The sequence below is a fragment of the Danio rerio genome, chromosome 17, assembly GCF_049306965.1.
Source record: "Danio rerio strain Tuebingen ecotype United States chromosome 17, GRCz12tu, whole genome shotgun sequence".
In the NCBI taxonomy this organism is placed as follows: Eukaryota; Metazoa; Chordata; class Actinopteri; order Cypriniformes; family Danionidae; genus Danio; species Danio rerio.
Genome location: NC_133192.1, coordinates 28,225,801 through 28,369,979, shown reverse-complemented (window position 1 = coordinate 28,369,979; position 144,179 = coordinate 28,225,801). Strand labels below are relative to the sequence as shown.

The 144,179-nt window shown below is 36.7% G+C and overlaps 6 protein-coding genes and 1 long non-coding RNA gene across 21 annotated transcripts in view; 2 read left to right on the top strand and 5 right to left on the bottom strand.

Moving 5' to 3' along the window:
• The window catches only part of rcan3 (regulator of calcineurin 3), a 45,367-nt gene extending 29,664 nt beyond the window's left edge, over window positions 1–15,703 (top strand). For all 3 annotated transcript variants that reach the window (NM_001005392.1, XM_073926979.1, XM_005158490.5), the window contains 3 exon segments: window positions 2,865–3,038; window positions 7,532–7,703; window positions 13,072–15,703. In NM_001005392.1, the coding sequence (NP_001005392.1) occupies window positions 2,865–3,038; window positions 7,532–7,703; window positions 13,072–13,226 (501 nt within the window). In that variant the 3' untranslated portion in view covers window positions 13,227–15,703.
• Window positions 15,704–31,717: 16,014 nt separating this feature from the next.
• On the top strand, window positions 31,718–51,613 carry si:dkey-221l4.10. Of its 2 annotated transcripts, none has more exon segments than NM_001327925.1 (4): window positions 31,718–32,203; window positions 41,407–41,510; window positions 46,326–46,410; window positions 49,222–49,688. In NM_001327925.1, coding segments are annotated over 3 exon segments (453 nt in total). In that variant the 5' UTR covers window positions 31,718–32,203; window positions 41,407–41,419; the 3' UTR covers window positions 49,499–49,688.
• LOC141378574 (uncharacterized) lies at window positions 34,165–50,887 on the bottom strand. The gene is made up of 4 exons (XR_012393413.1): window positions 50,826–50,887; window positions 49,304–49,399; window positions 42,598–42,660; window positions 34,165–35,748 (listed from the first exon to the last, which is right to left on the bottom strand). It is a non-coding gene; the product is annotated as an uncharacterized lncRNA (long non-coding RNA).
• A 193-nt stretch (window positions 51,614–51,806) lies between the features above and the next one.
• On the bottom strand, window positions 51,807–71,787 carry jade1 (jade family PHD finger 1). 4 transcript variants are annotated; one of them, XM_073926990.1, is made up of 11 exons: window positions 70,104–71,403; window positions 69,766–69,849; window positions 67,959–68,029; window positions 67,090–67,247; window positions 66,819–67,003; window positions 66,505–66,716; window positions 58,926–59,093; window positions 58,700–58,816; window positions 57,071–57,604; window positions 55,232–55,349; window positions 51,807–53,906 (listed from the first exon to the last, which is right to left on the bottom strand). In XM_073926990.1, exons 2-11 carry the CDS (start codon window positions 69,812–69,814, stop codon window positions 53,023–53,025), a joined length of 2,496 nt encoding a protein of 831 aa, XP_073783091.1. In that variant the 5' UTR covers window positions 69,815–69,849; window positions 70,104–71,403; the 3' UTR covers window positions 51,807–53,022.
• Window positions 71,788–72,237: 450 nt separating this feature from the next.
• asmt2 (acetylserotonin O-methyltransferase 2) lies at window positions 72,238–84,574 on the bottom strand. 2 transcript variants are annotated; one of them, XM_009293101.5, is made up of 9 exons: window positions 84,397–84,574; window positions 83,724–83,821; window positions 81,325–81,499; window positions 81,010–81,139; window positions 78,901–78,969; window positions 78,224–78,342; window positions 77,986–78,123; window positions 74,192–74,314; window positions 72,238–74,077 (listed from the first exon to the last, which is right to left on the bottom strand). In XM_009293101.5, exons 2-9 carry the CDS (start codon window positions 83,802–83,804, stop codon window positions 73,866–73,868), a joined length of 1,047 nt encoding a protein of 348 aa, XP_009291376.1. In that variant the 5' UTR covers window positions 83,805–83,821; window positions 84,397–84,574; the 3' UTR covers window positions 72,238–73,865.
• Window positions 84,575–86,062: 1,488 nt separating this feature from the next.
• pgrmc2 (progesterone receptor membrane component 2) lies at window positions 86,063–96,207 on the bottom strand. Its single transcript, NM_213104.1, is given in 3 exon segments — window positions 86,063–87,722; window positions 89,124–89,279; window positions 95,779–96,207. Coding segments are annotated over 3 exon segments (606 nt in total). The 5' UTR covers window positions 96,131–96,207; the 3' UTR covers window positions 86,063–87,624.
• Window positions 96,208–97,810: 1,603 nt separating this feature from the next.
• On the bottom strand, window positions 97,811–141,244 carry larp1b (La ribonucleoprotein 1B). Of its 8 annotated transcripts, none has more exons than XM_068214598.2 (20): window positions 140,562–141,244; window positions 131,819–131,880; window positions 129,124–129,183; window positions 121,713–121,938; window positions 117,398–117,517; window positions 116,145–116,307; window positions 111,916–112,060; window positions 111,629–111,803; window positions 110,902–111,140; window positions 109,121–109,225; window positions 108,665–109,027; window positions 104,316–104,372; window positions 103,343–103,460; window positions 102,915–103,075; window positions 101,661–101,767; window positions 101,412–101,575; window positions 101,115–101,259; window positions 100,324–100,433; window positions 98,886–99,013; window positions 97,811–98,743 (listed from the first exon to the last, which is right to left on the bottom strand). In XM_068214598.2, the coding sequence occupies exons 1-20, from the start codon at window positions 140,920–140,922 to the stop codon at window positions 98,363–98,365; spliced, it is 3,390 nt and encodes a 1,129-aa protein (XP_068070699.2). In that variant the 5' UTR covers window positions 140,923–141,244; the 3' UTR covers window positions 97,811–98,362. The 8 variants fall into 8 exon arrangements, with proteins under 8 accessions (XP_068070699.2, XP_068070700.2, XP_005158614.2 ...); XM_068214599.2 differs by having other exon boundaries at window positions 121,713–121,935; XM_005158557.6 differs by lacking the exon at window positions 104,316–104,372.
• Window positions 141,245–144,179: the final 2,935 nt, after the last annotated feature.

Here is a 144,179-nt window from a genome sequence, read left to right as displayed (position 1 = left end):
AACCAGCACTAATCAGCCTGTAAGTTTAGCTGGGCAAACATGCAGTATATTTTACATGACACACATGCTCTCATTTACACACACAGAGAGACACAGAGCTGGCATGTCATAAGGCGGATGTCCACTCCTCCACCCGGGTAGTGTGTAAGTCAACACCACCCGCAGGAAACGCTCATGCCACACATGAATTAGTAATTGACACATCCTCCTGTTACACCGAGTTTGACTTCAAAACAAAGCCTGTTTGTGTGTGGGAACAGATGCAGTCATATGTAACAAAAAGTCAATGGAAGAGAACACAAACATTATGGTCACACTTTACAATAAGGTTCATTAGTTAATGTTAATTAATGCATTTACTAACATGAACAAACAATGAACTGTACATTTACTACAGTATTTATTCATGTTAATAAACGTTAGTTGATAAAAAATACAGTTGTTCATTGTTAATTAATGTTAACTCATGGAGCATTAACTAATGTTAACAAGCATGGGCTTGGATGTTTATAATGCAATAGTAAATGTTCAATTATGAATAATAAATGCTGTACAAGTGTTGTTCATGATTAGTTCATGTTAATAAATGCATTAACTAATGAACCTTATTGTAAAGTGCTACCCATATTATAAATGAAACAAAAAAATATACATAATAATTTTTTGGATTTATTTTGATAGCTGTTATTAAAGAATATTTTGCTGAGTGTTTTTGTACCTGCCGTGGATAAATAAATAAACCCATTGAAACCAGTAATAGGTGGCATCAAGTTCTTGTCTTAGGATATGTGATAGGAATCGTTCACTCAAAACTCTGTTATTATTTACTCATCCTTCATTTGTCACAAACCTGTTTGGGTGTTATTTTAACATAAACATAAACACAAAAGAAGTTTTTAGGGAAAAATCAGATAACCATTGACTTCTGATAACCATTGACTTCCAAACTATTTGTTTTTCTTACTATGAAACATTCTTCAATATATATATATATTGTGAGTGTGTTCAACAGAATAGAGAAACCCATAAAGCTATGGAACCCCTTGAGAGCAAGTAACCGGTGAATAAATTGTCATTTATGGGTAAACTATCCCTTTAATGAATGAATCATGGAATCAATCGTTCAAATGATTCGTTTAGAATGGCTGATTCATTAATAAACAAAACAAGAGACTTTATAATTGATATGCTGAATGTTTTCTCAATTAATTTGTTCAAAAACAGTCAGATTCATTCTGGAACAAAACACTGTAGTGTTGATCTAAGATGCACAAATGTTCGATTGTAAAACATAGATAATATTGTGTCTCAAATGCAACTCGCTCAGTCATATAAATTGTATGCAACATTTCAACAAGCGAGATCACATTTGTGATCCTGCTCACATGCAGATTTTCAGGAAAGTTGCACTCTTGCTAGTTTGATATTCTTGAACTTCTGCACCTAATGCTGACCTTCATATGAGTTGTTTTGTTTGTTTTAAATCATCAGTTTGAATGTTGAATATTCCTCTTCAGGCCAATAGTTGAATTGATATTAGAAAGTATAGCCTTTATATCTTCAATGACCTTTAAAAGGATAAACACACACAAAATACACACACCTTTCTGTTGAACACAAAGGAAGATATTTATAAGAATGTTTGACTTCCATAGATTTCTTTTGTTTCATACTATGAATGTCAACGGCTGCTTTTTCCCTCAACATTCATCAGAATATATTGTTTTGTGTTCATAAACATTTAAATCGTGTAAGTAAATGATTTTTGGATGAAAGTTCCTTTTAATTCGATTAATCCTACATCGTCAAGGCAGATGGAGCATCATGTTGATTAAATCTAAAACCTACTTTAGTATCTTTGAAGGAGCCTTTTGTTTTGCTTGTTCTGTCGCTTTTTTCTCTTTACTTTCTCCATCAGCACACTGACGGTCACCTCAACACTTCTGCCTAAAATCATATAACATAACACAATGCTTAAAACATGCTCAGAATTATGAATTGTAAGGATTTGTAAGGATTGCAAGGTTCGTAGGTACGGAAATCCTTAAAATTGCTTTAATTTTTATCTAAAGTTTTCAAGGTTTTGGTGGTGTTTGAATTGTGTTGCTTTCATAATAATTTATCTTACTAAATTGGTAATGATAATTATTTAAACACTTTTTAATAAAAATCTTAATAAAGAGAGCAAATGAGAGTAGTTCAATTGCCAAACATGCAACCCTTTTTCCCCTTAGAATACTATACTCATTCATTCAATTTCTTGTCGGCTAAGTCCCTTTATTAATCCGGGGTCGCCACAGCGGAATGAACCGCCAACTTATCCAGCAGGTTTTTACGCAGCAGATGCCCTTCCAGCCACAACCCATCTCTGGGAAACATCCACACACACATTCACACACACACTCATACACTAAAGACAATTTAGCTTAACCAATTCACCTGTACCGCATGTCTTTGGACTGTGGGGGAAACCGGAGCACATGGAGAAAACCCACGCGATGGCAGGGAGAACATGTAAACTCCACACAGAAACGCCAATTGAGCCGAGGTTCAAACTAGTGACCTTCTTGCTGTGAGGCGACAGCCGACAGCACTACTGCGCCACTGCCTCACCCAAATACTTTACTATATTATAATAAAACAAACAGCATATGTTATGATGTAATGTGATGAAATATGTATATGTATGTAATTTGCCACAAATATAAAGTGCTCAAAGTTTGAAAATGCTCCTGAAATGTGCTTAAAATGTGCTCAAATTTGACTTTATAAAGGGTTTGATAACACTGGATTTAGAATAGGCATCAAGTTATTTTATGCAAACCTTATTATTGTAGTAATGAACTGTGGTTTGTTCTCTTTAGGAGCGGTTTGAGGCTCTGTTTAGGATCTATGATGATCAGACGTCCTTCCAGATGTTCAAGAGCTTCAGAAGAGTTCGGATCAGCTTCAGCACTCCAGAGGCAGCTGCACGCGCTCGCATCGAGCTCCATGAATCGGATTTTAACGGCACTAAACTAAAACTCTACTTTGCACAGGTCAGTGTGCCAATGCTTGCTTTGGATTGTTTATTCAGAAGTGGAAGTTCACCTTCACGTTGTTCTAAATCTGTGTACTGATATTCTGAATCATAGTGATTCTAAGGGTCCTTAAGCTCAAAAAAATGAACCAAGCAACACAAGACAACCAACAACAGTCATTAATCCATGTGACTTGTGTACTATATTTAAGTTATGTGTACCAAACTCAAGGTAGATTTCCAAAGTCAAAAAATAGTTAAAAGTTTGGTCCGAATGCTTAAAATATTACAATAAAAAAAAAACCTTTCTTATTTTAAAACAGAGATTATTTTTGTTGGTTCTAAGCAGCCAGATAATCTTTTAGCATCCAGTCTTCAGTGTCATATGATCCTTCACTGATCAGTAATATTTTTGCTAACATGTTAAGTGTAAGTCTTAAAGTTATTTATTTTCACCTAATCTTACCCTCTAAATTTTACCTTCCTTAACTCTTTGGTCTATATTCACATATTCATGTCAAACAAGGGTTCAATAAAAATAAAATCTCTTGACACAGACATGTTTCTAGACAAGTTAAAAAGAACGGCATTTGTTAAGCTGACATGTCATTTTTCAATCCAGCAAAGCCTACAGCACAGGTATAGGTTGCTTCTGGGCTTGTTTATATATTTTCTTCCTTGTTTGGAGGTTTATCTCTTTTGGAGTATTTGTTTTCTGTTAAATACAACTAGATTTATTTTTGTATGTTGTTTTTATTTAAGAATTTTGCAATGTAATATCCAAAAACACAAAGGCAAAACACAAGGAAACAATAAAAAAGTGAACATAATGCAATTACTTTTACTAGCCAATTCAACAAAAGACAAAAAAAGTTCATTCACTTTAGGTTTAGTTCATTGCTTCAATATATCAAACTCTACCTGCTTTTAACCTGCTTTCAGTGATCTGATCACTTTAACATGACCATTTCCACCCCTATATTAACATGCATTCAAGTGTCTTGTGACCACTTGTCTTTGGATTTCTTTGAGACCCTTCCTCACTGTCTACATCACTTTAGTGCTCATTGCGACTCAGAAATACAATTGAACGAACAAACCATGTGGATGGCAGCTATAGAGGTGATGGTATTGATTTTTTTTATCCTTTCTTACCGCGGTTATGAAGCAACAAATCACTCAGATTAATGATTAACCGCACTCCCATACATCATTCATCTGCTGTAGATGTAGATCTATGTTTTCCATAGTAGGGAAAACAAATACTATCCAGCCTCTTTAAAATATCTTCCTATTTTTTTAACAGAAGAAAGAAAGCCGGTCACATTTTATTTTGATGGTCCGTTTGTTGAACTTCAGTTACACTGCATCTACATGCCAACTAATTCTCATTAGATTATAAGTAGACTGTTAGGTTGGGGTTAGAGTTAGTATAAGTTGACATGTACTTGCATAGTTTCTTTTAATCAGTTAAATGTCTGTTGAAGGAGCAGTATCTTCTTCTTCTTTGGCCTTAGTCCCGTATGGTTGCGGGGTCGGCTCTTTGGAACAAGCCATTTTAGACTTGTCCATATGATAACAACTTTTTTACACATTTCGGCGGGCCTGACGTCTGGGCCTGTCACCCTCATACACTACGGACAATTTAGCCTACCCAGTTCACCTGCAGCATGTCTTTGGACTGTGGGGGAAACGGGAGCACCCGGAGGGAGGGAGAACATGCAAACTCCTCACAGAAATGCCAACTGAGCCGAGGTTCGAACCAGCGACCTTCTTGCTGTGAGACGACAGCACTACCTGCTGCGCCAGTATCAGCAGATATTAAGCAGAAAATCAACTAATACTCAAATTTACCATCAAAATATAGTGTTAACAGAAACCCATGTGGGTTTGAAACAGGTAAAGGGTGAGTAAATCAACACAGAGTTTTCATTTTTAGCTGAACTAGCCCTACTCCTTTATGCACATCAAATAATTTAATGTGAGAAACTGATTTTATGAGAAACATTATTCTTGCATTGCATTCATAACCTACTTTTGCTTTCCTCCACATAAAATAAGTAATAAACTGTTAACAGAATTTGGTCTTTTTAATAGGCTATCATGAATTAAGCCACGTTAAACCTGTTTTGCTCTCAGAGGATAACGCCTAACATAATTTAATGCGCTGTTTTCGTATTCAGGGTTCAACTATTTCAACTGTTTTTAACAATCTGAATACGGCATTCGCATTTATATAACATTTGATTAATGCATTAAGCCATGTTAATCGTTTTATGTCCCGATCCACAGGTCCTTGCTGAAACTGCACTGTAACATTCCATAGGGCTTGCCTTAGCGTAAGCTTGTGTAATGCACACAACAGCACAGGAAGCTGTGTTAATTCATTTTTCTGTGGCTTTTGAATGTACGACAGAAGACATTAGATGATGAAAAGCAATGATGTGTTTGTAGTTCATCTCACACACCATATGCACTACTGTACCTTTCACTAGTAGAAAAAAAAAAGTTTAGTCATGTGATTTCTGTCACAGGCCAACTGGCAGCTACCATTTTAAATGCAGTCTGTGTGCTTTTGTACAATGCAGGGAAGTATGAATAACCTTGCTTTTGCTCTGCTTTTACACAATACATCCCATAATGATCACCTGTTAGGTCAACAGGCAGAGAGAACAGTAGGTGTACTGTGGGTGGTCTTTTGTTGTTGTTGTTTGAGCACATTTGACATTACGAAAACAACAACAAAAAGTGGTGGTCAAAAGTGGACAAAATAAAAGTAATTTCATTTTAACCCCTGAACACACTTGTGTTTAGACTAGAGTCATCTAGTCGTGCATATTCAATCCAATAATAACAATTATACAATAATGCATATTAGTGCCACATCTAAATAAAAGCAGTCACGGGAAGTTTGCACTGACTATAACAGGGCTGCCCAAACTTTTTCGTATGAAGGGCCAAAATCCAAGCTTGATTGGGAGTTGTGGGCAGAAAGTAAATATAGCAAACTGTATTATGTTGCCACGTAATTTCCCCATTTATTTCAATATATATATGAATAAATAGAAAACCATATTTACTATTACCTTCTAATTTTTTGAAAATGTATATTATTTTAACAAACTTATTACAATAAAACCTTTTCAAAAAAGGGTTAAAAATCAGGACCGGGGCAACACGGTGGCACAGTGGATAGCACTGCCGCCTCACAGCAAGAAGGTCGCTGGTTCAAGCCTCGGCTGGGTCAGCTGGCATTTCTGTGTGGAGTTTGCATGTTCTTCCCGTGTTCACGTGGGTTTCCTCCAGGTGCTCCGGTTTCCCCCAGAAGTCCAAAGACATGCGCTATAGGTGAATTTGGTAGGCTAAATTGACCGTAGTGCATGTGTGTGAATAAGTGTATGGATGTTTCCCAGTGATAGGTTGCATCCGCTGGAAGTGCATCTGCTGTGTAAAACATGTGCTGGATAAGTTGGCGGTTCATTCCCCTGTGGCAACCCCTTTTTAAAAAAGGGACTAAGCCGAAAAGAAAAATGTAAAAAATCCAAACAATGGAGTTCAATGCCGAATACACTAGTTATGCTGAAGCTGCCTTTGCCTTGATTTGCATGTTTTTGTCTACTGCTTTGTCCCCTATTCGTTAAGTGACAGTGCGTACATTTTTTAAAAATCTGATTCATTTAAAACATTTATTGGAAACATTGAGCTGTTTTTAAAGCTCAACAACAAAAAAATGAACAGACAAAAGGTTACATTAAAATACAAATGAGAATCTCTGATGAAGGCATTCCCCAACCAATCCCAATCATTTTCCTTCTGGCAGGCCAAATCAAAATGACACTCAGGCCCTAGTTTGGGCATCTCTGCACTATAACATCATAAACCAAGAGACTAACGTAAGAAGTTTGGTTCATTTAACACATTGCCTTTGACTTTGTTCTTGGAGAATTATAGGAAGCAGCATGAGCTGACATCTCAGCCTGCCAGTTTAATATTAGAGCATCATTCTCCTCTCTCTGAGCTCTTTCAGCTGTGGATAATCACAGAACACACTGTTCTCAAAACATTATACACACGTGCACACACACACACACACAGGTTTTTTTAAATTTTTTTTTGTGAATTGTGGGGGGATTCCATAGGCGTAATGTTCAAACTATTTGTCTCTTTCTCTCTCTGTGACTAACTGTCATTTCCATTTATCTTGTCAAATTAGACAGACACAATTATGTTTGTACAATCATCATGTAGTATGTGTTCTCCGCGTGTTTTATTGTGTGCTCAGAAAGAGCGGACACATGTTTGTGTGTCTGGATCTGATCTGGAACACAGTGTTTGTTTGAATCCTGAAATAATAGTTCCGTCAGCGGGATGTAACTACGGTGCCAGTACTCCTTCAAATCGATTTGATCTGGAACTTGAACTGTGCTATATTTAACTCGGAGGGTATATTTAGATAAATAGGAAAGTGAGAGTGGTTTGTTCTTACTGTTTGGTCTTCCTTTGTGGCTACAGGTGCAGAATTCGGGAGACGATGTGGACAAGGCGTACCTGGCTCCACCTCAGCCGGTCAAGCAGTTTCTCATCTCTCCACCTGCGTCTCCACCTGTGGGATGGAGCCAGAGTGAAGACGCTACACCTGTCATTAACTACGACCTGCTGTGTGCTGTGGCCAAACTGGGACCAGGTACTAAACACACACACACACAAACATGCACACACAGGTTTGTTTTTGTAAGTAGTGGGGACATTTGATAGGTTTCCATTGTCTATGTACTTGACAAACTGTATTTTCTATTACCCTACACATAACCCTACCCCTTACAGGAAACAGGTTTTACTTCACTACTCATTCTGTATCATTGATAAGCTTTTATAAGATTTAATTGACAACCCTCTTGTAATATCTTTGTCATAACCATATCATTATAAACATTAGTGTCCTGATATGTCACAAAAACATGCACACACACCGGCACATGTTTGTACTGTTGTCTTTGTGGACCCTTCCTATAAGGTATTTTCCATCCTACACCTAGCTATAAACCAAACTGGCACAGATTTGCATTTTTGATACATTCAGATAAAGAAAATTAGGTGTTTTTACTGATTTTGGTATATTTGAAAGGTGCACACACAAATGCATATCATATGAACATATGCTACAATCTCCCACACATAACAAACAGGCTGGGTAAATATGTGCAACCATCTGTCCTAACTGACTCAAACTACATTTTCACACCAGCCATGAAGAAACACAACACACATGAACTTCTGCAGATAGAACTCCAGAAGCATTCAAGTATGGCAGTCTTAAATGGATTGTTCACCCAAAAAAGAACATTTACTCACTATTTACTTTCCCTCAAGTGATTCCTAACCTTTATGAGTTTCTTTATGAATCCTCTACTTTGAAAAAAAGAAGATATTTTGAAGAATGCTGAAAACCTGTGACCGTTGACTTCAAAATGAGGAAAAATAAGTACTATGAAATGAATTATTACAGGTTGTCAGCTTTCTTCAGTATATATTTTTGGGGTTCAACAAAGAAAGAAACTCAAATTTTTTTGATTAAGTGATGGTTGATGACAGAATGTTGAGTTTTGGATAAACTATGCCTTTAAATTGACTGCAAACAGGATGTTTGTAACAATCTATCAGATTACTTTTTGTGACATGCTTTCATGATCGAAAAGTGTGTTTTGTGAAGTATTTTGATTTAATTTAGGACATTATAGTTAACCAAAACTGGAATTATGAAAAAAAGAAAGAAAACAGTTCAAATAAGGTTTAAAAAGATGCAAATGAATAAATGATACTGTATTAAAAACTCACGTCAACTAGTTGCCAAGCTAAATATATGCCATTTCATTTAGTTTAACCTAAAACTGCAATAATACAAACTAAAACTAACATTAAATTGGTTGTAACCTTTTAGGAACAATTGCTCCTAAAAATGACAAAAGCACACAATCAAATCATTACAAGTAAAAAAAAGGAATCTAAACTTAAAATGAAAGAAGAAAATACAAATAATTAATGAAAACCGCTGCAGTTATTTAATTATACACAAGTTCCACTCCTGCACTACCATTCAAAACTTTGAGATCAGAACATACACTCTCCAGCCACTATTTTAGGTACACCTGCCTTGTATCAATGGTTTAGCCTGGTGGTGGTGGTGGTGTAATGGTGTGGGGGATATTTTCTTGGCACACTTTGGGCCCCTTAGTACAAATTGAGCATTGTATCAACGCCACAGCCTACCTGAGTATTGTTGCTGACCATGTCCATCCCTTTATGACCACAGTGTACCCATCTTCTGATGGCTACTTCCAGCAGGATAATGCTTCATGTCATAAAGCACAAATCATCTCAGACTGGTTTCTTGAACATGACGATAAGTTCACTTTACTCAAATGGCCTCCAGAGTCACCAGAGATCAATCCAATAGAGCACCTTTTGGATGTGGTGAAATAGGAGAGTCGCCTCATGGATGTACAGTCGACAAATCTGCAGCAACTGTGTGATGCTATAATGTCAATATGGACCAAAATCTCTGAGGAATATTTCCATAGATTGAATCTATGCTATGAAGGATTAAGGCAGTAAAAGGGTATTAGTAAGGTGTACCTAATAAAGTGTATTTGTAATGTACTTTAAAGCAATGTTTTGCTAGGCAAGACTAGATTTCTTTGACGGAAACTGTAAAGAAATTAAAGTAGCTTTTATAGTGTAATATACAATAAAATCTAAAATATGTCAAAATGGGCAGTTCATTCTGCTGGGGCAACACCAGATTAATAAAAGGACTAAGCCGAAAAGAAAATGAATGAATGAATATGTCAAAATGTGGGTGACGCGGTGGCGCAGTAAGTAGTGCTGTCGCCTCACAGCAAGAAGGTCACTAGTTTGAGCCTCGGCTGGGTCAGTTGGCGTTTCTGTGTGAAGTTTGCATGTTCTCCCCATGTTAGTGTGGGTTTCCTTCAGGTGCTCTGGTTTCCCCCACAGTCCAAAGACATGCGGTACAGGTGAATTGGGCAAGCTAAATTGTCTGTAGTGTATGAGTGTGAATGAGTGTGCATGGATCTTTCCCAGTGATGGGTTGCAGGAGGAAGGGCATTTGCTGTGTTAAACATATGCTGAATAAGTTGGCGGTTCATTCCGCTGTGACGACCCCTGATAAATAAAGGGACTTAGCCAAAAGGAAAATGTAATATGTCAAAATGCATATATTGGAAATGTAATAGTATTTAATGTAACCGTGTCATTTTTTATCAACTTAATGCATCCGCAAAACTTAAGAGTCAAGGTACATGTATGCAATCCTTATTAATGATTCAATAAACATTATTACAAAGTTGTACTGACAAAATCCAGAATATAGTGTGAGGAGCTTACAGATTTGGAAAAGGTTGAGAATTCTTGATCAAATTAACTGTCAATGACATTTAAAATGCGACTCCGATGTGTTACATATATTTTTAAGCCACGTTTGCAGTCATGTTAAGAGATCCCATTTCCCTCCTCTCTCTCTGTCTTCCCATCATTTCCTAGCATCCTTCTGCTATATTGTAAGATATTGTTTTAGTTTAGTTTAAGTCTGATTGAAAGCTGAAAGACTGAAGTCAGAAGGGGCAGCAGTGAGCAGAAATGTACAGCGTGCGTCTTATATGTGCTGTGTTTGTTCGCCCTCTGCTGGTGAATAAAGAATCATATCATCACGCACGCACACACACACACACACACACACACACACACACACACACACACACACACACACACACACACACACACACACTCCAAACCATCATCTCTCATTATTACAGCAGCCCTCTTTCTGTTTCTCGGTGTATGTTTTTGTGTTTATGTGTGTGCTGAATGCTAGTGCTTTTATTACTCAATCATTAGGATGTACTATACTGTACATCTGTTTACAGCCAGGTCTAATCTTTTAATGGCCTTCAAATCTCCTATCTTTTGTTAGAGAGAGGACATTTATCTGGATTATTCAGTGCACCTCAAAGCATTCCGCTGTTGTCTGAGATCATCTTAATGTTTAGTGCCATGTTTTTTTTTTTTTTTTTTTGTCTGGGTTACTGATATAATTATTATCTTGATATTAATTATAATGAATTCTTCAGGTAAGAGTTGATATTATAGCAGTGGTAAGTCTGTAAGGTCAGACATGATCAGTGCTGGCAGCTTTTAATTGACAAACAGGAGTAGATCACAAAGCAGGTGAAAGTCCCAGAAGCATTTTTAGAAAATCACCATGTAGATTTGATGATCATGATATTAAAAATAATTATGTATGTTTGTATATCATCTCAATACAGCACCATGATGAACTAGAGGCAAACATCGACTTTATTATTATTATTATTATTATTATTATTACTACAGATATAAATAATAAATCAATAAACTTGAAAATGTTTTGCTGCTTGTTCAAACTACTTATTTAAAATAAGCCGAAACAACATGATAGAAATCTAATTGATTTGTGTTGGGACAACATGAAGGATCTTGTGTGTGTGTGTGTGTGTGTGTGTGTGTGTGTGTGTGTGTGTGTGTGTGTGTGTGTGTGTGTGTGTGTGTGTGTGTGTGTGTGTGTGTGTGTGTGTGTGTGTGTGTGTGTGTGTGTGTATTAGTTAGGGCTGTGTGATTTTTGGAAAATATAAAAAAAAAAAAAAATTTCCTTTCCTTTCTTTTTTTTGACAGATATTTCAATTTGATTTGCGATTTAATTTTGTTTTCAAGTTTCAGCTCAATAATCTGTATTGTAGCTTCTTACTGCTAAAATGCAGTGAGTGTTACTTTAAAAGACATTAACTTCAACATTTGTTCAAATTTGTTTTTAAATATTCAGAAATGACCCACTCATGTCTCTCAGCAGCAAACAGTAAGCTCAAATAAAATGACCGTATCTTTCTGTTAACTAGTTCAACTCAAATCAGAGAGATATTTCAGCTTATTATAAAAACAAAAAATAATATTTATAAAAATGCAGAACAGTCAGCAAACTGAAATGACTGATAACAGGCAGATTGAAAAGTTCTGATTGGACAGAACGAAAGTGTGCTCACTCAACTGGCTAGTAATACTGCTATAAGTTCATTTAAAATCAGTTTTTACACCATTATATGTACAGCATTCTCAATGTACGCCATAAGAACAAAGAGGATTCTTGCAGGAGAAAGGGAGCTGTTTAGTTGTTGTCAGTACATCAAAGGTCAACATTTAGGTGAAAGACAATACACAATGTTTGTCCTACCTACATTTTCCATCCTATATTTCTTCAGTCATCAAGTAGTTCACTTTTAACTGTAATATATATATATATATATATATATATATATATATATATATATATATATATATATATATATATATATATATATATATATATATAGTTGAAGTTAGAATTATTATCCCCCTCCTGATTTTTTTTTCTTTTTAAAATACTTCCCAAATAATGTTTAATAGAGCAAGGACATTTTCACACTATGTCTGATAATATTTTTTTCTCTGGAGAAAGTCTTTTTTGTTTTATTTTGCCTAGAATAAAAGCTTTTTTTTTTTTTTTTTTTTACATTTTAAGGTCAAAACTAGTAGCCTCTTTAAGCTATTTTTTTATTCGAGTCTACATAACAAACCATCATTGTACAATAACTTGCCTAATTACCCTATCATGTCTAGTTAACCTAATTAACCTAGTTAAGCCTTTAAATGTCACTTTAAGCTGTATAGAAGTGTCTTGGAAAATATCTAGTCAAATATTCTGTACTGTCATCATGGCAAAGATAAAATAAATCAGTTATTAGAAATGAGTTATTAAAACTATTATGTTTAGAAATGTGTTGAGAAAATCTTTTTCTCAGTTAAACAGAAATTGGGGGAAAAAATAAACAAGGGGGCTAATTATTCTAACTTAAACTGTATATGTATATATAAATATAAAAAAATATATATATATATATATATATGATGTTAGATACAGCAGATGTCCACCGGCTGAGTAGACCATAATCTGTGCTTTATCTGTGTAGGTGAGAAGTACGAGCTGCACGCGGGTACAGAGTCCACTCCAAGTGTGGTGGTCCACGTGTGCGAGAGCGAAACCGAGGAAGAAGAAGAAGCTCGACCCAAAGCCAAGATAGTCCAGACCAGACGCCCCGACGGGCCCCCGAAAATCTACAACTAAACCCATCGCCTCACCGCACATGTTTCTCTCTCTCTCTGTGTCTCTTTCTCTCATCCAGGAGAAAGACACGCTTTATTTCAATAACAAAAAAACAAGCTAAATAAGACATGGATGGGTTTTGGATGGGTGCCCAGTGCACAGGTGACGCGTGCTGTTCTGAACGGGACTCGTGGACTGAACACACTGTCTCACCGCCGCCTCACGGGACAGATAGGGGGGACCATGAGCCTGCGACCCCCTTCTCACCATCATAGCACTTTCATTCCCTCATTTTAGACTCTTTGTACTGTAGCATTAAAGAGCAGTAATTGTATTTACCAGTCGTAGAAGTAGGTCACATGTAAACTTTGTTACGTTTCTCACTTTGATTGATCATCAAAGGGGAAAAAAAAACGCTTTCAAAGACGGATTTATTTTGCTTTCTCCATTTTATTCTCTCATATCGGTCAGGTCGGCTCATGCGGAGGTGCATTTTTGTCGTTCATAGCCTACACCATGCTAGAATGGGACGACGAGTCAAACGTAAAGAGAGAAGGTGATGAGGGGAAGGTGTTTACGGAGTTAGATGTGTATTATTATTCTTACTGTGTATTTGATACCACACATTTTTGCATGCTAACTGGCGTATTTTATACACTATATTAAAGCATATATCTGACCGCTGTCTTTCTGATGATTGGCCTTGGAAAGCAAAGTAACGGTCAGATGGACAATTCTGCATTTCTTTTTTTTTTTTGTGTATTTGTACGTATAGCGCAACGTTCACTCGCAGGCCTGATAAATGAAAAGGGAAAAGCACATGTTTTGATTGATCTTTTTGTTTCTTAGCCTTTTCTGAATACAGATTCTGTACGGTACAGAGATGATGTTTCAGAGTCTACACTGGGATGTGTTCAGATTATTGATTTCCAGAATGCTTGATCATTCACATTAGTGTTTTTTCCATTGCCAGATCCAATTTTGAAAGGAGAGTTCATCCAAAAATGAAAAAAACGTACTTGGTTAAGTAAGAATCACTTTAATTTTGAGGAATGTTGGTGACCAATCTGTTGTGGCGCCCACTGACTTCAATTGTTTTTGGAAAATAACACATTTCTCAATCAAGGATCTGGAAGAACGTCACTTGTTTGGAATGACATGAGAGTGAGTAAATATTTTTGAGTGAACAATCCCATGTCCATGTTTGTTCTAGCTTATAAACCTACACTGTGTTCATTCATACCAAAACGGTTTATATTGAAGGTGTGTTGTAGTAATAATGTACAGTCAGTAAGGCAGAACGCTGCTATTGACCAATCAGAGAGGCATGAAATAACCCCGCAAACAATTTTGTGTTTAATAAACGTCTAATAGACATCTACACATAGATAGCTTTGCTAAAACAAGGCTATACTTGGGCTGTCAGTGAAAATCTAATAGACATCTTAGAATAGTCCACAACTAGACTAGTCGTCAAACAGACAGATTAGACAGATGTGTAGTCATTCATTTCTGTTTATTTAATGACTAGTCTAGTTTTGGCCTGTTTTTAGACATCTTTTCACTGACAGCCCAAGTTTAGTCTTGTTTTAGACAAGACTACTATGTTTAGACGTCTATTTGACATCTTTTAAAAACAAAAGATGCTTGCTAGGAAGAGACATTATAATCAGCCTTATTAAAAGTCACTTTCAAGAAAAAGAAAATGATCAATTGTATTTTAAAAAGTCAAAAGAGCAACTGGTATTCCTATGACTTTCTTAAACGGCATGCGTACATGCGAGACAAAAGATCTTTGAGTCTTTTATTTAAAGCCAATCCTTCCCTCCTTTAGACAATAAGCTTTTAAACTTTTTCTTGATTTGGTAGCTCTGCATGCTGTGACTTTTGCATAGATGCAGTCTTTCCCTGTTTGTATTCGCCGCTCTGAATGCAGCCCTTTTTCTCCTGCCTGTTTCACCCTGACGGTGTTTCATCTTCACCGGGACGGAAAAAACATGGGTGAAAAAAAAATGATAACCAGCATGAACACATTTTTTGGACTCTTTGAGTTGAAGGAAGACATGAAGTATATGGAGCAAAATTTGTACTGAGCTGTTACAGATAAGCCTGTCGTCGGCAGCGTAATGTATTGATATTTTTTACTGTCTTTAAGGCTGTTGTTGCAGTTGCTTCGTATCAGTAAAAAGAAAAATCTCCTTTTTTAATGAAAGATGGTCAGTTTTATCACTGTTGCTGTTCTGTTTGGATATAGGTATCGTCTAGTACTGTAACTGTAGTTCATAACCCGTGAACACAAAGCAATAATTTACAGTTATATGTCTGTGCCCTGTATGGAATGGGTTTATTTGTTTTGATTTTGTTTTTGGGTTTTTTTGGCTGAGGTGTTTCTCTGACTCTTAGCTTGCTTATGTTGGTGTAAATATGATTGTTATTTGTTTCTCATTGGCATATAAATATATGAATTAAAAGTATATATAAAGAACTGATTCCTAAAAGCAGTTGTACTGTGTTTATTTCGCTCGAGTATTCTAGTAGATGACTGAAATGTGTGCATTTAGATTCACTTATCCCAAATGTTTAAAAATGGTGTTATGCATGTAGCCTTGTTAATAGTATCCCATATGAACATGGTTGGCATTTATTTTCTCCAGGGTTTTGATTAAACACATTTCTTAGGTTTAAAATTAGAAAACCATTTGATATGAACCACCCCCCTCCCCCTGATAATTATATATCAGTTTAATGAAATCCATTTCCACCAAAAATGTAAAGACAATTATTACCTAAATAATAAATATTATTAATATATAAAAACTAATTCAACAGCTTTAATGTCTTAGTCCCTGCAAAGCAAAATTCCAATGGTAGAGTTACAGCTGTCAAAGAAAAAAACATAACATTGAAAAAAATCAGTTTTTCAAACAGTTCAGAGTCAAAAGTGACGTAAATACTGGTGTACATACAATAGACAGAAGTAAATACATAGCACAATAGTGTCATCTAACAAAACGTTCGAGGTTACTAAAGTAACCTAAAGTAATAAGAAGCACTATAAGTGGATTTGATTGTAAAATCCACGCATTGGGAGATTCGGTTCAGAAGCTACTCGTCTGAAAGAGTATTGAACGGGCCAATTAAGAATGAATTGGCAGCGCAAGCCTGCGCAGGTGAGCGGCATAAGCATTCAACTGAGTATATAAGCTCACCTGGCGCCAGCAGACGCTATCCTTTTTAAGCTGAAGAGACTTTCAACAGCTAAGGGACAGTCATTATGGCGACGGAGTATAGTGCTTCCGTTCCCCTCCTCGGGGAACGAAGGGTTACTTTAGTAACCTCGAACGTTCCCCTTCGGGGGGAACTTCAGCACTATAAGTGGATTTGATTGTAAAATCCACGCATTGGGAGCCCATTGAAAGCGCCATAATGACTGCACCTTACCAACACCCCCGATGAGGAGATAGTCAAGCAAGCGTGACGCACCCACATCATGAGGGGCGCGGTCCTCCAACGTGTCCCTGGCCCTAATTTATCCTACTTCAACAGAAGTTTTACGAATTTATATATATTTTTTGGGAAGTCGTGAGCATCTAGATAATTCTAGGAAAATACGACAGTACGTTGGGAAGCGTGCAATCCCGATAGGGAGGACGCTGCGGAGGCCATCCGTTACCCAAGGGGGGGATAGATGGCAGAATTTACATATGGACTAGCCCTAAAAAGGTGGAGTACGCATAGCAAAAGAGTGGTTAGCGGGGAGGGAAGACACGGGTCCGCCCAGGGGGGGGACTTAACCGTGGCTGAATAAGCATATGGGATCGCCTAGTGGGGACCACGCATAGCAGGCACCTTTACCCAAAACGCGGGCTGACCAGCGGGCAGACCTACAACGTAGTGGGCCAGCAAGTGACTCCTCCGCTGAGTCAGTGCTGGGGGCCACGGAGGAATCTGCAGGGCTCACCTGACGGGGAACTTTACTGACAGATAAAAAGGCGCACGTATCTCCGTGTTAGGGAAAATGGCGCAGCAAGCGTGTTTCAACACCCTACCGAATTGTTTCCTCAATCACCAAGGGTTACCTAATACCCTTGAGGAAACCGGCTCCACTCGCAGATTGTAAAACCTTGCAAATGTGTTGGGTGTCACCCAGCCCGCAGCTCTACAGATGTCTGTTAGAGGGGCGCCGCGTGCGCGCGCTCGAGAGGATGCGAAGCTCCGAGTGGAGTGCGCACGCGCTCTCGGGGGACGCGGCTCATCTCGGCTCTGATAGTGAAAGAAAGGCATCCACAATCTAGTGGGAACTTATTTCGGTACGGCACTTCCCTGCTGCCGACCGCTATAACAGACGAAGAGCTGCTCAGATGATCTAAACTCTGAGTGCGGTCCGGATAATACGCAAAACGCGAACTGGACAATAAAGAAGGGCTGGGTCTGCCTCCTCCGAGGGCAGCGCTTGCAGGCTCACTACCTCGTATTAAAACGGAGTGGTAGGAACCTTGGGCACATATCGCGGGCGGGGTCTCAGGACGTGAGAGAAGCCAGCCCAATTACAGGCACGAGTCACTGACCGAAAAATGCCTCCGGGTCCCCGACCCTCTAATCGATATCAACGCGACCAGCAGAGCTGTCTTCAGGGACAGAAGATACTGAGTCGAGGATCGAAGGGATCTGACGCGGCTTGTGTAGCGAGGGCGAGATCCTAAGAGGGCATGAGAGGGGGCGGGGTGGATAATTCGCTTAACGCCCCTGAGGAACCGGATGATGAGGTTATGCGTTCCCACGGTGCCGCCAGCCACCGCGTTATGAGAGCGGAGATGGCAGCCACGTAACCTTGAGTGTGGAGGGCGACAGCCTGCTCTCCAACTTCTCTCGGCGTAAAGAAAGCACAACGCTGATCTGGCAAATTACGGGGGTCTTCTCAGCGAGAGACACACCATTCAGTGAATAGACTCCACGTCAGGGCATAGGCGCGCTCGGGGAGGGGGCTCTAGCCCGAGTGACGGTATTAGCCACCGCAATCGGAGGTTACCTAAGTCTTCCGGCATGAAGCGGCTGCGGATGCCATATGCCCCAGGAGCCTCTGAAATAGTTTCAGTGGGACCACTATTTTACTGTCGAGCTCTCTCAGACAGTACAGCATCAGCTGAGCGCGCTCTCCGGAGAGGCGCGCTGCCATGGTGACCGAGTCCAGCTCCAGCCCGAGAGAAGAGATCCTCTGCACGGGGGCGAGTTTGCTCTTTTCTCGGTTGACCTGAAACCCCCACAGGTGGAAGTGCCAGAGCACTTTGTCTCTGTGCATAATCAACTGCTCCGAGAGAGGGCAAAAATCAGCCAGTCATAAAGAAATTGAGTATGCAGATGCCCGCGAGCCGAAGGGGCGCTGAGGCACCCTCCGCGGGCTTGGTGAGGACCCGCGGAGACAGAGAGAGCCCGAAGGGGAGGGCTTTGTATTGCCAAGCTCGACCTTCAAACGCAAACCGCAGAAACTGTCGGTGGCGAGGAAGAGTGGAGACATGGAAATACGCGTCCATCAGGTCTAATGCTGCAGACCAACCCAGAGGACGAACGCACCGGAGGATGCGCTTCTGCGTGAGCATTCTGAACGGCAGCTTGTGCAGGCAGCGGTTCAAAACGCGCAGATCTAGGATTGGCCGTGACCCACCGCTCTTTTTGGGCACGATGAAGCGTGGGCTGTAAAACCCGCTCTCCATCTCGGCTGGAGGGAGCGGCTCGATTGCATCCTTCGCCAGGAGGACAGCAATCTCCTCTCGCAAGACAGGGGCGGACAGGGGGCTGACCCTGGTGAATACACACCCGTGACTTGGGGGGCCGTTTCGCGAACTGAATCGCATAGCCGAGTCTGATTGTGCGTATGAGCCACCGCGAAGAGCTGGCCCGCGCTAACCAGGCAGGCAGAGTTCTCGCTAATGGACTCATCGCTACAATCGCTGACGTACCAGCAGTGGGGCAGCGCGGAGTGGGTGTGCTGATCCGGGAAGCTCGCGGGTCCCACGGAAAAGCTGGAGGTGAGATATTTGCTCTCACTCCAAACCCGAGCTCCGGAGGGGAGGCTCGAGGGGTGGGAGAAAGGAGACCGTCCTCCCAGCGCTCGTGAGCCACTGGCGAAACGCACCGAATCGGCAAGCTAGAAAGCATAGCGTCCCAGACTGGCAGATTTCGGGCTGTCACATCTGGGGAAGTGAAAAGTGCCCTTTCATAATGTTTTCATGGCAGTAAAAAGTGCCGTTGGAAATGGGGCCCCGCCCTCCAGCGGGGAAAGAGCAAGTTCCCTCTTCTCCAGATGGCCTGTCCCAGGGGCGCTTCGCGGTCCGTTGCCGGACTTAGCGGCGTTCTGGGCAGGGGGGCTGCCTGCTTCCGAGGTGCCCGACGCGCTCGCTTCGCCGGAGGCGTGTGCGGGGGCGGAGCAGCTCTCGTAGGCGGGCGCCTTCGGCGAGGAGCAGGTATGAATGGCACGGCGGGCGGAGCGGGCTACGGACAGCCGATAAGACATCACCCACCAACTGCTCTCTCACCGCCTTGAATTCCTGGGTGAATTCACAGACAGTGTCGCCGAACCTGGCTGGGGATATGGGGAAGTCAAGAAAGCGGACTTTGTCGACTTTGCGCATATCAGCCAGGGGTGGCGCTCCTGGACCACTAATGTGGACATCGTCCTCCCCAACGCACACGCAGCGGACTCAGTAGTCCGAAGAGCTAAGTCGGCGGCGGTGCGAAGCTCGTAAGCCTGGGTTAGACCCACCCTCGTGCAGCTCGGCCAGCGCCTGCGCTTGGTAGCTCTGGTAGGTGGCTATCGCATGCAAGGCGGAAGCAGCCTGGCCCGCAGCTATGTAAGCTCTAGCTCCGAGGGAGGTAGATAACTTACAGGCTTTGGATGGGAGACGAGGCGGACCCCGCCAAGAAGAGGCGCCGCGCGGATTTACCGCCATCGCGCACTCAACCTGAGGAATCGCCACATACCCCCTGGCTGTTTCACCGTCAAGAGTGGTTAGGGTGGAGGAACACGCAGCACGAGCAGAAAAAAGTGCTTTACAAGACCGCGTGAGCCTACTGTGCACCTCCGGGAAGAAGGGAACGCCCCTCTAGTCGGTCCGGCCGCGGAGCTGGGGGATAAACCATCTCCAACCCACGGCCGAAGCAGCCCGGGAAAGCACGGCTAACATGTCCGTTTCAGGATCCGTAGTGACAGCGCTCACCAGCCCGAAGGGGGCGAGCGGGTCTGGATCATCATCGGACAATGAAAGCCCACCCTCCGATGCCGCGGTGGACATCTGGTCTCCGGTGTCATCGGGCGTAAGGGCTACCATCTGTTAGACGGATCGCTTCCCCCGCCCGAAGCTTGGATGGAGCGCTTAGAGGAGCGGGAGGTCCGCGGGCCCGTGGGCGACGGATTATCTCTCGCTGAAACCCTCAGATCTGCCCGAGTGCCCGCTGCAGAGCAGGGGACAACGGGGGTGGTTCGCCCTTTTGCAAAGGCTAACCGCGATCTTGCGCAACAGTCATGGCATCGCAATGACGACATGAACTGCCCGCGAGCAGCGCATTAACATGCTGGACCCCCAGACATGTAACGCAGTGCCCGCGCCCATCATCCGAAGACAGGAAACCACCACATCCAGAAACGCACAGTCGGAGCGCCGTCCTGATAAGGACGTGCTGCACGACTGTGTTGCTCTTTCTGTGAAGTTTGCAACTTTATACGCACCGCTCTGGAGGACCGGACCCAAAGAACGCCAGGCAAGGGAGAAACCCAGCTCGACCGTCTGCCACTGCGTGTACACACTCTGGACCGGGAGAATGCTCTCGTTCGCTCAGAATCGCTGGTCACAGCAGGAGGAACCCTCATCGACTCGATCAGAAAGTCTCTGAAGCGAAAAGGAAGGATAGCGTCTGCTGGCGCCAGGTGAGCTTATATACTCAGTTGATTGCTTATGCCGCTCACCTGCGCAGGCTTGCGCTGCCAATTCATTCTTAATTGGCCCGTTCAATACTCTTTCAGACGAGTAGCTTCTGAACCGAATCTCCCAATGCGTGGATTTTACAATCAAATCCACTTATAGTGCTGAAGTTCCCCCCGAAGGGGAACAAGTGTTTTCAGTGTATCTTACTAAGGATTTATGTAGACATTTAACAGAAATAGTTAAATAGCTTAGTAACAAATAAAGCCGATTCTGTTTGTGGAGTTGCTTAATTAACCTGATGAGCTGAGATTTTGAGAGGTTTATGAAGTTTTCAGTTGAGTTTCTAAGGCCATGTAGACGTTTTTTTTTCTCAATTTTCTAAAAAACACAGACCCTGGCGCTTTTGAAAATCCTCACCCTGACAAGTTTTAAAAATTTGGGTTTAATTGACCTGATCCTATGTTTTTGTGCAGAAAAAAGGCAATTTAGACGATTCCCATGTTTGTGTGGACAGCAGGGCTTAAGGTTGTGACTGAATTTGATTGTAGTTTTGTGTTTTTCTTCAATGATTCTGCTTTTTAACAGCAGGAGTTCGTTATTCTCTGTTCAATCAGCACTTTAACTCTGCTCCAGTGTTGTTTTAACTCTTTACCTATCAAAAAAAGTCTACTTTAGCGTAACGATATCAGTTAAATGGTGAAAGTTATGTTTAGATGGGGTATAATGAAAGCAAACATTCTTAAACGAGACCAATAACCTTGATTTATTAACTTTATTCCCTAATTCTTCATGATTTACGTATAAGGTATTTGCCCACTGGCAACTATAGTTGCCGCTTGAACATTTGACCAAGTATACAAAAAACGATAGATCTCTTAAAGGATTTGTTTTATTTGAATGAATCTAGAGACCTTCATGATTTTGTTGACATTTATTTGTGAACAAAAAATAATTTTTAGTATCATGAAAATTGTCTTCATTTGGGAGGGTTTGCATCCATTTTGAAGTCGAAGGCCTCATGGAAATAAATCAGTTTAGTTCTTTTTTTAAATCTTTTACTTGGTTGTTTGCTTGCATGTCATTGAAAAATTAAACATGAATAACATGTAGAAAATTACTCATAAAAGGAAAATGGCAACTATGAACTTCAGCTTAAATAGGTTAAGTCTGCTGTGTATCAACACTGGGTGTGAATGGAGTTTATGGGTGCAATATATTATTAGTGATAGATGAATAGGAAGTTGCAAGCAGGATATTTACAAAAGTTGTGTGTGTGGCTTTCTCTTCCTCGTGTTTAAAGAAGCAGTCATGTATGAACCAAAGCTGCATTTTTCTGTAATTTGTCTTAAACGGTACTCCATTTTTACCCTCATTAATGTCAATCAATTTCCGATTGCTCAAGTTTATTTTTAACTTCTCAGTTTTGCTTATTGTCAGGTTTTTCCATTTTTAATGAAGACTAGGATTCACTTTTAATAGAATTAGCCTACTTTCCTTGTTTAAATCAGACAGTAAAAGGAGGAGTTCGGGACACACCTGATTTTTGTTTCTGCCTGTCAGCGAGGAGATCCCAGCCCAGTCTCCTGGGACACAAATACTGCTACAGAGATGCTCATTAAACAGGCTCTCGCATGTCCAACTGGGAATTATTCACTGCAGAAAATAAGGAGCAGTGAATCACATACAGTAGCTCTAAACAAGATTTACTACAAGAACTACATTTTGAAATCTTTTGATATTATTATATACATGTATGCGCACTCACACACACACATACACAGAATCTGATTATGTATACTGCAAACTGGATCTCTTACAGTTTTTAATCTGAACACTGCAACAAAATAAGTTTTTCCTTTTGACATAAGATTATTTAACTTAAACCATTGGCAGGTTATTTTGTGTGTTTTAAGGAAAAACTTAGTTTTGGCATATTAATTCTTAAAACAAGACAATGTGTTTTGTTTGTCTAGAAAATGCTGCTTCATTTAAGAATATTTCGATATTTGGACTAGAAAAGCCAAAAAGTAAATCACATGTTATGCTTAAAATGAACAAACTGATTGTTTCTGTATTAAGTATATAATATCAAAAAACAAATAAAGCAACCACAGTAGTTAATCAGAATATTTTAAATGTCTGCAGTTGGTTGACAGCTAATACCACTAAGCAAATAGTTTACAGACAATAACTGATAAGTGACTAATAAACGTGTAAATGACATACTATTTTGTCTAATTAGGCAATGAGGTAGGAAAGGCTCTGCTGTAAAAACAGTCACACCTAAAGGGCTGTTATTGTTAAGTTATCGTTTATGTAAGGTCATTAAAAAATGTTTATGTTAAAAAAAACAATAGCAAGTTCCTCTATCGTGTCTATAAAACAATGAAGGTGTTCTTATGCGCTTTCTTTTCATTTAAGCACGGCCGATACATGCAACAGTAGGAGTTTGCCTAATAAAAAGAATATTTTATCACTTTAACTAAAAATTAAAAAACCTCAAAACATTATACAATTCTGAGGGTGCATCACACAGGTGAGTGGGCTCGACAAACCACCTGTAAAAACACACATTCATCATTCTGATATATTGTTACACCAGAGAATTTACACCAGACCCTTTCTTACAATCACTCTATATCTCTAGAAAAAACAATGAGCATTTCTGAGTGTTCTTCACACTGGTGGGTGGACTTGACAAACCACCAGTAGACTCTTTCCATATGCACTGGACACTTTACTTACACTCCATCTAACAAGGGCTCAGTAAGGAAAACAATGTTTACTTGTGAATGTACATTTACTACCTGACAAAAGTCTTGTTGCTGCTGTGTATCAACACTGGGTGTGAATCAAGTTTATGGGTGCAATATATTATTAGTGATAGATGAATAGGAAGTTGCAAGCAGGATATTTACAAAAGTTGTGTGTGTGGCTTTCTCTTCCTCGTGTTTAAAGAAGCAGTCATGTATGAACCAAAGCTGCATTTTTCTGTAATTTGTCTTAAACGGTACTCCATTTTTACCCTCATTAATGTCAATCAATTTCCGATTGCTCAAGTTTACAATCACTCTATATCTCTAGAAAAAACAATGAGCATTTCTGAGTGTTCTTCACACTGGTGGGTGGACTTGACAAACCACCAGTAGACTCTTTCCATATGCACTAGACACTTTACTTACACTCCATCTAACAAGGGCTCAGTAAGGAAAACATTGTTTACTTGTGAATGTACATTTACTACCTGACAAAAGTCTTGTTGCCTATCCAAGTTTGAAAAACAACTAATAATAACTTGACTTTTATTTGATCATTTGGTATAACAAGTGGCTTATACGAAAGGCAAAGGCCTCTAGATTATGCTTTATTATCCCAAAATAAAATATTATCATGCCATGATTTTTAATTATTTAATTAGGACAGAAAGGTCTGACTTTGCTTTGACAAAATTCTTGTCACTTAACAGAAATAATAAAGTGTAGAACAAAAAGTCATGGTGCAGTGGAAAAAGTGGAGAATATAGTGTATGACTTCCATGAGCTTGGAGGACTGCATCCATACATCTCTGCAATGACTCAAATAACTTATTAATAAAGTCATCTGGAATGACAAATAAAGCATTCATGCAGGACTCCCAGAGATCGAAATTCTTTGGATTTATATTCAATGCCTCCTCCATCTTACCCCAGACATGCTTAATAATGTTCATATCTGGTAACTGGGCTGGCCAATCCAGGAGCACCTTGACATTCTTTGTTTTTTTAGAAACTTTGATGTGGAGGCTGAAGCATGAGAAGAAGCGCTATCCTGCTGTAGAATTTGCCCTCTCCTGTGGTTTGGAATGTAACGGGCAGCACAAATCTCTTGACACCTCAGGCTGTTGATGTTGCCACCCACTTTGCAGATCTCTCACACACCATGATTTTTCCTTAACCATACTTGACTGATTGGTGTGAGAATCTTGGGTCCATGCAGGTTCAGGTCTTCTGCAGTATTTGTGATGATTGGGACACAGTTCAACAGATGATTCATCAGAAGAAGCTTCTTCCACTTTTCCAAATGCTCAACTAGAAATCCAATTATTATTCGTTGCTCTTACAACTGGGATAGACGACAAGACTTTTGTCAGGTAGTGTAGATTATCACTCTGGTATGTTAGTTATGTATAGGTTTAAAATAGCTCTAATGTCCAGTGTTGTGTTTAAACTAATGATTATGTTTATTGATGTGTAGCACCATGGTCCTTCGGCACACAACATTTCATTCCACTGTATGTCCACACATGTAGTGGAATGTCAATAAAGTTCAACTTGACTTGGAATTGACCAATCAGCATCAAGATCCTAGAAGACTAAAATTCGGATAAAAAATATTTCTAGTGAGCAATGAAAATTCATTATAAACTAATAACTATCAAACCATGTTATACCAATATATTAATTTACTCAGCTAGGCCATGTTGTAATGTAAATCAGTTGTGTGGTTTTTGCATAGTTTTAAGTGTTGCAGATGTCCAAATACTGCTGTTGTACATAATGTTATAAATGGTTTTGCATGCGAGTAAGAAAGTGAGTTTAAAAATGGGTAGCCACAATGTGACACAGACAAACAACAGCAGCTTATTCTATGTAAACAGTGTAATCTTGGGCCCGGATGTGTACCGACCTGAGATTGGTGACTGATTGCAGTTCAGTGTGTACCTATGGCGTCATCTGTTAGCTGATGGTGACCATTGGAAACGCAGCATGACTTACAGCTCTTATCGTCTGTGAAGCAGATGGCGAATGCAAGACACTTTAAAGAACAAACTAATAGACTTAATTATTAAATTATTAATTATCGTTTTATATAGGCATGCAAGTGTTTTGAAGGGTGAGGATTATGTGATATTGGCATTATTGAAATAGCTGTAAAAAATATGAGCTACTGTAATCTGGATGTTTTTGTATTGAGCAAAAATAGCCTGTATTGTTTAACCAAGGGCTTCAAATATTAAAATAAGTAATTAGATTGAAGAAAGATTAGTTTAGGAAGGCATACAAATATACTGTGTAAAAGACAAACAACTTACCAACAATCACTCTGATCTTTTCCACCAGCAGAGGGCAATAAGAGTTCATATTGATTCGATGTCAATAACAGCCATCTTCGATGAAACGATAACATCGTTACCGTCATCAATTATCAAAAGACTCAAAGCATACTTATACTACACCCCAAAGGTATGTACTTTTTTGTGAAGGAAAAGTATATACTGTTGAGTGTGTAACAGAAGAGTATGCACGCTTTGGGACATATATTCCCTCGTTGCTTAGTTATGAGCCCTGTCAATCATTCACACATCCACATTTTTTGTCATATAATTTCCTATCTTATTGGGGAAGCAGCATGAAATATAACACAGAAATCGCATTTTAAATATTTTCCAGTGGCTAGATAATGATTTACAGTCATACAAACATCTTTACCCATGCCCTTCACTTGACGGTTGGTCTCGCACGTCTGCCATGTTTGTAGCTTATTTACACTTTTCACCTGCATTTGTGGTTCTAATCAAATTGTATGAGTATGAACGGTTCTACACTTCGAATTTTTTAAGTAAATAGTAAACCATACGGGAACCTTTCGCATTCTCTTTAGAAAACTATTTAGGACGGATAAGATGCAAATTGGGACGAAGCTCTACTTTATTTGTGGAAGCTACATACTAATGAGCCATGTTAAAAATAGAAATAGGCTACTGTTTAATTGTATGATCTATCAAGAATTGAAAAGTCTGCGGGGTTGCTTTGACCACAGCCAACACAACATGCAATATACAACATGGTGCCAAAATACTTAATTACACTTGCAACAATGTTCTACTAATGCTGAAAGCATGTGATCAAAATTAGGATCAAATGTTAAAATATTAACCTAATAAAGGAATACAATCCTTTATTTCTAATACACAGCATAAAAATTATTATAGTTATTTGTAGACTATATAGAATGTTGACAAAACAAAAGTTAGAATTTCAGAATTTTTAGTTAGTTTATGTAGTTAGCTTTGCTTGCAAACATAGACCTAATCATAATCGATGACGGTGTACCGATATCTGACACCGATAACTAATAACACTTTGTATTCAATAAATACAAATCCTGATTTATTGAAAGGTCAATAAATACAAATCCTGATATTACTTTTTCTGGGCCTGATTACTAAAGCTAAACAAATAGTTTGTAACTAGACCATCTACACAAGGAAACTGCAAAGAAGCATATTTTTCTTTCTCAAAATCCCATGGTTCATTTTTGCACAGTTAAATTACTTTTTATCAGGCAATAATTTTAAACAATAAAAATATACTTGCCAATACTGATATGGCTTCTGATATATATATATATATATCATGCATCACTAAATAAGTTTTAAACTAAAAATTCTGGGTTGGGCCGACACGGTGGTCACTGATGGCTTTCAGCAAGAAGGTCTCTGATTCGAGTCCCGGTGTCCTGACATTTTATCCTACCCGTCAGATTATGTGAACACTGTATTTGAATGGTTCTGAGGTTGGGGTTAGGGATTAGGGTGATATTACATCTTCATTTCTACACTAATCCAGATTAAAATTTACACTGGTGGCAAAATCTGATGGGTAGCATATTGCGTCATCAAAATGTGCTACCTACTTTTTGAATGGGAGGTAGGACAAGCCGACAAGGTAGGACAAATCGACAGAACACCAGCTGGGTCAGTTTGCATTTTTGTGTAGAGTTTGCATGTTTTCCCCTTGTTCTTTTGGGTTTCCTCCAGATGCTCCGGTTTCCCCCAAAGTCCAAAGACATGCACTATAGGTGAATTGAATAAACTAAATTGGTTGTAGTGTATCAGTGTATGTGTGTGAATGAGTGTGTATGGATGTTTCCCAGTACTGGGCTGCAGCTAGAAGGGCATCCGCTGTGTAAAACATATGCTGGATAAGTTGGTGGTTCATTCCGCTGTGGCGACCCCTGATGAATAAATGGACTAAGCTGAAGGAAAATGAATGAATGAAATGCTGGGTTTTTCTATCCAAATATCTAAATTAAGTTCGTAACCGAATGATTATCCATATTTTAAAAACAAAAACATAAAAGCATGCATTGTCCCCATTCATTAAGATAACAAATCAAAAGAATGTGATAGTTTGACAGTTTGAAGTAGAAAATGGCTCCAATTTCCATCTCAGAAATTAAGTATCGCTTTAGATTGCAAATCACGTATATGTCAAAACCATTTATTGTTTTGTTTAAATTAGTAAACGTTAATGTGTGGTGTCAGATTACACTTGTTTTGCAAGACCTATGTCATTCTGCTCCCAGTAAATTACCTCATGTTTACGTTTAGCAGAATTTAAAATCGTGCATCAGATTCGTTGTTTATTTAGCAACATGAACAACAGCCCATCCCATGACTCAATAGGAAACCAATTAATCAAGCAGATCTGCTGATGTAAGACGCTGACCAATGTAAATGAGTTTTGTTTGAACTAGATTGAGGCCGAGGACAATGGAGTCTCTTCTGAAAGTCTCCGCTCTCCTTCAGTTGTTTGTGAAAGCTGAGCAGGACCTTCAAAAGTGTTCGTGTTATATAATGTTGCCATCTGACAAAACGTTTCCCACAGAGAAAAGAGAAAGACGTTTTCCCACTGGGATAAACTGTATCAAGGACCATGAAGCTTTGTTACATCTCGGGGGGGAAGAGAAGAAGAAGAAGAGTACATTTTGTTTAGACTGTATGAATGTATATCTGCCATTTTATATCAAAGGTTGCATCTAAAAGAGGAATGGTTAAAGTGGCTGTCTAAAAGATAGAAAGAAAAGACTTTTGCTTTTTCCAGGTAACTTGATTCCTGCTTTGGCTTATGGCTCTGGCTGACCGACTGGAAAACCCAGGAGTGAAACTCTGTCATGGGATCCCTTAGAAGAAGGACTCCCTCAGAAAGAACAAATGTCCCCTTTCTTTTATTGACGCATTTTGGTTACTAACCAGGTGTGTGTGTCTGTGTGTGTGTTTGTCGGAAGGATGAAATATACCCTTTTCTAAAAGTGGCTTTGAAAAAGAAAGTTTCAGGACACACCAATGCATGACTCATCTTAGCACAGAGAAGCAATTATGCTCTTCTGCTAATATGAATTACGGTAAATTACACTTAAATTCCAAAATAGCAGGTCAATTTAATTTTGCTTTCATTATCTAAGTGATTAACTGTAATGTGATTATTTAATATATTTTGCAATGCATGGCTAAGAATCTGGCATATCAGATTTATCAACTGCGTCAGTTAAATTCTCCAAAATAAAAAGTGTAATACATTGCATGACTGTTTGTGCTGCAAAGCCAGTGTGTTTCTGATTTTGATCATTAAATTTATTTGATAACTATTACCAGTTTTGCTATATTAAGAGGAATACTTTTTTGTACAACTAAAACAGCTAAAAGTCAGGGTTATTATTTACCTCAAAACTTGTTACTTGTAATATAATCCATGTTATCTTGATGTTAAATTAAAAACATATGTCATTGTATTCACATATACAGTTGAAGGAAGAATTATTAGCCCCCTGTTTATTTTTTTTTACCCAATTTCTGTTTAACGGAAATTTTTTCAACACATTTCTAAACATAATAGTTTTAATAACTCATAATAACTGATTTATTTTATCTTTGCCATGATGACAGTAAATAATATTTGACTAGATATTTTTCAAGACACTACAGCTTAAAGTGACATTTAAAGGCTTAACTAGGTTAATCAGGTTAACTAGGCTGGTTAAGGTAATTAGGCAAGTTATTGTACAATGATGGTTTGTTCTGTAGACTATCGAAAAATGTATAGCTTAAAGTGGCTAATAATTTTGACCTTAAAATGTTTTTTAAATAATTAAAAACTGCTTTTATTCTAGCTGAAATAAAACAAATAAGACTTTTTCTTTAGAAGAAAAAATATTATCAGACATACTTTGAAAATGTCCTTGCTCTGTTAAACATAATTTGGGAAATATTTAAAAAAGAAAATAAATTTAACGGGGGGCTAATAATTCTGACTTCAACTGTAATTTTCATTTAGATTCTTTTGATATAATAAAATATCATATAACGGAAAAACTAAACAAAACTATATAGAAAAAAATCAGGTTTTGTTTACTTTAACTTATTGTACAAAATAGTAAGCAAGTAAATTGGTAAAAAGTATATAAAAGGTGTATATAAACATTAGCAAAATGATCTCAGCAAGTTGTGAAGGAATATTTCTCATTTTCGTTTAGTTGAACTCATTGTACAAAATAATTAACAAAAAAAAAGTAAAATTATGAATAAAAATATATATAAATATAATTTTGCCAAGGAAAAATGTTTTATTCAAACTATTTAAGCTAAACGAAAATTAATAAAAACTATAATGACATGAAAAAAATAGTAAACAAAATAACATGAAAAACATGCAAAAATTACTAAAACAAGAAAATAGCAATGTGCATTATAAATATACTGTATAAAAACTTTCAATATTAACTCAAATAAAATCTCAATGCTACGAAATGACACCAGTTCACATAGATGGCGGCACATTCTCTTACATCAATTTGATTTACTAAATGTATATATTAACATAAACTAATATTTCTTAATATAATTTCTTAATACTGCATTATTCAAATAAAGTGCTTGTTAACAAAGGCTGCACAGTATTGGAGTTTGCATATACTATTATCACGGTAATGACTGAATATTTATATTTAAGAAATTGTATTCAAGAATTTGTAGCATAGATGCATGCATTTTTTGTGCAAATTTGACCAATGAGATGGGGCCTTACTATCTTTATATCCACCTCCCCACTGTTATACTATTGGCTAGACCAGACCTAAAGGTGAACTTGAAGTGCCTCAGAGCAGAGAATTGAAAATAAATACTAATGGGGATTATTAGCTGCTGTAGTATAAGATTAAAATACTGTAAAAACAACTCTAGATGTGCATTATTCCACTTATTACACAGCTACTTACGTCAAGATTGAACAATTTGGCACAAAACATTGATCTGAGCTGCAATCTTCTATTAAAATTTAAATTATACGTAAAGCCTAACTTATTTAATATTCAGTCGCAAGATGCCATCAATCAGTCAAGAAAATAAGCAAATATTTTTGGTATTCGGTCAAGACGATTCACATTAGAGTTACTCGGATAAGCCAGAGTTATTAGTTCCAGCGGCTGTTATCTGGGAATTACATACCTCGAAATGTTGTGATGTCAGATTCAAGTAATCCAGACGGCAGTGTAATAAATTTAGTTATTGCAATGTGATTTCTAACAGTGAATGACAGTATTTTCATGAACAATATGAATAAATACTGTAATAAATGTATTGTTCGTTGTTTGTTCATCATAGTAAATACATTACCTTACATGAACTGATTGAACCTTATTGTAAAGTGCCACAAAAAACCCTCTGGTCGTCTTATATCTAAACAATCTGATGTCAACTGAGCGTGTGTTAAGGATGCACTAGAAGAGAATCAGACTGGATATTTAAAAGAGTCTGATAAGAGATCATCTATAAACCACATCAGCTCTCTCTGTGGCCCCTTGATTTGCATGTGTACAGCAGCAGCACCAATACAACCCTGTAATGATTTATATGACATGCAGCCACAGGGAGAAAGTTAAAGAGAAATCCAGTGTGTGTGTGTGTGTGTGTGTGTGTGTGTGTGTGTTTAATTACAGGTGAATGCTGACTGAGAAGGGAGCGTGTAAACTGTGCTGTGAATGGGGCACGCCTTCAGGGCCAAACCAGACCTGAAAAACCAGCTAGCGCTTTCAGTCTAGTGCTCTGATATGGGACGTCAAGTTTGCCTCTCTGCCAAGAGCTGAAACCATCCTCACCAGCAAAGACTCATTGCAGGCGGCTTTGCGTTTTTGTTTTTCTGTCCACGGCAGGAGAAGTGTGGACTATGTTCACTTCAGTTCACTGAAGGAGGAGGAGTGGACAGACTAATATTGTGGAGAGAGAGAGAAAAGAAGCTCCTGGACGAGGAACTGATCGCACAGGTGAGCCAGAATCAGCTGAAATTTACTCATTGTGTGGGATCTGCTGGCTGTCATTTGAGGGTCTCTGAGCTGCATGCTTTCAGGTGTGTGTGGAAATGTTTTTGAGATTTTTTCAAAGTGAGTTAAATAAGTAGGTATTGTACGGGTCACTTTGTCTTTCAAATGGGCTGAAATAGTTGTAAACCTGTTAACTAAAGTAAACAAACTCATCACAGTTAGGTCGGATCATGTTTCTTGGCTGATACAAAGTAAACATTGGGAGTTCTTACCTTGAGGTGAAATTTATACCCAGTTTGACCCTTGAAAAAAGATTTTTATTGGGATTACTGCATGTCTTCAAAGCGTGTAAGGAAAGATTAATGAAATACTTCAATACAATTCAGACCAGCTAAAAATAGTTTATGTTATAGAAAGTTACAATATAGAAAGAATATTAAAACTCCTCTATTTTGTTTAAATAAATGATTAAAGCTGACAACTGGAATTAATCATCTTAACTGTACAAGGGACTCTTGTCTATCACATGTATGGTGTGATAAATAGGTGTTCGTGTTGAGGTTTACTAACAATTACAGTGGTATTAAATTACAGAATTACAGGCATTTTCAAATAATTCCTTTGCCCTCTTCTATTATGTTAGTATCACTATTGATGTTTTTTTTTATCTAAGAAATGTACTAAGAGTAAGTTTAGTAAGTCTGTAAACAATTTGTAGAATTACTTTACAAGTTTTTAATTGGATTAAAATTTTAAAATATTAACATTTTAATATGGATTATGTTGGCTAAACCTGTTGGTATGTTGTTAAAAATATCAGGCTGAAATGAAATATGATTCAAGTTACTTTAATTTGTTAAAGAATCAAAAAGGTTTTGATGACTTGATGATAATAGCATTGTTTTCAGTGTGTGTCTTCCTCTTTCTTTGTTTTTATGACTAATGTGTTAGGATATTGAACCTAGGAGCTATGAGAATAGGAACTATTGCAGGATTGTTGTTCTCTATATTGAATAAGAGGATGTGCTGTTCTGTACATCCTCAGAGAATCCGATAAACATCACACAATCATTTTTTTGTACTTGCATTTGATGTTTTTGCAAGCTTAGACTGACTTTTCACTGTAAACTTGTGTCTAAGCATTCAGGGAACAAAAGAAGGTTCTTATTAACAATCATCTGAGCAACAATTTTCTACAGTGGGTTTTGAGGTTGCTGTAAGGAGTGCAGGACACGTTTAAGAATCCGGCTTCAGACGGACACAAACATACCTGTGACTTTAAGTGATGAATGGGCCATTGTTTGAGTCAGGGGAACTGAGGACTGATGTGGTGTGTGTAAAAAGACTGTGACGTGCACTAAAGTGCACCTGTGAGATAACTTTTTTTACAAGTTCAATATTGACCCGTCAAATTGATCACATTTACTTTCTATTGTATGTGAAATTGATTGATTCACCAAACTGACTGACAGTGACAAATGGTTACACTAACTGAGGTAAAAACAGAATGGTGACATTAGGTGACTACATTTTTATCCGAACTAATCAATGGGGTTTATTTAAAATGAATAAATAAATGAATTAATATACAATTATAAGCCAGTGGTTAGATTCAACAGAAACGTGTTGCAATAATTTATGACCACACCTTCACTTTAGCTGGCAACAAATGATTGAAGAGCGAAGATAATGAGATTAAGAAAGGTGAAAGATCACACTGAGTGCTTTTGCACAGCTGTCGTTTTTTATCTTTGAAACACGAGTTGGCGTTTCATGTAGTTTTTCAGATTTTAGTGTTTTATGTGTATGATTGCTATGACAGTTAAGCCAATGGGCTATATGCACAGCTAGTGTTTTCAGCCAATGATGAGTCTCCGGTAAAAGCTTTATATGGCTATTTTTAATTTCATAAGGTTCCTTATATGGCATTGATATTGTAATGTAATTCAAATATAATCAGATAAAAAGACTAAAGGATTTATTTGATTGATAAAGTGCAAAAAGAGACAAAAGACAATTTAAACACAGGCACCGTCATTAGCAGCAGACGAGCGCAAAAGTTTTATTGAAAATAATGGAGTAAAATTAATTTCCATATTTTAAAGACATGGTGCAGAAAAATATAACTTAATGCAGTGCTTCTCGTATCTCAGCCAGGCAGTGAAGATCACTGTTTTAAATAAATCAGATCTTAAATACGGCGATTTTATTAATCAGAAGCTCTGGGGCTGGCTGACTGTAATTAAAGTTTGTGTGCATATACCTCATATTTTTCATGACTACAACAGCTTTATTTTAGATTCATTTGATTTATTTATTTTACTAAATAATACTTAATATGAGCTTTTGTGCATTTTTTAACCAAAGCTTTTTCTGTTTAATTTTAAATCTGCCACAGAATAAAAATCTGGACATACCTACCTAGACATAGCTAAATAACAAGAATTCAGTACATGGATATGACACCATGAGCCTCAAACACCATTGTTTCTTTGCTTGCGTGTAAATCTTGGGGAAATATGGGCCAATCAGAGCAAAACAAGCATGCCGTTTGATTAGCTGCAATTTGTCCTATAGTGAGATTACAACAAATGATATTTTCCCCTTATTTTTTATACCTTTTAAGTTCATCTAAGCATGAATTATACTTACTGTGTATGTGGGATGGGCAGCACGGTGCTCTGGTTTCAGTCCAAAAAAACAAGTGTTATAGGTGAATTGGGTAAGATAAATTGTCCGTAGTGTATGTGTGTGAATGATTGCGTTTGGATGTTTCCCAGTGATTGGGTTGCAGCTGGAAGGTCATTAACTGCGTAAAGCATATGCTAAATATGCTTATAATTAAAGGATAAGAAAATGGATGAATGTATGTGGGACTTTTATTTTAAAAACTAGACAGGCTTTAAGTCAACTCTACAGTTCTGTAAAGTTGGCAGACATGCGTGATGAAGAAACCAGTTTTAAAATTTGTTTTTGTTTTATGTGTGCACAAAAAACTTCTAGTAGCTTGATATTATTCTGATTGAACCACTAAAGGCATATGGTCTTTTTTGAGGATGTTTTTTTTGTATTTTTCAAGACCATTGCAGTTTATGAAGGATAAGGCAACTCTTAGATTTAATCTAAAATATTTGTGTTTTTCGAAGACAGATGAAGGTATCAGGGAGGTCAATAATTAACAACAGAAATTAAATTAAAGGGTGAACTAACCCTTTAAATTACTGACTTGAATTGAGCAGAAATGTGTCCCTGTGAGGATTCAAGGTTTGTCATGTTCTGTCATAACTGTTCATCTGTGAACAGTTTAAAGTGGCTGTAAATTAAATCAAGTGGCACAGGCTGACACTTGAAGCCTCTGAGTGTATTATGCCATGTTTTATGGTGGTGTGAACTGATGTCCTGTGCTTCACCTTGTAGCTCTGGCAACACAATTTACAACTATTTGCTGTTCTTCAGTGGTGCGGGCGCTGTATTTTTCTTTCCATCAGCACTGATTGATTCTGTCAGAGAGAAGCTCATAAGAGCTAACCTCAGACATTATGGGCCGTCTGGAACACAAGAGACTGTTTTACGAAGTTGTGCTGAAAATAACAAAGATGAGCTTGGCAACTAAATCAATTATTGGATGACTGACTAATAAATAACATTTTCTAGTCTCATTTCTGCTGTAGATTATTCTGTTCACTTGCACTTCCTGATGATTAATAATAGATAAACATCTGTTAATAAGTAATATGTTATGCAGTAAATACAGTCCTCCGCATATACCAATACACCCCCCACACATCTCTATCATCAATATTATATCTGTGCATGTACATTAGATTAGTCAGTACTGAAGCCAAATGTGGAGCTAATACAACAAAATAACTTACATTAATGGTTAAAACATTAGTAGCCAAAATTTATGTTGTAGAAAAATATTAAACACAAATTTCCAAAAATAGCAAAAATCAACAGAAATAAAAGATATATACAATTATTGTAGAAATGTAGATTATTGTTTAAATGTAGCTTGTAATTTTTTTTGCAATATTTTGCATGAATTGTTTTATCTTTTGTATTATCTTTCCATTTCTAAAGTTGTTCTGTGGCTAAAATATTATTTTATTTAAATATTATCTGTTTGATAAATATGTTTTATTCAAATGCACCAATATATATCACCCATATTCACTGAGTAATGGATAAAATATTGATTTTTAAAATGGGGAGTATTCCTATATGCTGAGGACTGTGTCTGTAACGCTGCCTAATGAATTTAGCAAACAATGTTTTCAGGTTTAACAGTATATAACTAATAAGTAGGCAATACTAAAATGTAATACTTACTGTGGTTTGTCTTTAACAAACACAAAAATATGCATATATAAACATCTGAAGACAAATATATATTCATTCATTCATTCATTTTCTTGTCGGCTTAGTCCCTTTATTAATCCAGGGTCGCCACAGCAGAATGAACCGCCAACTTATCCAGCAAGTTTTTACGCAGCAGATGCCCTTCCGGCTGCAACCCATCTCTGGGAAAATATATATTTTTAAAATGTAATATTTTGCAACTGATATTAAATAATATGTTACTTCTATGAAAACTTACTTCTTTTAGTTTGGGTAAAATAAAAGCCTTTTTTGTTATATTTTAAAACCATTTTCAAGGTCAATTGAATTTGAGGTCATTAGAATTTTTCCTCGATCGGCTACAAAACAAACCACGGTTGAACAATGACTCGGCTAATTAGCCTTTTAACCTTGTTTACCTATTTAGCCATTAAATGGCGCTTTAATCTGACTACTAGTATCTTGCAAAATAACTAGAAAACATACAAATCTTCCACACCTTCATCAATATGTTTAGTCAAATATTACACTCACGTTTAATAATAATAACTACCTATTTTTAAATTCCCAATTATTACAACCTTTAAAATGTTGTTTATAAAGTGTTTGGTTAAGACACTTTGTTGTAGAACTATACTATATGATCTGTTTTATAAGGTACTGTATATTGTGCTGCAAATGTAGATTTAAAAAAAAGTAATACCTAAACTTCTATCATTAATTACTGACCCCTGGCATTTCAAACCTGTGTGACTTTCTTTGTTTCGTAGAAAACAAAAGAAGATATTTAGAAAAAATGCTAGTAACCAACCAGCAGTGGCACCTATTCAATTCTGTTTTATGGATTGAAAGGTTTCAGTCAACACAAAAGATTACTTATGTGTGCATCTAGCAGTGCCTATATTGACATTTTACCCTCTGACTATTCTATCTCTGGGTGACGCGGTGGCACAGTAGGTAGTGCTGCCGCCCCACAGCAAGAAAGTCGCTGGTTCGAGCCCTGGCTGGGTCAGTTGGCGTTTCTGTGTGGAGTTTGCATGTTTCCCTGCATTCGCATGGGCTTCCTCTGGGTGCTCCGGTTTCCCCCACAGTCCAAAGACATGCGGTACAGGTGAATTTGGTAGGCTAAATTGTCCATAGTGTATGAGTTTGAATGAGTGTGTACGGATGTTTCCCAGTGTTGGGTTGTGGCTGGAAGGGCATCCGCTGCGTAAAACATATGCTGGATAAGTTGGCGGTCCATTCCGCTGTGGAGACCCCAGATTAATAAAGGGACCTATGCTGAAAAGAAAATGAATGAATGAATGTGTTCTATCTCCTATAGGATGATTTATCAGAGCTGCCAAGCACCCCATGTATTCTTGTAGTAGGTAATGTATAGGGTATGCATGTGTTGCATATTTGTTTTATTGCTTTTACACACAAACACACACACACCTTTTGCATTTCTAACATGCACACTCACTTTTTGCATCTCTATAAGGCCGGGATACACCTCACTGACAGTCGGCCTTTGGGCTTCGTCAATGTGGCTAGTGTGTTTAGTTTGTTCCACGCGTTGGCTCTCCTCAGCTTTTTAGTCCAGACGAGAGCCAACATTATTTTAAATATTATTGTCCGTTTTGCCAGCCTGATCTCCAAGAAAGCTTAAGTATTTTACGTTTAGCCAATTTAGTGGCTAATTCGTACAAATTAGTACGAGTTCAGTCATACAAAATTGATTTTAAAAAGGAGGTGTGGCAACCTAACCTAACCCCACCCCTAAACCCAACCGTCATTGGGGAATAAGCAAATCGTACTAAATTGTACGAATTAGATTGTACGAATGCATATAAATTAGCCACTAAATCAAAAAGTTATGAATTGCCGTGAGATTGTGTTGGTTCTGCTTAGCACAGAAAGGAAATTTGTCTTTAACACTAGATTTAAGACAACAATTGCATACTTACAACAATCACACAATAACAACACCCATCAGGACAATAACATAAGCTCAAAATTTAAAAAACAATTAGTCTCATACATATTACTGCACATTCTTGACAACCACTCCATTCACTTCAAACAGTGATCCAATTTAAAACAACAACTACAATTGGGATAAATTACTTTTTCTAAGCATTTCTTCAGGCCTTAGGCATTCTAAACCTGCGTCCTGATGGTAGCATTTCAAACACTGAGTGAAGGCGATGTGTATTATATTTAAAAATCGCAACTGCTGTTTTTTCCATAAAGGAGTCAAACGGAAACTGCGGTGAATGTTGTTTATGACCAGTTATCTTATTTGCCTGATTGATAATTTACGATAATTTCTTTTTCTTTTTAAGTGTTGTGGTACCAAACCATGAAACAATGTTATATGTGAGAACACTCTCTATCAATGATCTATATGCCATGTTTAAAGTCTGTGTAACATTAAATCTTCTCAACTTGCAGAGGAGACTGAGGAGATGACTGAGGCGCCTTCTTATAAACAGCCTCTACTATTAAAAATCAGTTTATTGTCAATAATTGTGCCTAAATACTTAAAGTCTGAGACCTGCTCTACTATTTTTCCATTTAGGATGACTGGTTTATAAAATCTAGTATCTACTGCTCTTGTTTGACTCCCCAGACATAGCTCTTTTGTTTTTCCAATATTAAGATGTAATGAACTTTTGTCAAACCAATCTGTGATACTATTAATATGTTTAAAATTTAAGCAGCTATTCATTTCTTCCTGACAGGAAACCAATACAAGATCATTGGCGTATTTTATAAGAGTGAGATTATCATCATCATCAACATCTACACAGTTTGGTTTCGTCGGTGCTAGTTATTTTGCATCAGCTTAGTGTGTCAAAAAATATTATGTTCTGTCATCATGGCAAAGACCAAAAAATTTAGTTTATCAGAAATAAGTTACTAAAACTATTGTGTTTTAAAATGCGTTTTAAAATATCTTCTCCCCATTGAACAGCACTTGGGAAATATTTGAAAAAGTTTGCAGGAGGGCTAACAGCTTTGACTTCATATTATTATTAATAGTATTATGATAATTATTATTATGTTAAGTTGTTTTAATAAATGCGATAAACCCAAACTAAAATTAATGATTTTAAGCCAATTTTGGGACTACAACATTATAATGCATGGCATAAAAGTATAGCTTTTGAGATTTGCTAAAAATGAGAGTGGTTTTATTGGTCTTGTCAATTATTATTGTTATTATTATTATTATTATTTATTCTCACATAACACTGCTTAAAAGCGTTAATACCTTAAAATATCCAAAGTTTTCTAATACAGAAAAATTAACAGATAACAAATGAAATCTGCATTTAAGTAAAATTAAGGTGTTGGTTTTTGGTTCTAGGACACTCCAGTATCCAACTCAGTGACAAAATTAGACAGTGCATACATTTTTTCACTGTTTTGCACTGAGCAATGGGCTGTGGAGCCCACGCTGTCAGATGCATAATAGCTGTTACGAAACGGAAGGCTTTGCATGGTTTGTAGTCGCCGGTGTATTTGAATATAATCTGCAGATGAACAATAGACTTCAGCTGTGCTTTAAAGTGTTTGAGCGTGTAGGAGTGAGCGAGCGTATGAATGTGCTTGCTTGAGTGATCTGAATTGAAGTGCTCCCTTGCTCTTGTTCAGTTCTTTATGGCCAATGCCGTTTTCTTTTAAAGCAGCTCTGACTGTATCATCCAGGACACTACACGCTCAATTAAATGGCTGCTGTATAATTTTGAGCTTGCGGTGAGACGCTGCAGTTCAGGACGACAGAGACTGGGAAGTCAGCGAGTACAAGCTCCTGAAATAAATCAAATTTCTTCTTATTCGGAGCTTGACTCTTATTCCTACTTTGAAAAAATCATGCAGGACTAAAGGAGCAGGACAGATTGTGCTGTGTTTTGACTGCTGAAGTTATGGCATGTGGTGATTTAAAAAAGGGAAGTTGATTAGTGTGTGAGATGTTTATTGCTGACAGATATATGAGAGCATGATATACATCTCTCCGACTTTCTTCAGCAGATTCATGTAAACCATTTAAACACATAACCTCTATGTCAAGTATCTATATACCTAAAATCTGATCTGAGGAATCTAATCTTTCAATTTGGGGATGAATTAGTAGAATTACAATACAGTGTCTGAAAAAGCTCCCACATGAATGAAAAATACTAAAAAATAAAGAAGTATTTTCATCAGTTTGACAACACATGAGAGTGTAAATTGAGAAACAAATGTGTCGGGGACCCCCCAAAAAAATGACAAACTCGACAGTTTCCAGTTTATATTAAGAAAGACATTTATTATTAGCAGTGCACTTAATCAAATCAACAGGGCTAAAATATATAAACAAGAAACCACCAGGTAAAACCACGTTAATATAAACAAAAAACTCTCAGATGTCACTTTTTGGGGTCCCTGGACACATTTTCGTTACAGTCTGCATTATTTGTGGTACGTTTCTGTATTTGCATGTGTTGTGCTCGTGCACGTTTGGTCAAATTTATAAAAATGTTCTTACAGTCTGTTAGTGATTTTTATATATGCATGTGTTTTCTTAACGTACTAAATGTTTGTGTTCTCTCAGTCTCAGCCAATGTATCATCTCTAATTTAATTAGGTGGTTATTAAACATAATGCATTATGTATTGTGATTAAAGTCACCAAAACAGCAGTTTGGTTTAATTAACATTTTGTTTTGAGCTAGGCAAACATATGTAGAGCTAAAAGCACAAGAACAAGGCATTGAGAAATTTGGTAGTTGTAGTGTAGAATCATAATATGAAGTCATTCCTTAATTTTAGGAATATTATGTTCAAGTAGCCGAAGTGATGTTGTTTGCTTAATCTTTTTCATTCTATTTTCAGGAGAAGTCTGAAGATGCAGAGGGCGAGCACAGTATCTGTGACCCAGGCCACAACACAAAACACCACAGCCTTCACCAAATCTAGAGAACAAATCCTTACACAGAGTAAGTTTCGCATGCATCTGCACTTCAAACAGTTAAAGTCTTATTAGGCCAGTGGTTCTCAACCAGGGGGGCAGGGCCCAACAGTGGCCTTTAACTAACTTTTAAAAAATGTTAAGATTCACCGTTTTAAACCTCTCTACAATATGGTTTCTTGTGCACTGCACATGCATGTGTTCTGTCTTCTGGCAGGAAGAACAAGTGGAGGCTTTTTGGAATCCACTTTATGTCTTTTCTCAATCGAAATCTATGCTATGTTTCCATCTACCTATCTTTATGCACATTTTGGGATATTGCATTTAAAATGTTTAATGGAAAAGCCAATGTTTACACATACAGTACATTTTGAAAAAAATGCGAAAAAAGCTTATTTGCACAACTAAGTAGGACAAACATATTATCTGATAATAAAAATGTGCCTGAACTATAATGGACACATGAACACAAATTCCAGCACATCTTCTGAGGTGCAAGCAATTTATGTGAGAAAAAAGCCCCACAGTGGGTTCTAAAGCAGCAGCAAACTTCATTTTTCTTTTTGATATTTGGTGCCAGTTCATCATGAAGTGATGATTTGTCTTACTGGATGGAAACAGTGCTTTATTTGAAAATATTTTATGTTATTCCACTTTTGCGCAAAAATCTAATTCACATCTTTTCAAACAGACACTATAAAAATATCCATAAATTAGCAGTTTTCCGTATTTTGTGATTCATGTTAAATTTTCCCCATTTATTTATACTTCTGAAGTGCATTATGGGACCTTGATCATTCTACAACAACTTTTAACTTTGAAAAGTTATCGAAGGAGACGTTTATTAATATTTTAATAGTTTTAAAGTACGAAAATGTTGAATTTTTAACATCAAAGGTCATGAGAGCAGAGAACAAGCTCCCATAATTCAATTCTTAACCGTTAATAAACAGAAAACACTTGTGTATTACAAAATACTGCAAGAAATTAAGTCTGCCTCGACACAACTTTCACTCTAAGTGGTGTGTTGATGCTTATTTCCCAAAAGGGCTGAAGTATGATAGAAAAGAGAAGTCAACAGTTTGTTGTCTCTGCATTGTTTGAGGTGAATATACCTTGAGCAAATGGTAACAACTGTAGAATGGGGATGGGTATTTGGCACAGAGATGTTGTGGAAACTGCATTAACATAGAGAGACAGAGAGAACAGCTGTGTCAACAGCAAATTCATTAACATAAAGGCAAGTCGGCAACGCTGTGGCGCAGTGAGTAGCACGTTCGCCTCACAGCAAGAAGGTCGCTGGTTCGAGCCTCCGCTGGGTCAGTTGGCGTTTCTGTGTGGAGTTTGCATGTTCTCCCTGGGGACTAAGGGACTAAGCCGAAAAAATAAAATGAATAAAAGAATGAATAATTAAAGGCAAGCCTAAAGGCAACAACAGTACAGTATAAAAGATTTGAGTTGAAGAATGTTTGGCTTCATTCTGACTCAGATGAAATGCACGGATACTGCTGTGTACTTTGAGACTGCTGTGCTGAATAAGCATTTCCAATAAGATCTTCTATATCCTCCATATTTTTCTTACAATACAGAAACTGTTAATTAGCAGATATTTTTAAGTGTACAATCATGACATTTTGAAGAAAGTTTAACCTGTGATTGAGGAGATTTATTTATGACACAATTCTTCCTTGCCATTGGCCTCACATGTTAAAAAGACCTGTCATGAACCTTATGAAAAAGTATAACATCTTCAAATCCAAAAACAACATAAGACGATCTGATTTGTTTATTTATTATCTGTTGTTCACACGCACAATTCATTTAAAAGAGATAGAGTGCAAGGTTTCTATTTTGTGTTCTTATGCCATCACTGGACTAAAAACTCTGAACTTCCATTGGTGAATTAGGGCAAGGCTCATACCCATGCCGTAATTTATGTCTCAGAGTGAGAGTTTTGAATGGTGTATTGGACAAAACATTCTCATGACTGCACTTCGCTGTCTTTTCCATTGTTTTGTAAACATGAGCTAATGGATGTATTTGTTGTGTTCACATATAATATCTTTTACAGCACCTCATGCATGACAGAATTGTAAGAATATAGTGGCCAAGAAGTTCACATTTAAAAAGAATCTTCCTATCAGCTTTCATAGGCCAAGAATCACCCAGAGGCAATCTGACTGACGTGAAAAACAACCAGTCATGTTACAGTTTGTTCTGTTCAGGGTCATGAAAAATAATTGTTTGCTTTGAAGGGGTGAAGTGTCTAAAATTGTACCGATCATAATAAAGTCTACATGAAATCAATATGTACAGTTTATTCTTATGCACACTATTAGTCTTAGACATTGTCTTAAAAAAATTTAATCCACTGAAAAAAATGTGGTTTGTAATCTTTAATCAAAATCTGACCATTTGCTTCTGCTATAGTATGACGTCGTCTGATTTCAGCTTGACCAAAATATACTTAGTTTGATAAGTTAGTTTCGATTCAAGTGAACTTTAAAAGCAGTTCAGATTTGCATTTTGTCCAAGCTATCTAAGATGCAACACCAAGACACTATGAATCTATTTTTGTCTGTGTTAATCTGAGCATTTGTCCTCCTAATCAACCCTCGACTGTGATACTTGAAGTGTTTATTTTAGAAATAGTTTACATTTCTGCGATCACGGCTGACAACCTTAGGTGCTGATTATGTTTTATTTAGTGTTAAGCCGCAGTCACACTAGAGTTGCGTACAGTGCTGCTTTAAGTTTTGATCATGTTTTGATCTTCTATTGGGCTCACGCAATCAGGTGATGTGATTTCACAGGTCAGAGTTCACCAAGCTTGAACTTAGCAACGCAGTGCCATGCAAAACTTTTCACATGAGCTTGTGTTTCCGGTTTGCTCATACAAATTTGCATGCATATGAATGAAAGTCTATGAGACAAAAAGTGAAGTGTGACCGCGGCTTTAGGGTTAGGTTGAATACCAGTTTGTGTGACATTTATTGCCATACTGAAAGCACCAACTGATGTTTACCTCTGGCGTTAAAAATAAAATAACTGGCAAACATATAGTTTATACATTAATGCTTTGATGTAAAATGCAACTGCGAACCAACTAGATCAGTTACTCAGTATGTACTTTTAATAATGCTAATGGATTTAGTATTTATTAGTTAGATTATAGGCGATGCGGTAGCACAATCGCCTCACAGCAAGAAGATCACTGGTTCGAGCCCCGGCTGGGTCAGTTGGCATTTCTGTGTGAAGTTTGCATGTTCTCACCGTGTTCACATGGGTGTTCCGGTTTCCCCCACAAGTCCAAAAAACATGTGGTAAAGGTGAATTGGTTAAGCTAAATTGTCCATATTGAATGAGTGTGTATGGATGTTTTCCAGTGTTGGATTGCAGCTGGAAGGGCATCTGTTGTGTAAAACATGGTGGATAAGTTGGCGGTTCATTCCACTGTGGCAACCCCAAATTAATAAAGAGATTAAGCTGAAAAGAAAATGAATGAATAATTAGATTACAAACCGTTCCTATTTCACTATTCTGCATTTCTGAATTGCTGTGGGATTTCATGTTACATGTTGCATATTGGAAATCTAAACTGCTGGACTCTGATGGACACAGTGATTCACTGCGTTTCATTTGAAAGGGCTCATCCTTATGCCCTAATGCTTCGAAGGGTTTACCCTTCAGAGTGACAGCTTCAAAGGGATTAGGAAATAGGGACGAGCCCTTCAGAATGGAATGAATTGTGTGACACCCAACAACTTCCCTGCACAAAGGATCATGGCTGCCCGAAGTGTCTATCAGATTTACCCTTTTGAAATACTTCATTCCAAAGAGCACTTTAAAGTGGCCAGTATTGAGCACTCCGATTTAGAATGACACTTCAATATGGTGAAGATTACTGCTTTTACTCTGAAGTGCCCTTTGGACTTTCAGAATGTCTAAATCAGCATGAGTTTTCATTGGCCAATGAGTATTCAGAGGCTATCTGAGTGACATGTAAATCAACCAATAACAGAAATCTCACATAAATCCTTCAGAATTTTGAAGTGTTTTTAATTTTGCTTTCAATATGCATCAGACTTTCAGCCTGTGGAAAGGCTGAATATAGGACATCTGTGGTTGAGACTACACTGTAAATATAAAAATAAAAAATAGTAAAATTTCTGGTAAAAAAAAGGAGCTGTAGTTGCTAGAATTTACCTATTACAATATAGCAGGAAAAAAATTAAAATTCATGCAGGGAAAGTGAATTTTTGATTGTTTACCGATTATTAAGAAAACTTACCATGAAACAGTTTACAAATGTTTATCGTAGCATCCTTACTGTTTATTACTGTTTAAATGACAGATATTTTTCAGTGTACTGATTTGAGTCTTGTGTTTTTTAACTGGTGTGAAAAATGTGTACAATGGGCTCTTAAGCTGTCGCACACAATGTTGACGTTGTGACGATGTATGGGAGCAAGACGTCTAGAAGCATTTGAACATTGTGAGCGTCTCAGTTCCTGTAACTTGTTCTACAACGTATTTGAAATAATTCACATTCAATTCTGAATTGTATATCTTATCATTTTTCTTATTTTGCAATCAAATGAGTGAAATGAAAATCGAATATGCTTTTTTGTTGTTGTTGTTGCTTCAAATAGAACTTGTCTTTCAAATATTTAGTCTTTGGGGGGGGGGGGGTTACTGAGTGGGTGATTTTGGCTTTACTGATATTTATGTGTGTGTGATTGATTTGAATGATTGGTTGAATTAAAGATTGGAAAAGAAAAAAAATTCAACCCTTAATATTCACAATATTTCTAATGTAACATCCTCTGTCTGTTGTTCACAGGCTCAGGAGCCATGATAGCTGTCATCGTCATTGGTATAATCATCATTCTCACATTTTTGCTCATAGTCCTCAAGACGTACAACAGGTAAGGCAACATTTCGATGCAAGCATAATGAATGAGTAACATGCCACGCGGTGAACTCCTTTTCTTTCTGCTCACAATAGCAGGACAATTTTAGACAGGCCATGTAAAGATGCTGAATAAAGATTAGAGGCCTATTCATCCGAACACACTTGAGCACACTTAGAAATGTTCTCAGGGCTCAGGATAAGATTATAAAAGATGTCAGATCTGTTTCTCTGTTGGGTTGATTTATTTGGGTTGTGAGTTCAGAGAAGCACCAGTGGTACAAATCTAGCCAATATACAGAAGCAACTTAACATTTTTTTTATTATTATTATTATGGTCAATAGAATAGGGAATGAATTTCTCTAATTTAACCCTTTAGTCTCTTTGATTAAATCATGTTCTGTTGTTTAATGTTTAATGAAAAGCAGGCAGTTGTGATGCGAAGATAAAGGGTTAAAAATGTTTATTTATTTTTAAGTTGGTCATTAAAAAAAGCTATTGGAGTACATTTTAGAAGAAAATAGTGTTGTATTTTTACTTTTAAATGTTCTGTTTTAATAGGTGAATATGTATTATTCAGTGTGTTACTGAAATAAACAAAAAACACACTTTTAAATGTCATTTTAAATGCTTAAAGTGGATTTATACACTACAACATTAAATTATGCAACGTGATAAAATATTAAAGATTTAATAAATAGTATATTTGTTTTAAAATGATCTGTCAAAATGGAATGGAATGAAGAGGATCATGCAGTTACATATGAGCAATTCCATGCAAACAAAGTTTCACCAAAATAGCAAAAGCCTTTCTAAGGTTTTTATAGGCTTGTTTTTTTACTTTACTATAAAAATAATATTTTCAAATAATAATATATGGTGTACCAAAAACACATCCAATTTCACATCTGTCACAACCAAAACAACGCTTTTTCCTCATAAATGCAAAAATTTCAAATAAAACTCATTCATTTTCTTTTCAACTTAGTCCCTTTATTAATCAGGGGTTGCCATGGCGGAATGAACCGCCAACTTATTCAGCATATGTTTAACACAGTGGATGACCTTCCAGTTGCAACCCAGCACTGGGAAACACCCACACACACTGACATGCACACACATACATTACATGATAATTTAGCTTATTCAATTCACCTATAGCGCATGTCTTTGGAATTGTGGCGGAAACCGGAGCACCCAGAGGAAACCCATGCGAACACAGGAAGAGCATGCAAACACCACACAGAAATGCCAACTGACCCAGCTGAGGCTCAAACCAGCGGCCTTCTTGCTGTGAGGCGATCGTGCTACCCACTGCGCCACCATGACGCCAGTAGAGTAAAATAAATAAATTAATGAATTAATTTTTGTTCTATAGTGATGCCAACTCTTATCCTTTAGATCAGGGGTTCCCAACTGGTTTGGCCATGGGACCCACATTTTTACATGGTCATCAAGCCGCGACCCAAATTTTTAGGAACTATAATACAATTTTAGCAATTATATTTTATTTGTATTTATTTTTAACATAAACAAGTAGTGACAGATACATCTTAAGAAATTCACCAAGACTTACAAATAAATACTATTTTATTGCTGTCATTTAACAAAATGGATCAAATTATAGAAATATTACAAAGTAAAAACGACAAATACTGTTAATATTAAACTGTTAATAAAATATGTTTTCTGGTTTCTAAACGTTGATTTAATTTAGAAAGTTTCATGCTCTCTTATGAGAGCACCTCACTACATATGACACTGAAGCTTTAAGTCTTTTTTGTTGTCAATATATATATCCATACTTTACATATTCGGTGTCATACTTTCGCTTGACATATTTGTTGCAATAATTAAATGAAATTTCACATGTCAAACGGTAGGGTTGTTGCGCACGCATTTCACAATAAAAGTCTGGTGAAAATGTAAACTTTTGTTGTTGTTTTTTAAACACACACTCCACGACCCACTGAAAATGTTCCCGCGACCCACCTTTAGGTCGCAACCCACCAGTTAAGAAACACTGCTTTAGATTAGCATTATTTCTTTTGGGTTGTGCAATTAAATTCATTGAATTTCTACAAAGTATGTTGTGTACTGTAAACTCGCTGACTTTTTTGTCACATCCATAACACATGCTTATCATTTTAAATGCTTTAAGTGGATTTTTTGTCACATCCATAACACATGCTTATTTTCCTCATTGAAAATCTAAAAAATGTTCATGGGTTGAAATATTTCTGATCCCACAACTGATGTGGTTAGTCGTTATGAAAAATATAAACAATATAACGTTTCAATATAACGTTACCATGTACTCATTCATTTATTTTCCTGCAGCTTAGTCCCTTTATTCATTAGGGGTCACCACAGCGGAATGAACTGCCAACTTATCTAACATGTTTTACACAGCAGATCACCTTCCAGCTGCAACCCAGTACTGGGAAACACCCACACACTCTGATTCTCTCTCACATACACACACACTCTTACACTACAGCCAATTTAGCTTATTCAATTCACTTTGGACTGTGGGGGAAACCGGAGCACCCGGAGGAAACCCACTCGAACATGGGGAGAACATGCACACTTCACACAGAAATGCCAACTGACCCAGCAAGGACTTGAACCACTGAGCCACAATGTTGCACATTAACATATACTTTCTCAGTGAATTTAGGTTTTGAGTTTTTACTGCATATGTTACATCCATAATGCTGGAATTGCCCACATCCAATATTGATACAACCGAAAAGCTTCAATTTCAGCCTAAAAATCCAATCTGATTCATTAAAAAAAATAACTATATATTTATCCATCTTCCAGGAGGACTCACGCAAAAAGGATGCTGTCAGGAGGCTCCAGCAAACCAAGAAAGAAAGTGTCTTCAACCACCACAAATACAAACCTGGCCATGAGCAACGTGGGCACCAGCTCAGCTTCTGGAAGCTTCATTCAGTCAAACGGATCCTCTGAAAACGGCTTCCGAATCCCTCGGGTCGACCTGGGAAACATAGACCACAGTAATGGAGAGCATTTCAGCACCAACAGCGGCTCGACCATCGTGACGATACACGACATGCCATCAGTTGATAACACATAGCAGACGTTACCTGGTCCCACACATTTGAAGATAACACACCAACATGAACAAAGGACCTAAGGAAAGTTTTAACTCCTGCCATCCCTGTTTAGGATCTCGTGGAACTTTGAGGAAAGTCCACTTTAAAAGAGCGTATTTATGAAGAACCTGAGGAAAACTACAGACCTGACATGATTATGGTTTTATTTTTAGCACCGGATTTGGTGAGGAAATGTAGGCTAAAAGATTTTATCGCCTTGAGCTGGAAACATTCATTAAAAATGAGCCAGAATTCTATTAGCGAGTTTTAAGGATGCCTTGCGAGTTTAACTTCTGTATTAATCACTGTGACATTTGCACTCTAGTAGTAAAGTCTCCCATAAAAGTTTGTTCAAACATTATCATGCTGAATTGACCAACTATTGATCCAAAGCGGCTTACGAGTCCAAAGGTGTATATATATTGTGTTTAAATGCCATCCCTGGAACCATAACGATGCTAATATTGCCACTGTAGGACTAAAGTGGCTTTGGCAAGTTAGGAAATTCCTGGTTGTGTTCCATTTTCTAAATTCAGTGTTCATCTGTATGCCCTTTGAAGGGTTTAAGGGTGTAAGGGATCAAAATGTAAAGAAGAGTAAGTGTCCATCACTTCTGGCCTTCATTCTGAATGTTTTTAATGGCCAGTTTTGAGCACTTCAGTTTGGAGCAGTCTGTCAATATGGCGGCCATGATTGAATCTAAAAGTCCCCACAGAGGTGGATTTATCCTACTTTCAAGACAGCAATTGTGTGAAGTCAGATGTTTTCTGTGAGTTGCTGTTAATTTCATGTTTAGATGTGCCAGAGTTTACTGTGTGAAACAACAAATGGCTTGTATGAAACATGAAAACGATGATCTCTAAACATTAACTGGTCACACACACACAAAGCATGGATTTATTCGAAATTGCCACTATACCCTCATTCACTTTTCTCTACATCAGTCCACTAATAAACTCTACATGAGTAAATTTGAGCATGAAGCACCAAAAGAGAGGTATATTTGTTTGTGCTTTGCTGGTTAATAAACATGAAATAAAATTGCTGTCAGTGTTTATGTTGTCTAATCCCTGCTGGAAAAAAACAGCACATGCTGGTAAGGTATGTTTTGATGCTAGTGCTGCTCAGGACCATCACTCAGACCAGAAAAACCAGCATTAAAACTGGCAGCAAGACCAACATACTAGCATCAATGCTGGTTCTATGCAAATATGCAGTTTTTTTTCCATCAGGGTTAGTAATGAAACAAAGTATTCTATCATGTACACGTTAATTTTACAATAAATAATCAGTTATTTACAAACTTACACTGATAAGATACTGCGGTTGACGCCATCTTGTCGCACACGCGGGAAATCATTCTCCTCAGTAACGAACCCTCAGAGTACATCTGTTCACTCGACTAGTTATTGCGGTGCATTGTGGGATTGATTGGGGTCACTTCAGAACGTCTACTATATGGTTTCGGACACGAATATAGCTGTTTAGTTTCCTTAAATAATGCAGTATTTAAGGCAGATGTCTTCAACCCTGTTCCTGGAGAAACACCTTCCTGCAGAGTTTAGCTCACAACTGAACAAGTGTATTAATTTAACAGGACCTGAAGCAGCACTTAAAGATTAGACAGGTTTGCAACTGAAACCTGTAGGAAGAAAGAACTCAAGGAATGGGGTTGAGGACCCCTGATTTAAGGGTATAGTAGGTAATTTCGGATATTTTTTATATACATATACCTGGCCAGCAGGTGGCGATGTCACTTCTTCTTAGACACAAAAGTGCAGTCCTAAAATCTGCCATTGTTGTTTTTGGATGTCAACTACATTTATATGCCAATAGACTGAATGTATGTACATTTGAATGTTTTGTAGTTTCCACAAAGATGATGATGGAGTTGTGTTTTAAAATGTGCACTTTGAACAGTTTTTTTTAAGAAAGATTCTCACTACTTTGTTGAATTAGCAAATCAGTGAATCTTTCACTGCAATCTCTGACTAAAGAATCATTGATATGTTGTCAGATCTGAAATGAATGGGAACCATTATCTGGTCTTTAAAGATGCATTAACAGTTTTATCCTAATAAATATTCTGAAATGTTTTTTTTATATTCATTATTGGTCATAGTAAGCAGATCCAAATGCAATGTTAATACTAAAGATTTAGTTTAAAATTGCGTTGTAACAAAAGGCTTCTATATTTAAATGTTGGGGACAATATCAGATTTCTTGTCCTGGTCTGAAAGCAGAGAAAAGTTGAAAAGTTTCCAGTGAGCCACACTTCATCTCCTCAAGTAACCTCAAGAAAATTTATTCACAATCTGCAACAAAACTAAAGTATTGCATAAGAATAAAAGAAAAGAAAGAAGAAAATTACAGCAGCGCTTGATTATATAAACATGTAGAAATTTTTTTTTGTCTGTGAACACAGTTATACCAAGCTCTCTGGCTAATGTTCTAGTGCAACATCTCAACAAAAACAGGCACAAGATAAACTTTTTTTTCTGAAGGAGATCAACTCACATTTTGCATGAGGAGACATTTACAGCGATAAAGAAAAAGATGCAAGAACACATATTCTGCGTACTACTCCAAGGCAACCATGTCAAGAAGATCAGTCCTTTCAACACAACAGTGTTTTCATTAGAGCTATGATAGTGTCTTCTGTTATTGTTTAATATCAAGTGCAAAGTAATGGATACTGGAAGTAAATGATTGTTAAAAGCCTTCCTGAACAGAGCTGCAAATGATATACATCGTATGCGTCATAATTTCATCATACCGAGTGTGAATCTGTCCAGATCTACAGTGTCCATCTATTGCTGAAGAATATGGTTAAATGAACAGTTTTTTATTATTTATTTGTATTTATATGGAAAGGAATTTCTTCAAGACCAAAGAGAGTACATATAAGGCATTAACCTGTTACACACTCAGTTTGGAGAGGGAAAAAAAAGACATAACACTATAAATTAAGTACAAATATAAGCAGATTTTACCTGAGAAGGAAAAGGTGCCACAGCAGAAGTAATGGCACATGTCACATACACACAACACATGATGGCCTTTTAAGTTAGCAGAATACTGAAAAATAAATTAAAAGTCTTTCCTAAATTTTGGAAACTGCTTCGACTGTTGTGGTCAAATATGTTTTTCTTTTTAAGTGCTCAGTTAAGTGCAGTTTTTGTGTGGGACTTAAGACAGCTGGGCTGCACTGGCTTCATTTCACGCTGGTAACACCCTCAGAAGTGCTCATAACTCATCTCGAAACTCCGCCAGTTCATTTTCACCTGATTTATAGTTTCATTCATCGATTATTAGGAAGATATTCGTCTTCGTCAGCCAATCGTTTGGTCTTTGAAACCTCTCCACATTTGTTTTAACATACACACAAAAAAATACTTTCAGCAGAACATTACAGACTAGAAAAATAAATATCGTTCCACCTGTTCACCTTTCGTTGAAGAGCAAATGAAGAGGGAAAATAATAATGATAATATATTTGGACATTTCAAGATGCGAGAACTCCACGTTGGATCACGTCTGAACCGTATCGTCTAGTCATAGGGCTCGGAAGTCTCTGGGTGTGACACCTCTTACCCTGCTCTGATTGGCCGAGATCAGACTCTTCCAGATGGCGTCGATTCTCACTTCCCGTCCGCAGTCGGGTCCTGATTTGAGGAGAGGAGGGGGCGGGGCTTGTGCTAAACGTTTTTAAGGAAGAGTTTTGGTCTGCGGTGTTGTCTGCCTCCTGCCTCTCGGTCTGTCTCCCTGCTGACGTTCTCTCACTGCGTTTGGGGATTCGGAAACTGCCCCAGTTTTTCAGATGCCGCCCGGATGTTCCATTTGGCACTAGTTTTCCCTGATGGCTTGCGTTTGTCTTCCTCGGCGATCCGCTGTACATGTTTGGAGCAGTGGCTACAGAATTAGCGTTAGTGTGAGACAGCAGCAATCTGTCATCCATTGTGTCGAGCTCTGTCTCACTGCTCAGCGTGTCCTCCATAGACTTTGCATGCCTCAGTTTGTCTTTAATAGACACCTGGTCCCATAGCTTGCTCTTTCTCCTCCTGTCCTCCAGAGGACGCTCACTTTCCTCCTCTTTTCTGTGAGACTCACCACTCCTCGTCCTGCCCTCAGAACGTCTAGATGAAGCAGACATCACTGTCTCGCTTCTCACAGAGTCTCCAGAACTGGGAACGCCGTCCATGAGCATCTTTGCAGGCTTGTCTGCTTCAATATGCTTTGAGGATCTGTAAGAGTTGCTTCCCTTCTCGCTGGAGCTCAGTGTGCTGTTCTGCCCACAGTGGCCCTTCAGAGGCTGAGGAGATGCTGGCACAGGTGGCGTCGTACGGAAATAAAACATAGCCTCCTCCAAACGTCTAGTAGAGGATATACCTGACCAGGAGAGAAAACAGAAGAGGTCAAATGGTTTGAATCACAGGTATTAAAACTCAATTCCTGGAGGGCCGCAGCTGTGCAGTGTTTTGTTCCAACTCTAAGCAAACACAAATGATCCAACTAATCAAGGTGTTCAAGACTACTAAAAACTATAAAAGGTCCTATGAAATTAAAATGAAGTTTTTTAGATGTCAGTATCAGTATTATTCTTTCTTAGAATATCTATAAGCTAGCGCACCCCAAAAAAGTGACAAAATTGGCGTTTAGAAGATACAAAACTGATATAAACATGTAAAGCTTGTAATTTGTCACTTCTCCCTAAATGGATCAATAGATTTATTCATGTCACCTCATACTTCAGTTTCTCATTACATCATAACCAGGGATGCTCTGATCAGGATTTTTGCAGCTGAAACAGAGTACAAATTCTTTGTCATGGTGATCGTCAGATTCCAAGTACAGATTCTGATGCCTCAAGCTTTATAATGCAAAATAGTTCATTTTCCCTTTAAGTATGATACTTTATTTATTTTCTTAGGTGAGGCGAGATCATCACTTTTGCTGCATGTAATCCCTTAAAACGACTATTAAAACCATTTAGTTCGGAAATGTCATGGTCAAAGGGAGTTTTACAGAAAATAATAGATAAAACATTTTAAAAATCGGTAAGAAATGATTAACAATGTAATTTGGAAACATTGCAAATGATGGAAGAAGAATTCAACATGTTTCAATGAAGAAAAAGTTTGGAGCGCATAATTGATGCATAAGAAGTTAACCTTACCAATGTAATACTTAGGACATGACTGTGTCTCTCTCAATCTGTTCACGTTCACTCAGTCTCGTTACCACTTTCTCTATGTGTAAACTCAACAACAAACTTTTGCAATCGGTTCATGAGATCGGGCAGATTGCCGAGTACCGATTGAGTCATGAAATGTGAATATCAGCTGACACAGATCTCTAGCCGATCAATTGGAAAATCCCTAATCATAACCTCTCATGTCTGACATGCCCCACCCCCTTAAAGACACTTTTCATTTGATGCACTAGAGCTCAACCACTTCTCACTGGCAGAGCTGAGGAAAAACAAACACTTTTGGCTGTTTGATTTTTTGTTTTTGTTCTTGTTCTTTAAGGGGAGGAGTTAAGCTCTCCCACCCTTTCTTCATGTTTCGGTTTAAGATTACATCAAAGATTGAATAAAAATGCATTTTTCAAAGCACTTTACGGGGTCTTTAAGTAGGTGTGAGTTGGAGGTCTACAGATTTTGAGTTTGACACCCCTGGCTTCAGTACTCTTTAAGTGAGCATCATACTAACCAGTGACGCGGCCCTGCTCCAGCAGCCTGACGTGGTGATGAAAGATCTGCTCCTGCACTCGGCACAAGGTCCGTTTAATCCTCTCCCGTCGGCTGACCATATACGTCAAATTACGCACCTGAACACACATATATGTGGATGAGACATACAATAATCTACAAAGAAGCTTTAAAAAGGCATTATTATATATAATAGTTAATATATCATTCTGTTTGGCATGTGAGAACCAATGAGATGTTCTTGCAAATCAAGCAAGGTAAATAAGTTGATTTTCTAACTCTTTTCTACATACAAACAAGAATCTAAATTAATCACTTGCTTCAAATAGATTCCTTTTGTTATGTATTTTAGAGGTTTCTAATGTGTCAAACATGCACAGACTTACATTCAATGAAAAAACAATGATTTGAGAATGAGAAGAATAAAGGATCTTTTGTGTTTGTAGTGGAAGGGTTTGGATCAACATGATGGCGAGTAAATGTGTGTGCTTCACACTAGTAGTTTAGATCAGTAAATTAAACATTTGTGTATCATACATTTGTACAGGTGTGTGTTTTAGGTTTTGGCCTAACAACAAATTTAATGGTCTAATGGCAAAACACTGATGTGATAATGACTGTGGCACGACAGAATGAAACAGGGAAAGAAATTTAAATGTTACTAATAACACTTACATCATTCACTGACTAACCAACGATACTGAGTAAAAAAAGACCCCAATGATGCACTATACGCTTTGTAGTGTAAACATTTATAAAAGTTATAAAATTAGAGTTTAGAGTTTGAAGTTTTACATATTGAAGTTTTACATATAGAATAGCAAGTGAATAATGAGTGAATTTGGGAATCTTGGGGAATCAGTCAAAATTCAGGACTCAGTTGCTTTAATAACATGAATGCTCATGTGGTCAGATGCATTCAAACAGCCACAAAAGACCACATACCATGTGCCTACTCACTCAAATATGATCATTATGAGATGTGCTGCACTAAAACAAATAAAAGGTGTTCATACTTTTTCACTGTACCAAAACACACACATTATAAGTGAAATTGTAGTCATCACCCTCATTCTTTTTATTCATTTGCATGTCATGTTGCATCAGTTCATTCAGTAGCATGTGTGTGTGGCACTGAATGCTATGAAAGTGATGCAAAGCACGACTTAAGGGTCTCGGTGAAACCCCAACACAAGTTTTCAAAGGAGATGCATGTTAGTAGTATCTAATAAAAACAGTAATGCATCTCGGCCTATCACTTATGATTGGATAACTGAAAACATGCTAATCCTGAGCTGTGACTGTTGCATTCAGAGTTAATGTTGTCAGGATACTGGAATTCAGTACCAATTAATACTGAAGTTGTAAAAACATTCACTTCCCTATAACATTTGAGCGCTGTTGGGCACGTTCTTGACTTAAACACAATGTTTACTGAGTGTAACCACAAATACAGGGGCACTGGAGCGTTTCAAAGTCACGCCGATCAGCTGGTTTGTCTATAAGCCGACAAAGGAGCAATCTGCTGATGAAACACAGCTTTAAAATGCTGCAATGTGTCCCTGTATCTGTGGTTACACTCAGTAAACAGCGGTGAGTTCGGTGAACTGATGACCTTCACAGCCAATCAGTCATTTCAGTTGAGCATGTGAACACAATGGCAAATAAGCTGTGTTTAAGTACGTGCTCAATAACGCTCAAATGTTAGCAGGAATAAAAACTGACGTTTTTAAAATTCCAGTATCAACTGGTACCAAAGTATCGTGCACCCTTAATTTAGAGTGATAAAAAAGCCATCGTGTGAGCTAATGTGACAATAGAAGGGTTCTGGCAAACTTACCCTCTCCAGATCCTGTCGCAAATGCGTAAAGAGTCGTAGTCGCCTTAAAAGCACTTCCTGTTCTCGTCGGGCAAGACTGTCTTCCTCCTCTTTCTTCGGCATGATGAGGGGCTGGTTAAAGTTCACCTTTCTTTTCAACTTCCAGTATTGAAACAAGAAGTCCACCATCTCAAGAGGAAGCTGCAGATGTTCGGCAACCTCATCAGCAGCGACGAAGCGATAGAACTCGTCCTCCAGCTGCTGTACTCGAAGCTTTCGCTCACTGAGTCTGGTCTCCTCTGGGTTCTGCGAGAGTCTGGTTTGGGAAGAAGCAGAGAAATCTATTCCTCTATTTCTGCTTCTGTCTTCCCTGGTTGGGACCTTCACAGGTCTGTCATCATCGCCCTCTTCCTCGTTCCAATCCAGGCCAGAGTGCTTGGGACAAAATGACTTGAACTTGACTTCATCCGCCTCTGTGAGGATCGTGTTCATCTTCAGCCCACAATGCAGACCACAGGTCACGTGGAACGCCACACGGCAACTTTTGGCAGAACACTAGGGATTTGGAAAAACAAGACGTCAGAATTAGACCACAGAGGACGGAGAAATGTGAAGCTGGAAAAATGTGCTCTGATTCATGATACATTATGATAAAATGTTACATTTAACCCAAATAGGGTATTTGCACAGCTAGTGTTTCTTTCCATACCAATAAACATCTGGTGAAAGCTAAATGTGACTTTTTTCAATTTTATACGCTTCCTTTTACAGCATCCATATTGTAATGTAAATAAAATATAATCAGTTAAACAGACTTCAGCATTCATTTAGTTGTTGAAGCGTAAACAGAGATAAAAAAAGCCTTTATATGTACGCGCTGTCACGATTAGCGAGCTAGCGCAAAAACATAGAAAATACTGGGGTGAAACTAATTTTCATTTTTTATATACATGGCGCCGTGATCAATCAGGCAGTGGAGATCATTTTTAAAGAAAACAGACCTTAAACGTGCCGATTTTGTAACTGCATACAGTTCATCGTAAGCACTTGACCAAGGTTACTGCAAAATTAAAAGTTCTTCTGCATACTTTTGCATATATCCTATTTCTGTGTACAGTATTATTTGTTGCTTTATTCAATTTTTGATCTCAAATTATATTTTATTTATCTGGATTCTGTTCTTTTTCCCTAATTCACAAAAATTTATTATAACAATGAAACTTATAAAATTATAATCGTACAATTTAAAAACCTGATTACATTTTTGGGATTTTTTTTTTTTTTACAAAGAACAACAATTAAGTGATTATTACTCAATGTTTTAATGGTTTTACATATTCTTATTAAAGCTATTACCATTTTAAGAAGCACATCTTGCTGTATATTAGTAAACAAATCAGTCACCAAAGCAAAAGAAATCCAAAACCAAAAACAAAGCCATTGGAGAATTATTGCTATCCTAAAAGAGCTATAAACAAACTGAAATTGAACTAAAAACATCAGAAGACAAAAAAATAAAATGAATGCTTTTGTAAGAATGTGGAAAATATTCATTAAAAACATTAATGAAATTTGCAATATTTCTGGGACATTCTTCATATCTGTACTGTATCCATAACATAATAAGAGATAAACATCAGCACTGTATACCTGAATACAAGCTCCTGTCTTCTCTTTACACAGGCAGCATATTAGAGCCCATCTGTTGCTGGGTATATGAGACACATTAGTGATAGGCTCCATCTTCTCAGGGTTACCAATGCTTACCTAGAGATAAAGAGCACACAACAAAGCCCAGTCTCAGCACACATACTGCTCTTCTGCGTCATTAAGTGAATCACTTTACATAAGTCTTCATTTGTGCGTGCATCCTTACTTCAGGTATCCAGAGGGCACAGCTGACGTGGACCCACTTGGTGCCACTGCGGGTGGGTTTCATGGCTCCGCCTTTTTTAGGGCACAGGTGGCATTTGGGAAAAATACCCAGCGCACAGGTACGGCAAAGCCAGCTGCCCTCAGGGACCTTCAGTATACCATAACACGCCTGTGGAGAGATACATGGTTATGTAATTCATGTGTGCTGGAACATTTCTTCAAAATTTGGTCACAAATTTCTAACTTCAATATGATACCTTAAATATAATGACACTCTTTTTTTTTAAAAACCACAGGAAAAAAAATGCCACAATTACAATATGTATGCATGTCTTAGTTTTTTAATGTGTCAGAGTCAATGACAACCATTTTTATTAGTTGAGTTAAGCCAGTTCTCTAGATTTTCACTAGCCTTGCCAAAATTTTCACTCTCCCGGATAAAAAAAGTAATTAAAGGAGTAAAATAAAAAATATTTGTTTTGTACATTTGTACCATGTAATATTCTAATATCTTTGGACAAATGGTGAATTTAATGAAGTTTAGTTCCTTGCCTCTGTTGCCACTGTCTTGCTTGATTTGGTTTAGATGGATCAATGGATTTGCTCTTCAGGGTTTGGACTTTCAGCAGTGAAATTTAAACCAAACTCAACTGAAATAAACTGAACTTCAACTCTGCAAAACTGCACTGACACTTTTAATTTAACTTCTATGTTAAACTGCTTTAACACAATCTGCACTAAAATCACAATTTTTAATTACAATTTTAGTATTAGAGAAGAAACGACTGGCCTAAATCCGAAAAGACAAACTTTACAAGGACTTTCTATGACCAACGCCCTCAAATGCAAGGGTTTTAATGTGGGAACACATTTTAAGTGAGAGCAAGGTTACGTCATGTTATATGACAGATCTGATATCTGATGCGTGTTTTGCATAAAACTGAAGATTATTTAATACATCCCATACTATATTATAAAATAATCCGATATTAACTTTTGTATGGATTTTGTTGGAAAAGAGTTTAGGCTCATATAACCTGAAGTTTTAAGATATATGAATATGCTTATTTACATTTTCTTGCCTCATGGGTTTACCTGATCTCCTAAAGTAAATCAACTCAACATTATATTAATTAAAATATTTGGCACTTTATGTTTGTCTCTGAAACCGTGAGGTACTATAGTGGTATAGTATGTTTGTGAACATCATGGCAATGTTCAACACAAAGTAACTCATGCGGGAAACACTTATCGTATTGTGCAATTGTGTGTAACTTAAGCAAGCTGTACGCATAAAAGCACAAGTGTTGGTGAAATAACACTTTAGCAGACCGGAGGTCAAATGGATTCTTTTAAAGAAAATGTCTTGAACAAAATAAACTCATTCAACAATCTTTTTCTATGTACACTTAATTAAAAAAATCTCCAGGGACTTGAATTTAATTTTTTTGTTCACACTCACAAACTTTCAAAGATTTCAAGAACCATAATGCTTGTTCTAAGCAGTTCTTGGCTTGTTTCTGTGTTACAGTTTATTTTATTTAAGGTTTGCCTGTGGAAACATAGTGGTGTAAGAATGACTCTTTTTGATGATGGTACAGTCTACTGAGGTTAAGCTAATGTCTTTAAACGTGAACGGTTTGGGTAACCCAATTAAAAGGTCAAAGGTATTGACAAAATTTAAAAAAGAGAAAGCAGATATTATTTTTATGCAAGAAACTCATCTCTCTCAACAAGAGCATGAGAAATTAAAGAGATTTGGCTTTAAAAATACTTATTACAATTCATATGAGCATTCACATAGAAGGGGAATTGCTATTCTTGTTGCTAATAAATTTAAATTCGAATTATATAAGGAAATAAAAGAAAAGGATGGGAGATATCTTATTGTTAAGGGTAAAATTGAAGAGGAATTAATAACTTTAGTAAATGTGTATGCTCCACCCGATACTAGTAAACTGTTCTTCAAATCATTAATGGATGTAATTGTACTGGAAGCAGAGGGTATTTGTATATGTGGTGGAGATTTCAATGTGGTACTAAACCACCATTTAGACACAACTAATAGCAAAAGAAATGGGAGCAAAATATCAAAATTAATTAACACAGCCTGGGATGACATAGGATACTGCGATGTCTGGCGACATATTAATCCATCTCTCAAAAACTACACTCATTACTCAGCTCCCCACCGTACATACTCTAGGATTGATTATTTTTTTATGCCAAAAAATGACTGTTATAGGGTGAAAGATTGTAGCATTGGAGTAGCTGAGGTCTCTGACCACAGCGCTTTGTACCTGACAGTTCAAATAGAAGGAAGGAAGAGAAAGACAGGTTGGAGGTTGAATGTGGGTTTGTTAAATAACAAAGCAAATACAGAACAGATAAAATTAAATATAAAAGAATATATTAGGATAAATGATAATGGAGAGGTAGACCCATCCATAGTATGGGACTCATTGAAGGCTGTGATGCGTGGGAATTTGATTGCACTATCAGCGCAAAATAAAAAAAAGAGAATTATGGAGTACAATACCCTAACATCAGACTTATTAAATGTGGAGCAACAACACAAAATAAACAGGGATCCAAACCTACTATCACGTATGCAGCAAATAAGGAAACAGATTAACAGCCTGTTGGAACAAGATGTTGAGAAGAAAGCTCGATTCTATAAGCAGACATACTACGAATCCGGCCCTAAAGCAGCAAAATTGCTTGCCCGACGCTTACGTAAACAAGAAGTTGATAGCACTATTCATAGAATACGAGACCCACAAACAAATAATTTGGTTTATCATCCACAGAAAATAGAGGACATTTTTCTAAATTATTATAAACAACTGTATACGGATGCTTCTAACTCTAAAATGGAAGCGACAAGAAATTTTCTTAATGAACTAGATTTACCAAGTATAGGCAAAATACAAAATGATTTCATTACAGCAGATTTCACACTAGAAGAGATAAATAATGCGATTGGGAGACTAAAAACATCTAAAACACCAGGTAGCGACGGCTTTCCAGCCGAGTGGTATAAAACTTTTAAAGAAATACTAGCCCCACTTCTGTTAAAAACATTTAACTGGATTAAAACAGAATGTAAACTTCCACCTTCATGGAACGAGGCTATCATCTCAGTACTCCCAAAGGAGGGTGAGGACAGGGAACTTAGCTGCAATTATAGGCCCATTTCAATTCTTAATATAGATTATAAGATATATACATCAATTATAGCCAAAAGATTAGAGACTATCCTTCCTGAATTAATTGACGAGGATCAGACAGGATTCATAAAAAGCCGTCAAACACATGATAATATTAGGAGGACGCTGCATCTTATAGATAAAATAGAAAGGGAAAATAAGACAGCAGTATTACTAAGTCTGGATGCCGAAAAGGCCTTTGATCGGGTCAACTGGGAATTTCTTTACCAAACTTTGGTTAGATTCGGCTTCAATAAACATTTTGTAAATATAATTAGATCTCTTTACCAACAACCTACAGCCAAAATAAAAATTAATGGGTCATTATCTCCATCGTTTAGTTTACAAAGAGGAACTAGACAGGGCTGTTGCCTTAGTCCCACATTATTTGCTGTTTATATTGAACCCCTGGCCCAGGCAATCCGTCAACATGAACAAATACAAGGCATTACAATAGGACATAAAGATCATTTAATTAGTTTATTTGCAGACGATGTCTTGATCCATTTAACAGATCCTGAGGCCTCCCTCCCGGTACTGATGGAGTTCCTCGATGAATTTAACTTCTTCGCTGGGTACAAACTAAATATTGCGAAGACACAACTTTTGTCATTTAATTACAAACCTTCTGAGGAAATCAGACATAGATATAATTTAAAATGGGACATGAAAGAAATAAAATATTTAGGGGTGATTATTACAAAAAACCTGAGTAGTCTGTACGGTGCAAACTATAATGTGATTAACCAGAGTATTAAAAGCGATATGGAACGGTGGTCTACCTACCCATTGGATTTTGCTAGTAAGATAAACGTCATCAAAACAAACATATTACCTAGATTACTATACCTATTTCAAGCCCTGCCAATAGAGATACCTAAACATCAGTTTACAATCTGGAACAAACTTATTTCCAGGTTTATTTGGGATGGAAAGAAGCCTAGAATAAGATACACAACACTCCAGTTGTCCAAGCAAAAAGGAGGAATGGCCCTGCCGAATCTCAAAGATTATTTTTATGCAGCTCAGTTCCGTCCACTTTTTCTTTGGTGTAACAACAATTATTTTGCCAGATGGAAAGAAATTGAGACATATACGGTGGGTTATCAGATTCAGTCAATTCTTGGAGAAAAAGAAATCCCTTCGGTAGTCAAAAGTCAATTGGATTCAATAACCTCTGGAGCAGTGGAGTTTTGGTTTGAGTTTGCTAGACAATTTAAATTAAGCAAAGACCAAAAAGTTCTTCGATGGATAGCCTTTGACACTCAATTTAAACCAGGTGAAAGCGACGCCACATTTAAGCAATGGGCAACAAAAGGCATTAGTGCAATATGTACAGTATTGGAAAACAAGGAATTACAGACTTTCCAAACACTCAAAGAAAAACTTTCTCTTACTAATCGGGACTTATTTAGGTTTATACAATTCAGAGATTAATTTTACAGAGAAATAAAAATGGAAACGTCACACGAAATTAGTCCAGTTGTAAAGATTATGATGAATGCTTACAAATCAGATAGTAAATGTGCAAAAATAATCTCTAGTTTTTACGTAAGTATTATGGAAAGTAAGACCAACTCAACATTATACCTTAAATCAAGGTGGGAAAAAGAATTGAATGTAGAAATTCTACCAGAGGTATGGTTAGATATGTGCGAAATTCAACATTCCTCCACAAGCTCACAACAACTGAGGGTATTCAATTGGAAGAATTTGGTACGATTCTTTATAACACCTAAAATCAGCAGTAAAGCTTCTTCTACACCCCAGCAATGTTGGAGAGAATGTGGCTGCTTAGAAGCACACCATACACACATTTTTTGGGGATGCGAAAAACTGAAGCCATTTTGGAATGATGTGCACTTAACCTTAACAAAGGTGCTTGGGTATGAGATTCCATTTACATGCATTGTCCTGTACTTGGGTCATATTTCACTGGTTACACTTCAGGAGGATCGATACCTGGTAAAAATACTCCTTACAGCAGCCAGGAAAACCATAACCAGAAGCTGGTATAAGCCTGACTCACCTAAACAACAACAATGGCTTGATGTAATTCAGGAAATAAGGACATTGGAACATATGACTGGTGTGTTACGTTTGAAGGTGGACTTGTATGCCAAAAGATGGCAAAAATGGATAATTTACATTGACAAATCATTAGGGACTGGCTCTCAGACTGTACTCGCTTAAGTTTCAGACATATAAGTCAACTGTGCCTATTCTTATGTACCCAATTGCCTTCCTTTTTGTATAAACCATGTTTTTTTTTTTTTTATTTACTTATTTATTTTTCTACAGTATTCTCAACACAGGCTCTGTTTCTATCTTATTTTATTTATTTATCTATTATTGTTTTGTTGTTGTTGTTTTTTTTTTTTTTTTTTTTGTTCTAGTTATTTGCTTGTTATTGAAATGGCTTGTCATATCTGACTCAAATTAGCCTTTTCTACTATTTGTAAAATTGCATTTGATTGTAATCAATTATGACCTACTAAAAAATCAATAAAAATTAAAGTTATAAAAAAAAGATTTCAAGAACCAATGGGAATACTGTTTTAATGACTGCTATCACTTTCTTCCTCACATTCAAGCACAAACAGTTCGAGTATCAAGGTGTCTAATATGTCTTGTTCTTGAAATGTAAAATGAGCCAACAAAATAAAATTTCAGTCAGTCTGAATGAGAGTGTGACTTAGTGAGAGGCAGAGAAAGTAAATAGAGATTATCCCCAACAAAACCTTCACAAACACACTGACAAAAAAAGGAAAATATAATTCCAATGAAAAACAAAAAAAATGTAATATTACCTCTAAACTAAACTTTAATGTTATTTGGCCCAATCATTTATCAGTAAAAGAAAAACAAATTCTTTCTAGAGCTGCACGATTCTGGCTAAATCGCAAATTTTTCTCACGATTCTGTAGATGTAAAATAAAGGTTAATATGAGTGGACTATTATTATTGTTATTCTCAAATGTGGTAAAACAGCAATAGGCTTTGTGTAGCTGTACTGTTACAATGCTACATTTTGTAGACTTGAATTTTGGTGGACTTGAACAGACTTTAGATTCGTCCTGGTCATTAATCATCAATTTATCATCAATGCTGATGATAATTCTGATGCTGAACTATAGTGTTTGAGACATATGCTTACAATCTGTAATTTTCTGCTTAAAATCTGTCACTGACTTGATTTTCGTGAATACAGAAGACTGGGTGGGTATTTTCATTTCGGCAGGTTTTAGATACTTTTTGGGCTGGAATCAGTCAGCTACATCTGGCAACACTGTGCGCGCTTTCGGTTTCATTTTCATTGCTAAGAACGGTTCACTACCCACGCAGCTCCCAAACAATCACTCAGTGCCACAAACTGAATCCTATTTACAACTTTATTACTATGTTATTCACAGCTTATGCAGGTTCTGTTCACTAAAGTCGACTTCATTCAGAGGAGCGAGCGGTGTTAACAGCTGACGGTCAGCTCACGTCACTTTTGATTTTGTGGTCGCAAATATATTACATAAAGACAAAAATGACATTTTTGAGGTAAATTATATCTTATAAATACAGCATGTGACTCTTTTAACACCATTTGGAGGTGTCCACGTTGCTGAACAACGTATGTAAAACAATGTGAAGACTTGTGCAGCCACCATTGCTTCTCTCCTGAAAAATATGATTGACAGAATTATAGAAATGCTGGATTAGTGCTGAAGATTATCTAGGGGGTTGAATCGAGATTACAATATTTTTACGATTAATCGTGCAGCTCTTATTCTTTCTAAACATCACTTCAGTAATCATGACTTAAAATAGAAAGAGGGAGAGATAAATCCTGGGCTCCTAAAGAGCATCAATATGTAAAAACAGTGACACTCATTAAATAAAAGATGAGACGTACTTATTTTGTTTTCTGCCCCAAATACACAACAAGAAAAATATTTTCCCCCCATTTTATAACATTAAATAATTTATTCTGAATGACACTGGGTGCAAAATATGTGTACACCATCCACAACATAAGAAATGGTTAATCAACTAAACTCATGAGCCTTAGTAAAATAATCTACGCTTTTTTTTCTTGTAATCATCATAATTATTAGAGCTATTTTATCAGTTTTATTCTTATCATTTTCTTTTTTTTTTCATGTAATGTATATTTTGTTAATTTGATTAAAATAATAATATTACATATTTTATACATATATAAAATGCTTTGGCAATACTGTGCAAAAATCATGCAAATAAAGAGACTTGAACTTGAGAGGAAGAATACAGCAGGCATTGTAAAAAAAAGTTATGTTTCACTTTAAGTATTTCAGTATTGAAATATTGTTCTTTTTGACAACATTAGCAACACACACACACCTGATGCACGCAGATGTTGCACTTGTCACAGAACACCATCTCGTTGCCGTCCTCGCCGTCAGGAGACTGACAGACATCGCAGACCACATCCTCATCATACTCGATACCAAGCCCCTCCTCTGTTTCCATGGCGTGGCTCATGTTGTCATAGCAACGGCGCTCAAACTCCTCCATGACCCGCTCCATTGTAAGCTCATCCAGGGGTTGCATGCCTACAAGCAAATTATTTAGCTGTAAGTGCTTTTTTTCCCACAGAGTGAAGAAATTTGTTTGCATAAAGAGCAAAATGAAAACTCCAGACAGTATTTGCTCACCCATTTTACTGAACTCTTCATTAGTGATCTGCAGCCAAGCTACGTCCTCCTCATTCAGGTCATAGCGACACATGCCATCAGCCAGTGTCTGAATACCCACGTACCCAAGCATCGATGACTCAGATGAGCGAATCAGCTTCTTGGGCTTGATGAACAGAGGAGCGGTGCTTTTCTCAGCTACAGTGCTGCAAAAAAAAGAAAAAGAACAATGAATCAATGGGAACTACTTAAGGAGAATAGTTTGATAGGGAAGAGGAAAAACATATTATACCGCACTGTACACTGCGGTATAGACTCTGGACTGACAGGAACTTGAACCCCTTTCTCCCACTCCTGCCGCCAGGGATCGGCCAGCTCATAATAGTCCTCAGGATTAAGCTGGTGTGAATCATGCAGCTTCATAGCTGTGATCAGGTCTGTCCTGAACACCTGTGGAAAAGAAAAGAAATTGTGCAAAAGAATATGTACTAAATGACAAACATCTACAACAGTCATACGCAGGGCTGTGCGATATGGGCAAAAGAAACCCATCACAATTTTCCTGAACAATAATGCGATTTCGATTTTAATCATGATTTTGATACACAGTGTAAATCTGAGAGATATTTCCAAAGGAAAATAATTAGATCTTCATCAAAGACCTGTAACTTGTCTCTAAATCAAACATAAGGCAAAGAGAATTAAAATCACCCAGTAGAGGTGTAATAAATCGTCTCTAGAACAGACCTATGGCAAAACAAATAAAGACTACTGTGTGTGTGTGTGTGTGCGCGCGCCGTCAAACGCGAGTAAGGCTCCGATGTTCTGCTTGACCCCAAATCAAAAGTAGTTGCGTGTGCTTTTCTACATGTCCACAGATTTTTGGCTGCAACCTATGACTGACTTACAAATTACCTGGTTCTGTGATACATCAGCCTTCCAAAGTAATCCCACACCACAGTTGTTGACTTTCTCCTGTGCTGAACTCATCATGCAGGTTATTTGTCATAAAGCTCAGTCTCCTGTTCATTGGTTCAAATAGAATACTGCGGGAAAATCGTGCTGTAACGTGATTTAGAAATCGTGCATGTCCAAAATCAATATGATTGTAATTAATCGCACAGCCCTAGTCGTATGTGTGTGCGAGTGAGTTTTGTGTACCTCAGATGGTCTTTTCCCACTCTGTTTCCTGTGCTTGGAGTTGGAGTGCTGAGACCAGGATGTGGAATTACCTAAAAGAATTGAGGAAAAAAAAACATGATATGACATGCAAGACATGTCCTGTGCTGAAGATGCTGATAAAGAGAGATCATGTTATTAGCAGCTGTAATAGTTTCAGAAAACGGCAGAACTGGTTTTGCAAAGGTAGAAGGATCGTGTTGGGGTTATAGCTAAAGGGTGAAATATTAAAATAAGCATAAAACAAAATTTGCATTTTTCCCCTCTACTGTAAAAAAAAAAAACTTCAAAATTTTTCTTTCAATGATTTCAAACAATTATTTTTGATGTGCAATTTCACATCCATAAACAAGTTTTTTTCCTCAGAAATGCAAAAATAAATAAATAAATAATTTTAGTTCTAAAGAGAGCCAACTCTTATTTTTTAGATTAGCATTATTTCTTTTGGGTTGTTCACAGAATTACTACAAAGTAAGTTGTATACTGTAAACTCACTAATTTTTTTGGTCACATCCATAACGCATGTTTATTTCCCTCATTTAAAATCCAAAAATGTTAACAGATTGATATTTTTCTGATTCCATAACTTTGTGGTTAGTTCTTTGAAAAATATAAACAGATTTTTCAATATACAGGCTTCATATATAATTTTACAACTAAAATTCCATGATTTTTCCATGACTTTCAAGTAATACATACATACACATAGTAAATAATAGAAAAAACTGTGCACGTTCAAATTCATTACAACATATCAAAAAACAAAAAAAAATGTATTTTTACATCTATTGTATGTACAATTTATTTAGACAATGCTAAAGCAGCATTCACAATGTGGGACCATGTTTTTGGCCAAAAACAGAAAAAAAGTAAAGACAACTAATCTATATTCAAGTGTACAGATATTTGTTAAACTAATTTCCATGACCTTTCCAAAACTTTGAGGGGATTTTAGTTTTTCCAAAACTTTTCCAGGCCTGGAAAATGCAATGTCAACATTCCATGATTTTTTCAGGTTTTCCATGACCATATGAACCCTGAATATAATGTTAACATTTACTTTCTCTGTGTATTTATGTGTTTTAAGTTTTCCTGAAAATGTCACATCCATATTGCTGGAATTGCTTATGTGCAATTGAAAAAAATCTTTGACTTAGAAAAAAAAAACAGTCGGGTGGGACTTTTCTCCATCTGGAACTGATTAGATAGTTGTTGTCTGTTAATAGGGTGCATTAGCGCCCGCTTTTTTTCCAGCAGTGCAGTATCTTTGCTTGTATGTTTCTTTAAACTACTGAAATGTAGTACTGAACACTATAACTGGGTAAAGTCTAGATAGAATACAGCTGCGCACAAGATTTAATAAATAATATAAATAACTCTGTCCACAATTGTATCTGATCTAGCAACAAGCCTGTAACTGTTGCGCTTCATTGCTGTGAACTCAGATGACTGATAAGTTGCTTTAGATGATTGATTATTGTATATTTAGAAAATGCAGATCAACTGTACTGTACACTGTACTGTACACAACATCTTAAGTAAAAGCATGTCTGTTAACTGAATTACTCCTTAATCATTTACTTCACTTATAACTTAATTTCTACTAACAATAATATTCAAATGAAAAATGTTCACAGATAATTACTTCTAATAAACACTCTGCATAAAAATGTAGGTATAGTCCATTGTGATATCAAAGTAACTTTCATGACAGTCAACATTAGTTTTGAGAGTGAACAGATTTCTTTAGGCAAGCTGATACTTGAAAAAACAGCGTCTGTCTACTCACTCCCATTGTCCGAGTCCTCGCTGGTGCTCGGGACACGGCTTCGCTTCATCCTGAGCTGCCGTGGCCTTCAAGTGATGCGGAAATCTGCAGAGGTTGATCAAACATTAGTAGAACATTCCTGAAAACTGACCTGGGGAGATCACTGTGGAGTGCGCGTACCCCAGCCAGCACACACAGGCCATACGAATTTAGAAACCTAACATACACCAATTAAGATACTTTATTTCACACGTTATATATACTTATACGACAGCTTAATATGAAGAATTGAACTATATTAGGTAATCCATCCTTAATCTGACTCCTTCAAAAAGTGTAAACAATGTGGCGCTACCAACCGTTGCTGTTTGGTTGAGCATCGGGACAAACATGGACTGAACCAATAGCATGAGTCTGAGGGCGGGACTAAGTGTTGGATTACCCACTGTCAGACGGGGGCGTGTGCGAGAAATGTACACACTTCACCTTCACCAGTTTTTGTTATTCTGCTCTAGGTAGGGTATTGAAAACATGCTAAACTAATGTAATTTCCCTAATCTCAAATATCTAACAAGAAAACAGAAAATAAACTGAGCAACTGGTGCACATGAGAACAACGTCACTCAAGTTTTGATGTAAGAATATAATGCATCATCATATTAGTTTATGATCAATATATAATATGGAGGTAACGTTATATGGACGTACGGAGTGTCGTAAACACAAATACTACAATGACAAACAACTCAGAAACAAACCTCAGAGCAGCTTTAGGCTTTTTTAAAATTATTTTTACCTCGACACACCTAATATTTCACTAGCAAACACAGTTTCAGGTGAACCACTTAAAATCAGTTTGACTAACTGTTAACTGAGAACCAATAGAGAAAAGCAAACCCATGCCGATTGGGATATACGAAAAAGGTTTAGATATGTTAAACTTGTTTTTTTATTAAGTTAGCCAAGATCATACAGTTAAAAAAATATTTTAACAGTTAAAATATCACAGGTACCAGCTAAATCCAACGGTACAAGTAGAGGAAAAAACGAAACAACGTTACAGCAGGACATCTACCACTCGACAGCAGATTCACGCAGCGCAAACGCTGAACGTGACGCTGCTGGCAGACCACGCCCCTTGACGTCACATAGCTGTCCATTTCAATGCCAGTTAGCAAATTAAAAACAAAACTATTAATACGCGTTTCCTCACGAATCAAAATGAATTTTGCAGCGTTTTTATACACAGCTCCTGCTGCTCGTTTGTATATTTAAGCACAGACGTGCTGCATAAAGAAAATCCAGTTGTGCTGGAACATTCGTTCGATTTAAAAAAGTAATTTCTATTGCGCAAATCTATAAATTTACAGAATTTAACTTCTAACGCAAGCCCCTAAGAAAAGTTACTATTTTTCACCGTTATTTTCACAACATCATGGCAGTGCTGAATCCGGACCAGCCCAGGCAGTGGCACGCGGAAAACTGTCTAATAGTCCTCCGAAAATATGCAGAATCCGTACATAAATCAAAAGTGGAAAACACCGACGTGTATTTGACGCCAATTTCAGGTTCAATTGCAAAACTTTAAGGCCAAATAGCACAAGCCGAGCAGTCAGGCCAGGGCGCGCGCGCCTAACTTGCGATATGACGCTTGGACACACATACACACACATGCGCGCGCACGACCAGCACCTACGCGATTCAAAGTAACAACCAAATATTCACGAATACCACATCCGCGGCTCATAGAAATCAATAAAGAGGCCACATGCATGAAAACATTTATTTAGGGCAGCGTCTGCTCCTGCTCAACTTAATCTTTTGGCGCCATTTTAATGACGTGCTACATTTGCACCGGACCATCTGCATGAAGAGCTCGCGGAAATCCTGGAAAACACTTGCACCTCCCTGCCTGGAAAACACACATACTATAGCACAGCGAGAAAATCTGGTGTACCTACATAAACAGGTCTGGCTGATCCTGCGCTGGCGTTTCTGTGGCGCTTGCTCAGAGTTTGAGTAGTCGCCTCTCCTCTCCTCCACCCCACACACACAAACACATGCAGGTTACGTATGCGCGCCGCCGCTGCTTGTTTCCTGCAGGGGGCGCTAGTGCGCGCGCGCACGCACATACGATTATCATGACTTCCATTTCAGCTGTTTCATAATAACCACATCTGTTTTGACTGGAGATGACGATGATGATGACAGAGTTTAAACCCACTATTTTTATTTTAAGATAAATCCTTGGCGGAAAACTGTTTAAATAAAGGAAAGTGTCATGTTATGTCATCACTACTAATCCAAAGTGGGATAAAATATGTAATAATAAATCTTAAATATCCAATCAAATAATTTTAAGCTTCAAAATAATTCTTTTGAGTTGTTTGTTTGCTTTATGAGAGGGTGAGGTGCTTCACAAATATCCTGAACCTTTGGAGAAGATACAAAATGCAAAGACTGTAAATCCCATAGGATCACTTCCCAGCAATAGGCTTTGTTCATTTTCCTTTATTAGATTTTTCCGTTGGAAAATATAAATGTTTGCCACATGATCAAGGGTGGAGCATGTGTTTACAAGAAAAAAACTGTACACAAACAAAAGATCTAAAATAATGATTTAAAAAAAAAACTTTTAATATAATCATCCTTTGGCCACCCAAGGTGTGGACTTTATTCCTTCAGTAGAATATAAATAAGGTTTTTAGCGTAAACTAAGGTCTTTGGTATTCAATTAATTGCAAATGAAAGGGTACCAGTAGTTTGAGAGTGACCAAAAAACATAAACACAATACAAAGTTTATATCTGTGCCTCTTTATGAGACACTGGACGTCTTCTGAAGAATAGTAAATGGTCTGTGCAAGAAATTGAGCCTTATTCATTCTTTTATTTTATTTTCGGCTTAGTACCCTTATTAATCTGGGGTCACCACAGTGGAATGAACTGCCAACTTATCCAGTATATGTTTTACGCAGCGGATGCCCTTCCAGCTGCAACCCATCACTGGGAGACATCTATACACACTCATTCACACACATACACTATGGCCAATTTTAGCTTACCCAATACACCTATAGCGCAAGTCTTTGGACTTTTGGCAGAAACCGGAGCACCCAGAGGAAGCCACACAAAAATGAGGAGAACATGCGAACTCCACACAGAAATGCCAACTGATCCAGCCGAGGTTCAGACCAGCAACCTTGCAGTGAGGCGATCGTGCCACCCACTGCGCCATCGCATCGCCAAATTGAGCCTTTTTTACAACAATATTAATCCACAGTGTTAAGCAAACAGTGTGTTGATGACAGTCTGGAGCACAAGCTTCACGTAAACAATGTTCAGTTTCTCGACTGATTGTTATGCTTCCTAAGACTGCAGCGTGTCAGCAGGACTCTCAGTGTACTAGTAGCCACTAATTAGCATTTTATTAATCAGCAAGGACCGAAGTTTCGGCTACAAAATCTCATTTAATATTCTGTATATTAATATACTAACAGCAAAAAAAATAATAATTCTGGGTGAACTATCCCTCAAAAAATCCATTAAAACAACCTCCTGTAGTAGGATGAGTAAATTAACTAGGAGTTGTCTGGAATTTTTGACAAAACAAAATCATCATATTGATGAAACTGAATGATATGGATGCCTTGTTTAGTTAAACATCTCCTGCTGCTATTTTATTTACACATTATGCATGTTTTTTCATGTTTTATACATTGTTAGTACAACCAACAACCACTAGGGGTCAACACGCAACCATTTATCAAGATGGCAGTGCAAAGATACACCAGACAGGATGGAGGGAGGAGCTTATTTTTGACACATCACTGGCCAATGAAAAACAGCTCCTGTCCCACCGCCTCTCAGACCACTTCTGTAGGCCTCAGGGAGGAAGATTCACAAATAACTACACCTAATCTCTACCAAGACTTCAGTCTTCAGGAGGAAATGTAAGGATTAGTAGTGTATTTACATTGTGATGGAGAAAATACTCTTTTATCATATTCCCAAAACAAACAACAAACGTCTGACGTGTGCGTGAACACGATTACTGATGTGTCTGATCAAAACAGGACTGCAGACAAGGCAGAAAGGGTACTAGAATCACTTTGGTTCTTGTTCATTTGAGTGCCAGAATAGCATCGTATGATTTTCCGGTCCGACAGACCTGCACGTCACTGAATCCTGCATCTGTGAGCAGGTGTGTGTAATACGACGGTGGATGTTCCTTCCCTTCGGTCTGGACCAGCATGTTCAGAGAAAAGATCTGAACCATAGTTGGACCTTTGCGGGTCTCAAACAGCAGAGCCTCTGCTATCAGGACACCTCCACCTAGAGATGGTAAGGAGGACAAAAGGGCGAGTCAGATGCTTGATGTCCTTTGAGGGCCATTGATTACTACTGTTGATCTGGTAATCTTGCTTTATTGAATGTGGTATTTCTCACCTGGATGACATGCTGCGTGAATCTTCCTCAGCAGCTTGAGATTTTTCTCCTCTTTCCAGTCATGAATGATTCGGGCAAGAATGTATAAATCTGCTGGAGGGATTTCCTCTTCAAAGAAGTCCCCTGCAAACACAGAGATTAGAAAAACTATAGTAGAGTTATATTTCATCACTGCAGTTTTACATTACAATTTAAATGTTCTAAATCTTTTGTTTTAAGTTTATGAAAGTCTCATGCTCACCTAAAACATGGTGATAGTGTATATGAGATGATATATATATATATATATATATATATATATATATATATATATATATATATATATATATATATATATATATACATACATACATATATACATATATATAAATACGTAGATTTTTTTTGTTTTTTTTTGTTAAAGAGACAGTTCCCCCCACATGAACACACACATTTCAGTGTTATAAATGCTTTTTAATTCTGTTTTACACAAAAAGAAGATATATTGAATAATGTTGAAAACCACTGACATCCATAGAAGGATAAACAAATACTATTGATGTCAATATTTACAGGTTTCCTACATTCTTCAAAATAACTTTTTTTCTATTCAACAGAACTCCCACTTTAACTAATCCTGTACATTCATTTTCCTTTGGCTTAGTCCCTTAATTCATCTTGAGTCGCCACAGTGGAATAAACCGCCAACTTATGTTTTACACCAGTAGATGCGCTTCCATATTAGGAAACATCCATACACGCTCATTCACACACGTACACTATGGCCAAAAAAAATTTTTTAATTCACCTTCACCTCATGTTTTTGGACTTTGGGGGAAAGCGGAGCACCCGGAGGAAACCCACATGACCACGGGGAGAACATGCAAACTCCACACAGAAATGCCAACTGACCCAGCCGGGACTTGAACAAGTGATCTTTTTGCTGTGAGGCGATTGCACCGTGTCGCCCTAGTCCTATACAACTGAGTGTTTGTTTGTTTGTATTTTTGTAGTTTTATATTTAGCTTTTGGCTTAAGGTGGAAGTCAGAAATAACAAGTATGGTCAATCCAATTACTCTTTACACACAGCTGAGGTGTTTATCCAGTCACACTGCATCAGTTGGCCAATCAGAACAATGATGTATTTTGGCTGAAAGAGCTCAAAAGTCTGCATCTAAAATTCACATTTCCCGACTATATACCAGCTGAAAAACGAGATGACCAGAAGTATGTTTTAATTCAAAAGTACCAGGATGACACTGTGGTGGTGAATGTAGTACTGAATATCCAGATTACATTCATACTACACACATTTATACAACTCACTCACTCACTCACTCACTCACTCACCTTCGGCTTATTCCCTCATTTTTCAGGTGGTCTGCACAGTACAATAAACTGCACACATTTATATAAAAAATAAATAACACAGGGTCCTTACACCTTTTTCACCCTAAATTCCAGCACTTTTCAAGCACTTTCAAGGTGCATTTGTGTGCTTTTCCAGCACCTAATGACCACGATTAATTACGTTTATATATGTTGTATGTACTTTTTCACATTTAAATGCATTGTGCTATTTTGAAAAACAAAATATGACATTTCAACTTAAATTGTTGAGTACTTTAGTGCATAAATTTATTAGGATAGTTAACTTAAAAATGATTAAAAAATTAATTTTTAAAAGTTCAGTTATTCGATGAAGTGTGTTTTTAAGTTTGGCCTCTTTCTACCTAAAGTTGATATCTTAAGAAATGAGCTTACAGTCAGATTTTGTTTGGGTGTTGTACCAAACTTTCATGACCAATCGTTCATGATATTTCATGTGCATTGCTATTTTTTCTTTTTAGCAGTCATTGGATTGGCGTTTCAGGTGCAAAGATACTTTCTGAGTGAATGTCTCCTAAATGCGTATGAAGCTAATAGCGCCAAAACAATCTGAATTTGTATTGTGTTAATCTGAATTCTTAAAAAAAAACTTGAAACTGTTTTTTTTCCATACCCAATATCTGCAGTCTTTGAATTCAGAACAAATGAAATTTAAAACGAAGTCTATAAAAATCTGACTTAAAAAAATTAAGTTGTCTTAAATTTCAGATGTTCAATTATCAAGTTAAAAAACACACATTCAAAACTTTTCTAATGGGACATAATCAGTATTATTACCTAACAATTGTTAATAATTCAATTTAACAATTCAGATTGTTTTGGCTCATTATTGGCTCCATAAATACACGCATGCTGTGAACATTTTGGAATGAAAACTGGTCGCACAACAACAATTTATGCACTCGCACATATGCTCCAAAATATATTTTGAGGTCACATAGATAAAATCGTGCGCATATGCAACCAAAACAGTCACAATTTCGAGCCCTGCAAGTTCAAATTCAAGCAGGTTCAAGCACTTTGTATAAAATCGAAGCACTTTTCTAACCTTGAAAACACAATATTAAAAATCAAGCATTTTCCAGGATTTCCAGCACTCGTAAAAACCCTAATAACGTTTAGAGGTGATAACATCCTAGAGGTGAAGTGCGTCGACATATAGCACCAAGGTGCTCACGGTGACCTGAGTTCGATTCCCACCTCGAGGTCCTTTGCTGATCCTTACCCTCTCACTGCTCCCCATGATTTCCTGTCAATTCTCTACACTGTTCTATCCATGAAGTGGTTAAAAATTCATTCCTTTTCTTTTGTACCTTTATTTTTTAGGGGTCACCAAAGCAGAATGAACTGCCAACTTATCCAGCATATGTTTTACACAGCAGATACCCTTCCAGCTGCAACCCAGTACTGGGAAACATCCATACACACTCATTCATTATGGCCAATTTAGATCATTCAATTTACCTATAGCGCATGTCTATGGACTCTGGGGGAAACCGGAGCACCCGGAGGAAACCCATGTGATTACAGGGAGAACATGCAAACTCCACAGAGAAATGCCAACTGGCCAAGCCGGGATTCGAACCAGCGACCTTCTTGCTGTGAGGCGACAGTGCTAACCACTGAGCCACCATGCCGCCCAGATTAAAAACTCTGAGAAAATAATAAAAAAATAAATACTATATAAAATATATTTACGGATCACAATAAACACATAATCATTATTTTTGTGAAGATCAAGCATGGTTGTTATTTTGTAAAAACAAAAAACAAACAAAAAAACGTCCTAGTCCAAAAGCATTCATTGTGCGTTGAAGCTTGTTCAGTTTAGAATACATTCATTCATCCATTTTCTTGTCGGCTTAGTCCCTTTATTAATCCGGGGTCGCCACAGCGGAATGAACCGCCAACTTATCCAGCAAGTTTTTACGCAGCGGATGCTCTTCCAGCCGCAACTCATGTCTGGAAAACATCCACACACACATTCACACACACACACACAATTTAGCCTACCCAATTCACCTGTACCGCATCTCTTTGGACTGTGGGGGAAACCGGAGCATCCGGAGGAAACCCACGCGAAGGCAGGGAGAACATGCAAACTCCACACAGAAACGCCAACTGAGCCGAGGTTCCAACCAGTGACCCAGCAACCTTCTTGCTGTGAGGCGACAGCACTACCTACTGCGCCACTGCCTTCCCAGTTTAGAACATATTTAAAATAAATATCCCTGAGTGAATTTTGCCTTTTTAATTTGAGGCCATGAATATTTGAGTTAGTTTTGAGGTCATGCAAATGTACTTTAGCTAGGCCTTTATTCACTGTAATGAGAATATTTGTTTTCAGGGCAGTTCACAAGTTCAGGAGGACAGAGAATCAGTCAAACGGCAACCATTAGCAATGTTACAATGCATCATTACGCACCCGCTTGAAAGCAGATGGTGTCATCTTGCTGGGCAAAATGCCGTTGGGCAGTCTGAACCACAGACGGCAGATCCAGAACCGTGACGCTGGAGGACGGATATTCTTTAGCCAGCTCTCGAGCCAACGCACCAGAGCAGCCTGCAATAAAAACACAAATTAACATGGGTTCCACTTTTGCTGCCTCAATCATTTAATGAAAAACTACAACATTTCTGCAATCAAGAACATTCACTCTCACCTCCCAGATCTATAACAGACTTGAAGCTCGAAAGATCGAAAGCTGTCACTATGTCATGGCCGTCAATGACCCACGTAGAGTTCATCAGTCCCATGAACTTCAGCATCTCCTCTTCTGACCTGAAACGACAGATGGTACATTTCCAAATGGATTCACACCGAAGTTGGGACAAACAAACCCAGATACTGACACTTCTGCCATCTGTTACAAAACACGGCCATTAGCTTTAAACAGATGCACAATCATAAATAAAATGTTGGGTATGAAAGACCACAATAATTGGTATAATTAATATGAATTAAAAAAAAAAACATAACGATATTTAAACAGAAATATGAGTTAATAAATTCTCAACTATACTAAATCTAACGAAGCCTAATGACACACACACACTCACAACACAGTTGATACAATAACACAAGTCCTTTTTGCAATGTTTAGCTTTAGGCACTACAGCACACACACAGACAGTCCCAGCACCCCTCCAGACGCCTGTCATAAAGCCTCAAAGCTGAATGGCTTGTAGTCCATGACCTAGAATTACACAGCACCAGCGGCTAATCGCTTAAGACCGCATCACTGCAGTTAGAGAAAGGATTTTTAATCAGGTGACGTCTAACAACAACAAACATAATCACACAAACCCTACTGCTAATATTAAACTTCAGCACACACACCTGTATATGGCAGAGAAGATCTCTTCAGACGGCAGGCCGAAGGTTTTCTCATTCTGGTTCTTCCCTTCCCTGAAAAGTTTTTAGATGTTCTGATTATTATTCCCTTCCCAAATTAAGAAAATACTACAGTAACATATAGTAAATCCTAAAGTGTTTTTAACCATACTATAGTAAAGTACTTGAATTAAACTGTTTTGGTGATTCTGCAGTTGGTATATTAATAATAGTTGGTACAACAACAATAAGTAATAGAAAAAAATATTTAAAAAAAATACCCAATACTATAGTTTTCAACAACAATAGGGTATATCATACAACACTGTATCTATACTACAGTCTTTTTTACAGTTCATTGATTGATTAAAGTTGATACTACAGTATGTTCTAGCCTTCATTACCCCAGAATAACACATGAAGTGCACTCGTTTTTGTGATTGTTTTAGAACTTCTGATTCAGTAGCCTATGAGAGAAATGACTAGGAATAATAAACAGCGGAAAACGATAAACTACTTGCTCTACAAACAAGTGTTTGCATGACTATACATAAAAAGAATAATATAATAATAAATTATCATTTTGCAACATCAAGCAGCAGAACAAGCCTCTAAAAATGAATGGAAGTGAATGAGACTGGAAGTCTTGAGCCAAATAAATTCGAATGGCTGCGCCCACCCGTACACGGAGAATAAGGTGAATAGTATGTACTATAAATCAATATGGCTTTTTTATATGTGTTAGAACACAAATTAATTGTTAATATTTTTGCCTCCAGTTTTTGGATTTTTTTTTTTTTATTGGAAAACAAAACAAACATTTTAATTTCAAATAATAATAATATATGTACACTCACTGGCCACTTTATTAGGTACACCAAACTAAAACTGGGTAGGATGCTATTTAGCCTTCATAATTGCCCTAATCCTTCGCGCCATAGATTCAACAAGGTACTTGAATTATTCCTAAAAGATTTTGGTCCATATTGAGATGATTGCATCATGCAGTTGTTGCAGATTTGTCATCTGCACATTCATGATGAGAATCTCCCATTCCACCACATCCCAAAGGTGGTATATTGGATTGAGGACTGGTGACTTTGGAGGACATTTGAGTACAGTGAACCCATCCTCATGTTCAAGAAACCAGCCACCACCAGCCTAAACTTTTTTCATGCTTTAATTTTGTTGATGCCAAATTCTGACCCTACAATTCAAATGTTGCAGCAGAAATCAAGACTCCTCAGACCAGGAAACATTTTTCAATCTTCTATTGTCCAATTTTGGTGAGCCTGTGTGAATTGTAGCCTCAGTTTATTGTTCTTAGCAGACAGGGGTGGAACCCGGTGTGGTCCTCTGCTGCTGTAGCCCCTCTGTTGCCTTTCTATCAGCTCAAACCAGCCGGGCCATTCTCCTCTGACCTCTGGCATCAACAAGGCATTTGCGCCCACAAAACTGCCACTCAATTGATATTATCTAAATTTCGAACCATTCTCTGTAAACCCTTGACATGGTTGTGCATGAAAATCCCCGTAGATCAGCAGTTTCTGAAATACTCAGATCAGCCCGCCTTGCACCAACAACCATGCCATGTTCAAAGTCACTTAAATCACCTTTCTTCCTCATTCTGATGCTCGGTTTGAACTGCAGCAGATCTTCTTGACCATGAACACATGTCTAAATGCACTAAGTTGCTGCCATGTGATTGGCTGATTAGAAATTTATGTTAACGAGCAGTTATCTAATAAAGTGGCCGGTGAGTGTATGTGTGTGTGTGTATATAGTAATAAAAAATGTCAAATATGTAATTTCACAGTGCTACGTTTTTACTTGTTTTGTGGTAAATCATGAGATGTTATAACAATTTAATTCTTCTACAGTATTAATAAACATATTGCCACGACAGTCAGAAACTGATAAGGGTTTGTTTCCAAAAAATAAACTAAATATTATAAAAAATCCAAGATTTTAAGCGTATTTAACCAACTAAATCCATGACAACTGGGAATAATGTGGAAATGAAGGAAAAGTGTTCATTATATTTAGATCTCCAAATGTTGGAACAAATTTCAGAATAAAAATTAAGTGTCTCAAAACTGGGATGGATGAACCTACCTAACAGCGTCTACCAGATTGTTCCAGAGCGGGTAGATGGTCTGAGAGGAATAAATGATCAAATCATGCAGAGATTTGGGGCTGCTTTTGGCCAGGTAGAGATTAGCAACATCTGTACTGCTATAAAGAGCTTTGAGAGAAGACAGAGGTAAAGCTTTAGAGAGGTAAAGCTTTTTTTTAAAGCTTTTTTCTGATATACTAGACACAATGAAAGCATGATGTGTGAACAAACACATAAAATGTCTTTTTGTTTTGAAGAATCTAGGTTATTTCCAGCCAATTGTGGTGGAATGATGAGATTGTTAAGCAGCTTACCGTTTCCCTGCACCACTTCCACATCCACAATCTCAATGGCAACCATCAGATCCAGCAGACGCTCAATGCCATCTTGACTGGTGCCAAGCTGCTCTGCCACTTCAGCTGCACTCAGAGGCTTTTGGGACTGGAGGAGCAGGTCGAACACCCCTAACTCACAAGCTGAAAATATCGCCTGGAGGAGAGGAGAAATTTAGGTAATCATTCCAGATTGGATAAAATATTTGTGCAAATATATTGCCTCAAAACATTTGAGTAAACAATCAAATTTTTCAAAAGTTTGTAGAACTTCTGTGTTCAACAGAAGAAAGAAACTCAACTTTGTTAGCATAACTGTCACATAAACCCAAATCTTTATGATGTTAATTATTTATAATACTATTTTCTAAACACATCCATGCATATAGTTTTGAAATACATATATAGCCGTAGAAACGTTAATAAATACTAATAACTGAAAATAAAAATACACACACAACCAAAATACAGGCTCTATTCTTCTTTACAATGGCAACCCTAGAAATTTCAACGTAAACCAAGATAGCCAACAACGCACAATATTACAGTCTATTTTATGTTGATCTAGTTGATAAAATACACACACTTAATATATATGTATTTTAAATATAAGTCTGATGTAAAGCATGGAGGAAACTAAAATTAGCCTTAAAATGAACTATTGAGTTCATGTGACTTGTTTCTATTAGGTACAACGAAACAGTGTGGATTGCACAAAAAAGTCCTAGATCGAGAACTTCTCCTGTCATTGATGTGTCTGCTATGTCTTTTAAAAGATTAAATGCATTTTTAACTTCAAAAAATGCAAGGAAATGTTCATAGTGTAATTAAATGTTTGCATTTAATTCCACAATATTAATACAGAGCATTGTTTGGTTTGTAATAAACTACCTGACAAAAGTCTTGTTGCCTATCCAAGTTTTAGAAACAACTAATTATAACTTGACCTTAAATTGATCATTTGGTATGAGAAGTGGCTTATATGAAAGGCAAAGGTCTCTAGATTACGCTTATTTTATGTGATCATGCCTTGATTTTTAATTATTTATTAATTATTATTTATTATTCATTATTTATTATTAATTAATATGGCAAAGAAAGCGTTCTTGCAAGTCTCCCACAGTTCATCAAGATTCTTTGGATTCTAATACAATGCTTCCTCCTTCATCTTACCCCAGACATGCTTAATAATGTTCACATCTGGTAACTGGGTTGGCCAATCCTGGAGCACCTTGACATCAAAAACTTTGATGTGGAGGCTGAAATATGAGGAGCGCTATCCTGCTGAAGAATTTGCCCTCTCTTGTGGTTTGTAATGTAACGGGTAGCAAAAATGTCTTGAAACCTCAGGCCATCTACTCTGCAATTCTCTTGCATGCCCCCATACTGAATGTAACCACAAACCATGAATTTTCTTCACCAAACTTGACTGATGTCTGTCAGAATCTTGGGTCTATGCGAGTTCCAGTAAGTCTTCTGCAGTATTTGTGATGATTGGGATGCAATTCAACAGATGATTCATCTGAAAAATCAACCTTCTGTCACTTTCCCAAATGATCAACTAAAAGTCAAGTTATTACTTGTTGCTTTTAACACTGAGATTGACGACAAGACTTTTGTCAGGTAGTCAGGATATTGTCAGGATTTTTTGATGAACAGAAGCAGTAAGTTGTTTAGTTATAAATCTATTTTTATATTTTACACCTATTTACTTTTACAAATTAACACCAACTTAAGGCAATATAAAATTATTAATTTGTATTACCTTAACCATAAGCATTTGCACTCCATTTCTCAAAGAGAACCCCAAAATTAATGATAGTATAAATAACATGAGCCAATTAGGTTAAAATGTACAGTACGTAGATATACAGGGAAATATTTCATATTTATTATTTTTATATTGTGTTATGACTAGCTCCAATTTAATTTCTATTCACAATTTACAAGACTCCATTTACCTTTATCTAGATCACTTTAAGTTGCCTCAGAGTACAAAAACTGAATTTTATTTTTTATTTTTTTTACAAACTTCTGTTACTTCATAATCCTTTTAAGCACTAAAGGACCTTACTTAAAGTCTCATGGGACAACAGACTCCTGAGTCATTTTAGTGTTTGACTCTGTGGCTTTTAATAAGTCATAGGCTGGTCCTGCTGGAGGCGAAAGCAGTCCTGAGCGCTACATGGGACACAACAGTGGACTGACACAAATAATAGATGCTCTCACATAAAACATTTACTCATAAATCCACTTATAAATGTCATGGTAAATAGTTATTGTTATGAACTGCTAATGATTCTTGAGGTTGATCCACGTCAAAGCAAGCATGACCGATTAAAGCAATGTGTGTTTACAAAGACAAAACATGAAACACAAACCTTAGAGATCCTGAATCCATTGAAATATTCCAAAAGCTTGAAAGGATAGTCCAGTTCACTCTGGGACAAATGCTCAGCCATGATGAAGAATGTCCTTTCTGCTATAGTCAATGACAGAATCAGTGTCACAATTAAAGAGACTTCCAGTTATATTATTGATCAAATCTTAACAGTTCTTGACAAGTGAAGATAAAACATGAAAGTACACACTAGAAGCTGCTTTTAGAGCATCATTCCAAAAAAGATAAATGATTTTATCCTGTGTCAACTAGGTGTTCCCTGCCTGTCCATGATATTTTCTGTTCTGAAGATCGACTAGATAATGCAAAGATACGATGCTCATGTCCAGATAAGAAAATGTTATGAAAATATAGATTATTTGCAGTCTAAATGCACTCATAGTGTAGGTTTATCAGAATCTGTGGTTTACACACTTTCACAAAGCCGGTCACTGTGAAACAATGTACCGTTATTATTGTGTAACCACAAAATCTTTCAAGCGAGCTGCTCACGAGACCACGATCTCAATTATGATGCCCTGACCACAGTAGCAATTATATATTTATTCAAACAATACAAATATGTATACAAAGATGAAATATATTTTACTTCAACTGGAATCCCTTGGCGTTTATCCATCAGTGTTTATACAGTTCAAGAAAACCGTACTTACCAGACAAAAGAGTGTCGGTTTGATGTGGAGGTTTGCTCACAATTCTACTCCAAATCCGACTCTTCTCATACAGTCATCTCAGGGAAATATGACAGTACTAACGAACTGAAATACGAAAGAAACTGTGCGACTGTTCTCTAATAATGTCTGATTCGGGAAAATAGGGTTCTTTAGAGTCGAATCATTTTAGTGACTCTGTTGAGTCAGTTCACTTAACACTTGACTGCATCGGGTTTAGCGACAGCGATTTGACGTAAAAAATAAACATATGACCAAAGTAAGTGTAAATACAGCTGTACTTTAACCCTTTACAAAGATTTTTCGTATTGCACAGTGATATATGTCACGGACGACGAGGCGTGATGTAAACTCTAAACCGGTTCGGACGATTTCTCGGAAAGAACCGATTCGTGGGAATGAACCGAACTTCCTTGAATACCTTTGTCACCGTACCGTTAGATTTTCAGTGACATCTGGTGGTTGATATACCGCACAAACTCACTTTATATGTTGTGATTAACTGATATTACAGTCAAGGAAAGGATCTTGTATGCTGGGAAAACAGCACTGAAGTCAGTATTATGTGGCAGTATGTGGCATTCTGTGTGGAGATCACATGGCGTGGGTTTCCTCCAGTTTCCCCACAAGTCTAAGGACATGCACTATAGGTAAACTGAGTAAGCTTAATTGTCCCTAGTGTATGTGTGTGAATGAGTGTGTATGGGTGTTTCCCAGTGATATGTTGTGGCAGGAAGGGCATTTTCTGCGTAAATTTTCTGGATGAGTTGGCGGTTCATTCCGCTGTGGCAACCCCAGATTAATAAAGGGATTAAGCTGAAAATAAAATAAATGCATTACAATAACAGAGCTATATTAAATGCTATAAACATATACGTTATAAAAACTTGCAGATAACGACTTTGTTTTATTTATTTTTTAAGATTGCTGGGATGCTGATTTTGTAAATAAGGTGGGAGATGTAGTAATGAGTTCTTAATAGTGTAGAAATGACCTTGAGTTGTTTTCAGCTCTAACAAACGAGACATTTCACACCAATACACCATGCTTGGTATCAATGTCTGCAAGCCATTAAAATGGTCAACTACTCCCTGCAAAAACTACTCCATGACTTTATAACACATTGCTTCATGTGCAATTTCATCAATTATACAAAGCAGAACCAATGCATTCCTCAAACCACAAACTCCCTCCCTTTTGCAGTACCATATTATTTACAGATGTAACATGCTTTACTATGCTTCAGAGCTTTGAGTTTCAGAAAACGCATTATAAAATAAAATGTATTATCATTATTATTATCATCATTAAAGAAATGCTACATTTTTAGACTTGTAATGAAATGAGTAAAATAGCATATCAAGCCAACAAATAAATTTTTAAATTAGTTTGACATAGTGGTTATTCCCAGCTGCTAGTTTCATAGTTTTGAAATGATGCCCCTTTGTGAAAGACAACCCTTATTTCCCACTTGATACCAACACAACAGAGCGTGCAGAAAGAGAAACAGTAGTTATTTACCAAATGTATTTATTTCTGCAACAACACGTTCTTGTCCTGCTCCCCCCCGAGAGCGCACACACACACACACACACACACACACACATCCTTGCAAACTCCATTTAAATACATGACGTGAGAGCCAGCATTACCTCACTGTTTGCTGCACATGCTTTAATAAAATGATACACATATTTACAGAATCCACAAATTTCGCCTCACCCCCTCCCCCAGCAAAGACAAAATATTTGTCCAAACTTGTAGTTCCCCACTCCAGAAGAAAAACAAAAATAACACTTAAGGGTGGATTTGAAAAATTACCCACAATTAAAAATAAACTCAGCTGAGAAAAAGAAAAAAAAACTAAAGAGAGGGAAACGGATGGAAACAGAGAAAGAGCAATGGATCTTTTGGCCAGTACAACACAGCAGTGCGTGGAGTTTAATAACAGCGCAGATATGGCAGTAACACTGAAATAGCTCATAAAGTCTATGTACAAGATCACGATAATGGCGTCCGAGCCTCTCAAGTCCGTTTCGCTCACAGACGTGAACACGCCTCATCGTACAAACTTTAAGGAAATGAAGGGAAAGGATGCCTTGGCTTCTGAAAAACCTCCTACGAGTAGATAACGGGAAAGGGCAGAGCAGGACACGGTTCGTCTTTGCGCTTTCTCAGTCTCAGACCTGTATCTTTCTACATCTCTCGACTATTCTGTAGTAGAATTAAACAGAAATAAGGCACAATAACTACACTGACTGTTTCGTTAATGGGGAAGGGAGACTTCTGTTGACTGATGAGCCGATCCAATTAAACGTGTGTACTGATCTTCCCTTTGCATCCCGACCAGCCGTTCCGATTTATACAACTCCAATAAAACAAGAAGTTTATGGCGACGATGCTAATGGATAGCCTCCCATCCCTAATGCTTTACAATCACATTGTGACAAAGAAACACTAGAATCTAGTGGTGCGCACAATAGAAAAACTGCTAAGAGCACCCACCTACCAAACCCCCCCCTTAACCTTTGGATTGACTGGCTTTTGGATTGTTACCATTTCCATTCGACGCTGACTTTGACTTAAAACGACAGTGGATGAATCTGCATGAGCTTCTAATGCTCGAGACGTGACCAATTCAAACAAACAAAAAAAAAGGAAAATAAAAAAATAAGAGACCCCAGGTTTAACCTGTAGTGGACTGAACTCCAGGCATCTGCCCCGCTCTATGTACGCTCACGAACAGTGAAGTCCCCAAAGAAAATGAAGTGAATATAAAATGTCTGTGTAATTCAGTGTCTCCTCCTTTCAATCATCTCTTCACATTGTCAGTCCAAGCCTGAACACTCGCATGTGCGATCAAGACTCAAGTTCTGTTGGACTGTAGGGTAAGTCACAGAGGGTTTAGGGTTTAGACTGCGAAATTAGGGTTTAGTAGTGTTTGATGGTGTTTCTGGTCTAAATCAGGGACACAAGGAGCTGGATTGAGGTGTCAAGAACAGATAAGAAGAGTAACTCTGAAAAGGCTATTGGTCTGTTTTGGCAGAAAAACAGTCAGAACGGCTGGGGGCTTTTAGACAGACGTGTTGATCTCCGCTGTGATGGAGCAGTAGTGGGACAGGTTCTGAGGGGTTTTCTTGCTGGGGTTAAACGATTCTGAATGGTGGCCTTCTCAGTCCTGGGCTTCAGCTGCTGTGATGATTCAGCAGATCATTCGTGTTTTTGATGGTCCTTCATGTCCTCCTCATCTGTGTACTCAGATGGTTCGTCTCCTGGCTTCAATAAACGGCCAACATAGTCATATTTCTCTGAGAAAGAGAGAGAGAGAGAGATATTATGAATATCTCATACATACTTATGTTTAGACAAACTGAAATGTAGTAGTAATTAGGGCTGCACAATATATGGTTAGGCATGGATATCGCAATGTGTGCATCTGCAATATTTACAAAGCAAGATCTGAATTTAAGTTGACCAGGAGCTACATGCGGTTTGTAGAGTCACACTGAAGTTTAACCATAATAGAGTGAAAGTTTATCAATCGCTTGTGTTTTTAAGGTCTGTGACTGAGCTTTTAAGAGAGTTTGAGACATTTGGGCACATAAAATGATGTTTGGAGGTGTAACAAAGATTAATTTCATTCCATCATTTATATGGAGAAAAAAAAAATTTTACTTGCAATTTTTGTTTTGTTTCTATTTCAAATATCTACAAGCCGATTTTACTTTTACATTGGCACATGGTTTAGCTTGTTTAAAGACAAAAAAAATCTAAATTTTTACTTGCAGTAAAAACAAAACAATATTTCTAACTTGATCGAAGAATGAGACATTCAACTAGAAATGAGACAAGGCAAAATAATTTTTGTGATCTACTTAAATACTGTTTGACACCCCAGAAAATGTCAAATAGAGCTATTCAAACTTTCTTTTGAAACTGTGTTCATATTGCATCATTTATTGCAGAATAATTAAATATCGAAATGTAAGAATTTTCCAATATTGTAGTCCTAGTAGTAATGACCTTGGACAAGTTAGCATGGACCTGTCGGTACTGCTAGTAATAACATTTGACTACAGAGAGCACTTTTCCCCATTAGTATTGTTGTTATTAATTAACTACAAAAAAGTTAACAAAACAAAGTTAAAATGACAAATTAAACATAAAAGTTAAATTAACATAATAATAGCCATATTTAAACAACATTGTTACATGCATAGTGATCTTCTTTAATATAAAGTGCAGCCCTATGTTGTATTGAAACAACCCATTTGAAGCATTGTTTAATAATTAATATTAATGCACTGATTTATGTCTCTATTGTTAAACAGCATATGCTAAAATATTTTATTTTATCACCACAGACAATTTGTCCAGCTGCATTGATCTGTAAACTTCATGTCTGATTTCCACCACAGGTAGTGACAGAAAGCTCAAGCAGCTTATCGCACACTCCCTCATCTCACACAGCAATACAAACAGATAAGAGGCTACGCTACACTAATTCAATCTAAATCAGCCGAGTGCAAATCTCATCAAAAACAGCTACAGAACGGCAGCAACAAACAAACATTCTCCAGCATATATTCAACAATACTAACAATTATTATAGAACAACACTTCAACAACACTTATGAACAACACTTCAAATACATCAAGAGCTAATAAAGTCTTTCAAGCGTTGTTAAATGTATGGTGCAACAGCTTACCCATGAACTGCATCTCCCATTCTCGAACACTTTCCATCTGTACAGCATTCAGGTCTGAAAGGTCATCATACTCGTCCCGCAACGCGTCCTTCTCCAGGCAGAATGTTGCCAAACCCCGAGAAGCATCACGTCCCGCAAAGATCCCGTAGGGGCCCTCTGAATTGACAAACACACAGAGTATAAAGGTCAGCAAGACAAATTTAAGAATTTTACGCACAACTTCTAAATACAAGCAGAACTGAAAGTGCAGTATTGTTAGGGGTTACCCACCCTATGGTGTGATCTGATCATAGCTGAATTCTTAAAAAAGGTCATTTAAATAGGTCAAATTTTTGCACAATAAAAAACACGGGTAGAGCCAAGCGATTTGGCCTAAAATCAAAACCTCGATTAATTGAACATTTTAACTCAATCACGATTAATGAATGACTTTTTAATTTATTATTATTATTATATACGCTGGCATATTACAAGTGACAGATTTTTGAATTAAGGGTGCAATCCTCGATTTTAAAACAATTGAAGAAAACACACACTATTTATAATCTATGATTGTTTATTGAACATCATCATTGAACAATTAAAACACACATTGCCTACAACCAATAGTCATGTTTTTCTTTTAAATAAGTAAAAATAAATAACTTGCACTTTTGGAAACAAAATTTATTATTTTTAATGTTTTCAAAAGTAGAAAATAAGCAGCGTCTCTTCTAAATAAAATAACTATTGTATATCGTTTTAAAAAGTGCATTTCTTGAATATTCTGTAAACAAATGTTCATGTAAATAATCATTTTATTGTAAAAATATGGTGTTTCAAGGCATCTTTGCCGCAGATTCCCATCTTTGTCAATGTAGTGCAAACGTGCGATGTGGAGTTACATTTCTTAAGAGGTGTGCGGGTATGCAACCGTGTGAAGGCTGCGCCGGATCATACCCATGCGTTCGACGGAGAAGTATAAATCAGCTTTAACAGAGCAGGATTTTGTGACTCCACACGCAGTAGGTAAAGCTATTTAAAAAAAATTGACCTGGAAAAATTAGTTTGATTATGGATTCTGAATGTCGATTTCATTTACTTTTCGATTTATTGCCCAGCCCTAAAGGGTAGTAGAACTTCAAAAAACATAACATTAAGAGCAGGGCCAGCTAGAACCTGTAGAAATATTTTGCTATTGTGACCAGCGTAATATACAAAAACTAAAATTCAGACAATTTCTACACAATGTAGTATAGGAAAATAATATGTTTATTTAAGCTTTACAGTGCAAATGGAATTCAAAACACTCAATTAGTTAACAAACCTACAGCAGGTCTCTTAATACATCCACTCAGACAGAAAAGATTACTTTGCAAACTGTTCTATTTATTTAATTTTGAAAACATTTGCATATTCAAAAATATTATGGAAATTTATATAGAGACTGAATGAAGAATATTTAAGCACATTAACATAGATGAATAATAAGACTGAACTACCGGGCCAAAATTCTGCAGATTTCTGTGGGGACAGATTCCTTGCCTAGTTAGAGTTAAACTTCTTTGAAATTGATGGCCACATTTTTTGAATGCATAACAGAACAGATAAGATGAGTTTGAGACAGACTTGTATAACATTTGCATTTGTGTTTTTTTTTGCAAAGATATTAAACAGGCAAATTTGAGTTACATATTGCAACTTTTGACCACTTTATGCTAGGTGTTTTTGGAGTAAAAACTCATTTAAAGACTGAGTAAACCAGAAGCTCCTACCTACTTCAGTATGGTGACATGTCCAACTGAATATTAGGGTTTTGTTAATATCAGGGTATGAGTTTTTTTTTTTTGCGCTCCAAATTCTCACTTGTCCTAAACTAACAGTTAGATTGAAGTGGTTCAGGATATTCTGTCCATGCCATCATCAGAGACAGAATGGCATTTTAATGCGATAAGTTCTTGGCCTGAGAAAAGAACCCAGGAGAACCGCATGAGACTATCCCAGACAAGCTGTCATCTCAAACCATCCAAACAGCTGGGACGAATGGAGCCAGAGGAATGCAGGTAAACACAGAGCTTCAACAAAACAGCTGTGACTCCTCACTGAATAAGGAAATGAACTAGAGATACTGTGACAATACATAACACCATACCAACAACAATCTTCTCCAGCTGCACAGATTGCTGAGGACACACCTCTCCTACCAAACTAGAGCCATAACGGAGTAGCACGACAGACTGATGAACTTCAGTCACCTAAACAAGATGATGTGATAAAGAGCACACAACACTAGCTACATGGACAGTTTTACTTCATGACTGCATAAACAGGAAATAGAATCCATGATTCATAAATAATACGACTGACAAAGGGTTTCAGATCAGGCCTGACGATGACTAGGCTGCTCTGGAATGTGCCATTTCTTTCTTGACAGAGTTTTAGTCAGTGTTTATTCAAAACAGAAGGCGACGAAAGAGAGAGCACAAAAAAAAAAAAAAAAGGCTCTGTGGATGCTTCTTTTTTTTTCGGTTCATCATCTGATCACCATGTGCAAAAGCAAATAAGCTCATTCGCACATAAACACAATCTCCTTTCAGCTGTTGAGCAACAGTAGTCTTAAAAGAAACAAACCAGCCAGACATTGACCAAAAAGAGCAGTCTGACCTATGGGCCAGTGATAAGATACCACGTCTGCCTACAAAGTACAAACCTTTGTCATGGTCTCATCAGATTATAAACCACTGCTGCAATAGAACTGCAACAACAACATCTTGATTAAATTGACAATGAAACTAATTGCTAGAAAACTTGATTACTGAATAAGTGGATCTATGAAGCGGAAAACATCATGAAGACACGTCATGTTGATGTTGTGTGAATAATGCATTTCTATGGACAAAACACACACATGATACGTTCAGCAAAGGACACAATTGGAAAAGTGTAAACCGTCCTAAACATGAGAATGCTTAATCTTAAATGCTCCAAACTAACTAGCTTATATGCACAGCAAGATGTAGACATTTGCTACTTAAAAAAGCCAATACATACGTTTATTGCATTGTATCTTTCATTTAATGCAATTTCAGCTTCATTGGGGATCTTCATGAATCATGGCAAAATGATAAACATATAATCAATCCAATAATAAAACGTTTAAACAGAAAAATAAAACCATTAGTCTAATGTAACAACTTCTACTGCATTAGATGTTTTATAATAATATAGGGTAAGAATATTTTTCTGGCAGACCTTTGCTGAATTCTTTAACCGAGTTTACATGAGAGTTTATAACTGGATCTGTTATTTGCGTTATGTTCCTGCCATCAAAACAAATGTTTGCACCTTAATTGAACAAGTAGATAGCTTTAAACGTCTTTACAAGCAACCACGTCAGATGATGCATCCCATGGCCATATTCCGGGATGACAATGCTCAAACTGTGAAAATGGTTTAGGGAGCACGAGGATTCACTGTCACACATGATTTGGTCACCACAAACATCCTTAAGCACACTGAAAAGCAATGGGATGTGCTGCCGTTCTGGTGATTTAAGCCTCCTACTGTCGATACAAGATCTCTGCCAAATATTAGTGCAACTCTTGATGGGAACTTAAGAAAAATGTGATTTTTTTTTTTTTTTTTAACATTGCCAAAACAAATACAAAAAGGCGTTTAGCAAAATATTGCATGCTCAGTTTTTGGTCAGCAGCTTGTTCTCTCAGCTGCTTGATAAATATTTGTGCTATATTTACTGTTTACAGGGTCTGAGATGAGTTTCCTTTCAACTTGAACAGTTAAACTCTTATCTGTAATTTTACATGAGATTGCACAGGCTAGTTCATTAAACTTCACTGAACGAGTGTCGGCACACCAAACAGACCAAGCGCTATAAAAGAAGAGTGATAAATCTGGCTAAATACTGATTTTCTTGCAATACATTAAAAGCAAGCTTATAATTCTGTATGTAACTGCATTTTTGTAAGAGATAAAGTAATAGAATAAAAGTATATGAAGTTAATAGCTGTCTGTGTAATTATATTTATTCATTCATTCATTTTCCTTCAGCTTAGTCTCCAATTTATCACTACAGCAGAATGAACCACCAACTACTCCAGCATATGTTTTACGCAGCGGATGCCCTACCAGCTGGAACCCAGTACTGGGTTAGCACCTATACACACTCTCATACACTACGACCAATTTCAGTTTATTCAATTCACTTATCGTGCATGCCATGGGCTGTGGGGGAAACCGGAGCACCCGCAGGAAACCAGTGACTTGAACCAGCAAATTTCTTGCAGTGAGGCAACAATGGTAACCACAGATCTACCTAGCCTTCGGCATAATAATATAACATAATATTACAATGTTGAGATGAGTTCCTCAGACCAGTTAGCATTTAATAGAATTATGTTAAATAATTAAAATGTATAGATTTTTTTAAAATTTTGTTATAACTTGACAAACAAGCAGGACATTAAACATTCTATAATGTAATGGTAATATTAACCCATTCTGTGTCTGCTTAAATTGCAGGACAACATGCGTTGAAAGGATTCGAACAGGATTTGAAGTAAAGTTTATAAATGTAGAAATTTACTAAAGTTATAATATTTAATTTTATATTTAATATAAAATGATTGCATTTTAACAATAAATAACATGTGCTTTTGTCATTATTTGGTGAACAGAATATTCTGGTTTAGTTGCTAGAAAAAGATTAGATGTGTATAAATAAACAAAAGTTCCTTTAAAAAGTCCAAGCAAACAGTACAGCAAATCTTAATAGACAAGTTTTTGACAAGGTCTATCTTAGAGAATCTGACCTGCTATTAAGAAATGATTAAAACAATCTTTAATTGCCGCCTTATTGAGCAACAGGTAAATAAAAGTGATCTAATGTTGTGTGCGGTAAAATGCTGCAAGATGCCACATGGGACTACAGGTGTCCAAGCGAATGACGCACTGGTCAGAGTCTGATCTGCTGCTGACACCACATCTTGAGCTCTCCCATAAACGCAGCAGATGGTCAGATAACATATCTCATATATAAATATAGCAGAGGGAGATGTGAGGCCCAATCACAGACACTAGTTTGAACTGTGAATCAAAACATGTTAAATGCAATCAAAGGCAGCGATAATCCACATACACCAATAATATCCGCATTCTCAACTTCATTACAGTTAGATTTCCAAATATAAACTCCAGACAGACAAAAGCCTGCTGTTCTGGCTTTGAGAACACATTTTCAGATATTACATGCAGCAAACAGCTGTTTTGCACAGCAGCTGAACGCCTGTAAAGCGTCCAGGGGAAAGCAGCAAGCGTTTCCCCTGCAGGGAAGGGAGGAAGGAATGAGGCTCAGTGCTTGAATTCTTAAGCAAGGCTGCTCCTAAACTCAGCTGACCTAATATCCATCATAGCAAATCAAGCTGTTAACTTTACATGTTCAAAATAAGCCTATAGATTAATGTTTTATACAGCTCTATCCGAGCTGTGCATACCTGTTGGGTGTGACAGCACATGGCTCTCACCCACTCTTCCACGTCAGACATGGCTCTCGCTCAAAAATGCACTGACATGACCGGTTGATGTCTGGGAAAGAGTTCACCAACGCAAAACTGAGCGGCAGAAAGGTGACCGCAGCTATGAAGAAGATAGAAGTGGCCTGCCAAGAGGCTGGCAAACTCAAATTAGACATCAGACCACCTTGTGCATTATCACAGCAGGGGTCTCTGTAAATCTTTTTCTTTTCTTTTTTTACTCAGTGACCAGTGTTTAGCAGTATGAGCTCTCCTCTGACCAGAGCATTGGCAAGTATAAGCTGGTTGCTTATCCCATGGCAAACTGTTGTTCTTAAAACTGACTAGCATCTACTTTGCACTCATATTCTAGTAAATCCAAACTGAACTTGTTACTCAGATTTTTTTAAACAAGTAATCTGAATACAGAGCAATTAGTAAATAACATTAACAACATGTACTTACGACAGGCTTAGTGGCTTGTAATTAGGAATAATCTACTATTGTTACTACAGTACATGCAACAAAGTCACCAGCAATTTAACTGAATATTTCATCTATGAGTACTCACTAGATGATGATATTGACTCCAGTGTTGCCTAACGTGAGTATATATTAAAGTGCTCGTACTCATTCAGTAGATACTAGTCACTTCTGTTGAAACCAATAGTAACTTCACCTTAACTACCCCAGCTGCAACACTTGACTTTTCCATCGATACTACTGAAATATTTACTGCAGACCAAAATGAGCTTCAACAGTTGTTTGAATCTAATCTAGGTTTAGACGAAAATAAGATTACACGTTATTCCATGTTGTCGTTACAGTGTTATTGGTGTAATACAGAGTGAACGGCCACAGTATATTTCGGTTAACGTTAGTTGCTTTTGATTGTGCGTAATACAAGCATTGCTACTACTATAGTTAGTACGCTAACTTACGTGTAACAAGGACACTACTAAAGTTAAATAATTAGTTTTAGTATAAGGTACTACTCATTCTTGTTTATTAGTCACTAGTAGCTAGTAACAGTTATGTATTCCAGCGTTACTAGACTTTGTTGACTGGATGCTAGTACCTTCTCCACAGCTGAAGTTAAAATACCCCGCTCAGTGTGGGTGTGAGCCTGAGCCCTGCGCGCTCCTTACCGCGTCCGTAAAACTTTTTGCCGCTGGTCACGTCGAAGACCTTGGTGTTGACTGCCATGAGGATGCGCGGGTTCTGCACGCCGTCGTAGTCGCGCAGCTGCTGCAGGGTGAAGTCGCGTCTCCTCATCTTGGGCAGCGGCGAGGCCTCACTGCCCCGGCCCAAATCCGCGCCCGCCCTCCTCCACCAGCGCGCGTAAAGCACGTAACACGCGGCCAGCACGAGCACGAGAACGCTGAGATTGAGCAGCATGCCGCCTAAACCGAGACCGGCCCCCGGATCCAACTCCTCTGTTGTCCCCTGATCGCCGCTGGTGTCCGCCACTGCACTCCTACCGTCCCCATCGTCCGCCATACTGCAACGATAGCGCCTTCCCACCACTCGCGCCCGCCCAGCTGGCACGCAAGTGCTCGTCTGATTGGCTGACTGTCACCGGAACAGCGCGTTGTCTGTCGGCATTTGTAGTTTTCTGCCAGCGCGGCGCCTACGAGCGTATCCGACCAAACAAAGGCTTTTGAAAATGAAAAGGCGCTAACCGTCAAGATTTATGTTTATCACCAGCTAACCGCGATAAAATAATAGAGCGTTGAAAATGTTTTTAATTAACATGCAGCTCTAATGCAGATTTCACAATGAAAAAAGTCAGATAAAAAAAATGAATTACAGACAAAACAGATTTAATTCCCTAATCATTATAGGGTAATGTATAATAGTTTAAAATTACAGTGCATAGTGTCAGACCTTTATCTACACAACTTACAATTTACAAGCGTTGTTATAGTAAAGTTAATCCATCTGTGCTGTATTCTTTTCAATATATAAAACTGTTTATAGTGTACACTAAAAGTATTGTTTACAGTGCTCATGTATCCTGTCTTTAAGAGGATTTAAGTAAAAAAAAAAAAAAAAAAAAATATTCTGGAAATGTTATCTCCATACCTGAAAAATCTTTAAAATGTCAAGATATCTATCTATCTATCTATCTATCTATCTATCTATCTATCTATCTATCTATCTATCTATCTATCTATCTATCTATCTATCTATCTATCTATCTATCTATCTATCTATCTATCTATCTATCTATCTAATAGTAAATACAATAAGAAAAACAATACATTTCATTTTGGGTTTTTATAAACAGATTTTAATATATTTTATGATTTTTTTACATTTTACAATTTATGATGAAAGAAAAATTAAACCGACATGCATACCAACACACAAGCGCACACAAAACAAAAATATCACAATAAAATGAAAATCAATAAAAATGAATTGATTAAAATTAGAGAGCTGCATCTAATATTTTTATGTACAGTTTTTTCAAAAGTAAATATGATACAATCGGGACATCATTTCAGTGTCTGATTTATGATCACAAGTGAGCAAAAACACTGATTTAATATCATCAGCCAACCTGCAAAAGAAAAATAGAATGAAATAAAAGTATTGGATGGGCCTCCACGTTTGCAGTCATCTGCACTTTCTCTCTCTCAGTAAAATCAATAGAAAAAAGATTATAATCAATTAAGCTGTCAAAAGAGAGTAAAACAATAAATTATCTCAAGCTCAACTCCAATAGGATTCAAAATTTAAAAGGAAGAATAATTCCTCTCGAAAAAGATAACATTTCTCAGAAACTTCAAGTACACAGATGTTTTCTAATTTAAGTCAAAATTAATATAATAAAAATAAGAAGGTTGAAGATGTTGTCTCTTCATCACCTAAACAGGAGATCTTTGTAAGCACCACTTCCGCAACGTGAACGGCACAACATTGGTTTAAAAGCAGGAACATCATGATGATGAAGATGATGATGATGATAACACTTTTTACAATCCCTCGACTTCGGCCTGATATCTACGTACTTCTCTGATATTCAGCTCAGACACTCAGCTAATCATAAAAGCATAAAGAACTTAGTATTCCACCCCTGTCCTATTTCCTACACAAGCTAAAAGAGCAACAACAACAACAAAAATGCAATAAGCTATATAGTGTGTTATCTGGTGCAACCTCAAGTTCAAGTTATTTTTTTTGTTTGTTTGTTTATTTAATGAGCTGCTTAAAATAAACATACTAAATATGTATGTTGTGCAGGACAGGCACAAATTAAAAACACTTAAAAACCAAGAAATGATTCATTATGCTGATGAAAGAGATGTAAAATATGGATATATTTTTGTTGTTTTTGAAATGTAAGGCTTTTGAAAAAAGTAAAACGAATATTAAAAGGAAATAAAACTGCATTCGATGGAGGAATGCATCTTCTGTAAACTTTACAGCAAAACGAGCTGGCCATGCGTACTTGATTCTGAATGCTAACTACTAAATGCAGAAGAGACGAAAGAAAAGAAGACGATTATGGAAGTCAACCTAGCGTTTTGTACAACACAAAGACACTTCTGGTTTACTCTTTGCTTTGTGAATGCAACGGACTGACAGTTGGTCTTTGCTTTAACGGTTTTGACTGGCTCACTTCCGAGGTTTTGGGTGTAAAAGGTAAGCCTGCACCAGCATTCAAAAATCTTTCACAGCTCGAGAGTATCGCATTCAAATACTGTATATAGTGTGGTAAGGGCTTCATTTCTTTGGCTGTTGGGCTTCTTTGTTTTTGCTCGTTCCTGCCTCCGCTTTGCGAGCATCTGATGAGGTATTCTTCTTCACATTCTCTTTGGGTGGGGCTTTTGCAGGCTGCTCATTGGCTGAGCTGCTCTTGGCGGTCAGAGGTGCTGGTTTCTGATTGGCTGAGGCTGCCTTGGCAGCTGGCTGATTGGTGGATTTGGTTGCCGCTGAGGCACCAGCCTGATCATGGGCTGTTTTTGCGGTCGTCTGATTGTCTGAGGAGGTCTTGGTGATTTGGGTCTGTTTCGATGACGAAGTCGAGTTGTGTCGTCTACGTTTCACCTCATCTCCAGCGGAGGAGTGTGCTTTCCTCCTCATCCCTTCCTCTGCCATTGGTGGCTAAGAGCAAAGGAAATAAAATTTGATTTAGATTACAATTAATTAATAATGTTATTTAGAAAGATTTTTTAAATTCGTGTGGACTTAATCCATATGATCCATTTGCAAGAGATATTCACGTACAGCTGATTCTTATACTCACTTCTACTCTGAAATCATCAATGCTCTTAAATTTGCTGAGGTACTCCTTGAGTTTGGGATCAATGTCCTGATTCTTCACCTTTGAGTATTTCAGGAAAGCCCAGAATTTCTCCAGTCCATATAGTTGACCTACAAATAATATGAAAAAAACCACAACATTAGCTTAGTCCATTTTAATAATTATATGAAGCGTCTAAACCATGGGTCTCAAACTAATTCCTGGAGGGCTGCAACTCTGCTCAGTTTAGCTCCAAACCTAATCAAACACAGCTGATCTAGTAGTGTCTAGTAGTCTTGAAAAACTTGATTAGTTGGATAAGCTGTGTTTGATTAAAGTTGGAGCAAAACTGTTCAGAGCTGCGGCCCTCCAGGAATTGAGTTTGAGACCTAAACGCATGGTAATGGAAGAAAACACAAGATGGAGAAAAAATAATCTTTGATATTATTTAAATTGATTAGCTAAAAATGCTTGCAGTCAAGCATTTTGCAGTCTCTGCACAACTACACTTTAAAAATATCCATTAAGTTGTCTATAGCTTGTGATTTATTGGTCTTTTTCACATTGATCTCTGCTCTCAAAACAATTTTATTATATAAATATATGGGTATTCTTTTAAATATACAGTCACTCCACTCTTAATGACATTGTCTGGGCTGGTCATACACATTAGGGTACAGAAACCAGGTATGTATTACCAGTACACTTTCGTTTTTTTTACACATGTATAAATTTATAGACTTATTTTACATAACTTCTTATACAATTTATTGTTTCAAACTACTGAAAATATCAGTAACAGCTACTTTAAACAGTAGAGTTGAATTTTAACACTTTCACAAGTTTTTTTTTTTCTTCTGGATTACATATGTAATAATTATAATTTTCTAGACTCCTTGATAACTGATAAAAAAAAAAAAAAAAAAAAGGATTGTCCAAATAACTGAAATCAAACAACTTTTATTAAATTTAACTTGATATATATTGAAAGAACATGAAAGAAAAAAAAAAAAAAATATATATATATATATATATATATATATATATATATATATATATATATATATATATATATGTATGTGTGTGTGTGTGTGTGTGTGTGTATATATATATATATATATATATATATATATATATATATATATATATATATACATGTGTGTGTGTATATATATATATATATGTGTGTGTGTGTGTGTGTGTTAATATGACTTCTCAAATGGATAAAGGGATATTTTTAAAACAGAAAAACAGAAACAGAACAGTGCCATCGTTCAGAGATGATTGTTTACTAATAAATGCAGAGTTAGAAAAAACAAAAAACACCTGACACTGATAGTGGGCGATACGAAGCAATGGTGCAACACATTTTTATTTTTTCGCTTTTTCATGTTTTCTTTAAATTGCTTTTGTCAAAAATGATTGCTTTTAAGTTTCTGACCTTTCTCATAATCTTGAACGGTCTCCTCCTGGAAGTCCTTGAAGATGTCCGGTCTGAATCTCCTCTCGAGTCCATAACTGTAAAATCGGAACAAACACTCCAGTCCATACCTGTGAATATACGTAACATAAAAATATATTAGGACACTTCTCCGATAGCACAGCAGAAAAACCTTTTACTTCCTTTACCTGTGTATTCATTTGTATGCTTAACAGGTGTGTACAAAAATTCTTTTTTCATTTCTGGATGTGTACTACAAATGCAAAATATTACTCTCAAATGATCCGTGTTCTCAGAAAACTTACTAGGGTAAAATTTGTTGCCATCTCATTTAATATAAATAGTTTTGCTGCAAACAAGTTTTGGTGAAAACATTTCATACTGAACTGTATGACCCTTCATGTTTATAAATCAGCTATTTTTCTGCCGTGACAACTATAAATATATATGCTAAACAGGATTTGCTACAGAATTCAGAATATGCTATCATACAAAACACTTTATGACTTTAAAACGTCACCCATCTCAGATACGAACCAGACAATGTCCAAACTAGGCAGCCACACGGACGTGTTTTTATATTGCATGTCTAATGTAAACACTTTCAAAAAATGCTATTGACAACTTATTCATTGCTATAGCTAATTTGTTTTTTTTATTTTAGGAATGTGATTTATACACCCTTTTGCCAGACTGGAGTGAATGTTTGAGAAAAGCTCAAATTAAACGAGCACAATTTGTCCATACATGATCTGCAGGTAAAACACAGGATTAAAGACTGTGACTCTGACCTATAGTTCTCCTTGGAATCCTCAACGGCAAACTGCCTGAACTCCTCGTACATCTTCCTGTTGAAGTTGTCTCTGAGGAAGAAGGACCAGAATCTGAAGAGGGTGTTCATCTCTTGAGACTGACCCACACCTAACCGCTTCCTCTCTGAAGAACAAACATGAGTTATTTTACGTAAGTTAGGTTTGTACAGATAGATAGATGAATAGATGAATGGATGAAAGAAAGAATGCATGGCAGAAAGGATAGATGGATGGACAAAGGCTTTGATAACAACCCTGGCGTACAACTTATCGTACCATTGAGGCATCGCCTGCGGTATTTGTGGTAAACTTGCTGGGTGAAGCCGTTTTCTCTCAAAAGCTCATGGGAAGGATGCCAGAACTTGGGGAGGGACTGCGGGGTGCAGCCGTAACTGCCGGACAGCGCCGGGGCTCCCTCAGACGGAGACGCATTTGAGCTGCTGTACAGAGAAAAACAAGAGAGAGAGTTTAACAGAGCCAGCTTTCACATTAGTGCTAGAAGAGTAAAAGAATAAAGCCACAAACCTGATGGAGGAAGTGCGAGGCCTGTGCTCCCGTGAGTCCATCACCCAGCCGACATGGCACTCCAGAGGAGGGTTAGAACTGTGGCGGGTTTTTCTCTTTCTGGGGGTCTAAAAAGAGTCAGAACAATGTTTTAATGCATGAAATGGACGGTCCTAAAAAGTGATACCCTAGTGAATCCCATGGTTTTCTGCATCAAAATATATTTCAAAATTATCTGGTCCTTGGCAGGTCTTAAAAATTGTAAGATAAAACCTCAGATGAACACCATCACCACATGAAATAATGCACTGTGTCATTATTTATTAAACAAAATAAAGCCAAAAAGGAAAAACCTTCAGTTTCAGACTTAAAGGGATGGTTCTCAAAAATATAAAAAAATAATTTTTATTTCTTTTGATATACTGAAATCTATAGATATCAAGGGAAGGTATACTAAAGAGTGCTGGAAAAAACAGTCACCGAGTTAAAGAGATGGGAACACCAAGATGCTCTTAAGTTTTGAAAATGTGCAAAACTGAGATTGATAAAGTTTTTATTCAATAAGAAGAGATGCACACACTTTAATGGAAACACTTTTACTGAACAAATTCCAGTATGCCCATTAAAAAAGGTCACATGATTTTGTTATAAGAGATCATGTGATGATAAAAATGTGTGTGAATGGACAAACCAGCAGGCTGAGCACATTGTAAAACATCGGAAATGTTGTTTTGGTCATTCTAAAACACTGTAACCCTTTCAGTATTAGTGTTATTATATTATTAATGACCTCCAGAACTGTCAAGACAGTCTTTACTCTGTGTCTCATACCTTCAAACGCCACCACGTGTTAAAGGCACGTCAGCATTTGTCTTCTGAGGCACAAGTCATTTATTAAAAGAAAAAAAAGATCGACGCAGCTTCTCCTACCCCAGCAAATTCCATTTTTACTTTTAATATTTGGCACCAGTTAATCAAGACAATTTTGTTCTCTTTGACTAATGGGTGGAAACGCTGCATTATTCACAAAGCTTTTATGCGATATTCCTGTTTTGTGCATAGATTAAAAATTTTCCAGCATTCTTGTTCACAATATCTTGTTTTTAAAAAAAATAAAAATTGATAAAAATAAAAATCTAACCACTGTAGAACACAGAACTATCCCTTTATAACGTGCCATATTTTTAATTGTCTATAGGTTTACTATTAATTACTCTTTTTATTATTCATTATTCTGATAATCCCACAAAGAATTCTGCTTTAGTTCAAACGTACCTTTCCATCAAGGTTGCCGCTGTCTTCTTTAATGACAGGGTAGAACCGTGGGGTTTTGGTGGGATCTTGTCTTCCAGGTGTACGAGGTGTACGTGGGGTTCTAGGCACACTGGATGATTCTGGGACATCCGCAGGGAGAGAATGAGCCATGCTAGAATCATCTACAGAAAAAAGCAACAAAAAAATTAAACTTTTTTTTTTTTTTTTTACAAATGTAAAGAAAACCAAGGAACTTCTTAAATATTAAATATTTTTCCTGAGCATGTGTATGCATTTATTTTGTGACACTTTATTTGAATAAAACAGTAAAATAAATACTTGTAAAAATATGGAAAACAAATAAATACATTAATTGTTTGCATATTAAAACAAATCACAGAAAGATAAATGCAATGCTTTTCTAATAGAGAAATGAAATGTCCAATCACCTGTTTGACATGGTGGAGGAGGCGGGACCTCTTGGTTTGGGTCAATGGGAAGTTTAGGGGTCAGAGTTTCAAACTCATCTTGGCTGATCATGTTGAGCTTTTTAAAGTTTTCCATTTCCTAAAAAATATTAACCACATTGACACATTACACACAGAACACAAGGTAAGAGCTAAAAGCATATAAACTACAAGCATCACACTCTTCATTTAAAAACATAAGGAAGGAGAAGAAGACAAAGTGCCCTGAGAGACTTCATGTTTCTGTCTGAATGAACAATGAAGTCATCCCCGCTCACTGTTTGACAGCAGGATGTGCACTTGATCAGCTTTACCAGCACTTATTACTCACAGGAGCTCACAAATGACATCTTTATTGTCCATCATAAAGGCTTCAGCTTACTTGGCTATTAAGAGTGAAGCTTTCAGGCCTTAAATTAGACATTACGTAGTAAATCAATCAGAAGTTTTCCAAGAATATCCTTTACATTAACAGAAAGAACAATATATGGACTTTGCTTGGACGAGCTGACTCGCATAATGATTTAAATTTGATGTCTCTGCTATATCAGTGACCTGATCTCACAGTACCCAAAATGTTAAATCAAAAAAGTTAAACGTCAATAGAATTTAAAGCGTCATTGTTTATTCATCTGTGCTATTGTGGCATGAGTGGGCTTTATCAAGTATGTACCAACAAAAATACATCTTGAGTGTTAAAAAGCAAACAGTGCGTGGTGAATCCAACACAATCTCAAGGCAATTTGTAACTTTTTGATTTAGTGGCTAATTCGTATGAATTCGTACGATCTAATTCGTACAATTTAGTACGATTCGCTCATCACCCAATGATGTTAGTGTTAGGGGTGGGGTTAGGTGCCACGCCTCCTTTTTAAAATCATACATTTTCGTACGACTGAACTTGTACAAATTCGTACGAATTAGCCACTAAACTGACAAAACGTAAAATACTTACGTTACACTTCGTGAGATCAGGCTGGTGAATCCCATCATAATGGTAGTCAAAATTATTCTATAATCCAAATTATGAAAATTATATATTGATTCAATCACAAAGACAGTCACTCACTTAGTTTCTAAATGAATCAGATTTCTCAAATGACTCACTTAGAGTCAATGAATTCCTCATTTAAACAGTGACTTGCTGCCACCTACTGGTGGTTTTAATGTCACATTTTTTCCATAACGGACCTAAACCAGCCAGGGTATCAGCTCAAAGGACAAGAGTTATCAGTTTTTAGCACATTCCTATCAGAAACTAACTAATTTGAGCAAAGCCACATGTTCTTGTTACTGTCGTTTTGTGCAGCTGTTTATCAGGTGTCTGTACTATGAACTTCAGCCCACAAAGACCTTGGCACGGTTAACACAGGTGTTACGAGTCCCATAAGTGGAAAACAGAGAAGTATCTGCAATACCACTGTACAGTAAAAACTCACTTGACATCTGACAAACTAAACAGTTACTCACACTCATTGTATAGGGAACTGAATTATATTAATATGAATGGGCACGTCTTAACAAGCATTTTAATCTAAGAGCTAATCAAGACCACAACTCTACTTACTAAAATACTAAAAACATGTATACATTATAGGTCACATGCTTTCACGGAGCTCTTGTCTGATTGGCTGACTGTAAATGATACATACTTATTAGTATTTGTTATTACAGTGAAAAACAAATGCCAACACTGTGGACTCCAACAATTAAATCCAGACACTGTGAGAAAGCTGACACAACATAAATTAAATCCTAAAAGATATTACCCTATTTCAAACCCTAAAAGGTCTGCAATCGCATGCCAAAATCCTAGAGTGCTCAGGCTGACTGAGAAATCAGTCAGAAGACAAAACGTGCCGTTTAATTTCAGATCGTAATCGTATCTTTCTGTATGTTTGTCCAGCACAGAACAATTCAAACATTTGCAGTGGAAAATTCCCATGTTACTGCTGAGTGTGGACATTCACCAGAAACCAGCAGCTGCCGAACCAACTCCACACTAAGCGCAATTTACTGTGGTGGTTCTATTACTCGTGTTCTCTTTAAAGGAAGCTTTTTTGTTTACATTAGAGTTCAAAAAGTTTGAGGTCATTACTTTTTTTTAAAGAAATTTATATTTTCATTTATGCTTTGAATTAAACGGTTTTAACGAGTCATTAGCTATCTTTAAGTTATAAAAAAAAGTGTATTTAATATAAATGGTGGCCTTTTCTATTACAAAGTGTTAAACAATACAAATGTCTTTAAACAATACAAACATTATGATGACACAAAGTGCTTCTCCACCAAATCATCTTATTAAAATTATAACTTTAAGAGTTTAAAGCAGCACAGGTGAGCATTATTCTTCATTAGTCTATTCTCTGACTTTAAGATATGTTTTGCTTGACTTGTTTCAAAATTGTATTCTTCCATCCAATCCACCAAGAAACACTCAAAAAATTACATCAGACTAAAATGAGAGATAATGCAAACTAGTTATCTCAGAGGAAGATTGGTTGAATATCTGCTCTGCACAGGCCACTTCTTTCAGCTCTGGTATGTGGCAAGATTTTTACTGGAGGAATCAAAGACAAAGACAAATAAAAGTCAAGTATTTCTTAAAAAAAAAGTGGCTACAACTCGAGCCCCCTACAAAATCTGAATGGTTGGATATAGTCTCTATTGTTCAAAATATGGAGAGAATGACTTTTTCTTTAAAACTACAACTGGACTAATACCTGCAATATTGGGAGAAAATGATTGTACTTATGCGTTTACACCATGTAAACTGACCTTTATATGTATTTGTTAATGGGACCTGTAAGGAAATATATGACCAGTCATCTGTTACTGTATATATATATATATATATATATACACAATTATTGTATATATTATTTGTATTTATAAAGTATTGAGGATCTTAAATCATGGTAAACAGGGCCAAAAAAAGTTGAACATGGCCACTGATCAGTTTGCTTTCATAGTGTAAACTCTTTAGTGGTTGAATGAGCATGACTCAGGCGGTCATCCAGGTGGTTGTGAAAGTGCACCAAATTAAGTTATATTAAAACACACAATCTTACATTTATATAAAGATCATTCATTTGCTTTGCGACTCTATTGTACAACCCATAACATGGAGTTTTTAATTCAACAAAACTCACACAAAAGTAACGTAGATCATGATGAAATGCGCAATGACCTTAACCAAATGGGAAGCATCTTAACCCAAGAGCTTTTCAAAGCTATACACTTTCTAATATTCTTCTAAATCTATTCTTTCTAAAAAATATATATGCTAAAATGTTATATACAAATGTTTATGTACATATACAGATGGTATTCTATATACTGTGACCCTAAATCGCAAAAATCCTTAGCTGTGTCTTCAGAAGCTGCATCCTCCGAAGGATGCAGACTTCAAAGGCGAGTCCTTCTAAGTCCACACAGGATGAACCGAGCACTTTGAAATAAGACGATCTAGCCTACAGAGGACAGATCTCGTCACCTAGCAACCGTAACAGCTGCTGTCAATAAGTGCCGGTAAAATTTATAAATACTTTTTTTCCCCAAAGTGATTTTAAAACTTATTTTAATCAATCTACAGGCAAAACAAGGTTTATAAAAGCTGGAAATATATTTGCTTTAATCTATGTACACGTAAACATGTAAACTCTCTATAAAATCCCTCTTTACTAAAACAAGTCATACTTTTTTTTTATATGTGTTTAGATCTCAACTTAAAATAAACCTAATTAATACATTTAAACTGGAGTTTTTAAAAAAAACGTCCTGGCGTTATCAGCGCGCAATGAATCCTGGGACGTAAAAGGCCACAAAGGATCCATCGGTTGTGTCCTTCATTAACTAGGTAACGAAGGATGCATTGTGAGGCTGCGTTTGAAGACAGAGACAGCCTTCGTCGTGCTGCGATGACGCAGCGCACTTTGAGTGAATCCTTCAGAGGATACAGCCACTGAAATGAGACACAGCAACTGTCTTATTTTATTTTTAACTGACATTCATAAATCTCGTTGTATTCATGAGTTTATATATTCATTGATGTATAGGATGGTAGGGTTGGGTCAATAGACAAACCGATGGCCGATAGCGATGCTGAGGCGACATAGCGATGTTCCGCCCTGCCCGCGTCGCAAACCCGCTCGTGAAATAAACACAATTAGGCACTGTTTAAACTAGTATGTCTTAGTTTTAAAATAGCATTTTATAACAAAAAGGATCCACGTCCATACTGCCGTTTTATCTAGCATTTCTAAAAAAGCCCTCCTTCAACACTATACTGCTAAAAATGCACATTACATGACCACAAACACACACACTCTGTCATGCGCTCGTCTGAAACCCCAGAGAGTGCAGTGCAAGTCGTACAGTTTGTCAAAGATGTACTGCTGGATCGTGTCTAACTATAGTTGTTAAATGTGGTATTTAATTGAATATCTCTCTATCTAACGACTCTTCGGTCTTTTGAATCTATCAGGTAACGTGTCACAGCATCAGTACACTGCTTCAATCTTTTGCTTTCATGTCTGTACTTAGTATTTTTAGTAAAAACCTCAGACACTGTTGATTGGTACCAACCAAGTTTGTCAAAGCCGTTATAACGAGTCCCACAGAAAAAGTGATTGACAGGTGGTAATTTGTTTGTAACTTATCTTTGTTTATTTATGATTTGGTTAAAGGCAAAAAAAAAAAAAAAAACATGCGGGTCAGGCAGTTGACAGGCAGACTAAAAATGATTAATTCATCATCAATTAATTTTTATTCATAAATAATGAATTCATCGTTGCCTGTGACAACGATGCCATCGTCCATCGCAATGTTTCGCATTAGACAATGTACGATGCCAAATTGGTCGACATCGCCCAACCCTAGGATGGGTCTGGGTCAAGATTTGGTCGAGATAAATATGGAAAATATGGAATTTAAATACTGAGAAAATCATCTTTACTATCTAAATGAAGTGCTTAAAGCATGTTACTAATCCAAATTGAGTTTTTATATATTTACATTAGGACATTTACAAAACAATCTTCAATGGAACATGTTTTTTGCCAAAAAGATACCCGTGCAACACAAGAGAGGTTTTGTGGTCAAGAGTCACATATCTATTTATAAATGCATATTTGTATTTAGGGATTTTTTTGTATTGTTCTATCTCTTTACTGTTAGCACTGCATGTTCTCTCCGTCTGCCTGTTTGAATTGCTGGTTCATAAAAAACTATAATAAAACTGTTAATATTGCCTTGGATCTTCTGCCATTTTAAGAAGTACACTGAAAAAATAAGCACTCTCACCTTGGCATTGGCACACTCTGGCGGCCCTTCTTCTTTCGTCCAGAGATCCTGCTCATAGTAGAACAGTCCATCATTAATGGCTTTGGCGAGGTCGGCTGTAATTTTGGCACGCGACACATGGTTGCCCGTCCGATCACCACCAGGGTGTTTGCGGAGGTGAGGAGGCGTTTGAGTAACAATCAGGATCTTGTTCACATCTCTGTCGTCAAGTTCGTCATCAGAATCGTCATCTGACCAATCGGTGAAAGTGTTCTTGCGAGGTGCAGCAAGCTGCTCCATTTCCTCATCAAACAGGAAGTCCAGCTCCTCCTGGTCGGCTTCAGGCTGAGGCTTTGGGGTGGACTGAACCAATTCTGTGCGCTCCTAAAGAAAACACCAAATTGAGTCTTATTTCCGTTTAGTAAATGAAAAACAGCAGCAAGCAGAGGAAAAGCAGAAAATGGGAAAATACTCAACTGCAGATGGGAAGAACTCAAGACGGGGAATAGGAGGAGGAGGAGAAGGAGGTGGAGGAGGAGGAGGAGAGGAAGGAGGGCTAGGAGGGAGAGGAGTTACTGAAGTCTGCACAGCCATAGGGCAGAATAGACAGAGGAAATGATGGATGAAGAAATATGGAGGAAAAGAAAAGAGCAGCGTGAGTGAACAGTGTTAGAGAACCTAAAGCCGACTGGTGAGAAACGAAGCAACTTGAAGAATTATGACATAATATAAAGACAACTTTTTTTTTAAACACAACAATTGCGTTAAATAGTTTACAACTGTGTGTGTTTTAGAATAATTAAGCAAAATAACAGGGATGTACACTAAGCTGATACCATATCATTGTTACTATATATTTTATTATTAAGTTGGTAATTGTAACAATATTATATTGCCATACATCTAAAATAAATCTAATATAGCACTTTTAAAGAAAGAATACAGAATATATTACACTTGCGTTCATTTTCAGTGAAAAGCAAGAACGCTGGAGGTCACTTTTAAACTGTTATACTTGGCATGGTTCGGATAGCCTAGTGGGTGTACACCCTAAAACTGTAAAGGGTTACATTAATTTATGTATAACTTATCTCTTTCTAAATAAACCTAACACTACATATATATGTATATTTTTTTACTCCATTTACAGAGATAGGCTCCTAAAGATGTGTGATGTGTCTCTATTGTTAATGCTGATATTTGACGTTAATTTTACATTTTAATTTGAAAGTAACTTTAAAACTGTAGTTTTAAATTGGGAAAAGTGTAATGGTCAATATTGTGAATGAAGCCCCGCCTACTAGTACAGGAGCCAATTATTGATCGCTATAGATTGATGTTTCTTTGGGGAAAGAAGCTCAGACCAAACATGTGCTTTTACGACAGTTTGGTGGTCAATAAAAGCAATCTCAGCGAACATTCGCTTCACAGACAGAAATACACTTGAAAACAAAAGTTTTTTGGTTTTGTAATCTGTATGAAACGAACGTGAGGTAAAGTCCTTCCTGTCAAACGCACATCACCTGACAGCAACTACACACATCCCCACAAACTTCACTGTCATTTTTGGAGGAGATTCGCCATGTACCAAGCTGTTGATTACATTAGAAGATCAGCGTGATCAGACAATCATTATTCAGATGACGAATGTGTAACACGGACATAAATGAGGTTGATGTCGCGCTCTCACTATTCTCACTATCGATCGCCTCTATGGACGCACTGGCCCTGTATATTGTGCAACAATATTGTATGCTCTCATTTCCAAAAACTAAGTTTTTGTATCATAAAATACTGATTACACTTAAATGTAGTTATTTGATACTTTCAATGTATTAAACAAATTTTAAACTATGTATTGTTTCTATGATTATGGTTTTGGTTGTGATATTTGTATCTACTCTTGGTTTTGGTATTTGTTTCTGTTGTGTTATTTTAAATGTTTTTTTATTTGTATTGGTTTTGATGATGATTTGATGTAAATGTGTCATTTTGTTTGTCAGACACCAGGAAGAACAGCAACTACGTTGGCAGGGGCTAATGGGGATCTAAATAAACACATAAGCCTGTCCACTGTAATACCTAAGCTCACTTGCATTTAAAAAGACTTAACTTTATTTTACATTAACTTTCACTTTATTTTTATTCACAAAAACCTATTGCATTTTAAAATCAACAAATTTTGGTATTTGTAAGAATTGACAGGCAACATAACACAGCGTCTTATGTCAGAATACTCTTAGTGGATCCAGAAGTACCTTATTTTTCCCAGATGTGTTTCTGTGTCGTTTCTCCACCTGTATCCACGGCTGTGCATCTGGATCAGAGAGACTGCTGGAGCGCTCTTTAAGATTACTCCCATCCTCACCGGAGCTGCTCTTTGAGTCTGAAGGGGACGATTCTTTGGATTGAGGTTTGGCTGTATCTGTCTCATCGCTGGTTTGGCCATTCACTAGAGAGGGTTCATCCATGTGCTGATTAACTGGAGAGGACGACACTGTGATACACGCAGAAACAGAAATAAGTTGATGAGTCCTGGATTTTAAAAATTAAGCAAAATAATAGTTTAACTCAATAATACAACACAGCAAAATATAAAGTTAAATTAAAAGCCTTAAACACCAAAAGCAGGACCTAAAATAACAATTGATAAGCACCAAATTTGTGTTAAAAATCACTGGCAAGTACCCAAAATGATGTTGACCTAATTTTTTCCACAAACAAACACTTTTTAATTTAAACACAGCTTTTTAATTAAAAACTATTACATCCATTGGTAGGTGTAGCATAACTTTAGTTTGCCACCATAATTTAAAATAAGCCAATGGTATGTATAGCAAAATATAAATATGCTAGTAGCAGGTGTAGCGAAACATTAGTTTGCAGATATGAAAAAGCAACACACCAGCGAATACTCAGCGAAACACTGTAATGGCTGGTGTAGCAAAATGTTATATTTAGGCTGTGGGAGGAAGACATGAGAACCTGTGCTGAGGGAGGTAAACGTCTGTCCCGGAACGAACTCTGGGCAGTTGATGAGCTGGGAGAAATCGGTGCGCGGGGAGTCGAGAGCGAGTGCCGGGATGGGCCACTGCTCCGGCTCCTCTTTCCTACGAATCTGCTCATCCACCAGCTCCACAACCTCACTGTTCTTCAGCGCCTGTACAGACACACAAAAACCTTACATGACACAGACTGCAGATAACCATCTCTGAGATGTGTGTCCTAAAAAAAGAGGCAGGTCAGGGGTGAAGGTTCAGTGCAATGTTCACCTCTTTAATAAGGTTGATGTCAGTGGTGAGGGCCTGGACTCTGTGGAAACTGGCGATCAGAGAAATGGGCAAAAAGCCTTTCGAGTCCATCCTTCTCCGCAGGAAAAAGTCACGCTCCAGGTTTGGGAGACTGAAGTAGTATTCACTAAGAGCAAAACAAAAACAGCCATCTGTAAACACCCAAATAACAATTAAACAGTGCAGTTTCACATTTGCCGCCCTGTAGTTACTGCGTATTTAAATACTGGCTACAAAATAAAATACAATTACATGGATATAATTACATTCACAACATATTTAAAGCTGCTAGCAACATGCTGAGCAGTTAAAGATGTATAAAAATAAAAACTTTATTACCTCTGAATAGTATAAAAATATACACTACCGGTCAAACGTTTGGGGTCAGTAGGATTTATAAATGTATTAAAATAAGCTTATCCTGTTCACCAAGACTGCATTTATTTCATCAAAAATACAGTACAAATTGCAAAATTGTGAAATGTTATTGCACTATTTTCAGCTTCATTACTCCAGTCTTCAGTCACATCATCCTTCAGAAATCACTCTAATATTAATTATTATTATCAATGTATAGTAATAGTAATACAAGTAATACTGACTGGAGTAATAATTTCATTTGAAACTACATATAGAATAAGTAATTAAAATATATTTAATAATTTTTTTTTCATTTAATAAAAGCCACCTTGATGAACAGAATAATTGAAAAAATAAAAAAATAAATAAATAAAATAAACTGACCCCACTTTTAACCAGTAGAAAATATTAGTTAATCTGACACTTTTAATGATTACATGCAAACCTGACTTATAGCCGATAATAGCAATTTTCCACCCCTGCAGTAATGCTTTAAATAATATTAAAAAATAAATTAATTAAAAAAACGATAGAAAAGAAAACAGAACCAAGCAGGACATAAAGATCTGAGATCATAACAGAAAACAAGCATTTTATTAATTTGATACACATTTTTATGGTAATTTATAAAATCAATCTGAAAGGAAAAATGAACATTACAAAGTGTTTGACGCTTTCCTTTCTTTTTAATAAGCAGGACTTCAGCCACAGAATGTTACATTTTCATTCAGTCTGGTTAGGTTTGCAGGACTGCAAAATAGTAAGTAGTTATTGTCAAGCTATTTTGCTACTTGCTGGAAAAAGAACCTTGGGAATAACGAAATCTTTAATTATCTTATCATCCCTTACTCTTTTCCCGCAGCAAATGCATTCAGACATCAGCTTTTCTTCTCTTCTTCTACCTCTGTCCTCTGGGTGTTGTGTGTGAGGTAAGGAACAGATCAGTTCCATTCAGATGATTCTAAGCCTCTGGCAAGGCTCCAGTGAGACCAGGTGCAGAAAAAGACCAAACTGCACCATCACTGCTGAATTTCATATTTAAATACCGCAAACTAATAGTCTAGAGCATCTCTGGACCATTTGTTTTGAAAAAAAGCTCATTAAAATTCCTCAAAAAACACGCATTCCTTTGACGAACCACCATAAATTCAGAGACGAAACTGATGTGCTGCATTTAGAATTCAGAATCCCTTGTTAACAGCAACACTAGTGGAGATTATGTCAACTGGGAAGACATAAAAGGTCTTATTTTGGAGAAGTTTATACAAGTTGTTCACACGTTAGCAAATAAAAACCTTATACATGATCTTTCTAATGTGTTAGCTTAACCACTTCTGCCTCATGCCTATTAACACACAATAAGACTTGTGAGCTCTCCTGTGAACAGCAGTGGTCTGGGAGGAACGAGTGTCTCCACCCTGAACACACCTCACATTCCAGCAGCTTTAGTCAGCCGAGCTTGGAACGTCCCGCGAGCCGTTCTGACATTGATTTTGGGGAGTTTCAGCAGTGATGTTGTGCAAGATTCACTCATTGGTATGTTTTGGTGTGAAATCAATCTCTCCTGGCAGAATATCCAGGAGACACTTTTACTCCATTATATTTATGTTCACTTTTTTTACAATAAAAAAATATATAAAAACTAAACAAGGACTAAAACATAATCTATAGAAGCAATCAGGCAATTGTTGTTGGGATTAAAATACTTGTTTTATAAAGCTTTTTTTAATATTCTATTTTTGGTATTTCTGATACTAGACCATGCAAGCAAAATGTCACAATAGTACAATAGCATTACTCCTATTAATATATAGGGGTGTAACAGATCACAGTAGATTTGTGATCTGTACAGATCACAACCCACATTTCGGAACACACTTGGCCCGCTAATTAATTTCTTTATATTGTTAATATTCTTTCCCCATTCATTTTACTAATATTGTATTACTAGTATTTTTGAACTTCCCACGAAATTCAAATCACATTTATGAAAGGATTTTGGCTTCCCTGTAAAATATAATAATGACGGAAAAAGTTGTGGTGAGACCTAAATACTATTTTAGGTTAATAATTAAAAGGTGTTTTCTGCCACTTTTTGTTTAGCCTGCAATTAAATTAATTAAACATTAAAAGATTGTGATCTCAATTTGTGACCTACTCAACATGAACGATAAATGTTAATAATGATTTGCATATGTTTATTAATCCTTCCAAGTGCTGCATTTAAATCTGCGTTTGATCAATTGAGATACAATTTTAACACTTTTTCAGTTTGTTACAAACAATTAAACAACACAGAAGTACTGGGAGAACATGATATGAACACTGATGTTTATGGTAAAAATTAAAATCACCGTTTAATGGTACTTGACGCTGGTAAATGTTGTAGCAGTTACATTGAGTAATCAATAGCTGGCGACAAACATTCATCAAAATGATGTCACTGAATAGGTTTTCAAAAATGATCTACATATAATGAAATGAGAAAATAAATTTTGTTGTAGAAGAAGTGAGATTTCTATATTTCGCATTATCAGTAGCAAAGATAATTTTTCGTATTAAACATTTTCCTTTCTTTCAGCTGAATCTTTCTTGATTTTTATTTAAATTACGGGTTCTAAGTTCTGCTTGTAAAACCAATGGTTTTTGCAGTAGTATTTTTGTATAAATGCAAAGCAAATAGTGTGTTATCCCTTTATTGCGGATCTAAAAAAAAGATTTGTGACTTAAAAATCGTAGTGTGATCTCAATTGTGAGATTTGTGATCTGTTACACCACTCTTAATATACATTACTACTCACAGTTTTCCATAAAGTCTGGAAATTTCCCATATTTCCAAAAGAAAAGATTCAACCGTTTTTAGCCTCACAAAATTTTTGTACATTTTCTTTCTGATATTTTCATTTCATTCTTATGTTGAACAATGTTGTAAACCGATAGACACTGAATTTCTTAGTAATGCTTTTCTGTACTATGGAAGTCAATGGCGATGGATTTCCAAAAGTTCCTATATTATATATTTAATATAAATATATATTTATAAAAAAAATCATAGTGTGAGTGTGTATGTGCGTGCACATGGGGTGACTCTCAGCTTGCTACAGTCACAGTGCTGAAATAAGCTTGGCTGAACTCTGTGAATAAGATTACACGTGCAAGAATGCACACGCACAAACAATAACCTCATGCTGGCTGGCAGAGGCAAAACGTGAACCCACACACATGAACCAGTCCAAATTTACAAATTTGCATTGCACATGAAATGCAAAAGTCATTATTTGTGATAAACTAGGAAATGCTCCCATAAACACAACACACCCAGTGTCCTATGCCCTAATCTCTCTGACCCAGATCATCTGACCCTTTCTCCATCATCCAGAAGGCAGACGAGCTAAATTAAGGACAAGCTAAAACAGGCAGTGCAAGGCCACCCGATGCTCCAGCTGCTCCCTCTGCTGGCACTAATGCAAGACACTGAACACACGGTTCTACAGTATACTACTAGTCAAAAGTTCGGCATTAGCACTATTTTCATGTTTTTGAAACATCACCTTTCTCACCAAGGCTGCATTTATTTGACCAAAAATAAAATTGTCAAATAATTTTACCTTTTCAAATGTAAAAAACTGTTTAAAAGGAGTTTTCTTTTTAAATGTAGCATAAGTCATTTATTCCTGAGATTTAGCTTTCAGTGTCACTACAGAAATCCTTATAACTGTTCTATAATAATCATTTGTTATAGGTGCTCGATAATCATTATTGATTCTAATACTGATCAATGTTAAAACATTTGTTTCAAAAAGAAAATGTGCAGTTCACTATTTAAATGCAAAATCAAACTCTGAACTTACATTTGGCGTTTGATGTATTCTTTGAGCAAATTCTCCTCAATGGTATACATCTGCACGCGATTACCGTCATTGTAGTAATAGACCATGTTAGTACCGAACTCTGCTGGAACTGAATTCCCATCTAGGTAAGAGTCCCGGTAACTGAGGGAGTAATCACCCCGACCTGAAAACAGAGAGACGTGAAAGAAAATTCATTTTGAGATTATAGCAGTTCTTTAGGTCCCCAAAGTGAACAGAGATCTATTTTGACTAAAGAGATATTCTGTTACTGACTGACATTTTGTTTTAAAAGTGCAATATACTGCATTTATTCAATAAGTTAAATTGTTCTCTGATTTCTTAAAAGTAAAAATCTAAACAAATAAGCTTTCATACACAAAAAAAATCTAATAAAATAACGATTGATGGATGGATGGATGGATTAAACACATTTCCTTAAAGAAATCTAAAAAGAGGCTTCAAGATGTATTATTTTCTAGTTTGAGGGCAAAAGATAGATTTACAAACCCCACCAGCGATCTGCTGGGGGACAAGACAGACAGTATGACTTACCAAAAAGTATGAGTAATATAGCAAACAATGTACAAAGAGTAATACTATCCATCTCAAGAGCTGTCGGATTAACATTTTCTGGAAGAACCCCAATAGCAGCTTTCAAAGGCTTTGCAACAGCCACATTGCAGAATTTGATTATTTAGCAAAGATAAAAAGATAAAGTTATCATTAAATATATATATTTTTGATTATTTACACAATTATGACCATGTCATTTTACATTTGATTGTTTAACTTCTGCACTTGAATTCTGTTCGACTCCCCAGACAACCATAAAGCACTGTTTATATCTTTATTTTTGCTTGTAAAAGACTGTACTTTATGCAGATGAACTGCATGGAAAAAGACTTGATCATCATTCAGTTGATCTAAATTAATGACATTAATTTATATATATATATTTATTTATTTTTTTCCCCCAATATCATGCAGTCCTAATTATATATAGCTAATTAATTTAGTCCATATATCCGATTCCCATATTGGTAAAGATTTAGATGAACTGAAAAGTAAACATGGAGTGTCACTTGTCCTGTTTTCACTTGTTTTACTGGATGGAATTCTGAGCATTCTTTCGTTTTCAACTAGAATGTCATAAAGCCACAAACGCACGGTCATATATATGACAGCTATTTAAAATACACAGTCTGATAGTGAGCAGTGATGTTGAAGCCGTTAATGGGTTTTTTTGGGGTTACCTCGTCCACGACCTCTGCCCCGTCCACGACCTTTGCCCCTGCCCCTGAGGCCTCCGCGGACATTACTGCCCTCACTGCGAACACTCGCTGTGTCAAAGAAATCTCTCTCTCTTCTCCAGCCTGACGGACACATGACAGAACAAGAGCTTCAATTAACAGAGTCATTCAAGGATAAATAACGATGTCAAAAATAAGCATCAACATCTCAGAGACCATCAAAACATCTTTACTATTTCTTTAGCTTAGTTTACTTTATTAAATTGTTCAAAATAATTCAATATTCACAGTGATCTTTTATAAGACACTATATTTGTTATTTAAGATTAAACACCATGTAAGCAGCAATGGCTATAAATGTGGCAAAAACAGTTGAACATCATGAAAACTACACTTTTTTCAATAAAACATTTACAACAATTAACCAACTGTCTTAAAAGCAGTTAGCATATATATGTTATTATTACTAATATGCATTTAAAAACTCTACTAGAAATAACAATTATATAAAATATTAAAAATTGTAATATTATTCCAAGAGAATTATAAGACCCTCTCAATGAAATATTTGTGATTTAATTGTAAAAAAAATGGCATTTTATTAATATGTTTTATTTATTAAAGATATCTCAAGATATTCTTACATTGATCACCAATTAGTTTTGAATTTTGCTTCAATAAATAAGAATAAGAGAGTCTTACATTACCAATTCATGTATGTACAAGTTAGTGATGTCTGTTTTGAAAATAACAACAGTTTCTCCATTGATAAGAGTGAGCTCCTACTCTCTCTTTATTTATTTATTCTAATAACAAAATAATATAAAGCAGATTTTATATTTATAGAGCTCAGTACAATTGAGCACACCCCATTTTAAAAATGAGTATTTGTATCAATTGTATCAATATTTGTATCAATTGTATCAATCTCAGTGAATGTAGGCAATGTATTTTAGAGCATTTAAACCAAACAGATTTATTAAACAGATATATATTTATTAAATAATATTTTAGTCACTAAACATATTTAGAAACTGAAAAATATTACAATTACACTCAAGTAAAATATTACAAAAATAAATTACAAACTACAAGATTTCAACAACATTTTCCATTTTTGTGCTTCTCTTGATTTTTCCTCTTTTTTAAATTTACTTTTAATATTTTTCTACAACATAAATTTGAGTTTACTAGTTTTTGGACTGTTATCGTAATTTATTTTGTTAGATAAGCTCTAGATTTGGCTTCAGTACTAACTAATCTAATCTATATGCACAAATATAATATTGTATAGCTTCCTATTAAAAACGTGAATTTAAAAGAGATTTGTGAGGGGTGTACTAATATATGCTGAACACTGTATTTGGTTTAACACATAGACAGTGAAGGAAACTGATAGAGAAGCTTCCCAAAGGCAGTCTGGGGGTTTACTTTCAGTAATGCTGTACATCCTCCTGTACATGTTCTGCCATAACATTTAGACAATATTTCACTGCATATTACCTCAGACTTTAATCCCAAAAAGACATGATCTAAGATTTATGAAGTAATTAAGGAACCATTTCATTAAGCAATCAGAACAGTGTAATACATCAAGGATATTAAGTGTGTGTGTGTGTGTGTGTGTGTGTGTGTGTGTGTGTGTGTGCGCGCGCGTGTGTGTGTGTGTGTATATCTGTTAAGGCATGCGTGTGAGATTTAAAGCATTTACGTGTCTGAAACCCGCCCAGGTATCATGACCATTTCTAAGCTCTCAATCCTTTTACGGTCTCATCTTTCCTGTCTTTTAGCTGAAAGTTGCTGCTGTGGCACGTGGGATCATGTTCAAGTTCACACACATTTTGCAAGATTGCATGAGTGACTTAGTTAGGATTGCTAAATGATTATCCTAAGGAAATCAGTAGTAGCTTTGAAACTTTAACAAAGACAGTGAGATTTGCTATGGTGAACAGATGTTTAAAAGTCATTTCTAATCATTTTATGCTACATTTAAATCTTTATGAGTGTCTTTAAGGTTTGTTTTATTTAAGAAATATAGTAGTGCTTCTGACAATTTCAAGAGATTATTCACCCAAATTTGAACTTCCTTCACTTGTTCCAAAAGTGTTTGAGGTTTTTTTCTTCAGTTGAACACAAAAGGAAGAATGTTGGAAAAAGACAACCATTAACTTTGATTGAGTTTTTCACTCCTAAAACAGTTGTCAACAGCTGCTATATTTCCAGTTTGGTGTTCAACAGAAGACAGAAATTCATTAAAGTTTTGAACCACTTGAGTGTGAGCATTCATTCATTTATTCATTTTCCTTCGGCTTAGTCTCTATTTCAGAGGTTGCCAGAGCGGAATGAACCACCAAATATTCTTGCAAATGTTTTACGCAGTTGATCCCCTTCCAGCCGCAACCCAGTATTGGGAAACACCCTTACACACTCATTCACACACATACACTATAGCCAATTTAGTCTATTTAATTCACCTATACCAAATGTCTTTTGTCTGAGGGAGAAACAGGAGCAACCTGAGGAAACCCACGTTAACACTTGGAGAACATGCAAACTCCACACATAAATGCCAACTGGCCCAGCTGGGACTCAAATGAGTGACCTTCGTGCTTAAAGGCATCATTCAACCCAAAATTAAAATGTTCGCCTTAATCACATTTATTCCCTTAACTAGAATGCACTGACTTTTAAAGCCCTGCTGAACCATTCAGGGTTTTATGTTACATTTACGTTTGACATTTACCAATAGTTCCCCATGACCGGCCACTTTAAATACCACTGTGCTTTGTGTTTTCAAACAACACACCTAATTTTCCAAACATTTAAAAAAAATTGAATGTAATAATAATCTTTTTATTATTTTAAACAATACATTAAATAGATCCCACATGCGATCGATGTAGGCATGCTCCTGCTACTCTGCTGCACATGTTCTGGACATGTTCACAGCTTCACATATACTGCATTAGTATTTAGAAGACCTTCTGTGAGGCATTTGGGGTAGAAGTAGAGCCATCATCATTTCTTGCGTTGTTCGGGGTGGTCCCTGAGATCGCTCCTCTCAACACAGGACAAATTAAAATGTTAGCCTTTGGTTCTCTTCTGGCTAGAAGACTGTTATTGTTTAAATGGAAAAACTCTATTCAATAAACACATAATCACTGGATAAGTTGGAGAAAATAAGGCATACCATCAATGGGTCAGTTAAGACATTTTATAAGGTCTGGCAACCTTTGTTATGCACACAACATAACAATATGAAAAACAGGAACTTGTGTCATATTTTTATGTAATGTTTTCATCTTTTATTTTCTCTATAGACATTTGATTATATATTGTTCCTAGATCTGGTATTCTGGGAAAGGGGTGTTTTGTTTTTGTCTTTTGTTTGCTCTGTATAACGTGACAAACAAATAAAAAAACATTACCAGATTTATTCAGAATAGAACTCATGTTTTTATCATCTGAAACAACCTGTGACTTATATTGCAAATAAAGTCAAGTAATATTTTAAGGCTTATTATCAAATGTTGTTTATAATGAATGCACTATAATTCATGTTTTATAATTTGGTTCATATGTACATTATTCTCATCTCTTTCGCTCTTGAATATGGGAAAACTAAAAGGTTGAGTTTATAAAATAATTAGTTATAAAAATACATTTCATAAAAGGAATGGTTTCAATAAAAGCTGCCAGTTGCTTATTTTATATCATTTCTGAAAGATACTATAAAATACGACTTACACAAAAATTTCTTTTGTTTTTTACTCTAAGTAATAAAATCCTAATTAAGCGCAACATAGTTTCTGGAAAATATGGTAAAACAAGGCCTAAAATGCTCACAGTGAAAGAAGATGAATAATCCTTGTTAAATGGTGTATAAGCAGTGTTAAAGTGCATAAAGCTGGGTATTTTGGCACCTTTATTATCATATGCGTTTTGTTGAGGAATTAATTAATCATCTGTGTTATGGTTTACATAAAACTTGACAACCAATCCAATAACTTTGGCACAATTGTCTTTAACGTCAACTTTGCCATGCTGCAATCATTACTGCACATATTATTACAATCCCTAAAGCCAAGTCAACATCAGCAGAATGATATACAAAAACACTTTAAGATTCTTGTACTGTGAACAGAGCACAATCTAATCAAAAAAGCTAAACAACTGGGTTGAAACAAGTCAATAGTAAGTGATGGCAGAATTTAGATTTCTTGGTGAACTCTACCTTTAAGACAACCAATCAGAGATCAAGTATGGATATGCAATGAGTTCGATTGCCTGTTTACATGTCTGTAATGGACCGTCTCACCTCCTCTCCTGCGGGGGGCGCTGCTGTGTGTTTCCTCTCCATCTTCTGCCTCCTGCTCGTTCGAAAGTCCCGTGATTGAATTGGACTGCGCCTCCCTGTTCTCCTTACTGTCACTTCCATCACTTCCACTCTCCTTATCCCTCTTCTCTCCCCCATGATCCTTCTTCCTCTCCCTCCGTCCGGACGTCCCTTTCCTCCCCTGTGTGTTGATCACATTCTGCTGCTGCTGAGGAGTGCAATCAAATCAATCTCTCAGTGAATTCAGTCTGAACTCAGCAGAATGAAGCCAGCAGTGCAAGCGGTCAAACTTAAGACGCACACATTTCTCCTGCAGGTTTGGAAGCGCATGATATGAATGACGTTGCAAAAATGTATTCACTTAAAGCTATCTTAACACTGACATGAAAATGTATTCCTAGCACACTCATTGAAACATAGATATATGAAACAAAGGAAAGTGGCAGCTTTTAAATACATTGTTAATTTTAATTGACTTATGTTTACATTGTTTATCTGTTGAACATCCGAGAAGGTGAATATCCACAAGATCTATACAGTTGTACTGTTGATTTTATTAGTGTACTGTATTACAAGTCTTAAGGAGAAATATGATGCAGGCCAACACAATATTTGAAAAGTAATAATGCTGCTATTACCAGAAATAAATAATTCTGGGTTTAGAATAAACGACAGTATATCAGCAAGATTCATTGGAGTAGGGTGATGTGGTGATTTGTAAACCTAAATCAATTCACATTTACTTGTATATGGCTTTTCAAAATATTTATAGTTCCAAAGCACCTTCATAAAAGACGCACATCATTACATTACAATAAATCTGAAAAGTTAGGGAGTTGTGTAAAGCAATGGTTCCCAAAGTGTGGGTCGGGACTCCCTGGGGGGAGGGGCCGCTTGGTGATTTCCAAAAATCTCATGTACGTTATTAAACAATTAGAATTACCATATTTTATCCAAAACCTCCAGAAGATAAGAATAATATTTAACAGTTACATAAAAAAAAGTAAATAAAAAGCTATCAGACTTTCAATTCTTTTTCCATTGGATTGCGACCCCAGGGGTTATTCGCTAGATTAAGGTATTTTACGATACTCGCATACAATAAAAATAAAGGCCGTGACTGAACATGGAGGACAATCTCCAAGTGGCGGTCTCCAAAATTTAACCGAGAATGGTCTTAAGGCTGATTTATACTTCTGTGTAAAGTGCATGCGTATGCCTCGGCGCAGCCTTCGCGAGGTCGCATAGTCCTCACAGTGGCTGATGCGCACCTCTCAAAGAATGTAACTACATGTCGCAATGACACGTAGATGACCAGTATGGGTGGTGCTAAAAGCCGCAAGCCCAATGGAGTGATTGTTTACAAGTGTCAAGTCAAGTGAAGGAGCTCCAGATGGAGACTTTTGTTCAGTGTTTACCTTAAGTTTAAAGTTTTTTCATGTTTGTCGGTTCCAACCTCTGAATGAGCAAGTTTGTGCTACTTGTAGCATTTTAGAAAAAAAAATAAATAAATACTTGAGAAGAAACTTAACAAAGAGGAACATAAACACCTACTGCAAGCTAGCGTTTCTGAAGTATTACTGTGGAGCAACACAAACAGCACACAGAAATATAAATGCATGACTTTGCATAAGGCAGGCGCTGTGAGTAACGCCAATCACTCGACGCAGAAGAATAAATCAGCATTATGCCGTAAACATTGTGCACACCATTGTTATTAAATAAATAAATAATGACAATTAAAAATTACATGGTTGTTAGACTATTGCACTTTTTTTGTGTTGTCAATGCGCTACTGTTCATAAAGTTTCTATTGGTGTGTGTACACCACTGTGTGCAATGTTTGCATGTTTATAACATCCTTTAAGGATAACATGGGTCTGGGGGGTATTCCAGAAAGCTGGGTTAACTTACCATCTGCTAAAACCTAAACTCTCGGTTGATTTACCCAAAACCTGCTTACCGCAAGTATGTTGGTTCCAAAACAGGTGACAAGAGTTAGTTAAATCAACCTCCTGAAGATAACCGCGGGTTAATGCGCGTGCACGGCACACACCTGAAGGCATTTTCAGTAGATCGCCGAATTCACGAGTCACCATAGAAAGTCACGGTGAGAAAAAAAGGGCAACGCACTTTACAGAGGCGAAGCTGGAGGTTTTAAACACAGAGATTACACATCTGCTTCAACGAAGGAAAGAAATATAGAATAAGATAAATAAATAGATAAGAAAATAAAAAATAAATAAGAATTTTTTTTAGTTCATTAAATTACACATGCCATCCTCCATTTTATTGTAATGATAAATTAAACTACTCTTTAACATCCTTTTTGAGTATGTTGTGTAACCATTCATGCATTTATTTTTCTTGCCATTAATTTCTTAAGGCCACAATATGTGTATTGACTAATAAGGCTTATAGAAATTGTAATCTTTCTGGAGCTAGAACTCTGTCCAACGTCATTAAACACAGAAACATTATCATAAAAGGTAATATTTAATTACTGGAGCTCTTTATTTAACACTCTAGAATATTCTTTCTGACACGCAGCTAATAGAAAGAGGCCTGTCTAACTGCTGTGTCCTATAATAAAGGCTTTTCAGTGGTTGAGTTTTTGACTTAAACCACACACTCTGTCACTGTTGTAAGTGATTGTTGTCAGGAAGCTTTAGGTTCTTTTTATTTTGCATGCAGACGAAGTTCCTTCTGCCTCAACTAACAAGCAGTGTAAGAATTTTCTGCACTTTTCCATATTTGAATATTACTCTTGGATCACAAAATCTTTTATCTACATATTTAAATTCTAAAGTAGCTGTATAAGGTCCATCTTCAAAGATAAAGTCACATGAGCATCAACTTAAGGTGAGAAATGTATATGAAAAATATGTTGCACGTTGAAAGGTTTGTGTATAAAGCAGTGTACAAAATCATTCATTTTATTTCAGGAAATGAAGTAATGAACAGACCAAACTATTTGATTAAACATAGTTTTTTGACTAATTATATTTTTTTAGCACTCTTCCATCTGTTTTGTCTGCTTGGGTCACTGAGATTTCCTCTGGGTCAGGCTGCAGGTAGGGTGTCATCGTATAAGGCAGAAAAGGGTATCTTTTGTCCTCCAGCAAGTAACAATGTAGTGCCCAGTAATGATTCTATTTTATAATACAAATATAATAAAAATAAACATTGTGTTAAGCAACATTTGCTTTATATATTTTTTTTTTACTATATTTGTGTTATACACTTGAATCATTACTTCCTGAAAATCAGCCATTTAGCCTCAACATAGTGATGAGGTGGGGTGTGTGATGAGCTGGTAAGTGGAAGCAGTAATGAGTTTAATAGTTGAAACACCAAAAGATTAAGGATAGAAAATTAAGTTGTATACCTGCACACTTATACTTTGGACAAATTTTATATTATCAGTGTCCTTTAGTGACTGATGGAGCTTTAATTTTATCAGTGTCCTTTAGTGACTGATGGAGCTTTAAAATCGGCTGCAATTAATGCACACAATAGCATTTAGAAAACCTGAAAAAAATATTATATTAAAAAATGTAGGTGTGTGTGCGTGAATGTATATATAAGAATGACGTCCTACATCTTAAATTAAAGATATATTTTCCTACAAAAGACAAAGCTGCCACTTATAATATTATACAGAAAAATGTGAGGGTGCAGAAGAAGAGAAAAAACACAAATTCTGTAAGTGAGATTCGAACTCGCTCCGTTGTGCGCTCCGTTGTTCTTTATTGACGCACTGTCCACTACGCTATTCCCGTGCTCTGTATCATCTGTGTAATGATACGCAGTAATGTATGACCAAGGAACTGTACAAAAGTGTAAAAAACAGTTCAGTGTCAGGCATACTGTACAGGTTGTCCTACTGCCACATTGTACAGTTGCCTAAAATGCCCTGACGCGAATACAAAGAGCTGCACTGAATGTTTTTTATGGTAAGCGCAGACCCGCGGTTTGTCACATTTGATTTCAAAAAGGTTTGTTAAATACATTAACATTATGAATTTGGTTATGAAAAAAAACTATGCACTTATAACCCTCTCACAACGAAAAAAAACTTGTATCTGTGTGTCCACATCCATAAATATTCTCATCAAAAGAGCACGCAATGCTCAGTAAACTCTCTGAAACAGACAAACTCTGAAACATAGCAACTTACTCTCTGAACATAACCTGCTCCGGAGCAGGTTATCTTCAGAGAGTAAGTTGCTATGGCTACTTAACATACCCAGAAGTTAGCCCCCTGGAGTCACTGGAATTGTTATTTTGGGGGTTGCGGGTTGAAAAGTTTGGGAAGCCCTGGTGTAAAGGGTTGGTAGTATATAAACATAGTTAAGCTGCATTTATATACAGTATATATTGTCATTCCAAAAAATATAATATTTACATGTAATAATAATAATAATAATAACAACATGCAACAATGAAGTGTATTTGTGTATTATTTGCTTGTTGTCCCTGAAATTCTTAGATGGTTGGCATCATCAAATGACAATGGATATTGGCATGAAATAATCAATAGCTTTATCTCAAATAATGTTTCATAATAGACCATAAGCGATGCTTTTAGCCACTATTTAAGCTGGTTTCTGGAAGTAAGTTGCTTGCTATAATCTGTATGACATCACACACACACGACACGTTATTACAGATGTCAAGCAATGATTGAGTAATGTTTAGTGTGTAGTCTAACATGTTTCTAATTCGTCACACCACAAGAATGTAGGAGTAAAAAATGATCTGATACTGATTATAGTTAATATATACAAACATACTATTTAACCTCAACCCGGAGTAAGTTGTGCTGCCAAAATTGCATTGTATGAAAGTGTAAAACAAGCTAGGTGTGTAACTAAATATAAAACATGTATTTTAGCTTCCCAACATTTAAAAAAATTATTTACAGGGGAAAAACATATTAAAAATATAAATATTATATGAGCTATCCAAATTATTCAAAGTGATATTGAAACATGGTGTGTGTGAGAAATTCCCTATACAAATGCTGACATACACCTCGGTTGGTTGTAATGCAAATGTGTGACGCTTCGAGCAGATTTTGCTTAACAGCATTATGCATGACTTTCTTTAAACAATGCTATGATATTTATATAACGTTTAATATGACAATATAGGACGTGTAAATAAATGAAATATAACACACAAATCATATGGACAAGTTTTAAAGATATAAAAAAATAATAATTCTGAGCCTGACAGCGAGAAGTTCAGACACAGACTTTAAAGTGTCACGAAACACCAAAACACATTTTTTGAGCTGTTGACAGTCGTATACGTGTCTCGAACTGCTAAAAACACTATTAGGACACATATATTTCACCAAAAAGTAAAATTGGTAGTTTTTGCGTTATTTCGAGCAAATTCGTACTCCCGGTTTGTAACGAAAGCTGCGTCACGACCATGAGATCTTAGCGTGTATTCCAGCGTGTAGACTGGACGTCTGTACCTGGGAGTTCCTTATGATGTCTCTGAGTGTGCTCCATTAATGCATGAGTAATACTTGGTTCAAACTAATAAGTGCGGCCTATTAGTGTATGCGGTGCAACTACATTATAATGCATGATAGCTTCCAAGACTGTTTTTACAAGTTATAGAGTTCAGATGGCAGAGAGACGCCGCAATGTGTTGCCAAGCGGGAGAAGATGAATTGTTTGGAAATACAGGTCGTCAGTGTTGCGTTTATAATCAGCTGCAGTGAAGGTTTTGTTTTCATTTTCTCTCTATGAGAGCACAGCTGGACTCACGTGTGAATTACAGTGCATGCGACGCTCTACAGAAATGTGCGTCTAAACAAGATTTTTTACTTGAGAGCTTTTCTCATCTGGAAATGGTGAAACCAGGATTTACTGCTCGCCTCCTTTTAATAAAGATGCGGATCCAGATTGTGTTGATGGTCCTGTCTCTACAGATTTGGTAAGTGAGCGACTAGTGGTCTTTATTTATTCAGAGGCATAGTTAGTTTGTATCGTCAGCAGTACTCTTTCAGTATTTAAAGACAGACCTTAGTCAAATTATTTCTAAGTTAATAAAGTTTACCGAACGTTAATATCACTACAATATTATGGACTGAAAAATCTGCTGTAAATGCTGCTCTATGTGTGTAAACATGTAAGCACCACAACTATACTTACAGTCGTGGAGGATTTTTGCCGCATTTTGAGATAGGAATAACACACTGCTTTCTGACGCTACCTACCGAGTGCATCTAAGTTGCAGAGAAATGCGGAGGGTTTTTTTCTTTTATTCGCTGTGCAGTAACAAACATTGCATTAAAAATACAAGCTTCCAGCAATGCCTTGAATCAAATATCTCGTTTGTCACGAGGGGCATGAATGAAATTCCTGAATAAAAGAGCCAAACTGCAGTTAAAGTCCACTATTTAATAATTTGGCAAATGATTCGATTACTGATGTCCATGTAAATACAGTCACTGTCTTTCTCCTCTGCGTCTGTGTTTGTTTTGCCTGTGTGATAATCAGCACGTGCCCAAACTGACACTCCCATTTTTATGCAAATTTTTACAGACCATGCCTTCTTCCCTCCTCCGATACTCCCCCTAAACAGAGCCGGACATGCCCACTTTCCTGACTTTTTCCAAAGTAGAGGTGTGAAAACACCCTGCTGAAACAAGAGGGTTTCATGGCCCTTTAATGTATGAAAAAGAGCATATATTCTGCTAAATGTCTCCTTTTGATGCTAGGATTTACACATTTTAGAATACTTTTTTTTTATAAATAAGCACTGTCCAAGACCATGTAGAAGTTTCTATGTTTCTTTTGTAATGAAAAGCCGTTTGTTTTTAGATTATTCACAGCAACAGAGTTAAAATAATAATAAATAATTTACTCCATTTCAGAACTAGAGGACGAATTATATTTCAGGCCTCACCCTTTTCAAAGTGGTTTGAAACATCACATTAAACACAAAGAAAATATAAAGATTTAAAAAAATAATTATATTTTACTTACACTCTAAAATAAGAAATCTCTCTTTGAATGAATCATTTTAGGCTATTTTACATTTTCTTTTGTGTCTTTTCAAGGCCCCTTAAAATGCCCATTTCCAGACACTCCAGATAACATTTCACTAAAAAGAGAGCATTTGTGGCTACAGAAAACATACACAGCCTAAAGCAAGACATGGCTTTATGTGCAATCATCACAAAGCTCTCTTTTAGGCAAAACTGATAAGAGAAAACCACATCAAAGTCACATGGAAACTAAAGAATCCATCCACTTTCATATGTAAATGATATTTTATAGACCTAACAATGAACTAATTCAATGTCTATGAAGCAAACACTACATCAAATGACTGGCTTTGAATGAATATATTACAATGTCTTTCTCACCTCCTTATTGGCCAGCTCTCCTGGGGTGGGCCAGTTTGTGATGTCACTGAAGTCGCTTGACTACAAATAGAAAGAAGCAAAGAGAAAAAACAAAAACAAAGTTACATCTGAACTACAGCTGCACAATATATCATTTCAGCCTTGATATTGCAATGTGATCATTCACAATAGTCACATCACAGGATATGCGATGTTGCGTTTGAATTATAATTTACCATTTTCATGTGTTTTTGATGCCTGTGATTGTATAATAATTTTAAAAACATTCAGGCATACAAAAATAGTACCAGACTTTATAAATGATTAATTTTATTGAATTATTCAAATGTTATGATTAAATTACTGTACTTAAATACTGTTAAACTTGGAAAACACTAAAACACTTATTTCAAACTTTTGCTTGATTGTATCTCAGGGTTTCTGCAGGTTTCACCAGACTATAAAATACACAAGACATGTCACTCATATCATTTTGAATGGGGGAAAATTGTAATGGTCAATATGGCGAATAAAACCTGCCTTTTAGTACAGGAGCCAATCATCGATTGCTATAGACTGACGATACTCCAGGGGAGGGGCATGAGTCACTGCAGATTTTGTGTGATTCGAATGTTTAATAATTAAACTAAAGAGACAGTTGTTGTGTAATTTCATTTGTGATTTCTAATATGGAATTCAATCGTAAGCTTGCCAAGCAATTTTGGAGAATTTGATGTTTCCCCATTCAGACAGAATGCCCAAACATACCGCCTGCGAGGCATTTTAAGGATGGCCACAAAGTGAAATGGCTTGTCTTAAAGTCTTACATTTAACTTGGTAAAACCAAAGTCCCTTTAAGACCTTTTTAAGACCATTATAAATCAAATTTTAGAATCATACAGGGTTTAACGATGTCAAGTTTTTCAAATGGCCCAGATGAAAAATATTTACATTTGCCTCATCAAAAAAATTATTAGAATACATTTAATTATACAATGATAACTTTATAATAACAAATTTTTAATATTGTATTAAAACAAGCAAGCTGTAATTGTAAACATACACTTTTTTTCAACATAAAAAAATTAACAAATGTTTTAAAAGTTTGAAAAACTATAATAAATTAAATATATGCGCAACAGTCTGCTCAGGTCAGTGTTCGCAGCAGTAAATACATTTGGAAATTTTAAACAAATATTATTATAAAGAAATAATTAAACCATTATAGTAAAGAGTTAAAAATGACATTTTTAATAATAAAAAAAGATTATTGAGATAGATTGTTGGTGATTGTATGCGTGTTAATGGCCAGATTGGGTAGCTATAAATGAGCAAAGGAAAATTAAGATATGTTAAAAAAAAGATTTAAGACCTACAACACAACATTTCAATAAATTTAAGTCTTTTTAAAGTCTAAAATTCTGTTTTTGAGATTTGAGACATTTTAAGACCCCACAGACACCCTGGTATTTATAGATTGTTTATTGGATTTTATAGAGATGCACTCTCAATGCAGAATCATCCTAATCGATCTAACATTATACATTTTGTCCAAATAGAGATATTAAGTCATCTGGTGAAATTGTATTCATATTGCAAATTAAAAAATATGGCATTGTTAGATTTTTCCAATATTATGCAGCCCCAATCTGAGCTGAAAGCATTCATTTATATTTACATCCTACACTATAACATTAACTTATTTCAAACAATCAGAAAAACAACACTATTCCCAAATCATTCTCAGCTGAAAGGCAATTTGCAAACGCATGCTCTCTCAACGTCCAGTTTGAATGATTTATGAATGGCAGCTGCTCTGCTCCTCTGGCCACTACTCGTCAAATAATCCCAGTTTCCACCTTATACATCAACTTTGCCACCATTTAACACACAAAACATTATCCGGACGCAGTGGGGGAAGTGCGGCTTTCCTTTTTTCAGAGATCACTTCACCTTCTATTACTGGAGGAACGTCAATCATTCCCTCAAGCCGAGAAGCAACCCAGAATTCCAAGTGGTGTATCTGATTCCACTATCGTCCTGAAATGGGTCCTGGGTGTCCCAGATGCTAAAACTGAATTTGTAAGGGAGTGCCTTGAAGTTAAACGGTGTATCCAATGTGAGCTAACAAGGTTTAAGATGATCGACGCAAAAGTGTCACATCCCACATACGCACAAAAAACGCTAATGTGTGAGGAGCAAGCAACAAGCTAGAGCTCACAAATGTACAAATCAAGTGCTGTACGCGTGTGTAAGTGGAGACCAACTAGCATGCCTTGGAATCAGTCATGAGGACGGCTCTACTGCCCCTGTTAGGACTGAATTTGAGCCCTCTATGTGCTCTCTCTGGAATGTCCCGCTGAGGTAAAAGTCAAAAACTCATGTGCTGACTCTCTGTTGACTGTCACCCACACAAAAGACTGAACAGAGCGAACAAATATCCACTTAAATACAAACACAAGCCGAGCTGCACTATGACTGCCTGCCGCTGACCCCTGATCCGGGACATTCAGACGACAGACTCTTACACAAACAGACTGGAGGAAAAACTGCAGATTTACACAAATAGATGGACGAGGGAAAAAAATGTGGTCTGTCCGTATGGATTCAGGTAGCATTTATAGTCATTTGCAGAGATTCCTGTTTATTATTTTGGCATGTTCTGAGAGGTGAAATGGCCTCAGTCGGTGATCCTCTATATATGAGAGTGTCTTACCTTACTGGTCTTCCTTGATCTGGGTTTGCTGGCACGGACAACTTTGGCAGGACTCTGGGGTTCTGTGGACACAGAGCAAAAACATGAGAATGCGATTATATTTATTTAAGGAAGCTCATTATAGAAAAAAGAAAGAATGAAAGAACAAAAGAAGGAATAACAAACAAAAGAAAAATGAACAAACTAAAATTAAACAGGATTGGCAGCAAAAAACAAATCAACATGAAAGTAACAAAATAAAGGCAAATAAAACAGGTCAAGAATGTATTAATAAGAAAAATGAGCCAGCAAACATAAATCGCAAACAATAGAACAAAAATAAATTAAATTGTTAAAAAAACAATTAAATTAAAATAAAACAACGAACATACTAAAGAAAATAATAAAGAATGAACAAACATGGAAGTATTCATTGAACGAGAAACAAATGGAAAAAAAAAAAAAAAAAAAAAAAAAAAACACCTATTTAGTTATCTTATGACGACAACTAACATCCTTTGGACTTTATTTTGAGGCATATTTGTAACGGTGTAATTTTACATTTAATTACTGAGCAATTGCCATGGGACGATAACAGTTTTTAAGGTATACCGCGGTTTGGAGTCAAGGGTTTTAAAAATTCTGCTATACCGTTTCTAAGGTACGTGTACAATTTTTTTATTTACTTTTTTTAGGACAACTATTTCCAGCAGAAAAGATTTCTAAAAATGCTGTTTTAAATTGTTTTTGAAACTAAGGAAGACAGCAAAAAACAATAGTTTATTAGAATAATTTAGCCTGACATGTTTATGTTTACTGTTCCAAAACATTAAAAATGTTTCCTAAAATGAATATATTTTGTTTAAAAGGAAAAACAAGTGTTTGTTTTTTACCCAGACATTTAAAAAGAACATATTTTAGAGCAGTAATGACAATACCGCGAAACTGTGACATTTTTATCCATGGTTATCATACTGTCAGAATTGTCTAAGCAATAGAGATTGACAAATTGTGAATTTTCAAAAAACAATAACTACCACACTGACCAAGCACCAAATAAAATCCTCAAACTCCAACACATCTCCCTAGAGTAATAAATGTTGTAACATTACTACTGCTTAAATTAAAATGTATTTAAAAAAAAAAAAAAAAAAAAAAAAAAAAGTCGTTTATACACTAATACAAAGATACTTAAAATGGTGACATTAAAACATTACTATCTGACCTGGATGTGTTTTTGTCACACTGTTGAACTATTTGATGAAGTACTAATGCTAGTCTCCTCTCAGGCTTAAAAGCAAACATACAGTCATATATTCTGTACTAATGCAGCATCCAGTGAACCAGTTAGTTACTGTATAATGACATCATATATAAGATGTACTGTAGTGTGCTGTATGCATGCTGTTTAGTTGATGTTTTAAATAAGCAACTGTAAAATGCATTCTTGACCCCTTCAAAAGTACAATATGGCAGAAGATCCTTTTTATAGGTATCAGAAGCAACCCAGAAAACCTATTGGTAAAGATTTTTTTCAATAATAAATGGATTTAGCAAACCGTTATCACCACCGTATTTGTGGTAAAACTAAAACACGTGTAACAAACAAGCACACTGTAAAATAGCATTAACCTTTCTGTTAGACTTCTGCAAAGTGCAGAAACTCTGAATGCAGAAGCACATCCGTCAGCTAATGTGAGCCTGTGGCATCTATCATAAGCTCAAAATAAATGCTTAAAGCAAACTGATAAATATTACTCGCTTTATTTTCTAAGGCAGTCTGATCACATTCAAAGAATCAGACTGACATTGTGTGAACACTATATATGGGGTATAGTTCACGCAAAGACAAATATTTGCTTTTCATTTACTAAACTACCCAGAGTAAAGAAGATTTTTGCTGAAATTGTAGACTTATGATGCAAAACAATTCTGTGAAAGAAACTGAACATTATTTACATCTCTTAACCACAGATTGAGCAAAAAACGTGTAACAACAGCCTGAGCATGTGTTTTGAAGCACAGGGAGTTAAATTAGTAACATTTTGATGAACAATACAACATGCGTCCTCTCTCTCCACTGTAAACAAACAGTGTTAGCTCACACATGTGTGTCAATATGGGACAGAAAGCTTGCGCTCCGTGCAGACTGGCTAATAGTAATGTTGTAAATGATATTAAGCTTCTTGCACAAACCAATCAGTTTTACTTCATAACACCTGAATCTGTCACAAGGAATCACAGGTATTAATTTTGTTTCGTTTGTCACAGTGCTAGAACCCACTGACTTGCATTTAATAAATCAACAATTAGCACAGTATTGAATAACATACTGGATGGCCTGAAAATTTGTAAATTAGCCAAATATTCATTTTTGGATTAACTGTGCGTTTAAACTCTTAGGAATGCAGTTAGCATTCTTCCAACTGTATTCATACCAGTTATTTAAAGACTTTATTGATCATTTAATCACAGACACGACACTGACGACAACCACCTTTACTGTACAAATGTCCACAGAGGAAGAACTCTGGATTTGGGGTCGATGTGGATCTAGTTTCACCTTAGCCAGCGGACACGTGCAGAATGAACTGAACTTTCTATGTTTAACTTGAGCGATAATGACTCGAGGGCATTTACACATTAAACCAACTGTTACATACAGTACATGTTTACGTCTGTAAAGTAGCCACGTGAAAACAACTTTTAAAAAAGTTAAATTTTTTTACATTTTTGCACAGTCACAGCAAGTGCTTATGAAATAACTCTCTGGGTGTATTGTATACAGCATTACTCTAAAAAACATCTGCTTGAACAATAGGACCGAAATACTTCTGTGATACAGAAAACAGACAGAATTAAGTCATAAAGAGAATTAAAACAATTACCTAAATAATGGTCAAATTTTGCCATATTTTTTTATTACTGGTGCAAATAAATTTGGTTGAGGTTGAGCTGATGCCGTTACTGACTTGCCAAACTAATAACTGATGACATTCTGTTGCATTTGAAACTGCGCTGTCATTCTCTACAACGCTGATGTGGCAAATATTGTGCAACAATGATTTAGTTAAAAGACGTTTCATTCACAAATCATCATTTTAATGTAGCAAAAGTGACGAGAACCCCAATTAGAAATGTTTTTTAGTCTGACTGAATTTGAATATGATTTATTTTATTGAATAAACCGAGTACTGCAATTTAATTACAGTCATTTTAATCAGTGATTTCACAGTCTGTTTAGTATCCTACACATGCTGAATTAATGCACTGCATTGAAGAAAAAAAAGTCTAACTTATTATTAAAACTTACTAATTATTGTTAAATTAAAATGTTTTATAATCTAAATAAATGAAACATTTTTATTCATTAAAGTGAAGAAAAAATAAAAGCAATAATAAAAAAATAAAAGAAAAAAAAAAAGTATAACTTTGAGGGGAAAAAACCATGGGCCGTACATGAAGCTAGACTACCCAAAAACACCTCCAGGCTACAAAACGACATAACTTGAGTTAATTAATAGCTCTATGAATGTTCATGAATACTTCATTTCTATATTCACGTGCCTCAACACTACATTTTTGTCCGCTGCGTATCCCACATCTGCACTTAAAATGTACAAGCGTCTATCTCTCCGGTGTGTCTGGTCAGTGCGCACTAAGTGTTGTGGTCAATTATCTGGGAGCTGCTTCACTTAGATTGTAAACCCACACACCAGCACCTGTACAGCGAGGTCACGCTTCCACACACGTAAAACATTAACTTCCTCTGCAAGATGGAGCCACAAACAACATCCCTATGAGGGCTAGTGAAAGTGGAGTCATCCGTGGCATTCAAATCCCCCCAAACACAATGACAAGGCCCCTATGGGTATTTGCTCCACTGTTCTCACAACCAACAAAGCGCTCGGCCTTTCCTGAAAAACTGCCCTCACAACCTCACTATAATGACAGATATAAAACTGCCAAAAACAACTTAAATCTTGGTGTAATCTAGCCTAACTTCTGGATTATTAAAATCAAGAACGCTTTCGCTAAGCACCAAGCATGCGACTCAACTATTTGTTTGCCTTTTGATGAACATTAATCCTTTTACTGCAACACTCGGAGCTTTAGATTTGCATAGGAGGAGTTTAAATTCTTTGTGGTCTTATAGGAAAAACAACCATAAACAATCTAGGTTTACCATTTTGACCTTAAATCACATCAAATCAACGCAATTGTTTAGATAGAATGCAGTGTTCAAAGCTTTTCTCCCCTTTTGGAGAAACAAACACTTTGTTTTAGTTGCCAACAAAACCGGTTTAAATGTCTTTACTTTTTCTTGGCAAAAAAACGAGGGCTGTCAGGATTAAACAGGCAATAGAGAGGGACGCCCATTCCTGGGAGTGTCCGGGGTCCTTTATCATTACAGAAAGGATGGCCTGTGTGATAAGGCACTGGGCGCTTGCTGACAGTGTGGGGTGTGACCATCCACTCTTACTGATACTGTCCCGTCGACACCTTTCTGTCAGTGAAGAGCCGCCCGAGGCTGAAGAACTTAATCAGATGCATTTAAATCACTAAAATGTCAAGCCAGAAACATGAAGGTAATTGGGCTTCAACAAAAACTGGAACAAAAAGAAGCTTAGCCATCCTTTCTGAAGTAAATGAAATTTGAGTGTCTGTAATTAAAGAATAAACATATTTTCAAGTTCTAGGCACTTTGAGCAAGTTCATGGTATTTATGTTCATATGGTCTGGAAAACTGTCTACACTAATTTAATGAAAAGTTAACATGGAAAATTGCAAACGCTATCCAAATTTAATTTAAAAAGTCATGTAAAATTGAGTAACATGTGAGTGTACATATCCTTAGAATCTTATGATTTAAGAAAAAAACTTTTTTTTTTACACACGTCATCAGATGTTCACTCATAAATAATTATATTTTGGAGTTGTGCCACAACATTTGTTGTAAAACCAGGCCCATTAATGCAACTTTTTTTACATTTACATTTACTTTTAATAAATTCAAAAAATAGCCAAGGGCAAACATGTTCTTAGCTGAGAGGTTTTTCTTAGCTTTCCTTATACTACATTTTATAGTAACAAATGTACATTTTTTTTTCTTTATTGCTAGACTTCAAAAAATATAAGTCAAGTCACCAAAACATTTTTAAAGAAATTAATATCTCCCCTCAGCAAGGACAAATAAAATAATGTGACAGCAATTAAAGATGTTACAAAAGAGTTTCATTTCAAATAACTGCTGTCGTTTAGATCATTACATTCAAAACTTCTAATAAAAAAAGTAAAAAAAAAATTTTTTAAACTTTAAAAAAATATATACTGTTTTTAGCTTTGATAATCAAGAAATTAAAGAAGACATCAAGGCATTGTACACAAAACCAATATATATCTCACTGAAAATATAGTTTTAAAAATCACATTTAGCTAAATATGTTTATATAATCTTAGAAAAGACTATGAGCAAGTAACACTGGAGTCAAAACAGACAAGGCTGCTACAACAAAGATGCTGTCACAACACAAACCCTATGGGGAGCAGGCTATTCTCTAATGTCAGCTAACAAGTGTGTACAGGCACTATGACCAGTGTCATGGTTATTAAAACACCGCTATTAGCCCATACATCTTCTGACCACATTCTGGAGGAGCACACATTACTGATTTTCAAACACAAACCACAGATAATTTACCGGAGAGCTTCTTTCATAAAGGTTCATTTGTAAATACTCAGAAAAACTTTTGCTATAAAAACATTGAACCTCACGTTAGAAAAGAACCGGTACGCAAGACTAGAGACGTGCTCTTTATGGAAGCAGGGCTACAATACACATTCTTATATTTATTTATTCTTGCAAATTCTTTTATTCACTCCTCTACAAGATTATTCCAATCAAAGATAATGATTTTATTCCAAACAGAGCTATTCAAGTTATCTGCCGAAATTGTATTCATATCGCAATATACCGTAAACTGCAGGAAAATTAAATATGGCAATGTCAGATTTTTCCAATATTGTGCAGTCCTGATAGAAACCTTTATTTAATTTATACAGTGACATTTATATATGCAGTTTTACATTTAATTGTTGTTCAACGTTTGTATTTGAAAATTACTTCAAGATAGCTGATCAAGATAATTTATTTCATTTGTATATTTGCTATATTGTCTTCATTTGTGCTTTAGCTTGTAGATTGTTTTTATATTCTTCATTTTTATTTCACATGGTCCTATTTTTATTGAACATAACGTACCAAACTGTATTAAAACCATGACGCTTAAACTGTGGTATGAACTGAACTGCACATAATCTGTACCGCTGAAAACCTACGGCAAATATCTTGTTTTTCTGGTTTGAGATTTTCACTGATGTTTCGTTATTTAAAGAAAATTGTTTAAATTATTTATTGAACTAACATTACCTGTTCTCAAACAGGTTTCCTAAACATGTCTCTTGTGTAGCGAGATATAGAAACAATACGGTGTCCAAAACCTATGCAACTTTTCATTACCAATCAAACAGAACAATTTGCTACAGTGTTTACACTTTATGATGAACATGGTTTATATGCAGTGTTCCCACTCTTTCATGGACACCACATTCAAGGACTTTCAAGGACTTTTAAAATGACTAATATTTAAAATTGAGCACCTTTGTAATTCACACCACCAGTATATATATAGCACCATGAAAGTTTTTCTGTACTTAATATTAACATTATTTTTGTCATAATGATGTTTTTAATGTTATTGTTGACCTTTTTAATCAACCGTTTTAAGTCACATTCAAAGAACTTTTGCATAATTAGTTGACTTTAATCCTGGCAACTTAAAATGCAGTTTCTGAAATATTGCTAAACTGCTAATTTGTCAGTTCATGCAAGATTAAAATTTAAGTTTTTTAAATTAAGAATTTCTTTTTTGTTTAGTTTTTGAAAGTAGAACCATTGTTGAAACAACACCATAAACTTTAAATTCAAGTACTTTCAAGTACCTATGTTTATTTTTAAGAGCTTTACAGGCCTTGAATTTATATGTCTGAAAATCAAGCACTTTCAAGCAGCGTAGGAACCGCTGTATATGGCTAAATTAAAATCACCACCACCTATCAACCTGGGAATAGGAAAAACTGCTTGAAATTACAAACTTAAACAATGTACAAAAACAGGCACAATCCTAGTGATCAAATGAACAAACACCAGGCTTTGACAGTGTACACAGAGTATTATTCAGGGAGTGGTTTAACATTACACACAGTGCTATAAACCTACACTGTACAGTCACAGCCATGTCAAATCAAAAGGTGGGCTGCTACCACAAACACGGCAATGATCAGAGAAGCAAACACAATGCTCTGAAGCCCTGATGAAGTGTTTAGCAGCTGTGTGTGTGTGTGTGTAAAGGCCTCTCATGAGCTCCTGCTGGAGTTGCAGTGCTCAGCACTCCACGTGCTCCCGTGCAACTCGATCAGATGGGGTGGGGAGGGGGACTGAATCTGCCCGCATCAGCAAGTCTGTCCAAATACACCCAAATGATCGAGGCACACGCGGGTCTGTCGGCGGAATGGTGTGGGATCGTGCGTTTTGATGGGCGTTTATTCCCACTACCACCATATTTGGTCACATCACAAACTGCAAAATTGAGCTCCGGGCTTCCTTACATGCACTCAGCTTAACAAACATAAACTTGCCCAAATCATTCTGAGATATCCTCAAGAAGTATTAATAAGTAACAATATATGGCCGAGTGTTTTTAAACTTATGTTTTATGCATTGTCTGACTTGAATAACATCAGTGTTTTAGTCAGGCGAGCCAGGACACCAAAGCATATGTTAGCCAAAACCGCGAACGTTCCGAGAATAAAGGCCCCAAAACAGTAAAGTTAGAAGTTAACCACTTGTAGACGGTTTCATACTGGTATATAAAGAGAAATTATTTTCGTTTTTACATACTACTTTGAGGGATTAAACGAACTGTTGTGTTATCAGGGCAGTCCGATTCGTGAATGAATCGTTCCGTAGAGTCGAATCTTTACAAAGAATCGTTTGAACAAAACGACCTGTTTATCTGAATCTCGCGCAGTGTTTCACAATAACATGATAAATTATGTAAAGATGCAAATATAAAATGTACTGCAAGTGTATTTACGACTTTAGCTCATGACTAAGCACAGGTTTTGTCGACATAGACGCTATTTGTTTAATTATAAATGAGTCTTGACAGCTATTTATGATAAATACAAATTCAATTGTGATGAATAAGTTTCGTAGTTTACACACAATAACAGTGCACCCATACTTTACTGAAGTACGTGCTTACGTGCATTCCGTCACGCCAGGTTGCCAGAATTGACGTCACGACGTGCCAGAACGTTTGAATCGGTTATTTTAAATAAATTGTTCAGAAGAACCGAAACGCTGAAACGAGTCGGACGTTCCATCACTAGTGCTAAAGCTAACAGGCCCCACCTCCGCCCCTGATTGGTCCGTTTCTCTGACCATGTATGAAAAACACACTTTACGGATATGGGCACAAAGTTTATGAATTATTCCAAAATGAAAGAATAGCCGTCGTTATGGTCCGTATCAAAGCACAAGTGCACGCACGTGCAAAAAGGGCGATAAAAGTGAAGTGACACAAGTTCAATGGCCGCTCCTGTTTGCAGTAGCACATGCGAGCTAACAGAGCACATGTGTGCACCAGAATAAATGCTGTCGAGGGCATAAAAGTGCGTATTGTGGCCACAAACTCCCTACCTGTTTGTTGCGAGCTGTTGTTGGTATTATTAGGAGGGCACGAGTTCCTTTTCGTCCAGGGGTTGACTTTCGGCGGAGGAGCCTCGACCACTTTCTTCTTGGCAGTTTCTGCTTCGTGGCTTGATACATTCTGCTCGTTCTCCTTGTCGTTCGTGCTGTCCGTGCTCAAGCCATCCGCTTTGCTCTCCATGACCCCCTGTTTTGGATGTTTAGTGTCGCCCTGAGGAGGATCCTGCTGCCCCTCCTCGTGGCTCGTGGTTCGGTCAGCTTGCTCGGGTCGATCCGCGTCCGACTTGTTTTGGTTCCCTTCGCCCAAACAACCGATTGTCACGTCCAAGTCGCTCGCAACTTCAGTGGTCATGGTTCAAACGCCCACGCCTTCTTATTATTTTCACTATCCCGCAATAGTTGTTTCCAGCCCAAACGAAGAAAAAGAGTCGATGAAAGCTGTTGCAGCTACAGCACAAGTTGACAGCCAACAGCTTGAAACACGGCGAATAGCTGCATCGGACTTTGTCGTGTTTTTAAATGTCAAAATGCTCGATCCCTTAAAGAAGCCATGTTGTGGGATCACACTAAGCGATTACAGTAAGCCAGGCGAAGGAAAGAGAAACTTTGCCAATGTTTTCAACACACTTCCACGATTTGGCTGATCTGCAACTCACCTAAATAAAAGGAAATACTACGAACGGCCACGAGTCATTGGATGAGTGTGTGGCGCCTCTCTGTCGCCCCTTGCGGTCTTACTGCAGTACAGCTGGACAGCAGAACGTGGTAGAGCTAGAGCAGGGTTGCCATGTCCGCTTTTAAAACTCGTGTAAATGGCAAAATATAGCTATAACTTGAAAGATTTTTGGATTAAATGTCAATATCCCCTGAAGTTAGTTCACAAAACCCACAAGAGAACACAGTAAGCCGTTATAAACAGTATTTCTTAAATAATAACAAATTGTAACCGCTATCAACAGTATCAAGTGTTCATTTAAAATGTATCTTTTTAAACTGAAGCAGTGTGGGTAAACAGAATAATGCATCTGTAAAGTATCTGCCAAATGCTTAAATGGAAATGCTTTGGAGACATTTCTTTTGCATATGTTATTTTAGACCATATCTTTATTTTTAAAAAGCTGCTCACAAATGAAATCAAACATAATATAATTTATTGATGACAACATAATTTATTTTATGTGCAGCTGTCTTCATATTTTCCAGCATATGTTTTACACAGCTGATGCCCTTCCAGCTGCAACCCAACACTGGGAGTTCTATAAACATCATAAACATAATATGGTACACATCAGAATGCCTGAAATTTGTATGCAAGTTAATGATCCTAATTAAAAAAAGTGACAAAATATTAGGGAAAAATTTGAGATCTAACCCAGAAAAAATCATGAGATGTAAAAATGATATGTTTACTTTATAAAACTAGATAACTGAAAGAGGCCGTTTGGGCTGCGTTTTATGCTTATGCCTAGAATTGTTTTACTTGATAGTGCATAAAACATCAAAGTATGACTAGCTGGTGTTAAATATATGTTTGTATTTTATTTATTTGTATTTTTTGTTTGTGCATTGTTGTTATTTATTTGTCATTTTATCCATTTATATTGCACATAATGGAGGTAGACAGAATGGAAGGTTTTTATTTCTTTGAGTGAAGAACTATCATTAAAGCATGATGAATTTATTAGGTATTGATAATTATGACATATAATTACGGCAATATGCACTTTTACATCATGTAGCTCCCTGTACAAAACATCCAATCAATGAATACAATTCCTGCACAGAAGTTGTTTTTTGAAGTGTTGTTTTGCCAGGTTGCTTGTTTTTCTAGCGTGATTTGGCAACATTGGTGTGAGGCAGTCTGACGTGGCCTTTCCCCTAGTCAACAAAACACACAGACTGTTACAAAAACCGAAAAAACAACAAACGTGACATAGCACAGATTTCATCCACTGCTTCAGACCCTTTCACAGACAGATTACAGACATGAAACGCCCGTTTTCATCTGGACGGTAAAAGCTGGGTCAGGTTTGGTTCAGCACCTCACTGAGGCAACTAAACTAAAGTTAATGTCTATCTATCGAAGACTGTGCAGTTAATGTGTGAAGACTTGTGAAATTAATTGTGGACGAAAGCATGGTAATATATCTTTATTTTTCTAAATACACCACCAGATGGGGTTCTTTCACACAAATGTGCCCCTCCTTTATGTTTTGCTTTATTTTAAATGCATCACGTGATATGATTGAAAACATAAACATTGTATTATCAGATGCTGAACTTGGTTTTCCTATGAAGAAAAGGGAAATATACCTACTACAGCCTTTAAAAGTAGCTATTTTTGAAGCAAAATATTTTCAAAACTCAGCTAGAATATTTATTTTTAAAACAGAAGATTAGCTACTGGAATTTATTAAAATTAGTACTAATTATTTATGCAGTGAAGAAGCTGTTCATATCTTACCACTTTAGACTAACACTATAATTAGAAAGAAATGGATAAAATGTCAGTCGCGTTATCTAGCGAGTACTAGACATAACACGGTGATCATGATTTATCTTCCTTGTATTTGTCAAAGAAAAACACTGCAGGGAAAATACCTGTGTAACACCTTCAGTGACTAGCGTGACATCAATAGATTTTTTTAGTTCGCCTCCTGCTGCCACACTCTGCCACTACAGTCTAAAGCAGTGATGCCCAAACTTTGGCCCACCATCCCATCTGACAAAAAAGGGAGAAAGATGGGGATGTTTTGGGATTGTCGATTCAAATTTAATGCAACTCTATATTTGTTTTAATGTTAAAAGCTAGCTATAATTTAATGTTTAAATAAAATGGCATAAATTAATCTGATTTTTGTTTAAATGTAGAGACTGTCACCAGACAATAGAGAATTTGGTGAGCAAATAAAGTCAAAGGCAGATTCTGCTTGACTAGTGTATTCAGCATTGAACTTTAGTGTTATAAATGTGATTGTTTTTATTGCAATAAGTTATCATTTAAAAAGTTATACTGCATTAGTTAGTTTGATTTAAAGTACGGTTTTCTATTTACATTTACATTACATTTAGTCATTTAGCAGACGCTTTTATCCAAACCGACTTACAAATGAGGACAAGGAAGTAACATACACAACTATAAGAGCAACAATGACAATTTAATTTGAAATATTATTAAATCAATTAGGACTTTACCCATGGCTTTAATGTAATATAGTTCGGTATATTTACCTTTGGCCCACTGCTCAAATATTTGGTATTTGGCCCTTCATACTAAATTGTTTGGGCACCCTGCTTTAAAATGTTCAACTGAAACGTGATAAAATTAACATTCGACTGTTAATACAATGATTTTCAAACAAATAAATGAGCAGATGTAATGAAAGATGATCTAAGTACATTTAATCTCTTCAGAAATATTTGAAGCGCTTTAATAAATTAGCCCCTCAGATTGTGTCTAATAATTAGTTATTGTATATAGTAACAAGGCTGCTAAGGGACAAAAAGTTGAAGAAGCTTTAGAAGAGCTTGCAGATGAGAGAGAGAGTGCCTTGGATCTTGTGTATATATATCTGTAAAAGTAAGAAGTAATATACCGTGCTGATCCGG

Coding starts and splice junctions, on each gene's coding strand:
- si:dkey-221l4.10 (XM_021467211.3), top strand. CDS start 41,420: ATGCAGAGGGCGAGCACAGTATCTGTGACCCAGGCCACAACACAAAAC. Junction 41,511..46,325: donor AGAACAAATCCTTACACAGA/GTAAGTTTCGCA, acceptor TGTTGTTCACAG/GCTCAGGAGCCATGATAGCT. Junction 46,411..49,221: donor GTCCTCAAGACGTACAACAG/GTAAGGCAACAT, acceptor TCCATCTTCCAG/GAGGACTCACGCAAAAAGGA.
- jade1 (XM_073926990.1), bottom strand. CDS start 69,814: ATGAAGCGAAGCCGTGTCCCGAGCACCAGCGAGGACTCGGACAATGGG. Junction 66,717..66,818: donor TGAAGAGTTCAGTAAAATGG/GTGAGCAAATAC, acceptor ATTTGCTTGTAG/GCATGCAACCCCTGGATGAG. Junction 57,605..58,699: donor AGACAGGAGCTTGTATTCAG/GTATACAGTGCT, acceptor CCAAATCCCTAG/TGTTCTGCCAAAAGTTGCCG.
- asmt2 (XM_009293101.5), bottom strand. CDS start 83,804: ATGGCTGAGCATTTGTCCCAGAGTGAACTGGACTATCCTTTCAAGCTT. Junction 78,970..81,009: donor AATCTGGTAGACGCTGTTAG/GTAGGTTCATCC, acceptor AAAACTTTTCAG/GGAAGGGAAGAACCAGAATG. Junction 74,078..74,191: donor TCACGCAGCATGTCATCCAG/GTGAGAAATACC, acceptor TACCATCTCTAG/GTGGAGGTGTCCTGATAGCA.
- larp1b (XM_068214598.2), bottom strand. CDS start 140,922: ATGACCACTGAAGTTGCGAGCGACTTGGACGTGACAATCGGTTGTTTG. Junction 129,184..131,818: donor GATCAAGGAAGACCAGTAAG/GTAAGACACTCT, acceptor TTCTATTTGTAG/TCAAGCGACTTCAGTGACAT. Junction 101,768..102,914: donor GCGGCAACCTTGATGGAAAG/GTACGTTTGAAC, acceptor GACTCTTTTTAG/ACCCCCAGAAAGAGAAAAAC.